Raw genomic sequence first — 130,603 nt, 5'->3', positions numbered from 1 at the left:
GAAACTGCGTCAAGGTTCTGGTCTCCTGCGTCTGGAGGTTCTTCAGGTAGAAGCTACGCACCAGGAAGTCCTTACACCAGATGTGCTCTGACACCAGGTTCACCTGATAAACACAAAGACACAGAGAGGGAAAAAAGAGAGGGACGATGGCAGATACAAGAGAGGTATGGACAAGACGGTAAAAGAAAGTGAGTTGATGGATGCAACATTTCAACCCTGCAAAGTCTTCATCAGGCAAACATCCATGTGAACCTAAAGCAGTATTCTTGCTTAAATAAAAAACACATTTAACATAACCCTGCCACTCTTTTGTACAAATGTGTTTTGAACAAAAACTATTATGGGAACAGGTCTACTGCAGGGAAACTGTACTTACTACACTGAATGTCTGTTACTAGGAGAGCATTATAAAAAAAAATGTAAAATGAAAGGTTGTGAGTTATACGACAGGAAAATAACCTCATAGATGTGGTAGAGTGATGAGCCCTCGTCGGGCCAGTATCGCTCGCACTGTTTCTCTCCATCTTCCACCAGAGCTGTCATCATCACTATCACTGTGCAGCCATTCTCCCACACCATCTGCCGGTCAGAGAGAACACACACACACATACACACACACACACACACACACACACGCACACGCACACGCACACGCACACACATGGATGACACACATTAAAAATAAGTACAGTATGTGAGTAACAAAGCAGATTTCCTGCAGATGGACTGAATGGTCCAATGGCCTGCATTGTTTTAATTTGTCACTAAACAGCAAGTAAAGTAAATCCTCTTAATTGGGAGTAAGACAGAAAAAAGAACAGAAGGAAGATTGTATTGACCTGCCAGAAATCAGCGACAGTGTGAGGCAGTGGTCCCTGTGTGGCGATATAAGCTGGCTGGCGAGGGTCATGATCAACCTATGGGTTAAAAAAGGAAGAGAGCAGAGTTTCTCAGAGGTTTTTCCTGCTGAGGATTTTTAAAAAGATATGAGTTACAGCAATGGAGCAATTCAATCTCATACAGTAATATAGTTATTACTACGTAAGTCAGAAGCTTCAAAATCTTTTCTTTGGCCTCTTGGGCATGGATTTAATTTACAGATTAGATTTAAATCAGGTCTAAGTGGTCATATTATGATAGAGAGACAGCATGTAACTGTAAGACACATCCAAATATTTCAATATTCACAATTCACAGATTTTCTCTCTGTAAAAGAAGAAGAATTAATTAGTTTCTTGCTGAAGTCATATACAATGAAAATGTATTAGCAGCAATATATAGTAGTATATTCTTCATATATAGTTATTAAAAAAGTTATTAAATACATACCTAGGTCAAACTTGCATAAGACATGATAATAATTTATTTATATCCTCATATTGTATAAGCATTAAGGAGATAAATCACCATGTAACAAACCACTAATTATAAATATCATCACATACTGTAAATGCTTTAGATTATTTGAAGTATTCTTACAATGATGCTGGCGTTGATGTAGTCTTGTTTATTGGGGTTGACTTCAGTCTTCAGCTTCACCCGGGAGTGATCATCTGTAAAAGAAAACAAGATTGAGTCACTGAACGAATGACTCAGCAGGGTGATCAATGATTGATATAAACATGACACCAGCACAGATAAAGATAGGAAACAATCACAGTGACACATTGATGAACTAACAGGGGATGGATGCAGCGTGTCTGTTTTTGTCCATGTTGCTGGGGATTTGAGCCACAGCTACTGAACTGGGTTCAGCCTGGTATGAGCACAAAGCCTCCCACTCCCTCTGAAGACGGTCCTTATTACGCAGGTGATCCTCCATATAAGCCTGAAAGAGACATAACACGCACATAAAATGTAGGAGGTTAATATCGGCGAGGTAAAGGATGATTTTTTTGCTACATCAAAAAGTACATTTTCTCTCCTCTCTGATTAACTCACCAGTATCATGTGCCCAGTAGAGATGTCCATGTTAGACTGGGCTGGCTCTTCGCTCCAGGACGGGGTGGAGCTGTGGGTGGAGGACGGGCTGTGCTGGAGGCCATCGCTGAACTGGGAGGAAACGCTGCTGACGCGAGACGTGTCCGTACCCCTTCGACCGCCAGCACCCGGGCATATGGTGGACCCCGCCATGCCGCTGCTCACCCCGGCCACAAGGTCCTGGCGGGACAGGGAGGTTTTGGAAGCCATGTGCTGCCGACATAGCTCCTGAGTGGAAAGCAAGGAGAGGGAGCGGTAGAACAGGAAAACAAGGTAATTAATAAATAACAGGGCTGCAACTATGCATTATTATCAATACTGATTAACTGAATAATCAGTTACTGTATAGGCGAATGTACTAATTGTGAAAAATGATGACAAATGTGTTCAAAAGTCTTGGCTTTTTTTCCATTTACTGTTTAGTATTGATGATTATTTTCTGATGATTGAGCTAATCAACTGACATTATGATTATTTCATGTCATTAACATTCTAAGTCATTCTTCTGTCTGATTAAAAAGAAATTTCTTCATTACGACCTACTGTATATGCTCTGAATAACAAATGTAAATTCACAAATAGATTGCCCTTTCAAACATACATAATGGAGTTTCTTACACATTGTCACGACATTGACACTTATGTAAAAGTATGTATGTAGCAAACAAACAAACAAACAAAACTCCTGGGATTTTATACAAAATGGCCTTTCCTCAGTCCTGAATCTTCTTATGCTGCCCTACCTGGTAGTCAAAGTGTGTTTCTGCTCCTCCCTCTGGCCCCAGTCCAAGCTTGCCATTTGCCACTTGCTGAGAGTAGTGCCTGAGACAAGCTACGGCCATGGCCAACACCAGCACGCCTCCTACGACTGCCATGGAAACAAGGGTGATGACTGTGCCACTGGAGCCCTGGGAAACCCTGGTTACCTGAGGGAGGCCCCGTGCATCCGTCCTCTGGGGGGGAAAAAAACATCATAAGGAGCAGTGAGTTAATATGGGCAAGGGGGAAGGAACACAAAGAAAACATTATTATTCACATAAGTTCTATCTCCATTTGTCGACATCTCGCCTTTTGAGCTGCTAAGCTAAGCTACCCAGGGAATCTGCCCTCACCACTGGCATTTAAAGGTCACTCGTTTCATTTGAACAACACATTTTGTTCTATGTAACTGTATATGACCGCAAGGTGTGCTCAGCGAGAGGTTGATGTTGAGTTTTAAAGACAGAGGTCCGAGAAGTCAAGGTAGTATGAACCAGAAACCAATTAAAAAGACAGCAGTGTGTCATTCCACCTCTTCATCATCATCTTTTCTATCTTTTAAAACTATGTTGCCCAATTATATGCAGCAGCCCCTGAATCCAATTGGTGTATGTGTGTGTGTGTGTGTGTGTGTGTGTGTGTGTTATCCTGCTAGTCAGTCTAAAGGGAATTTCGTTATCGATCTCTATACACAAAGTTTGAGATGCAGGCAATGAGTCAGAGGCCTGGAATCATGCTGTTTGTTTGAACAGCAAATAATGAGGTTAATGACACCTCTGACTGTTGCCATAGCACCTGGGATCTGGGAGCCACAGTAGGGGGTGGGAGTGGGGGAGACTGAGCACCATGGCAACAAGTGACATGATGGTTGTTATGAGGTGAAGACTTGCTGATTTGCTCTGGCACACACAGACACGCACGTACACGCAGACGCACACACACAGGTAAACATATCCTCACAATATTACAGCACAGCAAGTGTAGTGGTGGATGTAAAACAAGCTCTATAACTGAGATGAATGTACTGCCTTTGTGCTGCGTCACAGTACAGTACAGCGCTTGTGCTCACCAAGTCATTTTTCTTACAAAAACTTGAGCTCATTTTCTTCCTCAACACCTTCGTTTGATGGTATTTAATGATATTCCGACTGAGCAATACCAAATATATCCTCTGCGTTTGCAAACACACCATATCTGAACCAGTCCTTAATCCTGTGCTTCATGTGTTAGGTGATTTGTACGGGTTTTCCCAAAACACTAACACACCTAGCTGTGTATCTGAACCATTTCACAAGCGACCATTTCAAAGTACCAGTGACACGGCTTGATGCAAATCCCTTAATATCCCTGGTTAACACACAGAATCAAGCCACTTAGTAACTACCAAAGACAGCCACAAATACATTAAGGTAGATCCATACAAAAAATACAGTAACGAGCTGGTGGTCTGCCAGAATCTAATTTAACACTAGCAAGTCTGATCATCTGTCAAGCGAGGGTCCATACATGAATAGATCTAAATGAAATGGTAAGGAATACAGAGGAGTGATTATATCTCTGTTGCCTTGACAACAGCTCCATATGTTACTACAGTTTTTTTCGATGGCTCAAGCAGTATTTTGAAAACAGGGACCGTTTTTTTTAAAACACTACACCCAATTAGCAGAACACCTCTGACCCTTTGCAAAATGAAACACTCTTGCAAAAACTATACACTCATTTATACAAAAATATATTTTGTTACCATATGAAACACACACCTTTCATATGACTTAATTCTGTTTGAACCAGTTACACACTGCTGTTGCTAACCTAAAACCCTTTTAGCAATTCTACTTCTTAGTGATTACTGTAGAGTACTGTAAATGAAGTACACAGAGAAAGTGCAAATATACAATAAATTCACCAAACTCTACACAAGACCAATGCTGCAGACTGAGGAAAATATAATGTATTTCTCTCTATATACCCAAATCAGTCAACATGTCAAAATGGAGAACGATAGTTACGTTATTGTAACTCCAGATTCTATGAGTATAGGCGTAGCCCTCTAAGCCACGCTATTGGGTTTATCCCTTCGCGCATGCGCAGTCGTGAAGATTTTCTTTCCCGCCCTAGCGTGCCGCTCGGGCTTCAACTACGTCCGCAAATACTGTATATAAACAGAGCGGACCTGTAGCTCTGCTCCCAACATAAGCTTTTTCTTCAGCTAATGTAACTGGAGCAGGTGGCCCGAATCTTAGAGGGCTACGCCTATACTCATAGAATCTGGAGTTACAATAACGTAACTATCGTTCTATTTCGTATAGGCTTCGCCCTCTAAGCCACGCTATTGGGTTAGGGCGAAGCTGATGTAGTCAATGCCACCTGCGACCCAGAGCCCACAGTGGAACATAGACTAAACTTTTTTTCCTTCTGTCTGTCTCTCATGCACTGACAGGGGACTGTATCAGATAATCCGTAACGGGGCCTGCCATGGTAATAATTTGGCCTAGCCGAGAGGGCAGGCGTGCATGATTGGTGAGGGTAGTACATGTTTGATAATTATGGGACGCCAGAGTCCCTCCCAGCCACCCAGAGTAAGGGGGGGGGGGGGACATAGCACATAGCACATATCATGATTGTAGGCGTGCATGGCAGTGAGAGAGGATATGTGATAGCGACAAATATATATATATATATATATATATATATATATATATATATATATATATATCCATCCATCCATCCATCTTCGTCCGCTTATCCGGTCTCGGGTCGCGGGGGTAGCAGCTCCAGCAGGGGACCCCAAACTTCCCTTTCCCGAGCCACATTAACCAGCTCCGACTGGGGGATCCCGAGGCGTTCCCAGGCCAGGTTAGAGATATAATCCCTCCACCTAGTCCTGGGTCTTCCCCGAGGCCTCCTCCCAGCTGGATGTGCCTGGAACACCTCCCTAGGGAGGCGCCCAGGGGGCATCCTTACCAGATGCCCGAACCACCTCAACTGGCTCCTTTCGACGCGAAGGAGCAGCGGCTCTACTCCGAGCTCCTCACGGATGACTGAGCTTCTCACCCTATCTCTAAGGGAGACACCAGCCACCCTCCTGAGGAAACCCATTTCGGCCGCTTGTACCCTATATATATATATATATATATATATATATATATATATACATATGGACATATATACATAGGCTACACATATATGTGGGACTCCGCTCTCCTCTCGGCACCCGGCCCACATACGACGGGGCATCATCCATCGTTGAGTGACGATAGGACCGAGTGAGTCAGAGAGGGCTCGGACATATCCCGCAAATAGAAACGGGTGAAAGGGCATGGGGATGTCCAAGAGGCCGCCGCGCAGATATCAGCTACTGACATGCCTCTGAACAGAGCTGTTGATGCCGATAGTGCCCTTGTAGAATGTGCCCGGATGCCCTGGGGGGGCTCTGCCCCCTCCGTGTTATAGGCCTGGGTGATAGCCTCACACAGCCAGTGAGACAGACGCTGTTTTGACAGGGCCGCTCCTTGGGAGTGTTCCCTATAGTGTACAAACAGCTGTTGTGTCCGCCTTATGTCCGCCGTGCGTAAAACGTACTGTGATAACGCACGTACCGGGCACAATCGGTGGGAAACCTCCTCCACGTCGTTGTAATGAGGCGGGGGGGAAAAACCCTGGAGGGAAAAAACCCTCGACCGAAAGGAATTTGTTAAAATTTTCGGTGTGAAAGAAGGGTAGGCTGTAGGGTGGCTGTGCTCCCGTCCCCTCTAATGAAGAGACAGGACGGTGAAACTGACAGCGCACATAAGTCGCTCACTCGCTTGGCTGACGTCAGGGCAAGGAGAAGCGCCGTTTTTAGGGACAGCAACCTGAGAGAGGCTTGTGCCAAGGGCTCGAAAGGAGGCTTCCCCAGAGCTCGAAGCACCAAGGCCAGATCCCATTGGGGAGTGAGAGAGCGCACGGCGGGTTTTTGTCGCCTGACCCCTTTCAAAAAATGCTTTACTAGGGGGTTCGCAAAAACCGTTCTCTCCATAGCCTTCGTGGCAGGATGAAATGGCCGCTGCGTAGGCTTTGACTGTGGATGGAGCCAGGTCGTTATCTACCAATGTTTGGAGATAAGTCAACACGAGAGGCAGGGGACACGATATGGGGTCTGATTCACTCACCGTGCACCAGCGCTGGAAAGCGGACCAACGCGCCGCGTAACACGCTGTTGTGGAGGGGGCTCTCGCGCTCTGAATAGTGCACACCACGGCAGGAGGCAAGCCTAACCTCTGCAAGCGTTCCCGCTCAGCAGCCAGCCCCACAGTCGCTGTGTTATCACTGGGGGGGGTGAGATATCGCGCCGTCCAGCTGTGACAGGGCGTCCTCGCGCCACGGCAATTGCCAGGGGGGACCCGTCAGCAGCTGGACCAGTGTCGGGGACCAGGATCCGCTCCGGCGCCACCAAGATGACCGACAGATTCTCCTCCTGGATGCGTTCCAGGAGACGAGGAATCAGAGGGACCGGGGGAAAAGCATATAGGAGGGTTCTGGGCCAGGGGTGGTGGGAGAAAACCACAGAGCGCACTGTGTGTTTTCTCGTGAGGCGAACAGATCCACCTCCGCTTTCCCGAACCTGCTCCGCAGCTTCTGAACAATAGTGGGATTCAAATTCCACTCGTTGCGAGAGGGCCCTCCCCTTGACATTAGGTCTGCCGCCCGGTTTAGTATCCCGGGGATGTAGACAGCCTTGAGGGACAGCAGGTGACTGTGTGCCCACAGCAGAAGGCTCCTGGCTATTTCCAATAGCCGGGCCGAACGTACGCCGCCCTGGCGATTTATGACAACGACAACATGTCTCCCTGCATGTACGACAACATGTCTCCCTGCTACCACCGGGGCTTCAAAACCCCGGTGTTTCAAAACCTTCAGCACCGTGGTCAGCTCCAGGCAATATATGTGTGGGAGAGGGGTGGCCATTCTCCTCCCACCACCTGTGATTCGCACATTCCCCCCCCAGCCAGTGAGGGACGCGTCCGTGTACACTGTCATGTATGACGTCACCTTGCCCAGGGGAACCCCAGCTGACAAGGTCCGGGGGTTCCCCCAATATGACAGGTCCGACTGTAGGGAAGGAGGAATGATCAGCATTCGCCACTTGTGACGTATGGGGGACGCTGACGGAGGAACCACCTCTGGATTTTTCTCATGTGGAGAAGCCCCAGGGGGACCACCATGTAGCCCGCGGACATCATGCCCAGAAGACGCATGACGGACAGCGCTGACACCTTTGCGCGTGGCGTGGTGCGCAACAGGAGAGAGAGCAGCGCGTCTTGCCTTGGTGTTGACAGCCTGCCTCTCATAACAATCGAGTTTAGCACTACGCCCAGATAAACTATCGATTGTGTGGGAACCAATGAGCTTTTCTGCCAGTTTATGGCAAAACCCAGTGTCTGCAGGTGCTGCAGAACTGCCACAGTGTGCAGCGCCTCCATGCACTTAGAAAAAGTGCGTGGTGCCAGTGAGTAACCGAACGGTAGTCGGTTGTACTGAAAATGGACCCCTTGGAAAAGAAGCGCAGGAATCTCCTGTGTCTGGGAATGATTTGGATGTGAAAGTATGCGTCTTTCAGATCCACAGATGTAAACCATTCTTGGTGGCGCACACATTCCAACACATGTCTGATGGTCAGCATGTGGAATGGGCGCTCCATGACAGTAGCTCCCCTAGCTCTGTCATGGCATCTGGCTCTGCCTGGGATGACACGGTTGTCTCCAATACGCCCGCGAAGCGAGGCGGGGGGGGAGGCGAGCTGAAGTGTATAACCCCGTGTTATCAGCTTTGACATCCATGAGTCCATGTGTGTCAGCCTGATCCATGCTGCGCCGTGCTCTGAGAGCAGGCGTGCACATGTCTGTTTGTTTACGGACATGGTCAGCAAGGAGCGCAGAGCCCATTCCACCGCTGGGCGAGACGTGAGATTGTGACGCCCAGCACATGGAGGGCTCTGTCGAAAGGGCCGGTCACCGCCGTGAGAGGCGGGAGCGGTCACCGGGTCATTGTCTTCCTCGTCCCGCTGGCATGGCCGGGGGGAGAGGGATGACTGAGCGGCACCGTTCATAGTGAATGAGCGTTCGCTCCCGCTGTCTGCATAGTGAGAGAGCGGTAGAGCTCCGCGTGCAGCGGTGGGCTGGTGTGCGCTTGTGTGGGGAACGACTGTCATGTTGTCAGCGCACTGTTCAATGGGAACAGGGGCTGCTTGGCTGAGGGGAAACTGCTCTTTAGATGGGTGGGGGTAGCCCTTAAAAGGGCCGTTGTGTTTCCATCTCTCAACTGTATGTGGACAGACGTTTCCCGCGCCCCGACGCCGCTGTTCGTTGGGTGGCTCGGGGGTGGGTTAGACCAGGTGGGGGCCGCCTTCATGGTCCTCCGGCTCCGAGAGGCCTGCCGGTCATGTGGAGCCGGCAGTTGCTGCGGAGGGGGGCCGGGCGGAGGAGCGGAGCTCGAAGCCTGGGAGAACGCAGCCGCAGCAGAGGCTGTGGCGCGCTTCCTTTCATGCTGTGGAGGAGCCGCCTTCCAAGAGCCGAGCATTCCTGAGCACATACCTGAACCATGGGGCGAAGGAGGCGTAGGCTTCCGGTGGCCGAAAAAAAGTGGCCTTCGGAAGCAGGATGGACGCCAGACTCTGCTCCAGAGGGGGGACCGAAGGGAAGCCCGCTTCTGTGTCGCCTTGATCCCGGGTAAATGGGGCGTAGCGAAAGACGGGAGCCTTCAGTTTCCCGGGCTGGGAGAGCGCCTCTTCCACAAACGGCCGAAGCTCCGTGAAGCGCGGCCAGAGTTGGGCCCGTGAGGAGGGCGGCTCCTGAGCGTAAACATCCCCGCTCAAGAGCTGGGCTGGAAGCTCAGCCGGGAGCGCTATGCCTCTCTGGTCTGCCGCCTTTTGATGATCTCCGGCAGATCCAAAAGAGAGGGTGGAGCCGCCTGAGGCAGAGGGGAAGACCGCCGGAGCGGTGCCCTTGGCCATTCCGGAGATGGGGAGAGCCGCAATGGGAGGGCATCGATTCCTGTTTCGAGGTCCAGATCTCCCAGGGGGAGGAGGGACAGCCGGTGACGGAGGCGTTATCCAAGAGAATCGAGCCATCCGACTCGTGCGTGTCGATAAAGCCTTCCTCCGGCGGATCCAGGGTGTTGACGGATTGCCGTCTGTCTGCCCAGCTGCCATCTCCTTCCCCGCTAGCCTGACACTCCAGAAAAGCTTCCGCCCACCGATAAGCTCTTTAGATGGCAGGCGGATGCAGAACTGGCAGGAGGCGTCGGTGGTGAGAGCCTGACCCTCCAGAAGGCTTCCGCCCGCCGGTTAAGCTCTTTAGATGGCAGACGGATGCAGAACTGGCAAGAGGCGTAAGCGGCGCCAAGGCAGGTCTCACAGCGGAGATGGAGGTCCGGCGGCAGATTGCAGCCAGTCCGGCAGGTGGGGCAGAGGTGAACACCGCTGGAAGTCGAGCTTGTCTTCATACTGCTAGCTTGAAGAAAAAGTGGGAGCAGAGCTACGGGTCCGCTCTGTTTATATACAGTATTTGCGGACGTAGTTGAAGCCCGAGCGGCACGCTAGGGCGGGAAAGAAAATCTTCACGACTGAGCATGCGCGAAGGGATAAACCCAATAGCGTGGCTTAGAGGGCGAAGCCTATACGAAATAGAATCACAACTAAACATGTCCCAGTTTTCATGCTACTACAGTAGTGTGCATAACACTGTTAGCTCAGCAAACAACAGACACACATAAAATAGTGTATCCAGTACAGGTTAACAGGTTTACAGTAGTGATGGCTGTGTTTCACAGATTGGCTCATAGGTGTGGTCATTTGACAGTCAGTGCTTTGGAATTGCAAGGAAGTGACATCATGATATGCTTCTGTGTCTAATGTATACAAGTGTGTTTAGTGTTTTGCGAATCACTGTGTGTATTGTTTTGCAAAAAGTGTGAGACTGACATTGTGCTTACAGTGGTGCACATCTGGGCCAACGTTTTGCTCCTTTTTTTTTTTTTAACCTTTATTTATCCAGGTAAGTCGATTGAGAACAATTTCTCATTTGCAACGACGACCTGCCACATTCACACAGTTACACATTCATACCTGGAAGCTGCCCAGTACAACCACAGTCTGATCTGCTGGCCACTGAGCAGCTCCACTGGAGTGGTTGGAGGTTAAGGGCCTTGCTCAAGGGCACCTCAGTGGTGGTAATGAGGGAGGGACAAGCACTGCTCTTTCACTTTCCCCACTCAGATTTTATCCTGCTGGTCTGGGGATTGAACCTCCTGGTTCCAAGCTCGCTTCCTTAACCCCTAGGCCACCACTGCCCCCTTAAGTGTAAGGTTTTGATAATTGTGTAATACTTTTGATTTCAGTGTGTAAGCAATTGGCAAAAACTGTAATAGGAGAGGTTACAAAGGGAATTTTCTTTAGAGGCTAAGTGAGTTTCTGTGTATGTGTGTATCAAGTACCTCTCCCACTCCCGCCTGTACAATCTTCAGGCCTGTCTCAGACTCCAGGAAGTTCTTTTCAGATACTGTTGGGGTGAAAAAAACATGTTTGATTAAATGGTATTTGAGGAAGAAACTGTGAGAGCGACAGTACAAGTTGCCCACGTACTTTTCACTTCATGCTTGTGTGTATGTGTAGGTAGGTAGGTGTTATTGTGTCTATGTGTTTTTGAGCCTCACCAGCTTTAGCAGCCACCTCTTCAGCCGTCATGTTGTGTTCATTCTGGCGGATACGGAATGTCAGCGCAGGGCCCACCACACTGGCAACACAAAACCACAGGGACACACGTTAGATGCTTCAAAACTGTAAAGGTGATTCTTAATGTTTAGAGTAAAAACCTAAAATGTACAACTCTCTCTCTCTCTCACACACACACACACATATACACACACACACACACACACACACACACACACACACGTACACACACACACACACACACACACACACACACACACACACACACACACACACGGTGGTGTTACCTGATTTTGATGAAGCTGCTTGTTGTCAGGTGTATCTTATCAGCCAGTAGCTCCAACAGCTTCACTCCATCATACAAACTCAGAGGACTACGAATGAAAAACATAATTATCCTCCTTGTAAACATCATGTTTGATAAATGCTATATTTGCTGCTCTATACTAGCGAGTAATATGACATGTAGTGACTTCATGTTTAAGTAGTTTATTTATAATAAACAGAAAGCTGAAAGCTGATTTTGATGGAGTGCTGACCTCTGGTTGGTGTAAATGTACCCATACTCCTCCTTGGCTCCTGTACCCTCAACCAGTGGCAGCCCCTGCTTCTTCAAACTTTGTCCAGTTTCAGCAGGAGCGGCCTGCGGAGGCTGGGAGGCAGAAGGAGGGAGACTGGCGCTCTTGGCTGGAGGTGTAGTTGGCACTGAGGTGGAGGGGGGGCCAGGAGGAGCATCAGGGGGACCGGGAACAGGGACAGGCTTCTCCGGCTTATGGGACACACTGTCTGTTTTTAACAGCTGCATCTAAGGGGGAATGATAAAAGACCTGTCAGTTATAAAGGTGTATGATTGCTCCTTGTGAACACTGCTGACAATGAATGCTGACATACCTCCTTGAGGGCAATAAGGTCTTTCTCAGTAGGATCTGTGTTAGGACAGACAAACTGATGTTTTTAAACAAATACTATAATACAACACAATTCTATTTTAGCATTGTCTGTTTTCCATTTACGCAAGAGTCAGCCAGCAAGATGTTGTATTTTTCTTGGGATATTTGCTTTACTGGCAGAAAATGGATGATAGAATAAAATCATAAGGTATAAAAGTCATATTAAAAGGTAGTAGGCTGCAGATTTTTAACTTATAATCCTTCATATATGTATATATATATATATATATATATATATATATATATATAAATGAAATGTAAATGTAATACTGTAGCTTTATAATTCCACCTTTATGTGTAAAAGAAAGGACAGAAGACTCAGTATTTCTATTTAGTTTAGAAATTACTGAAAGACTACCTGTTTTGTCTTGGGCCCGCATCAGCTGCAGAATAAGGGCTAGCTTGTAGAGCTGCTCTTGACTGAGCTCTCTGGGGTCAACTCCGTACCTCTGCAGGACTCCTGACATCCTCTGGAGCAGGCCATCTAACACAATAGAGCAAAGTCAGCATTAACTTGTCCAATTTAGAAATTGGATGGATGTACTGTATATGCACACAGTGTAAGTATGCCTATTGCTTAAATCTGTTGAAGCATTTCTTTAAATGTGTTGTGAAGAAATTATGTAATACATCATGTAAATTAAGTTTGAATCAAGTTAAGTTCCTTTTCCGCACCATTGTTTCCAGACAGAGTGCTGATGTCCTGAGGAACGTTTTTATTTTGCAGCGTTTGCTGTCTGCCAGCAGTACCAAGTCTCTCCTCTAGGGTGTAGTCTTCCACATAGTCCACTGGTATCTCCAGTTCCAGGTCCTCATAATAAGGCAGACCTGCTCATAGCATAGCATAGCATAGCATAGCATAGCATAGCATAGCATAGCATAGTATAGCATATGATGTTAAAGAGAATTGTTTAGTCATAAGGTTTCTAAATGCTTAAAAAAAGCCTCTACATGGCAGTATTCTTTTGACCAGACAACAATTAAGTTTAATGTTTCCATCTGTCATGCTTGTTTATTGTGTGTTTTATTTAGGAAAATAACAAATCTTGTTTACCTGCAGGAGCCATGGCAGCGGCCCCTCGGTGGCGATAAGAGGGCTGCGCAGACGCCAGGTACAGAGACAAGGCTTCCTGTAGCAGCTGCCTGTCTCGCTCTCGCTCTCGCTCTCTTTGATTGGCCTGGGACCTTGAAGAAGGGCGGGCATAACCGACTCCTGCTCCAATGAGTGATCTCTCTACATCATCTTGATATCTATGCTGGAATTAGGAGAGATATTACGCTGATTTAGTACTGTCAGGATGTGTGTGTGATATCTAAGGTTTAATATGTCAAATTCATTATATTTATTCGTGTTTCTGCGTTTTCTGATGTATTTACCATCTAGGATGATATACAATGGGTTTAATTCTAGATTGTGATGTCCTATTGTTTTATGAGTTGGGATTTCATTTGTGTTTGTCTGTTTTAACCACACTTATGCCTGGGACTAGTTTTGTAGTTTCACACACACACACACACACACACACACACACACACACACACACACCTGCCTTTGGATGCTAATGATGTGTATGTACCTGGTGGTATGCGTATGGGTCCATTGAGGCTGTCTGCATGTGTAGTGGGGACTGAGGAGGCTCGACAATCATGTAGTCCACATAGTTGCCACCAGAAGGTGTGGACCCCGACTTAGGGCTGTGATGGTGGGGGATGTTCTGTTTGGACCTGGCAACCCAGAGAGAAACAAAGAGAGGATTAGGACGGCACAGGGGTTGAGAGGAGGAAAGGATAAGGGAATAGGTCCAGAGGGAAATAAATAGACTGAGAGTGAAATGAATAGATGTCTCTGACGTCCTTTGACTTATTTATTTTGTGTAATATGTACATTCATCAATAAATATCACTGTAACTGGAGAATACTCACGAATGAGAGGAGGCGGAAGAGGAGTTTGGCTTAGAGGGGTGGGTAGTATGCGGAACTCTCTTCAGCTCCTTTGATAAGATATACTGAGTGATGTCATTTTGCCAGGAAAGACCTGCACACGCACACGCACACGCACGCACACACACACACACACACACACACACACACACACACACACACACACACACACACACACAAAGCAATTAAAGAGTGCTAAGTTCTTGTATAGTGAATGGATTTCTGCCTGTACATTTTACTGCACTGTACTTACTGTACATGTAGTTAGTGCTAGCATGCTAACATGGTACACACATGTTAGCATGCTGACGTTAGCATTTAGCTTACAGAACAGCTGTGTCTATGTACAACCTCACAGAGCTGCTAGCATGGCTATAGACTCAGTCTTGTTTTAAAAATATTTTATTTTGCATTGACTTTCTTTCCTTTGAATTAGACTGACACGTGACAGAAGGCTGAAATTTATATTCTATGTACAATAATGCAGATAGAACACAGAATGTAATTCATGTAAAAATGGTTAAAATTATCCCCGAAAGAGACACACCACACACCAACTATATTGTTTAAACCTTTGACTATACAGTTACTTAGAAGCAATGGGGTATTCACTCTAACATTTTTTGCTTTTTTAAATAATGCTATTGATGATTTTTATGTGTCATTTCACCTTGCAGCATGAGCTGTTTGAGGACTTCCTGCATTCTCTTCAGAACAGGCACTGACACCTGGTACTGGACCAGATCCTGCTTCGAGCTACGACACTGACCGAACAGTCCATCTGGAATAAACACACACGCACACCCACACACACACACACACACACACACACACACACACACACACACACGCACATACAACATATACAACATATTTTTAACCCTTATTTTACCAGTAGTCACTTGAGCTTTCTTTTTAAAGTGACTTCTGGCCTAAAATCCAGTACAGTTTACAGACAATAAGGAGGAAAAGCACATGTGTAAATAATAATAATATTACTGATGGCTGAATACCATTTACTAAGTGCTTCAGTTTCAGGGTTCAGGTATTGTGCATGCAAGCACATGGGGACACACTTACTTACTTGAATAAAACAAAGTAACACCTGATACCTATGAATGCCTATTGAAAATACAGTCTCTGATAATGTAACAACTCATTTATTGAAGTTTTTATTTTCTGTGATTTTTAGCTAAAGCTGTTCACATTTTAACCACCAATATCTCACGGAGCTGTCCTTGAGGTATGGTACATTCCTTTGTAATAATACCCCTAATTCTTATGTAGCACACCTACCTGACCGCACTTCCACACAGCACACTAGCCCACAGCAGTGAGTCATAGCCTTGAAGTACAGCCCACACACTTATACTGCTTGTCACTGCCCCTGTTAGTCCGGTGCTTTAGAAAATTTCCTTTGAAATAGTTGCTAACCTGCAGGCAGCCTCATGGCAACAGAAATGATCAATCATCATTTGCTCAGTATTGTTTTTAGTGAATTGTTCTTATGTCATGATCACAAATTAATCTATATTTTAAACATCTGCAGTACATGAACAGATGTACCAATTCTGTGCATTATGTCAGCCTAAGCAATTTACTTTTTTTTACATAAGCCACAATGAAAATTGGCTGGAACCAGGGAATCAGGCGTACTGGAAAACCCCTGACCTACTTAGTGTCCTGCTTCAGCATCAGATAGAAAAGATTCAGGAGGAGAAGCCGTCCACCACAAAGTGTAAGTTACGTAAACAAGTGACTTAGATATTGAGAATCTTAAATGTCCTACTTTATTTAGAGATATCAATATTGATGTCACATCAGTGGCATAAGGCCTGAATCTATCTCTGAAATCTCAGTGAATAAAAATGAAGATATTTCTGAAGAAAAAGATAGTCAGACTGTGATGTGACGGGAATAAATGTTATCTGGGGCACGGATGAGTCATCACAGTCTTTCACTGCACTGACTAAATCTCACACAACCCAACCTGCCACTGTAAAACAGTGAATTGTTATACTGAAAAGATTAATGAGGATTAATGAGTTTATGTAGTTTATATATTGTTATAGGAAGCAGTACATATTATGTTTTGCTACTCAATGTTTTGAAGAGTAAATAGACTGACATGTTTTTAATTAAAATCTGTTTTACAAATTCTGTCTTGTAGGTGGGTGGGTATACAATCAGGTAAATGCCTTATCCTTGTGTTAGTGTTAACCAAGTTGATCCTTAGTCTGAGAAGATTTACAGAATATTGACTAGAGATACAGATACAAACTTGTGCATCTTCCCCCACAATTTTTAATCCCAGTCAGTGAAACCTTTAATCAAATTACAAATAGTTGATGTCGATGATGTGCTGTGACATAGGCTATTGTATCCTGGCAATGCATTGCACTGATAGAGTGGCAGTACAGTAGCTGTTATTCTGGTGGTGAACTGGCTGATGACCGGCTGAAAGAAGAGGAACATGAGGAGGAAGACTGGAAGATGAATGGAGAGAAGACAGAAAACTGCATGGTTTGATTGGATTGGGACTGTTTCTGGAGCTTGGGTTATTTCTGTAAATATCACTTTTGTGCAGGGAACATACCGTAGTAATTATCTTAGGATTTTAGAGGATATCTGTTACATGTATAAGAAATGCAATGTTTGGCTCAAATTAGATGATTAAAAAAAAAAAAATGCTAATATGCAAATATTTATTGGTAAATGAATTGTGATGACAAGCATTTGTGCTATATTCTACAGTAGGTGAAAGTTGTGTAAGCCTGAGGAAGAAAAGTGTGTGTAGTCACAGTAAAGTCAATTAGCCAAGCCAATCAAACTAGAGACATAAACACTGTGTGGAGCACCGCACTAAAATGTGCATGTGCTACAATGGCCTATTACGACAGAATCCACCAAACCTTCCCTAGTTGGCTAGCTGGATTCCTGTTGTACATTGACCTGGTATCCCCTAAGTAAGCACCTCAAGGAGCAGCTAGTTGACATGGTCAGGGTGCTACACTTGTGCACACAGAACTCAGGTCACAATGTATGACCTTAATCTGTTTAACACAGGCCTCACACTCCAACATACTCTACAGGCTTACAGGGCCTGCAATAACAACATTAATTTGACGTTGGTCCATGTATAAATGACCTTACACAGCACCACAAACAGGCCAACAACACCTCCACCACTGACTGTCTTTGAGAGCTGTGAAAACAGTGGAAAGACCCCTGTGTCTAATACTCCACACTCCACTACTTCTGCCAAATGTATCAAAAATAGTGTGACAGTAACAACCTGAAAAACGCTTAATCTGACTGGCATATAGCCAAGTCTATAAGGGCCAGCCACACATCCTGTAAAAGACACAAATAAACAACTGCTGAGAGCACCTAAAAGATGATATGCATTCCACATAGCACACCGAGACACACAGAACACAAGTCATCTTCCCGCTGCCTCCTGTACCGGCTCAGTCTCTATATTGATCAACACAGAGAGATGAAATTGATATTGATACTCCCATTCAACTCCTGGTACGTCAGCAAACAAGCCTGCTTCAAAAACGTTGGAGTAATAAAGCGGTCGGATAAATACCTCTAATGTATGTTAAATTTGCCTGTGAAAAGATAAACCAAAAGAAATAACTGCCACATATTTTCAATGCAGCATGTCTGCATTTTCTGTGAGATGGTCCAATTTACTAAATATTCCATTTAATATGAAGATTTTTGATGCCTTGAACGTAGGTCTTAGAGACATCATTCATGGCAAGTAAAATCATTAACATAATCATTAATGTTACTCATGCAGTCACACCTCTTCAACCTCCTAATCTAAACGCAACACAGCAGCTGCTTAAGTCACTAGGAGGAGACCTGTATGTATCTATCGAGACTGTGGAGGTTTCAAAAGAATTATTATTATATATTATTATATATATTAATTAGTATGTTTGTGTCTAACAAACATTGTTGGCAGCTTATTTGGAGGCTCCCATGTTCTATCCACAGACGCACAGATGTGCATAAATACAGCCTCTGCGCCTGAGTCTGCTCCTCAGCTGCAAGTACGCTGATCCATTCTGTATTCTGTCCAATGGCTGTTCGTGTGCGTAAGTGCAATTTCCACAGAGAAGTGCGTAAGTGTGCGTCAGTGACTCATCGCTCTATTGCCACAACAACTGTGGGGGTGTCGACCTCACAGTGAAGTCAGTGTTGCTATGGAGACAGTAGAGTGGGGGAGGGGCCAGCTGAAATGAAGATAAGGACAGGGAGAGGGGCAGGTGGTGGAGAGAGATAGACACATTGGGCTGAGAGAGGAAAGAGCCTTGACTTGTGTTTGTAAATTGTCACTCAGTCTTTGTGTTAGCGTGCTTCCAGTTGCATACAGTGTGTGTGTGTGTGTGTGTGTGTCCAGCTGCAAGGTTAATGATTTGATATGCTGTAAAGGTACAGAAAGGATTAATAAAGTATACTGCCTTAAAAGTTCAAGAGAGATATTGTTTGATTGTGTGTGTGTGTGTGTGTGTGTGTGTGTGTGTGTGTGTGCGTGTACTCACCATTTGAGCAGAACTGATCCCCTGTGCACAGTTTTCTCTCAAACAAGCAACCTGAGGTAGAAATACAAAGAGATGGCTAACAGGTACTCAGAGTACAACAATCTTTCACAGTAATTTCCATGGCAACGACTGCTTTAACTCACATTTAGAGGGTTGAAATGAGAACGCAGTTTAGTGAGCTTAACCCTGGTTTACTCTATATAATCACTTCAAATGTACTACTGGACAGTGGTTGGTAAAACACACCATGTCTTCCATATTTTAATGTTCCCATTGTCAATGCCAACCCACACTGCACTTATCATTTATAAGACCTTTATATAATTGCACAAGTACATTTTAAAAGCTCCCTCAATCCTCAGGTGGTGTCATTCATTAGCATAAAAACTTGTAACTTCTAAAAAAGAAAAAGGATCTTATTTTCACTTGGACAGTTTTGCTACTGCATAGACATCATCAAAATGTGTTACAGGTTGGACAGGCTACAGTGCTTCTACAGATATCTTTGATAAGCATGGCGGAAGCTAAAACGTTGACCTAAATTTAGTGGTTGTGAAATACTGATCCGTTAAAGGGACAAGATTATTTTGGAGCTACAATGTTATGCTGATTTGTTAACTGGTTTGTAATTGAACAGTGTTGTCACTAGTATTGTAGTTGGTAATTCCTTTGCATTTCATTTTTAGCTGTTCCACCACTTCTTTTTTTAGGGTGGTGAGTAAGACCTTGGAGGGTAGTGTGGGAAGGAGCAGCTGGCTGATGATAGATAGGAACGTAACACAGCAGAATATGCATGGATTGTTCTGTCTGTCTTTCTCTTTCACGTCACAGCTCACTTTTTGCTACTACTCTAGGATCACGTTTTGTCTCTGTTTGCATGTACAAGACAAAAACAAGTGAATAAATGGTATGGAATATGTGTGTATATGAGGAAATGAGAGATGTATTATTCCAAATGAAATGCAAACTATGGCAGATGAGTAGCTGGTTGGCAGAATGGATATGAATTGAATGTTTACCTGAACATAAACTTGGATAGAGAAGATTGAAAACTATTTCCTCAACCTTTCAATGAAATGACGCAGAACCTAACAGTGGCTTCAGTGACTCACCCTTAGAGTCTTTTAAGAAAAAAACACACACACACCCACACACACACACACACACACACACACACACACACACACACACACACACAGTGCAAGTGAGCATATTGTATTTCTGTGATGTCTTCTCAAATTTTTAACTTCGAAACTTGAGGCTATATTTTAATAACTAATGAGGGCGGTAATCACTTTTCTGGAATTTCGCTTCACTCGGAATTATTTGGATCAAATCTTACTTTCAATCTTCCACACACATTTGATGACTTCTTACTGTAAAAACAACAATAGAGTGTCTAGGTGCCGTTTTGCAAAACAACATGCAAAACCCATTTTCTTAGAGACCTGGGCTCTACAGTCTGTGGAATGTTAAGTGTGCAGGGGAAATAATGAGGTATCTGAGTAATTGTAACACACAGGGGCTTGCAGAGGGACTGACATACACATTACCACAATGTTGACAAGACAATAATGTACGTAAATGCCAATGTTAGTCATCTAACACGGATTGGTTGTCCAGGAAAGGACATCTGGTAGTGTTAAGCCAACAAGCAACATGAATGTAAATCCAAGAAACAAATGACAAAAATACTTCCTTGTTTTACTGTTTATTTTATAGGGCTGGAAACTTATTTCTATTCCATCCATTTTAATTTCCTGTACGCTTTGGTTTGGTACTACTGTAAATGCAACTTTGATGAAGACGTTAACATTACAAGCATCCTCGAAAGGCCAACAGTCGGGCAGGCAGCAACAGCAAAAAACAATAATTATTTTTTTTGTAAGAACAATTTTTTTAATTTCAAATGGGAAAAAATGTGCACCATAGCATGGTAAAATGTAGCACAATGGGTTCAATGAATCTCATAAGTTTGGTGAGCAATTTTAGCAGAAACTTGACCTATTATATGTGTTTGTCATAGCAACAGGACATCCACCCTCAAGCTCTAACATAAACATCATACTACGTGTGTGAGGATGGACAGTCGGACTTATGGATGGATGGCTAATCAAATGAACAGATGGACTGGTGTGTGAAAGAACAGAGATGGAAGCAATGAGGCGTTAATGGATGAATGGACAAAGGGAAGCAACAGTGGTTGCTGGTTTCTCTCCATGGTGCTGAAATCTCAGGCACTTGCAGAATGGCTTCCCATTGAGCTGTCCATTATTCATTGTAAGGTTTTTTTTTTAAATGCAATTGTAATTTCTTATAGCTTTTTATTTTTTTATTTGTAATAGCAAGCAGCACATAATCACGCACAGAATCACCAGTATTGTTATTTTTATGCATGTATCCAACATTTTATGTTCAATTTTGCTTGTTTTGATAGATGTTTTGTAAATGTTCGGTGTTCAAAACTAAGTTTCAACAATATGACAATACAGCAGACCGAGTTCGAGGGGTATTAAAAATATTTTATTGACAGTCCATCAAACTTTAACATCCCTTGCTATCACAATGAGCTGCTTTAGATGCCTAAAATAAAGCGTACTCAATTGTTTCTAATCTGTTTAATGCATCACATTTTGATGATTGCGCTTAAATGATAAAACTGAAGTAAAAAGAAGAGAGAGAATAACATTTGCCCTTTTTCAATCTGTCTGAATTACTCATTAAATTCACTCCACACTTCACAAATCAGATACGTGTCAGATGGACGGCTATTTTATGTTTGTCAGCAAAAACAGCAATAAATCATATCTTTGGGTGGAAGTCTAAAAGGTGGGGGGGGGGGGGGGGGATAACAATTCACTTGTTGCATCATTGCATCAATCACAAATTATGCTGGTTTATTGCATCCTTCTACAAAAAGGAAAAACAATGAAATCACTCTAACTTTAGCAATTAACAATATAAAATAGTCAAGCTGAAACTACTACTGCTGCCACTGTCAATACTATTAAAACAGTCACGACTGCTAATGTCACAGACATTTTTATTGCTGAGAGTGAAATTTGACACTGACACTTTTCAGGCATCAGTAAACACATTTTTAAGAAACAATTTCACTTAACATGTTTTCTTTATTCATTTTTTTTCATTTATTTTTCAATAGAGAATATGCAACCTACAATATATCTCTGATCAAAAGCAGTCTTTTCTGTCTTCAGTGTATGGTATCATATAAAATGTAGTGGTGCATAACTTTTTGTCTCTTTTTTATGGTTAACACATAAAAACTATCATGTACTGTATGTTAGCCTGGCCATTATTCATGTATCCCCAACAACTGAATTTTGTGGCTTTCCTTCCTTCTCAATAGAAAGGACTACAAATGATAACATAATGCCAATAACAGCATTAGGAGTGTTGGTCGGTGGCATGACATGGATCCTAATTGTCCTAAATGATCCCAGGCTCTACCAGAAAATAAAAAAAACACTCACTATAGACCCAGGTTTTCTCTTCCCTATCACAGTTTAATCTCATTATCTACATTTAGTACCCACCCACCCTCTCTATGACAAATCATTTACAGTTTATTTTGGAAGAATGGCACTTAAATATAGAGATCTCTAAATGTAGTCTCTGTTGGAATATTACAGGACCATGATAGCGATGTCACAGAGGATAAAGTATCCTACAGTCAGATGAGATCACCGTGAAGTCATTAGCTTTACTTAGACACACCATGTAGCCTACCTGTGGGAATATTACTGGAATATGACCGTGGTTCTCTGATAAGGACCGTGCCATCATCAGTATAATCACCATCACTTCCATTATCATCTTACCGTATTTATCTGAGATTCCCGGTTGGCACAGCACGGTTAAAAGGAGCAAAGCTCGCCATGGCTTAAGGTGTTGCATGGTCCTCTGAAGTCTCCCAGCAGCGGAGGAGATGCAGAGAGAAAAGATGCGAAGTCCCTTTGGTCCCAGTTATTTTTATTTACTATTTTTTTAAATCCCCATCTTTTTTCAAACGAGCTGCAGCCAGTGTCGACAGCTCACATTGCACCCCAAGAGCCCATGTGACGGAAAAATATAAATGAATAGCTGAAAAAAAAAAACTAATTCCTCACAGTGAAGGCGGGGCGTGGGGATGGGGAGGAGGATGTGAACACGCGACGTAGTATCGACTCGCCAATGAACGACTGCGGAAATAGCGTAGCTACAATCTGTAGAAGCAGGGAGCTCTCAGAGGGATTCAACCTGCAGCCGCTGTACGTCATCACGGCTAGCGATACGTTTTATTTCCACCTATTCACAGACGTCATGCATTCATTAATCACAAAGGTACGCGTGCACACACAACGTGGGAAATGCATTATACGGCTTGTGCACAGGACAGGTAGCCTACATATCCTAGTCTCACATCTTAAGCTGATGTTTAAACTTAGACGCTGGTTTTAAGCTAACTTGGTGTTTATTTGGTGATGAAACAAAAATGTGCTACACAGTGTAACATTTTTGTCTTTCCCCCCAATCCGATTAATGGAAGGAAGGATGAGAACAAGAGTTATATCTCATAGAACTATGCCTAAAGGCCCTACATATGCAGAGTAGTCTCTTCAGTTCACCTCAGCCCAAGTAAAGTAAGACCACAGTGAGTGCACCAAGATCCAATATGTGGAAACTAAACTGACATTAGCCTACCAGTGTTATGGCATTCCCAGTGTCCTGACAATTGTGATAACTTGGGTGTTCAAAAAATACTTTATTTATCATAGATCATAGATAGATATTTGACTCTCAAGCTAGCATTTTAGAAATGACCAAACTTAATGTACCATTCTTTTATTATTTATCTTATTTATCTAATATGCCTTCCTGATTGGAACTGCACTGAATATGGCAGAGAGCCATAGTGGTGTCACAGCAGTTCATGTTGTCTAGTTGGCCTCTTGCTCCCTCTTGTGTCTATCAAAACACAAACAGAAATCCTACTGCACTACCATGCTGTATAACACCATGCTGTATAACACTCAATAATAAATGGAAATGTCTACTTACATGAGTGTTTTGCTGATAAAGCCATATGACTGAAACAAGTGACACAGGCTACAATGAAGGCAAATATGGTGCAAAAAGGGAGAGCTTGTAGAATACAATGTGAGAACTTGCAGAACAAAAAATCTGAACTTGTATGTTAAAATTTGCACTTGTAAAAATTTAATTTGCACTTGTAAAAATAAAATTTGCACTTGTAAAATCACACATGTGATCTGAATTTGAAGTCATACAAAGAAAAAAAACATGAGAGCTTGTAAAAAAAATCTGAACTTGTAAGTTGAAATTTGCACTTGTAGAAAATGTTCACACACCTGTATTCTGAATGTGAAGTTACAGAAAATAATACAAATATTGTAAAATATTCACAAATGTGTAGAATGATATTTACATGAACACAATGACAGCTGCAAACTTATAATGCAACATTTACTCGTATACTTTTTTTTTTACTCTGGTTCATTTTCCATCACAACCACAACTCAGTGATTACAACCTCTCGAATCTGTCACTGCAACTTCACATATGTGCTCTCTCGCATCACAAAGTGGCGAATCTGCGCGCCTCGACTTTCACAACACTCTTGACGATACATTTGGTGCAAAACTAATTTGTACCTGTGGACTTAGGCTGTGGAGCTCTGAGCTAACAGAACGGGAAAAGCCTTCTTATATACAGTCTATGGGAAAAGCAGGGTTTCTATCGCCTGATGAGGGACAACTCTGTCTGGCTTATTTATGTAGCATGGAAACTTGGTGGAATAGCATGTTAGCGTTAGCTAACTAGCAGCCAGCCCGCTTCTAAATAAATACCTTTTAATTGTCTAAACATTTTTAACAGTCAAACTAAAACACTGGCGGTGAGCTCCACGGCCTGCAGCCGCAGACGGACCGTCATCAAAAATTTGATTATTGAGCTGGGTTTGTTCTCCACTCTGTTATGGATTTTAGGAGGATCTACTACTACTACTACTACTACTACTATTACTACGATTTGGAAAAACTTCCATGCTTTTATCTTCAGTAGACTTGACTACTGTGTCTTTACAGGTCTCCCTAAAAAATCAATCAGGCAGCTGCAGCTAATTCAGAACGCTGCTGCTCGAGTCCTCACTAAGACCAAGAAAGTGGATCACATCACTCCAGTTCTGAAGTCTCTACACTGGCTTCTAGTGCCTCAAATAATTGAAATTTTCAAAATACTTTTGCTGGTTTATAAATCACTAAACGGTTTAGGGCCAAAATACATTTCTGATCTGCTACTACACTATGAACCACCCAGACCTCTCAGGTCGTCTGGGACAGGTCTGCTTGTTGTCCCTAGAGTCAGAACTAAACAGGGGGAAGCAGCATTTAGTTTTTATGCTCCACATATCTGGAACAAACTCCCAGAAAACTGCCGGTCTGCTGCAACTCTCAGTTCTTTTAAATCAAGGCTGAAGACCTATCTTTTTGATGTTGCCTTTCTTTAAATAACTGTTCATTTCTTATACTGAAGTTGCATTGTTGACACTGTATGACAATCTATATAAGCATATAAAGAGAAATTCCTATTTTATCTGCTTTTATATATTTAACTATTTTAACTGCTCTTCAATGTTTAATTTCTTATACTGCACTGTAACTTTTATTCTTGTATTTTATCTGTTTTTCATTTTTGAATCTGTTTTCATGTAAAGCACTTTGAATTGCCCTGTTGCTGAAATGTGCTATATAAATAAAGCTGCCTTGCCTTGCCTTGCCTTACCTTACTACTACTACTACTACTACTAATAATAATAATAATAATAATAATAATAATAATAATAATAATAATAGAAAGTTGTATTTACATGAAAACATTCTTTGTGAAATTGTATTTCTTTATTTAAAGTCATGGGTCTGGCCCAGTAGTCTGATTACACTATGTGCATTCAGCTCTGTTGTCATGCTGGCAGCTGTGTGATGTAACAGGTGAAGAAGTCTATGGCCGGCCACACATTTACAGCACCCTATTCTGGAGAATAATAGAGCTAGAAAATACTACTAATTATAGTAGAAATTAGGAAACTCTGAACATGTAAAATAATGAAAAATACAATTTGAAAGAAAAAAACAGCTGTGTCAGCTCTGTAGCTTTCCAAAGAGTACTAAAAATATACTTGCTTTTTAATTTAAGCAAACTAACAGATGTACAGACTGCCCAATAAAGACCAGATTCTTGGCTTTGGCCATGATATTCACACAGTGATCCTATCCTTGGCAGCATCCAATCTGATAATGTCACGGGATCAGCATCGCTAGAGTTTACTTGTACTGAATGTTAAGTTGTGCATTGTTCTCTCATGAAACAGTGCTCATTTTACTGACAGAAGTCTGGTGCATCTGGGCTGTGCTAAAACAGGAAGTAGCCTTTCTATCTAGTATGACTTATGAATCACATGGTTTGATATGACACCCGCTGCTCGCTATTTCAGGCACATTGTGTTGTCGGTGGCTTTTGAAATCATATCTCTCCTAAGATAGACCTAAAATAGATCTGGAACAAGTTTACTCTTAAAAGATGTCTATAAAGATGTTTCCATGTTACATGGTTGCATGCAATCACCAATGTGCAAACACACACACACACACATACATACACACACGCTGCCTATATGGCTAATCCTCTGTCTTCCTCACTCCTTTACTCTCATCACTCCTTTACTCTCATCCGTTCATCCTTGTGTCACTCTTGTGCGACAGCTCAACTCATTGGCATGTGTTTATGCGTGTTTGGTTGGTTGCTCAGCAACTTGCATTTAGTGTTTATGAAGGATGAAACCAGCTGAACAGCCTTTACCTATACATACTATTTAAATCACATTAAAACATCATAGGATTTTCACCATTTTCACTCTGCTTTCTCTCACTATTGCTATTATACCGCCACTATTATCACATTCTGCAGCTGCCAGATCTAATATACACTAAGACTGTGACTGTATAACTTACTGTTTATTCATCCTAACACAGAATCATATAGAGGTGTCTTTGTAATGTCTGTATTACTAAATCGCAGATTGCCTTCATATCTTAGTTTCTCATGTCTGGTGGTTAAATAAGGATCCGCAAACAATTTCCCATCATGCCATTTTAACATCATGTCATCCACACTGCTTGGCTCATGACTGCCCTAGCATTCCACAGGCCAGAGGGCCCGGCACCCTACCCCACCCTACCCGACCCTTAAGTTGACAGAATAGATTGAACTTTCACAATTATGTCTCTATAAATGTCATTGTAGTACAGGAAATGTACTAAAACGTAAAGCCAGGCAGGATGAATGGCAATGATAATATCTCATTGTGAAAAGGAGAGGGAGGATTGGGCTTTAAAATCAAATTAATTGGAAATGAAATGCTCTCTGACCAACTCATTCTGTCATCTTTTTTAAAGAAAACAGGCAAAGCAATCACATAGAGATCTGTAGTGGATAACACTATTGGGTTAATTAGCTTTTTGTAATCCAAAGTTGGGGAAATACTATACTGCTAATATTTTTATATTACAATATTGCATTATTCCCAAAATAGAATCATGACATGGCTGACTATGTACTGTTGATATTCTCAGACTTGGTGCGTGTGTCTGTGTGATAACTATTTTCCCAGCCGTGCCGGGATCTGGATGCTAATTTAAGTGTGTGTTTTTCTAGGCTACAGGTCAGGTATTGCTCCTGTGTGTGGGGTTGTTAGGCAACTAGTAGGTAGCTCATTTTCTGTGCTGTGCTGATGATGTGGTCTTCAATTGGGAAACTCCCAGATGACTGCTCCAGTCATAGCAGAATATTATACACTCAAGTCACATCACATTCATATCAGGTCATTTCACATCATCTGTGGCAGTGAAAAGCCCCCACATCATTTCTGGTATATGAGCGCAATGGAATGGGAAATCGTGTGGAGCAACAGTTTTAAAATATGATTCTAAAACTCATAGTTGAACATTTTAGATGTGAATTCATTGTTGGTGGAGTTATTTTTTTAAGTTAAAAACTGAACCCTTGTCTATTCAGGGATCTTACCTGGACCACATGGGCCTTTGGCATTGGAACAAGCAAAGTCACGGTTCTGGAAGGGGGCCTGGCGAGTCCTGAAGTCTGGATTCCCAGAGCCACAAAAGACAGAAAGACAATCTGATAATAAGGAACTTACATAATTTGTAAAAACAAAAAATGTTTTGGGACAGTAGCATAAAGTTAAAAAAGGTTTATTTCAAAAGATGTAAAAAAAAAAAGAAAAAAGAAAAAAGAAAATCCTCCAGTAATACATGGCAGTTGTGGTTGGACACCATTTTCTTTAATTTTCATTTGATATCAGAGCTTGATTGTCATCAGTTATATTTATCCTGGGACATGTCAGTAAAAGCAGCATCATTATGCTTATTTCTGTTGATGGTGTCTGGCTCTGTCTTTAGTCCCATGATCCTTTGGGAAAGTGGCTGGACAACAGAGTACAAACGGGAAAGCTAAAAATAGAGCTGACACCAGCAGCAGCTGACAAACACACCCACACTGCTCTGTGAAACGCAAATACACGCACGACCACACACAAACTCCCCAGCCCCCCTCTTCTCGAACTCTACACCCACACAGAGCTCAGACACACATGGGACACTCGTACATGTACACTCCTCTTTTCTCTGTAAATTAATTTCTACATCATCAGGATAAAAACAAATGATTTGCTCAAGTTACTGCAAAAGATTTTCAGCTCACACACAGATGCACAATTTGCACCAACTAGAGCTAACTTGCAGATCATGCTCACTTGTGTCTTACCATTAACTTTGCCAGCAGTTGTGTTTCCTCTCTTCTGAATTCTCTTGTGTTCAGTTTAAACAAACCAAACAAACGAGCTTGTGTGGTTGTGTAAAGGGATGTGTGTGTGTGTGTGTGTGTGTGTGTGTGTGTGTGTGTGTGTGTGTGTGTGTGTGTGTGTGCATGACAGAGAGAAAAGCTTCTCTAAGTCCTAAACTGTAAGTGACTTGCTGTGTCAGCCAGTGATGCTGAACATTTTGATATGTAATATGTGTTTGTTCATTATTTTAAGCTCCTTGACTGGAACACTAGAATTTCCTATTACATTTGAATGCTTCAGTGGCCAATGGTCATAAACCTGTTGTTTAGATAGCTTGAGAGAGAAGTCTGAATTAGTATGAAAACACATAAGCTTCCTTTATACACCAATGATCCAACTTTGAACAAACTAGGCTTAATTGACATCTCCCTTACTCTACTGTTAGTTTTGTTGAGCCAGGTGGGGAAGGACAACTTACCCTGTTATAATTATTATTGGTCCATATAGTGTTGTGACATCAGCCAGGTTTAACATGACAAGGGATACAATCAGCAAGATTAATTGAAAACACCTGCATGGGTATGCAGGACCTTTAAATGGATAACGTGTGCCGGAAGCGAAGTCAAGCAAATGTTATCCCTCTATTCAGCTTTCAGAGGTATGTTTAGCATTTTACAAAGCGAGAGTCGTAATCATCGCCATCATCATTATCATCATCATTACCAGCAACACATTCACGCACACTAGGTCCTAAGACACAGGGCAGGGCAGAGATGCCTCGCAAGCCTGGGCTTGCTTTCAGCTGTGCAGCTTTGGGTGTCTGCCATGAGCAATGTCTGTTATAGAGCAACAGCATACACACACACACACACACACACACACACACACACAAACAGGTTTGTGGCACTATCTTTGTGGGGTCCTGTCATTGACATAATGCATTCCCTAGCCCCTTACCCTAACCTTAACCATCACAACTAAATGCCTAACTTTAACCCTTACCCTCACCCTAACCATAAGAGGGGAGGGTCATCCAATCTTTTTTAGTCTACGGGGAAGGGTCATCCAACTTTTGTATTCATGAGTAGAGCAAAATGGTGCATATTTATCCATGTAGCTCCATGTAGCTCTCTCAGTCTCGGCCCCTGTTGCTAGCAGATGGGTCCCTCCCTATTTAGTCAGCCAGACCTGTAGCTTTAGAGACCGTGGGGTTACCCAAACTGAATAAATCCTGTTCGCACATATAAACACAAAACTGCTTTGCTAGCTCAATCTTGTTATAACTAAGACATCTGATGAAAAAAATAATTGTATTCATTATCATGATTGCCGTACTGCTTAGTTCAAAAACATCCAAAACACCGTACGAAAACATAGCTGACCAGACGCAAGCTTTTATTTTGAAAAGCCGAAACTCGGCCGCAGACAGCACCAGCTGGCAGCCGGGAGGGCATGAGACGGGAGGTATATCTTTCGGTCCCGGTGATTATTTGTGATTATTTGTGAAAATGTGCAAACAACAGCCTTTTCAAGGCATTTGAGAAGGAAGGAGCGGTAACATGCAAGCTCCCAAATTGATGCTCGTCTGAGAAATGGAGTTTTGGATAATGTTCAGCTTCGGCAGCTTTACCTATGCTAAAATATACAATGACTGAGGAAGCCTAGTGACGAATCCATAGCAACCAGTGTTGAATTACCCAGTGTGCTTTGCTGAATGGTCTCAATGTTTTATTGTTTTGAAAAGCGACTAGTTTGCAGGTATGTACTACTCTTTGGCCGGCTCGCAAACCCAAACAAGTGTGTGCAGCGTGCCTCTTGTTTTGTTTCCGGTCTAGCTAGATCCGGTGTGGTGTTGTAGTTTTTCTAACGTTACTAGTTGTTGCAACAGCATGTGAAAAAAACTACAAAGTTTGCTATAGGCCAAAAAGAACTAGCCTGGATGCCAGCCGAACTTAGCCCCGTCCACAACATTCAAGGTCGGGAAGTTCTAGAATCTGAGTTTGACGATGTCAGGCTAAAAAATAATGTTAATCTCGCAATAAAAATATTTACGCCGTTAAAATGGGTTTGCGTTAACGCAGTTAATAACGCGTTTAACTGACAGCACTATAAAATAGACTTCACTTGTTTTAATGCTAGCAGTGTTGGGGAAGTTACTTTTAAAAAGTAGTGTTTGCTCGTTACTCGTTACTTCTTAAAAAAGTAATCCGTTACTTTACTTAGTTACCCCCTATGGAAAATAACTTTTTACTTTACTCGTTACTTTTACGTTACTTTTAAAAGCAGGCATCTCTGGGAGAGACTGAAGTTAATTATACAAAAACTATCTTTGACCATAGCCTCTCTGGTTTATCAGTGAAGTGTCTGAACTCCACTGCAGACTGGATTCTCTACTCACAGAGTGACGGCTGATTCATTATGAACGAGTCCAGTGCGGGTTGAATGCACATCGGCAGGTCACTGGCGTTACACGGTGTTAGTTAGTGTAATGTCTGTATCGACTTGTACCGGTCGCGCAGCCACGATGGTCCGTGCATTGTCGTAGACACATGCAGCATCTTTTCTGGAAATCCTTGAGTGTCCGTGCAACCGACACAAGTCCACAGCGGTCCGCTGCGTTTATGTATGAGGCCATCTCCACCGCATCTATCTGTATTGTGTCTGCCTGGCTCAGAGCGCCGTCCAGCAAAAAGCCACAAAGCTTAAAACGCTCTCAAAAGTTAGCTTTGTTCTTGCTTGCTATGATTGCTCTGCTACCAGCCTCTGTCACATACCGTGTGGAGCTGAGAAGGCAGCGTGGCCCTGGGAAAAGTAACGTTGCGCCGAATTGAAAAAGGAACTACGTTTCGTTACCAAATTTTCAGTAGTATCGCGTTACACTACTTTTTACCCGAAAAAAAGTAGTTACTGTTACTTTGTAACGCGTTATACCCAACACTGAATGCTAGTCATGACACCTTTATAAGGTGATATTATGTCATTAATTCAGCTGTAACCTGGTGGTAAAAAATGTATTGCTACATTTATGGGGACTGAATGTTTGTTTTCAGGTGGGAGAATTTTTTTGTCCCTCGAAATCAACATGATGGATACAGACACAAACTGCTAATTAATATATACGGTATCAAATGTCCTAACGCTGCATTTAACAAATAGTGTATTGCTGGTCTGCACAGATTTGTCCACCCACTTGAGTCCAGTGGAGAGCACTTATGACAGAATGGAGAGTATAAGTGACCTTCCCAGCAGCAGCTCTATCAGTCAAACCATACTGCTCCTTATGTAACCAAGGGTAAACACATAATGTTACCAAGGGTAAACTATTGTAGCTCTAAAGCTACTGGCAGGGTAGTAAGTCAAAAATAAGACAAATCCTATTGTGCAGCATTAGGACACTGCTAAAAGTTTTATGTGATTGAAGGGATTCAATTAATACGGTGTAAGGTTTTAAAAAGTAGCAGCCAATAACATGTCATGCATTGATACAAATTAGGCTGTATATCTTAACAGAAAGAGGTATGTGCTTTTATGATCTAGTTTTTTTTAGCACCATTAAACTTGCATACACTGAATTACAGGAAGTACGCCTATGCAATTTCAAACATGTAAAGCTATTTAAAACTGATTTAAAAATGGAATGTCATCTATTTTAGTCGATTGACATATAAAAGTAGCTCCTCAGTGGTTTATCTTCCCTCTGCATTTGGTATACAGATAGTGTTTATGAAATAAGACCATACTCTATAACAACTGCGGAGACTGACTGACTTACCCACACATGCTTACTCACTTAATCATGCATCCATCCAAAAATGCAGACACACACACACACACACACACACACACACACACACACACACACACACACACACACACTTTCCAACAGTTGAAATCAGACCCCTTCGACAGCTGAATCGAGGGCTCGCAACAGGAGCAGCATGGGGAGAGGAATAAGAAAAGATGAGTGGCTGAAGAGGGGGAGGAGATATGGAGGAAAGGCCTCTAGAATAATGGATGACGTATCAAGGTACTGCAATAAACTGATAAAAATATCACTTTTTTTATTTAAATGGCAATCATTTAGCTGTACGATTATTGATACAACTGAATTAAAATTCAGTTTGTGAAGTCAACAGAAATAGGTTTAGTTTACTTAACGGATTTCAGAGGCAAAATAATTGCCCAAAAAGAAGTCACATTACTAAATGTCATCCAAGGATTTAACTTCGCAAATTATATATTATCGAAATTGTAAGCAGCTAAGTAAACCAAAGTTGCCCTTTGACTCAAGCAGCCATATAAAGTTCCCATATAATGTAGTCCCTACAAAAAAGCCCCATTAATGCTCATTTACAGTGTTAAGATGATTAGATTGAAGTAACCTTGGGTAGGAATGGAGGAACTTTCTCTGCTAACCTTTAATTGGCATCTCCATTGTGTTTCCCTAATCTTAACCCATCTTCCAAAACAGGTCCATGGTGAACTTTCTTCACGTTGGGTCCTGGATTTAAAATGCTGGCAAAGTGATCAATTAAAGTGGGGGTAAAATGGGATTGAGGTACAGTGAAGAGCGGGGGAAGAGGAGGTAGTGGGAGTGCAGACGGGGTGAATGGAGACAGAGGGAGGACGGAGAGGAGGGGTTGGGGTAGGAGTGGGTGTGGTAAATCTACAAATAGCTGCGCTCAGTGTCATTTCTTCACTTCGTTTCTCTCCCAGTTGCCCAGTGGGACAGTTGGGTCTCAACACCTCAAGCGGCTCCATCCTACCACAAGTCAACCGTACTGTAAACCAGCCATGAGCAAGTCCTATTCCTCCTCGGCCCAGTCGGCCTCTTCATACCGTCGCACCTTCGGCTCTGGCGTCGGGTCAACTCCAATGTCCTCCCTCTTCTCATCTGGAGGAGGTGGCCGCAGCGCCTCTGCAAGCCACATGTCTTCTCGAGTCTATGAGGTCAAGAACGTCGGCATTCCCTCCTTTTCCAGCTACCGGGTTTCCTCTGGTGCTGGGGGAGCAGGGTTCGGCTCCTCTGCAGCGGTGCGCACCTATTCTGGTGAAAAACTGGACTTCAACCTGGCCGATGCCATGAACCAGGACTTCCTCAACACAAGGACCAACGAGAAGGCCGAGCTTCAGCACCTCAATGACCGCTTCGCCAGCTACATCGAGAAGGTGCGCTTCCTGGAGCAGCAGAATGCAACGCTGACAGTGGAGATTGAGAAGTTGAGGGGCCGCGAGGGGCCAGGGCGCGTGGCTGATATGTACGAGGAGGAAATGAGGGAGCTGAGGAGGCAAATAGAGGCCCTCTCCAACCAGCGCGCCCGTGTGGAGGTGGATAGAGACAACTTGGCTGATGACCTGCAGAAACTGAAGCTCAGGTAGGTTAGAGGATGGTTGAATGAGTTGAGGGATTGATGTGTATCAATGGATGCACTGTTAAAGAGTGTCAATGAATGATGAAAACCGGGGGGAATGAAGAACACATTACGCTGATGTGGCTTAATTTTTTTTCACTCGCGAACTCTTGTCACGGGTTAAAAATGTCTATGAGTTAAGAGCAGTTGAAACCAAAAAGTGATGTTTGCTTGTGATAAAACTCTCCGGTAGTTCTAAAAAAACGTTTAATATTAGAGAAAGGTCTTCAAACAAAACAAAAACCAAACCAAACAAAAAAACAGTGTAACAGAAATACTGTATGTTGTTAGTAGATTTTTCCTGCGACCCCTTGGGGGGTCTGGACCCCCAGGTTGGCAACTGCTTGTCTACATCAGAAAAACAGGGGGACTCTTGCTGTCTGTTAATTGGAAAAAAATATGGGGGGGAGAAATGGAAAGCCGGAGAAGGGAGAAAGTTAAGACAGTGAAAGAAGTAAAAGCCAAGCATGTGGCATCAAAGACAACTCTCCTATTCCTATTCTCTCCTATTCTGGAGAAAATGCAAACAGCAAAGTAACAAAGGAGAGATATGAGAATCGCTTCACTGCAGTGAGTGTTATGGTCCACCAGCTTTTTACAAAGGTGTTTTTTTAATTTGTTCACAAGAGACATAGCAGAGAAAAATTAAGAGAGAGAGAGACTTGCAGGCTCATAGGAATAAAGCTGAGACAGACAGAGAGACAGACAGAGAAAGTTTTAACCAGACAGAAAGAAAAGAAGACAGACAAAAATGAACACACAAAGCCGGTTAGAGAGAGAGAGAGAGAGAGAGAGAGAGAGAGAGAGAGAGAGAGAGAGAGAGAGAGAGAGAGAGAGCGAGCTGTGACGTGGGAGAGAGAGAGAGAGCTGTGATGTGGGTGTATCTCTGAATGGTCTATTTGTAGCTACTAGGTCAGCTCTTTGAATTTAGTATTTCTGTCACTGCAACATCACTTAAATTTAAGTGTACCGGTATGTAGAAACACAGACACACACACACACACACAAACACACACACAAACGTACAGAACGTCCAATTCACACAAAGCACATACACACTTCACTTTCTTTCCATCAGCCATTTTTAAATTGTTGCTTGCAGCATTGAGTGAAGCTTTGCCAAAGCACCTGCTGCTCCCACTGAGATCAAAATACACACAGAGACCTCCTGCCTGCCAACAGTTACAATGCATGCACACACACACACACACACACACACACACACACACACACACACACACACACACACACACACACACACACACACACACACACACACACACACACACACACACACTGCATACACCTTTTACATGCATGCATTCTTCATCATGCTAATTCTGGAAACAGCACCAGCCAAGGACAGACCACTGTTCCTTTCTCACTGTTACGCTTCTGTGAGACAGCAGCTGTACCACAGCTTTAGGACTCAAAGAGCATGTGCACAAGCATGTGTGTCAATGTGGATACAAATAAAAGTTAGACTATGATGTGTCATTGTCTAGTCAGTTCTATTCTTGTAAGTAAAAAAAGAACAGAGATCAGAATGCTGGAGGAATGAGAGGTGGTAACTAGTTTATCTGTCTAGTAATTGGTCCCTGGGGAAGAAGTCATGCTCTCCAACACAGTTGTGTTTGTATTCACTTGTGTTTTAACACCCTTCTTTTTTCTCTCTACAGACTGCAGGAGGAGATCCACCAGAAGGAAGAGGCTGAGAACAACCTTTCTGCCTTCAGAGCTGTAGGTCTTTTATTTCTATAAGATCCCACCATATCTCAGTTTATCTCAGTATATCTCGTTTTATCCTCAAATCCTGAAGTAAAAAGTGAAACACTCAAAACTTTCCCTCTTTACTCTATCATCAAAAAATCTTTTCTTCTCAATTTCTTGTTCTATCTTGCACATTTTTGTACTTATACATTCATTTCTGTGTTTGTATCCAGGATGTTGACAATGCCACTCTGGCCAGGCTGGACCTGGAGAGACGCATTGAGAGCCTGCAAGAGGAGATTGCCTTCCTCAAGAAGATCCATGAAGAGGTCTGTTGATATGTCTTTAAATTATGTCTGTCTGCTATCTGCAACCGGACACCTACAGTTTAGCTTTGTACTATGTATGTCAGTAGGATGTTCTGTACTGTATCATATTACAACTCTGTGCGAGGCTACACTGCCACGTTAGATATATCTCAAAAAGGTCACACTTTATCACACCCACTGATGTTAAAACATTATGCACATTTACACAATATTTCTTGTTCTCAAGTCAGGTCTTATGCAAAGCAAGTGCAATAAGTGCAAGAGATAAATTTCTGCACATTCACCCAAAGACATCATAGGACATACCGAGCTACACACTCGCACACATGCCAGCACAGTTGAAGTCCCTTCCTGTCATTTTGTCATTTCTGCCTCAACTTTGACCTCTTAGAAATGCTGAAATGCCGATTGGTAGAAAGAGCACGTCAGCTGTTGTGCGTGTGTGTGTGTGTGAGGGAGAGAGAGGTGAGAAAGAATGTGTTCATGTGAACAGATGCAAAGCTATTTATATATTTTAGTCAGACCAGAAGACAGCTGAGTGGGACCAAAGCTTACTAGTTTCACAATGTTAAAACTTGTCTTGTGCTATTCTTGATTTTTTAATATTTTTTTATGATGCGCCACTGTGCAAATTTGTGGTTTGACATTTTATATTTCCCCTATATTAATATGTAAATGTCATTGATGTAGAATGCCCAAGCCTGATTTTATCGATTTATGTTTGAACCCTCCCTTTTAATGAGCTCAACATAATAAGTGTAGTGTTGTGATTTTTCTGACATCAGTTATATATGCAGATGAGAACTTTGCTTCCTGCCATAAAGGTTTTTCTTTTTGTTTAAAATAATGTTTGTTTTTTTGTCCTCTTGTCACCTTGCAGGAGATCCGTGAGCTGCAGGGCCAGATGCAGGAAACTCAGGTGCAGGTCCAGATGGACATGTCTAAACCTGACCTGACTGCCGCTCTGAGGGACATCCGCATGCAGTATGAGGGCATCGCCGCCAAGAACATCGCAGAGGCTGAAGAATGGTACAAGTCTAAGGTAGAACACACACACACACACACACACACACACACACACACCTGTGTGTTTTCTGAAGACTTACTCTAACCCTAACCATAACCACCAAACCTTTAAGGAAGTTTTTTAAAGTGTCCTACCACACATATGGTCCCCTTGTGCCTGTGCCCCTTCATAGCGCCCAACCCAGGCACTGCGTCGTAACCCAAACATAACCTAAACCTTAACCTAACCTTTAAACCAAGTCTTCATCCTAAAATGTAATGATTTATGTTATGGGGACCTCCATTTCCCAGAAGGAAGGTGATTCCCACAATGTAAACAGATTTATGTCCCCACAACATGAGTAATACATTCCCACACACATACACACACACACAGATAGTCTCCTTCAGCTGTTGTACTGCTAAAACCTAATCCCCTCTCTCCTCAGGTGTCTGACCTGAGCCAGGCTGTGAATAAGAACAATGATGCACTGCGTAATGCCAAGCAGGAGAGCATGGAGTACAGGCACCAGATCCAGTCCTACACCTGTGAGATCGACTCACTCAAGGGCACCGTGAGTATTGACCGCACCATCAAGACACACAGCCCTTATCTCTGTCTTTCTATCACTTTAACCCACTGCGTTCCACTTCTAACCTCATGTCTCTGTTCCCCTGTAGAATGAGTCTCTACTGCGCCAGATGAGAGACATGGAGGATCGCATGACCCGGGAGGCTTCTGGTTACCAGGATACTATCTCACGATTGGAGGAAGACATTAATAAGATGAAGGTAATTAGTGATTGTACACTATTCACTCCATGAATCCACCAGGTTATAGAAAGTTGCATCAAACTGGTGCAGAGTTCAGGTTTCTTTTCACTCTAGTGATAATCATTGACTAGAACTTATAGATTTAGCCACTGCATCACTGATTATTAAAATAAATTGACAGCCAACTTGAGAGCCACTGAAACCTCCAATGGGAACACTGCCCATGTTTGTGATTCTACAGCTATTACAAATATATAACAGGTTTTGTTAAGTTTGTGCTTGGTGTGAAGTTTATTTGAGCAGACAATACAACTGTTTATGTATTGATTTAAAGGATGATATGGCTCGTCACCTGAGAGAGTACCAGGACCTCCTCAATGTGAAGATGGCCCTTGATATTGAAATCGCCACCTACCGCAAGCTGCTGGAAGGAGAGGAGAGCAGGTGTGTGTGTGTGTGTGTGTGTGTGTGTGTGTGTGTGTGTGTGTGTGTGTGTGTGTGTGTGTGTGCATGGTGTTCACCTTTAGATGTGGGTGAAGTTAAATGACTTTTGTTTCAAGCTGTCTATCATAACTTGACTTTTTTCATTGAGATGTTTAATTAGTATTTAAGTCTTTCTCCCCCGTTACCAGCTTGTAGGCTAATGCTAAATGCCATGCTTCTCCTTTTTGCAGGATCACTGTGCCTGTCCAGTCTGCTTATTCCTCTATTGGATTCAGAGGTAGGAACAACAGTACATATTTTTCCCTTCACACAGAAATACCCATACAATCCATTTTACAGTCCAGATGAGTCAATGAAAGGATATCAAAAGTCTAATTATAGCTTGTGACTGTATATGGTAGGTGCTATTTTAAAGACACGTTGCATACCTGCAGTGACATATTCTGACCACTGTATGGCAATATTGACAAAACCTTCTTGGCTTTTTGATGCACAGGGGCAATCATCAACAAGCCACACATCAATAATCACACAACTTAGCCCATTCGCCTGATGTCTTGAACCGTCCAAATGTGCAATTAATCTCTGCCAATACATTCACTGGCACCACTTTGCGGCTGCTTAAATGAAAACAGTGAACAGTAATTAAAGATGATGTATTAGGTGCAGCCACAATTCATTAGCATCCTTGATTTTGAATACGAGTTGAAATATTTAAGTGGCATAGTCATACTAACTCATCTAGCCCATTTGATGGCTGTCCCATTCATGTGCAAGGCGAGTCATTATGTTGTTCAAAGCCAATTAGTTAGTTAGACCATGAGTCTTCCAACGGAATTAACTTTGTGCTTATTGTATGAGTTTAAGAAGTAGTGTAAGAGCTGTACGAATGTGTTGTTACAGAGACCAGCCCTGAGTCCCAGCATCAGCGCTCCTCAGAGGTTCACTCCAAAAAGACTGTTCTCATCAAGACCATCGAGACCCGCGATGGAGAGGTTTGAGCACAGAAACACACACATATTGTAGATATATAGTACACTTACATAACATACAGTACACTTTTCAGCCCCAACACACCCATAGCCCTATATACTGTGATATCATTTTTGCACCTATTTATTTGAGCTGTTAAGAGATAACATTAATTATTCTTCAACTGAATGATTTTCATTTGTTATATTCTTATCCAGATGAAGTATTCTTTGAGCCAGGGCGCTAGTGCCCAGTCTGTAAGTCTGGTTCCTATATCCCACCTACTTTTTATCATCTGTTCACTATGGGTTGAAGCAAACTACCAGATTTTGGATCTGTGTCTAAAATAGGCTGAAGTTAGCATGTGGCTGGGACAGCATAGATTATGCAGAGAGTAGAAAGCAACCTATATATTGTAATCATAGCTGCAAAAAAACATCTCTAGTATCTAACTGTTGACTCAAATCTTGTAGTTTGCATCGACCCTCTATAGACACTTAAAAGTAAACCTTAAATCCTCCACACCGGTTTCTGTAAGGCAGCTTTACTGTCAGTGGCCTCTGTGTCCCCCTGCACAGCACTTCACTCCAAACAATACCTGCTTGATGTAAAATACTCACACTCTATTATTTGCAACACTCTGTCCTCAACATAGATAATTCATGTTTTTTCCTCCTTTTTTCCTCTTCAGGTTGTCAGCGAGTCCACACAGCATCAACAAGACATCATGTAAACCGGAGGAGGCAATGTTAGAAACACCATATATGATAAATGAATACAATAAATAGTACAAAAATGGAAATTTTCCTACCACAATTTATAAACTGACCCTTTGTTAGAGACATAATGCTGACCATGTTAGCTTATTTAAAATGAAGCACAAAATTATAAAAGCTAATGCAACCGGAATACATCTTTAGACAATGTACTGTATACATCATAAACAGGATAGATGCAGTATGGAGGCACAATGCACTGCCTTCAGTCTGGTTTTAAATTAAGGTCATTCCAGGAATTATGCTTTATTCTTGTTACTTTCTTTCTTTCAAAAATACCTGAATTTGTCATATCTTGTCTGCAAAAAATAATTCAATGGCAAGAGTTTCAAATTAGTAAAATCAAGGCCTTGTGTAGCTGTATTGGCCCAGTATTCACAGGGAGGTTTGCAAGGTGCAAGAAAGATAAATGGGCCTGAAACACCATAGTCAAAAGCAATTTTGTAACGGTACTTTTCACTGCACATATTCCAAGTCTTGCTGTGCAAATGTACAAGTCTATGACTTGATTAAGAAGGGATTTTATTTGTGTAACTGATTTAAGGAAGTGAAATGTTGTCAGAAACACAAACATCTAATGAAAAAGGAACTCAGTCATGTTTGAAGTTTGAACTCATGTGCTGGGTGTTTGATTGTATGATAATGGGTGACCATGAAATGTTGCTTCACTGTGGCCAAAAACTCAAATAAAGAGATTTGTTATCACCGTTTGTCACTTGAGTCAGCCAGTTTTTTAAGATTTTGTAATAAAAGAAAAATGTGTCTGTACATAGCACATGTATTGTGTAAGACAATTTCCTTTTTAAACTCATCTAATTAGCATTCATTAGATAGCCCACAACATGCCTTTCCATTGGTTTCTTTATGAACTATTTCTACCCACTGCATTCATCATCTGATGTGGGCTGTGTTAGCTTTTTAAAATCACACGAGCATAACCGCCTTCTGTTAACATTTAATTCACTCTTATGAAGCAAATAGGAGTTGCTGCCTTGCTATTGAAATTATCAGTAACAGGACTGGCCTCGGTGCAGGGAAAAGTGAACAATGGCTTGTTAATGGTCTGGCCTCGGTCGTGCTTTGTTGCCAGCGGAAAGAAGATTAGCACAGCATCAAGAATTATACAGTCTGTGTGGTTTGTGTCTGAGGTCATTGGACTGAAAATGCCAGCAGATGTTAAAAGGGGAGTGGAGGAGGAGAGAGAAAAGAAAGATACAGTGAAGGCAGGCAATAAACAAGCATGCATGAAAGAGAGCAAGACCGGGAGGGTGGTACAGGGAGAATTTGGCAGAACAAAAAAATAAGCACAGAAAGAAAGAAAGTAAGTGAGAGACAGTAATTTCACTGCTTTTCCAGCAATGTTGATCAGAACTTTCTGTTTCCGTCACTGTTTTTCTCGCAACTGCTGCCAAAGGCAACGGTTTCCCAACCATTATACGGCAATAAAAAAGGGCCGCCTGTTCCTCTTCAATTTCCTTTAAATGAAGTCAGTTAACCTCTGTGACTCTCCCCCATCAGTTGGTGAAGGTACTTTTTGTGCTGCTTAAAGCTTATTTTTTCTGTTTTTGACAGTGTACAACAAGTCATACCATAACTTCCCTACCATGTTCCATAACTGCTTTATTATAGTTTATTATGAAATTGCAATGCATTTTTGAAATATTAATAGAAGAGAGACATCATAAAGATGGACTCAACCAGTCAACCAGATGCTTAGTTTTTCCATGTGTACTTCATAGTTTCTGTATCCTAGCTAAAGCCAGCAGGGCAGTAAGAAGTACTGCATAAATAAGGATATACTGTATAGCCTGATCCGATACAGATTTTGATATTTGAGAGCTAAAACAAATCTGACAATAACATATCAGCCAATAGACTATATATATTTTTAAATCAACACATACCAGAAATAAACAATATAGATAGGGATTCCCTCAGATTTATTTAAAAAAAATTGTGACAACATACTGAGCGAGACATTTTACAATAATAAACTTGTCAGTGCTCTCTGACAAACTGTGGCTTTAGTATCACTGGCCAAACACACCTTATTTTGTTCTCTGAACTGTCACTGTTAATGTCAAATGTTTGTATTAGTGTGTGCAAGTGTGCCTTGGTATTTGGTATTAGTACTCATGAATGCACCTCTGTATATCACTATTTAGGAACAGTAGAGACAAACAAGACTAGATTGTAGAATCACAATGTTTATCATATTTTAGGTCCATATAAATTCATGCTATCAATAATAATAATAATAATAATAATAATAATAATAATAATAATTAGGCGATTTGTACACATTTAAACAGCATGGAAGGAAAATGAATTGTTGTCTCTTTTCAAAATTCAAACTATTGAATTACTGAAGGTAGCTGATAATCAGAGTCAAGGCTCAGTTTGTTTGCTGATTTTCAATATTACACGTTGAAACAGCAGGATGAGAATGATACAAGTGCTTCCAGCACCCAGCCAAATCAAACCAATTGGACATACAGTAGTATCGCAATATAAAACAGGCCTGATCCAATCAGCTGGATAAATTACATAAGTGATCATGGTGTAAACATGAAAATGAAAGAAAACGTTTGTACATTTTAAAATCATTTACAGTTCAATATCTACAACAAGTGTTTCCTCACGTATATTCAGCAGTGACAGGCAATCACAAAAAATAATGAAAACAAAAATAAAAAAGCTAATAAAAAGAACTGACAATTTAATTACAATAATTCATGTTGTCCCCAAAGACAAGAATGGTGCCTACTATGTTTCAAATTACCATTTTGTAAAAATCTTTTTCTAAAATGTAAAGACAGTGATGTTAAAAGCGCTTGACAGTAAAACCCCAAAATAAGACCCAAACAGGACTAAAGTGTAAGCAAAAGCCCAAATAACACTTGAACAGCCACTACTGCAAAACATTATTGGTACAATGATAACAATGATACACTAGATTAGAAGGTGACTTAGCATAATGCATGTCAATAGGAGGGAAATTGTTTTAATGTATTTTCAAAGCCCTTTACCTGGACAGCGTAGAGAGAAGAGAAGAGAAGAGAAGAGAAGAGAAGAGAAGAGAAGAGAAGAGAAGAGAAGAGAAGAGTTTGTACTTCATTCAGTCAATGTGGATTGTGTTTTCTGCACCCTGGGACCAACAAACTATAACTGGAAATCTGAGGTTTTCACATGACAACAGGGACACGCTAAAATACTGACACATTGGAAACAGTTACACAAGGATTCTCATGCAGTAAGGGTTAAGGTGGTAATGATTGGTCCTCTAGTGCTAAGCCCGTCACATCCCATCTTAAGTACAGTACAGTGGAATGTTTTTGTTTATCTAAACCTCAAAAGTAAAATCTCCAAAAATTGACATAAAACACAATCCAAGTCTTTTTGCAGTAACATTTAGTCTCAGTGGGGATTTTAACATTGGTAGTGTTGGTGTTTATTGTGGGGAACTACAGTACGTCAATTTCAAAGAGGTTCAAATAAAACAAAAATAGTTCCTTTGTTCCTCCCTGTACAAATCTAACTCCCTTCGCCTCTCTGTTCAGGACAACAATATCAATGTTCGGAGCACATTTCAATTTAAAAGCAACTCATATGCAGAGATGCATGTAACACACAAACATATGCACACATAAACAATAAGTCTAGGAAAAAAAGGTCCAGTAGTAAACATTAGAGGGCGCCATTGCAAATGATTTCATCTTTTCACTGTCTTATCATTTACAGGAGATTATCATCCTCCGCCTCCTTCTCAACATTTAACACTGCATACAAACTATAGGATTCACATCTTTAATCTGACCAGTAAATTGGCAAAAAAGAGGAAAAACAATACCGCATATTTTACATACATTACAATGAAACCCCCTCTCCTTGGCCAAAATTTGGTGCAGTCCATCACTTGCCACAGGGCTCCTGTGTCCACTCACACACACAAACACACTATATTTAACTCTGCCATGTATGACCAGATAGCAATGTATTGTCTTTGTGCCTTAACAGCATATTTAGACAAATAGCTGACAAATTTAAGATTTTGTTTAGGGTTAGAAGAGCAAAATGGACATGAGAGCACTAAAAAAACATGTCAACAAAGATAATGACATACAGCAGCTTAAAACATGTTTTAAATTCAGTGGAAATGGGAAAGAAGAGGGGAGGTATGGATGTGTCTCCTGCTCAGGTCCGTGTGGTAAAACAGCTGACGATGGAGGGCAAAAGGAGAGTTATGAGATTCCCCTTGGAAAATGGCACCAGTGTAGGCAATGACACATGGAGGGTTTGTGGGTGAAATAACATAAAAATTGTCTTCAGCGTGAAGACTTTTTAAAGCAGCAGAAGACTTGTGCTGCCATTTCTGGATTGACAGGGTATCAGTGAAGATACCAGGCTGACTTTATGTACTTCACACATGACCTTTCAGTGAAGAAGATGATGAAGAAGAGCTGCCTTTCTGTGTCAGTGTTAGCTGTGTTATTTGTTGTTGTTCTTCTGTCATTTTCCTCTGAGCGCTCTTAATGGAATCCTTGAAGCAAATCATTTCCTCGTTAATAACCCTTGAACTGGGGGGCACCTGGGTAGCTCAACTGGTAGAGCGTGCACCCCATGAACAGAGGCTCAGTCCTCGCCGCAGCGGCTGCAGGTTCGATTCCGATCTGCGGCCCTTTGCTGCATGTCGCTCCCACTCTCTCTCCGCTTTCATGTCTAAGCTTTCCTATCAAATAAAGGCCTAAAATGCCAAAAAATAATAATAAAAAAAAAAAATAACCCTTGAACTAAAGATACTGTGGAAGGTTTTTTGAAGATTGTGCTACCTTGACTCCATGAAAGCCACGTAATGCTTTTTTTTTTTTTTTAAATGATGCAGCCCTCCTGTGGAGAAATTAGTGTTTTGATTGTTTCCTCCACTGCAGTCTGAGAGAAAACTTGTTATGGCTTGAAGCAACCAGAAGATTCTTTAAATCAAATATTTCAATCAACTCCCTACCATACAGGTCTATTTTTTCCAGTGTCCCCCATACCAGTATGGTAACGTAAGAAGTTTAAAGTTGAAGAAATACAGTATGTAATGACTCATGTTCGAGATTTGACCAAGCAATCAGTTCTTGCTCCATCCAAAAGAAGAAGCTCTGCTCTTGTGTCTTGACATTCATAAAAAACAAAACATGACCGAACTGGCCAAATAAATACAACTTCTTACAGGTCTGAGAGGAGAAAACCAGTGTGGGACATATTGAGTTCCTGTAGGCAGTTGATTAGGTTGGCACAGTAGGGTTAGATTTTCTACCCCTAACTGTGACAAAGAGGTTTGAAGTAGCCTTGTGTGATTGTGTGTGTGTGAGGTTGTGTGTGTATGTGCATTTCTCCGTCTCAGATGCGTACTGGGGGTCCACTGGGAGCCGTGAGGGGCACTCGAGAGCCGCAGTCGTAGTCGAGTTCGGCCATCCGGGAGCGGCTCATCATTCGACTGTGGGAGTACGCTCGTCTGTCTGTTTGTCTGTCCCTGAAACTCCGGATGTAGCTCTGTGGATGGACAGATGATACACGGTTGGGGTAGGAATATACTGTATAGTGCACAGGCACAGTATCCATGGCACTGTATACATGTGTAACTTGGACAACTTGTTTTTGGTTGTTGTCCGTGTTTTCGGAAGTGTAAAAAATGTGTGGTTTTACTAGGGGTTATTTGCAGGACTATTTCTTGGATGGGAGCACATGAAGTCTCCACTGATTGCTGGGGAACCTTACATAGACAACAAGACTTTAGGAAGTCACTGCTCCTGGAAATAATCTCACCGATAGCCCTCGGTAAAACCCAGGTAGGCAGATTTTCTTACCAACAAACAGAGCCAGGCTAGCTGTCTGTAATCTTCATGTTGAACTATGCTAATTATCTGCTGGCTTCAGTTTTATACTGAACATACTGACATGAGAATGGCATCAATCTTCTTATCAAACTCTTGGCAAAGAAAGCAAAATAAGCATATATACCAAAATGTCAAACTATTTCTTTAAAGGTGTAATATGCAGTAAGTAAAATATAGATTATGACAAAAGAAATTGATTTAAAAAAGGAAAACAGATTGAAAAACAACCTCTAGTGTCTGTATATACACACCCATTACAAAGGTCAAAATCATAGGGAAGATACACATTATTTTTCTCTTTTGTTAACATTGCCACATATGGCATTTGTGCTGCATTCATGTGGTGTCGGAATAATTGGGAAAATTGATTGCCATAACACTGTGAGATAGGGCATCACTTGGAGGAGGTCTGCACTCTCTGAGTGCCCTTCTAGTTGTATTTTGTTTGTTTTAAGTAAATTAGCACATGAAATAGAAACACTAAAAATATTACTAGAGAGCTTATTTTTAATATGTCTTGAAATATTTTTTGAAAGCATGACATTTTGACCTATACAGCCATAATCTCAACTTAATTTCATTTTAAGAATAAGAAGTCTACTGCATCTTACCGGTGACAGCACATCTCCATCAAAGCGCCTTTTAGGGTTGGCCTTGCGGTGGTAGCCGGGTTCAGTCTGAGGAGGAGGGACTTTAGGTGGCTGAGAGCTCTGGGCTTGGTGATGAGGGTGGGAGGCCGCTGGGTGATGGTACTGCTGGTGGTGGTGATTGGCGTGGGCTTTCTGCTTGTGGTTGGTCTTCTGGTTCTCTCGTTTTTTCTTCTTCTTGTTCTCCTTTTCCTTTTTCAGCTTCTCTTCCCGCTGTCGGATCCGCATGAGCTGGACCCTCCGTTGCTGTCGACTCAAAACCACTGGTGACAAAGAGACCAGAGATGTGATAATGTGCGGAGAGAGAAGGAAGAATAGATAATAATGGGGGAGTGAGAGGATGATAAAGACAGAACAATGCAGCTTTTTATAGAAAAACAAAACTGATTCAAGTCAAGAAGAAAGGACACATTCAAAATCAGTCAGACTGACCAGAAAACAGGAGAAACCTTCGATCGGATGACATTTTCTTTTAGATATATTTAAATTAGCTTTTAAATGCTGATGGTGAATTATCCCAAAGGGGGTTATTGTAAGTACAGGCTACAAAAAGAAACATGAAGAAAAAAACACTGATGTCCATTTCCTAGTTTCTTTCATTCTATTCAGTCCGTTGACAGGCAGATCATTTTCCTCGCTGCATGTACTCACACTGAGCTGCTCAGTCTCCAGACATATTGTGAGTGGGTGAGTGTGTTCCGTGTTATTTCCACACCCTCGTTAGCAAAGGATGTCCAAAATATATCCTGTCGCACTGTCCATTGATCACCCATGTGATTACTTTGGGTATGCATGTTTGTAAGCATTTTGATTCAGCGGTATAATATGCAGTAGTGTCAGGGATCTGTTTCATGCTCATTATTATAAGTATGACGTCCCCGCTGAACTTCCTGAAGGCAATATGTACTGTATGCGTCACAGTTAATGTGTGTGTGTGTGTGGGTGTGGAAGTGTTATGAGGTCTATTGTTTCTTTGTGAGGGCAGACAGCGAACGAGGCACCATCTGCCAGGGAAACTGCTTACTGACACCCGCCTTTTCTTTTCCTCAGCTCACCCCACCTCAGGCCCCTCTGGCTACATGCTACTGTGTGTGTGTGTGTGTGTGTGTGTTCAGGTACATCTATCTTTGTGAGCTTTATATCTTGCGAGGGAGGACATTTTGGCCAGTCCTTACATCTTTAAAAGGCAGTTTGAGAGTTTAGTTTCAAGTTAGGCTAAGGGTTGGGGTTAACAATTTAGTTGTGATGGTTCAGGTTAGGGTTAAGGGCTTGGGAGTGAATTACCGCAATCAATTATCACAAGTATATCAGTACAAATGTGTGTGTGTGTGTGTGTGTGTGTGTGTGTGTGTGTGTGTGTGTGTGTGTGTGTGATCTATCATTGTCCACATGACAAAAAAAGGTACACACTAATTAATTCATGCCTGTGTCCGGCACTCTATTCAATCAGCTGACAGACGGCAGACAGATGATTTTCCTTACTGCTCCACTTGGGTGCTCTGCTTACATGTTGTGCCCCAGTTTATTACCCTCCCCTGCCCTTCCCCCATTACACCTGCTCCCTCTTTTCCCCTTCTCCTTTCCCATATCCTTTTTTTTCTCTGTCAATACAGTGTTTGTCATCATAAAGGACAGACAAACTCGGACAGCTGTAAATAAGGTTTTTTAAGTTACATTTAGAAATACATGGTGTATTGGTCAATGTAAACGGGTTTTTAAGTAACAACGATGACCCTTACTGACCTGGCTCCTATCACAAAGCAGCAGTAATTGCAGTAACATTCATTCATATATATATATATATATATATATATATATATATATATAGGATACGTATACTTGCTAGATCCTCCCCCTCTTTTTCCCCCTCATTTTTTCCAATCACAGGCTGTACTGTATATACGGCAACAAGCACGCAACACACATGCAGTTGTACACAGAAATGCAACAATGTTTTTTTTTTTTTTTTGTCCTTGTTATTTTCGTCTTTTTGCTTTCTTTTATCCCTCCTTGGGTGCTTCAATTGCCAAAAATGATCAGTCTCACATATTTGACTGAGCTATGTTTATACAATTCACTTGTCTGTGTGTGATTGTTTAACGGTGCGAAAAACCAGAGTGTGATCAATGCATGTTGGTCCTGTTTCTAAACATATAACCACATGATAAGAAATGAAGGCTTTTCAGCAACTTTTTGGTACAAAGCAGTGTGCCTTGAATTTTTGGAGAATCAATTCCCTTTCTTATAGACCGTTTTTATCCTATATGTGCTTCCTTCATATATCTACCTCTTTCTAGGTCTCTTTCCCCCCATACTCAATTGCACATTTTTCAAAATAGCACTAAAAAGCTTCTTCTATCTCTTTGCCCACACCCTCTGACTGGAAGCCACGACGGCCTGCTGTTTAATCCCATTATTTTAGGCCATGTGTGACTTCTTCTAAAACACTGTTTAACTCAGCATGTCATACGCCAGCAATGATCAAATGTAAGAATTTGTGTGTGTGCGTGTGTGTGTGTGTGTATGTTTCAATTTTCCTGCAGTTAGTGCATGAGGGAGTGAGAGACTAGGCCCCAGTATATTTCTGTCCCTGTCTGAGGCTGTTTATGTGTATGAGCACTGTGTATTTGTGTTTGTGTGCTGCATTTACAGTGTGTGTGTGTGTGCGTGTGTGTGCGTGTGTGTGTGTGTGAGAGTGATCTTGCCATCTGTGTTTTTTTTTTTTTTTTAAAACAGATTAAGGCTGTCTCTGTCAATAGCTCATTCTGCTGACAACACTAATGTTAGTGTATTTAGACTCTCCCTCACACAGTGTTCCCTGCCCTCACAATGGTCGTGATTTCTTAAGCTGTCAATTAAACTGTCTATCTAATAAAATTAGAGTAGATGTGTGAGTCTTGATAAAATGGCTCCAGCTTGTAGTGGCCTTTGTGAGATCGATACTGAAACAAGCCTCATCATCATTCTGTGTACTTGACTTGCTTAAAGGGGTGATAGAATGATTATATAGGGTATTTCACACTGTTCCTTAAGGTCTCCTAATAGGGTATGTAACATTGGTTGGGCTGAAAATTGCCCGAATGCTATTTTATTAGGCCCTTAACTACCCTGTGAATATGGCTCTATTTGGAACAAGAGCTTTTCTTCCAAATATGGTATGCTCATGAATATTTAGATGAGCTGCACGCTGATTGGTTTGAGCGAACCCCATAAAAACACATTGGAGACGAGACAGCAGGTCTCATATTTCAGACACTGCAAAGTTATATGTTGTTTGTCGGGCTATTTCGTTATTAAATTCACTTCTGATATGTTTTTATGCGAGAAATAAACTATATAAAGCTCAAATATGGGCCGTTTTACAAAAATTGATGGCTAATTGCAAATTTGGTAAGATGTGTCCACACAGTCTGACGAGAAAACGGCAACCTCACCCAGTGAAAGTCACCGTTTCTCGGCTACTGGACTACTGGAGCTCAGTGGAGCTCCGCGGAGCTGGCTGGCTGCCAGCTGCCGGCATAACTAGAGTATATTTAGTTTGCATTTCGTCACGCCACTTATATAACATCTGACCCAAGGTCTTATAAAGCTAACTATGGTGTCCGATTTCAATTTAATGAATTTTTGTGAACATTAGGGATTTCTTCAGCTGCTACTTCTCGCTTCAATCCTAGCTATGTGTACAGATCACGGCTAGCTAGTTAGCTTCACTTTCGGCATAATTAAAGTCTATTTACAGTTTGAATTTCACCACGCCACTTATAGAACATATACCCCAAGGTCTTATAAAGCTAACTATGGTGTCCGATTTCAATTTAATGCATTTTTGTGAACATTAGGGATTTCGTTAGCTGCTACTGTCCCTTCATCCTATGGGTAGCTAAAGATCGCGGCTAGCTGCAGGCCCTGGAGCTCCATCAGGGCCTCTGCATTTTGTAGTCCAGTAACCCAGAACCGGTGACTTTGCGCGGGTATGGAGCGCCGCGGGCTTCCCTTCGTGACGGAGATCCAGCTAGCTCACAGCGAGTCTCTGAAGTAGGACACACCGGGCGGTGAGGCAGCACCGACCGCTGTCACATAGCCTGCTGAGCTCCTGCTGAACTGCGACACACAGTCGGACAAAATTTGCAAAAAGCCATCAATTTTTGTAAAACGGCCCATATTTGACCTCTACATAGTTGAGTTCTCGCATAAAAAAGTCTCAGAAGTGAATTTAGTAATTAAATAGCGTACCTCTGGAGATCTGCATGACCTAGCTAGTTTCAGAAGACTAAGCTGATCTCAGGTCAGTGGTGTAGCCTATGCAAATGTTGGGGCGTGACTTGAGATCATGACGTCAACATCCAGCTTTGTTGAGATTCGCCCGTTTTCAGCGGCAGTTTCAAAATGTGAGATTTGCTGAGGATAGGGGTATCAATGGGATTTTGAGCTTCTATGTATGTCTTATTTACCCACGAACTGTCGTTATTCAACTATGACAAGGTAAAATCGGTTTTGCATTCTATCACCCCTTTAATGTGTATCTAAGATTAAAGTTAAAATCAAATACATGAAACTAGATTGAATGCATCCTTGATTAAACACCCCATGCACAAACTTCAACATAGTCGTCTTCATGTCCATAGTCAATGTCATGGGTGGTATTGGTGGTAAATGCTGTAATATGAATTTAAAGCTGCACTATACACCATGTGTTTCCAGAGGTCTGCACCAGCCTTGCCTGAAGCTTGTGGCTGTGGCCTACATTGCCATAAAGCCAGAGCGGACACAGTGAGGTGAGCACCACCTCTCTTCATCATCAGCCATTTCTGAGCACATCCATTGTGTCTTCCAGGTTAGAGTAGTAGCTGCATCACACTGTAGCTTTATTTCAGCAGTAAACTAATAGACATTTGCATTTCAATTTAGGAAAATGCAATTGACTCTTTTTTCATAAGATGCACGTTTGTGCATTTTTGAATTCATTAGCTTGTATGATTTTTATTGAAATCCTCCACGGAAAAGAACAAAGTCTTGGCTACTGTTTTCTGACATGTCATGAGGACACGTCCCTTCAGCCTTAGGCTCTCATTTCCCTCATTTCCCTAAATGTTTATGGAATTTTCCAAACCTGCCATTTCCTTTGTCCAGAAAATGTCCCTGCTGTATTCACACCTTTACATATTACCTGACCTCCACATTACCTGAAAAACCTGCTCCCAATTCCCTTAGCAGCTCCCTGTCTCTGCCCCCGTTTCTCTAAATCTGCCTGTGAGCTGCTACCTGTGTTTTGGACCTACTGCTCGATTCTCACCTGCCTTTGACCCCTGTTGGCTTTGTTTACTTGTTTGGACAGACTTCAAATTGTCGAGTAAGCCTGTTTACAAGTGTCTGCATTTCAGTCCTCAGCCCTGTTTTCAGTACTGTGACCAGTACATAATTTTACATAATATCCAATTACCAATGCAAAATAAGCTATGAGCAGTTGAAAAACTATGTTTTTTTCTAGTTGGGTATAAGGTCAGTGTTGCTGTTGTTTTGCTTCATTCTTGTAATTTGTTTTTATAGGTTATATTGTACTGTAAGAGTAACATCTCATAAGATGTTGTGCTTGTCTGACTGTAAAAGCACTGTTGCATTCTTGCACTTCAGTCATGTTTTGTACACCTAGTCATGACCCCTGTTTCTACCTACTAAAAATGTCTTGAAGTACAACAACATACTGACTGTACTTAATTTTCTTGTATTTTAATTTGTTGTACTGTATTACATTTTATTGTGAAGCACTTTGTGATTTTTATCTCTGAAATGTGCTATACAAATAAACTTTACTTACTTACTTACATCATGTGAAAAACCAAAATCAACAAATAGGGCAAAAGAATTATTCTAAAAATACGTTGCTCCAACCACAACAACATCTGTGTCCTAAGTTAGCTTTGAACCTGGTTAAAGGAGTCTGGTTATGTGTGTAAAGCTGCATCACTCACCCTCTGTGTGAGAAAATCCCTCTGCAGTGACTTTCCATTGGATCAGCACTCCAAGGAGGGCCAGGACAGGCCACACCCCCAAGATGACCCAAGTAAACCAGCACACTGGCTTCTTTGGTGCCACCTGCAAATAGTATACTTACAATTTAATTTAATTTAATTTTAATAAATCTTCCAACACCATTATTTTTAATACATCTTCCAACACATGAACTTAATGATGACAATTGTGTCAGTTTGCACAGACCTCCCTGTTCTCAGATTTTATCTGTCAGTCTGCCAAACTCTCTCTCTCTTATGCAAACAAACACATGGAAAGCGCAGACCAAAGCAAGCAGTCCACTAACAAAATCCAGTGACACAGTAATAATGCACACACATGACCTCCCTCTAACATATAGATTACTCATACACAGAACAAAAACATGCCTCAAGGTAACTTCAAATAAATGAATAGCATTTATTTCTCTCTGCCACTAACAGTTTACACACACACACACACACACACACACACACACACACACACACACACACACACACACACACACACACACACACACACACACACACACACACACACAGATGAGCCTACCCTGAGTCTCTCGTAGACGTAGTGGACCAAGGCGAACAGCTCTATAAAGTAATCCACAGTGACAGTGATGATGGCAGAGCCGAATGTGGCGGTGGAGAGGGTGACGAAGCAGCGCTGCCATTGAAGAGTGAGGACGGCAAATAGCGTCCCAGAACCCAGGAGAATACCCAGAGGAACCCACACTGTTCTGGGGTGGTAGAACTCCTCCATAACCTTGGAGAGAGAGGGGAGGGTGAATTTTACTTTGGCAGTTGGTATTTCCTTTATGGTATTTTTATTGTTTTAATCAGCAGAATTAGGGCTGGTCACATCGACCTTCATGACATGAAACATGTATAAAATCTAATTAATTTGATTGCAGCAAAGTAAATCCGCACCAAGAGTTTAGTTATGGTGAACTTCGACTTGCGAAATACCACCATGGCTTATAGTTACCATCTACCAAAATGGATGACCTGAGCCCTGCCTTGTGGTGTGGTTTGCAGTTACAATATTACTTTAAGTAAATGTTTTTATTGCTGATGTGCTGATTTGTAGTTGACAAGCTAACTTTTTTGCTAGCACCCTTAATGACAAGCTAAATAAAAAGCTACCTGGCTCTTTGTACTGCCTATGCAGTAATTCGCTGGCCGATTTATGTGTTTTCATCTCTTAAGATGCTGCCATTACTGCTGTGGGAAAGTCGTTTTAATTGCATTTCAACGTGGGTCCTACAGGATCTCCTGGGCATATTTTTTTTGTTAAAAGCTTTGCAAAAGTGGTAGATAACCACAACCACATATTCCACTTTTTGGTGTGACAATACAATGCTTTATTCGTAAAGCTCATATGCATGGGAAGTTTTATCACTTATTTTAAGGTGCCACGGTATTTTCCTTGATGTTCTGTATGCAAATAAACATAAATTAAAATAGTGCACATTTAAATGTGTCTCCTCACCACCAGTGAAGCCACTCCAACCAGTAGGCCCAGCAGCAGGCCCACCATAAACAGCCCCACACTTCGAACCAACATGGTCACGAGGCCACACAAGGTCCCGATACCCAGGCCAATGCCCACTGACGCCTCGACGCTGAGCTGAGTGTCCATCACCCTCTCCTTGTAGCACAGCATGAAGATGACCACAGAGCCAAACATTAGGCCTGTGAGGAACAATACGGCCTTGAAGCATCGATAGCCTGGAGGAGTAATGGGAAACAGACCACTGGGTGGTTATCACAAGCATACAAACGCTGGTACATGCTGTAGTGTGTATATGACTCGGTTTCTCTTTAAACACACACAACAAGCAGTAGCTTTGAATGCTGCATCAGGATCGACATAACCTGAACATATGTCAACTTCATCCACTGCCAAAAACATACCAAGACCAGTGTACAACAACAACAACAACAAAGCCAACAAACGATGACAGAAAGAATTTGGGAACCATTTTCTAATGAGGTACTAGTGATAAAGGGTTTATAAGTTGTAACTATAGACAAGACCATAGATGATTGTAACTAATTGTTTCATTCATTTTGATCTAAAGCCATCAAAAGCAACCTTTTACAGCCTCTGTAAAACCTTCAGCTGATGTTTATCATTCTCCATCATAATTTCTATTTTTCTTTCTATCTAGCTATGTATTTCATCTAACAGATCTCACCAATCGACAGTTTGATTACTTTACTTCCTTCCTGGAAAATGCAAATTGCTAAAATGGGATGCATTTCTTCATTATGAGCAGATAAGCTGTCTCTATAAACCTTTATGAAACTGCTTTAAAATATGATATTCATCGTATTACAAAAGGTCATCCACATTCATTAGTCAACAGGCCTGCTGAATAAAACAGCTGCTCTCCTACTTTTTTTTTATTTTCCCATCGTATGCTCCCTCCTGTCCTTGGCTTTCTCTCTGTTTATCTCTCACCAGTTTATTTCCATTTTAATGTGCTTTATTGCAGTGAGAAAAGACGGCAACGCATTAAAAAGCTCAAATTATCAACCGTTACAATCTCCTTGGACCTTGCTTTTGTGTTTAATAATGTTTGCGTCTCCCTTTCTTTTTGCTCTATATCTCCTTCTCTGTGTATGTGACTGGACTCTGTCTGGAGGAGAAGCAGCATCAGATTGTTATCTGTGTGTAATCAGGCATTGCACAGCTGAGCCAAACAATACTCTCCCTCTCATCCAACCCACTGTCCATGCTGCTCCATCTTGACCATACCTCATTTATTTGATGCACTTCTAGTTTTCTTTACTTCCCTCTACTCATTCCTGGGTTGTTTCCTTTGTATCTTTCAGCCACCAGGCCCCTAAATAAAACGTGTGCTGAATGCGACTGCATTTTTCACAGTTGTTTCCTTTCTTCTGTAACAGAATGCCTGAATGAATAGTCTGATGTGGAGTAACTGGGGCATTTCCAAAGCATCTACAGCCACCTCAACATTGGTTTGGTCAGCAGCCATCACAAACTCCCAACATTGTTCTTCCATACCAGATAGTCTGCATCAATCAATAAATACATATTGTGAAATATAATGCCTCTCCTTGACTGCTCCTAATCTTCTGGTCCACTTTCCTTGTCCAATTTTCTCTGACACCCCCCCCCCACACACACACACACACACACACACACACACACACAGTTCCACCCCTCCTACTCCCTCTTTTGTTCCTCGTTGCTTCCCTTACTTTTCCTCCAGCCATCAGAACCCTCCATCCCATCTGTTCACTCTGGCTTATTCAGCTTGTCTGCTTCCCTTCCACTCTCTTTTCCTTTGCGTCATCCATCTTGTCCCTACAACACATCACTCGCTGCAACTTTTTTTTTTTTTCTTTGGATTAAATAAATGACAGACCTTTTCTTCTCAAGACTTTGGAACTAAACCAAATTCTGCAGTTGCAAGAGGCATCTATCAGCAGGGAGTGTCAATTTTCAGACTACAGAAATGTAATTTCAAATGTGACTGTGGGGTTTCTGAGAACCATCAACAATATGCATTGTGTCTCATTTGCAGAACAGTCAGTTTGTTTGGTTATAAAGCAAGATCTGGCACAGCATGAGGGGGGAAATGCACCTATTTATCTTCTCTCAGAGTATGCTGTCAAACAAACAGAGAAACCAATAGACAACAGATGGTGAAGGACTGAGGAGCTTAAGTATTTCAAGTAAAATTATGCCATTCAGTCTTATAATACAATGCTTTGCTGTTAATGGTTTGGAAGCATGTCTAATACAACCTTTTTAATCAGTGCCATTCCATAAATTGAAGTTTTTGTCAACTAGATACTTTCAGACTGATGTTAATTAAACAGATACAGAAAACATAAGTATTACTTCCATTTGGCCGGAGATACAGGACTCTCAAATGAAGAAGAGCTAGTTTCAGCAGGGGTTTTGTCCCCTCTGCAATAGCAGCCCTGAACAATCTGCCTTGTTGACACTTTTGTGAGCTGGGATAATAAATGCTTTCATGGAGATTATTTGTACTGACTCTATTTGTATGTGGCTTTTTGTGTATGTGTATATTTATATGTTGATATGTATATGGATATGTGTACTGACTGTGGAAAGAAATATCCCTCTGGGACAGTAGATCTACATCTAAAGATAGCATTTAGCTTGCTAAATGCAATGATTCCAATGTTAGCATGCTAATGCTAGCAGAGAGCTGAAGCTGATGGAAAAAAATACTTTTTTTTTTATTTGTCAATCCACAAGGTACATGTCAGTGGCAGTTGAAATGTATCTTAAGCAAATCCCTTTTATACACACAGTACACACATGCAAACTAGGAGGTAGTGCAGGGTCAACCATGGTGCCCTTGGAGCAGTTTGGGGGTTCAGTGCCTTGCTGAAGGGCACCTCGGCAGTGCCCAGGAGGTGAACTGGCAACTCTCTAGCTGCCAATCGCACTCCATACATGGTCCATATGGGTTGGGTTACTCTAACCGACGAACCTCTTAAGCCAAGTCCTTATGGACTGAGCTACTGCCGCCCCCCCCCAAAAAATGTACATACATTTTTTAAAGAAGAATAGGCAAGGCGAGGCAAGGCAGCTTTATTTGTATATCACATTTCAGCAACACGGCAATTCAAAGTGCTTTACATAAAACAGAATAGAATGAGAACATCCAACAATTTTATTGTATTGCTGTGAGCCACTATGGTCTTGTTGCATGCTGTCAACTTTGTAAAATAAAGTTGCTAGGTAACCTGTTTGTAATGCAGGGACTGATGCTGCTGATGCTTTACCAAGACATCTACAGTGAATGTTAATGTCATCTATATGCCTTACCGAATGTCTCTTTTTTGTATTTTTATGCAACACATCTTCTTAGTGCTTCAACACACATCAACATTCATCCAAAAAGCAGCATAGATGTTGATTTTGTATTACATATTACATTACTTTTTAAACTTTGCTCTATGTTATTGTCTTTCTGTGTTTGTTGTTTGTGGTACTGGCAGTAGATATGAACATTCCTGTATGGGTCTGCAGTTAAATGATCTATGTTGTAAAGGATGTGATTTTATGGAATGTATTTTAGTTTACATGGAGGACTATATACATTAGCAGTGGCCAAGTAATTTAACAAAGGATGATTGATCACAAGACAATACAAGTTGAAAATTCAATGCAGTGTTTCTGTCAAGTGGTTACTGATGCATACCATGTGACTGGAAGAGAGTTCAATTCACTCTAGTAAAAGGCTAAAAAAAAACATTAAAAACTATTTCCATGCATATGATCTTGTGCGCCTGCATTCCTAAAGTCCTTGCAAATCATCATTAATTCTCACAGCCACAGCCAGATGAAAATCTCTTGCCACTGCCTGTTAAACTAGAAAATGGCTGCAGGTAATTTATTACACAGGCGCGTAAGCCAACCCATTGCAATATATTGAAATTAATTGTACCTTTGTACAAAAATGCATGAGACATGTCATTATTCAAGCACTTTTATGCAATTTCGCCAGTCCCTATTCAAGAAGGAAATAAAAATTTTAATCAATCATTTTTTGTTGCAACAAAAACAACTCTAATGTAAGCCTGTAACCATTACAGCAGATCTCTCACTCTAATTATTTATTGATCACACATAATGTAATGACTTTACACCCAAACTCATTAGGATGAGCCCTTAAAACTTTGTGATGCAATCAAACTCAGTCACTGGTACAAAATTAGGCCTCAAGTAAGGAAGTTGTGTCTTAACATATGAATGGACCCATGCATAAAGTATGAGTCCTGGCGTTTGATGGCACAGAGGAATAAAAAACAACAACAACAGGGGTCCACTGCCAGTTATTCCTGGTATTTCTGATTAAACATTTTTCTTTCATCAGTGCTGCTACAACATGTGGTTGAAAGAAATAGGAACGCGCCTTTGAATAAGCAGCAGAAGATGCTTCTTTAAAAGACAGCTGGCAGTCCAATCTTTTTAGTTTGCTGATGACAGCAATTTGGGAAAGGGTGCAGGGGTAATGGATATTCAAGGATTTGATAAGATGCAATTCTAAGAAAACATATGAACATATAGCAATGCCACAATAGCTTAGTCTGCAGGAATGAGATTTCAATATTAATTCACATAGCCAGAAACAAGACAACCTCTCTGTACTGCTCTTAAATCAATAATATCATACACCAGCAGAGTAGAATCAGGGCCTCTTTGGTTACATGTATTATTATTATTATTATTATTATTATTATTATTATTATTATTATTATTATTATTTCCTAGCACTTACACATATAGAAACTATAGATCAGCTACATGTCACTCTGTTTCCATCGTGTCGGCCATTGATGCTACTGACAGATGTCCATATATCTATTTTAGATTTACTAATTAATGCCCAGAATCTCAATTTTATCTAAATCCCTGCAAGACAACAAATGAGTGAATTTCCCAAACTGTTTAAATATTTCAACTGAAACAGACATATGAGTTTCTTTAGGTATGGCGATTAGCCCTTTTTAGCTGACAATGACAGGCACAAGTGGCAAGCTTGTATTTTGATTCTAAAATAATACTAGAACACGGTAAAAGCTGTTTCAAGCTTGACATGAGAAATCACTTTTCAGTGATCTCATTTAATGCATGAGGACCTTTAAGGTACATTTTAGTGAGCATCAGCTCAGACCTTAAGAGCAAAGCTTTGACTACATAATCACTTACCAAAAAAGCAGTAGATGATTCCAAATAGGCAGCACATGGAGCAGACCACTGAGGGAACAATCTCGTATCTCCTCTCAATCTCCTGGTCACACCTCAGCCCCATCTCAGCCAAACCCAGCAGTTGGCCGGTGGAAGTCATGGTGACTGAAGTGAAGTGGGTTGGAGTTTAGGGGAACAAAGGAGGGTAGGGGGGAGGGGTGGAGGGGATGTGCAGGGGATGACTGGATCAGTGGGCCTCACCCATTGAGACGTGTCTACCTGCAAATGAGAGATACAGAAAGAAAGTGATGGAGAGAGAATGAATGAGAGAAAGACAGACAAAGAAGAGAGTGATTATTGATTGCTCATTTTAAGTTCTCAGCTATGAGTGCTGACACAGTAAGCTGACAGTACTGACAGTAAGCATGCATCAACATTTTGAAAAAAAGAAACATCTCAGCACAGCACAGCCACTCTAACAACTACAGCTGAAGATTAAATGACTGCATACTAAAAAAGAGCAATTCAGCCACTATCATTCACTTATACAGCAAAGAGGTTGCAACAAATTGTTGCCAACAGTTCGAAAGTATTTGACTAGTAGCAGAAGAACTGCAGCACACACATAATGGTTGCCATGGAAAGATCGACAGAATGCATTTGCATACATTTGCATGTTGTGGGAAATTGTGGCAAGACGAGCTTGGCGAGCTTGTGAGCTTGGTATTTGTGGCACAAATCTTAGGTTTTTCCGTAGGATAAAAAAAAAATCCTTAAACGTTTGCATCTCTACTATGTCCTGATATGCCGCTGCTCTAATCACTCACTTGAAATAAATACAGCAAATACTCACTCACTGCTGCCGTTTCATCAAGCTGAAAGACTGCTATGTAATAGCATATTTTACAAAGTATATGGTACAAAGTGCAGTAGAAATATTACATGTATTGATTGTTCATGCTGCCAATCAATAGTATAGTTCTAGGGCATTTAGTGAAACATATGTATGTATATATATGTATATATATATATATATATATATATATGTGTGTGTATATATATATAAATGCATACACAGCCAAACAGCCTATCTTGGCTTAGTTGGTCATGAACAAAAATTCTTGAGACACTATAGGGGCTTTCCGACCGGATAGTACTTGTACTTTTTAGAGGAAAAGTACACTTCTAAGCATTTCTAAGAACTACTCTCCCCCAAAATCTTTTTTTCCGTTTGCATTCCCACTGGCCAAGTGGCCATAGGGACTGGTAGAAGGGGTAAGGGAGTGACGCAAGCACGGCAACGGTCTTTATAGCGTTAAAATCAGAAAACAAATACACCAAAAAAGTATGAACTAAATACTAAATCTAATGTATATAGCATATTTGTCATAATTTAAACAAGTCTCCCGAAGAGAAAAGGGTATCTCTCTCTCCCCCGCCTCTGCCTGCTGCGCTGTGGACGTGTGTGTGTGTGTGTGTGTGTGTGTGTGATGGCCCGGTCAGCAAGGTTGTCAAGCCCGCAGGGCACTCTTGTGGAGTTTAACTCCGAAAAGACAGTTAACCACAGGTTCCCGTTAATGTTATGATGGACATGTGTTGTGATATTTAAACAAACGATCAGTCAACGGCGAAATAAAAGCCTCTTATTTACGAGACCGGTCTGAGAGACCTCCAGCTTACAGCGGGGTCTCTGAGCATGTCTGTCCGAGTGACGAGCTAGAGGCCGGGGCAGGCGCCTGCTGGCTGTCGCCTGCTGGCTGTCGCCTCACTTCATGGAGCTCCGAAAACTTTGAAGCAAATTGTCAATTCGGCATCAATTTTCGCAAGACTGCCTATATTCAAAATCTAAACAGTTCATTTCTCGCCTAAAACGTTGTCAGAAGTGAATTTAATGATGAATAAGATGGTGAAAATTGTTAAAAATGTCCCGTTGTTGGTTGTTGCTCTGTCTGCAAGTTCCGAGTTGGCAGTGGGCATGACTTATAAGTTCGACCAATCAAGTACACCTAGGAAAAGGGAAAAGGGAAAAGACCCTGCTCTGAAGTAGGAGCTAAAAAAGTAGGCTATGCTACTGGGTCAGAGGAACTTAAAAATCCCCATATTTTTCCTGTTGGAACACGACGAAAAAAAGTGTTCTAGGAACGTTTAGTTCTAAGAACTGCAAAAATCCCTCCGGTCAGAAAGCCCCTTTTGAGTGCAACTATTTCTCCATTTGGGAGGGAAAAGGCAAAACAAAAGTGGCTGCACTAGAAACACATCACATCCAATGAACCAAACAAAACCTGGACTGAAGTGGGTTATTTTTAATGGAAACAATTTGATTGATTGTAAGTAAAAGCATACATTGTATTCCACAACCTAATATACATTATCAATGTAAAAGCATGGTTATACTGTATTGTACCAGTAATTTAGTGTGATTAACTACTGTATATAATTAGACTCCACTGACTATATTGGCAGCTTTCGCTGTTACAGTGTTTGTTGGTTATGAGCAATTTTATATAATAGTTTCACAATTCATTTTTTTGTACCCACGTGTGTAACGTATTACAACCTTTCATCTAATGAGATGTTATGTAAAGATCTACTGTTACATAACATAGCCTGGTATTGATAACTTCATTCTTAATTGATCTCCTTGTGTACTTTGGGTCACCAAAAGACACAAGCAGATCAATAAGGAGTGTGATGTTAGCTACAGACACATTGCTTCCAATTGGTTCCTTTTACTTAAAGGCATTTGTTGAGGTTTTTTATTGGATGAAAAGAGCTGTGTTTCACATATTTTGTGTGAAGATAGCCGAGGGCAAATTCAGTCAATCACTGTGCTGCACTCTACCCTAATAGCATAATGCATAGACTTTACAGTTTTAGTAGAAAAAACTGCATTAGAGTCAATTCTAATAGCACATAGAGCACATTGTAAATAAAGTGTGGACAAGAACACATACAGTGGCTGTGTAATAGACTCTTGCTGTAAACCACACACACACACACACAGCTCCACACTCATTCAGCCACCAAATCCCAATGGTTTAATTTTCAGTTGAGCCACAAATTAAGACCTAATAATTGTATAGACTCGCTCAACGGTGGATATCTTTAAATGGGATCATCCTCTATAGGAAGTGGCATACATGGCAGTATTTTCCTCTGTATCATTATTCTTCACAAAACAACCACTATACTACATATTTTATGCATTAAGCAGGGTTGCTCTCTGTCTCCATCATAACATCTCAGTTGCTAAGGCTTAGCAATGCATGCAAAGGCGTGAGTGTGTACACACAAGTCCTTTTTGTTTCCATTAGCCACATGTGACTCAACACATTCTCATGAACGGGTTCGTATGATATTGTACGAAAATGTATGCACACTAAAACGTATGATACGATACGTAAAGTAGGAGACCTCCGACTGCTCACGGGACATCGGCTGCAGAGCTCCGTGCTACAGAGCGGTAGTTGCTAGCTGTTTAAGCCGCTACAGAGCTTCGTGCTGCCGACTACGGTGCTCCGCATTGTGCTCTGCATTGTGCTCCGCATTGTGCTCCGTCAGGTCAGCGGAAGTTGGTGGTTCAATTACCCCAGAATAGGTGACTGTGAGTCGTGTATAGACCACCGTGAGCTGCCCGTCGTGGTGCTCCGTCAGGTCAGCAGTCAATGTGGTGCACACAGCAAAATAAACGTATAAATCATAGGAATAACAGTGCTTAACTTTTCGTAGCTTTTCGAACGTATGGTTCATGAGAACAGGCTGTGTGACTGCACATTAAATCTGTCTGGCCCTGTTCTCATCTTCTTTACTCCTATCGGCATGCACGCTGTATGTCTGGTAAAGCCCCAGACTTCGGAAGGAACATGCAATCTTGAAATTGAGGGTTTTACTGATGTTAAAATTGTAGTCAGGCTCAAACAATTGTACTGCACAGTACATCAGCCTAAGTGAAGTAGCACTTCCCCCAAATCATATTGCCGTATTCTACTGTAGTTACAGAATGCACTCAAAACACCCTACAGTTCTTTTACAGCCTCTGCGGGTTACAGATTGCGTTTTAGATTTTAAGTTCTGTTGCTCTGGATCCATTACATTTATGTGGTTTTCTCCTTCAGGTCACTGCACTTGTCATGTCAGAGTACAGATGACATACTCACAGACTCTCTCTCTGTCTCCCAGTCTCCCTATCCTGCGTTTACTCTTGCACACGCATTCACAAACACACAAACTGTACAAACATACTTGCCAGCCTGATTGCAGTGGGGAAGTAATTCTTATTGACTTAGTAGGTGCTGATGTACTTTGGCAAACACACACACACACACACACACACACACACACAAAGACATGGGGATTTTTAGCAATACTACACCTCTGGCGCATTGAACAATCAAAATTGATATCTTTTTCCATTTTTTTTGCTGTGTCATTTGGAGAAAACAAAACAACACAGAAGTAAAATCCAAGAAGAAATCAGCGATGCTAGACTAGCTTTTGAAATGAAATTACTTGACTATTTTTGCTAAACTCGAGTTTCACAGTGGTCAAGATAAGATAAAGAGCAGTAACATTAGAATGCGCTGACCATCATATTGTGCCTAGCTAGAGTAGAAAGAACAGATTTCAATTTGACCTGTAGCTTTATTGGTCGCAACAAGCACACCATCAGCACTGCAGAAAAAACAAAACATCTTTGCACTCACATTAGGGAGAATGTCACCAATTGTACACACAACAGTCAAGGTCTAGCAGCATTTTGCTATAACCAATTATATATCAATGAAGTAAATGAAATTAAAAAAAAATAAAATGAAAAAGTCTACAGTATACTGAAATGATCTCAATACATAATTGCTCAAAATTTCCAGTTATCATTAAGACATTTAAATGTCAGCTGCTATAATTGCTTTTAAGCCCTAGCCACAGTACCTTTCATCAGATCCCTTCCTATGTCAGCAACACCCACCTGAGTCTGTGCTTCTGGGCTTCCCTGTCACTACTAATATGGAATTAAAAGCATTAACATAGATTTAGATGAACTATGAGCTAGTATTAAACATTATAATGATACAGTGTAAACGATGCTCCCTGTGGGAGAAGTCGGGAGCACACGACTCAGAGCTAAATGAAAGCGGATTAGCATTAATTAAGGGTGCTTGAATGCAGCAGTCTTCAGTGGCAACCATGTTAGATACATGCACAACGTGCACTACACTGCCATGTCGAGTACAATAATAACAACTGTGAGGATAATATGTGATGCTGCATTGATTTTTTGAAGTTAATTCCCCCACTCAGGTGCAGAGCAGCAGTCCTGGAGCAAGACACTTCAATTGAGTAGTACGTATTGACAGGAGAAACTCTGTCTGGTTCATTGAGCGCTCCTACGCATCCAACCATCCTGCTGCCCTGCAGACTTGTGATTCCCCGTCAACTGATCATTATAAGTTACTGCAGAAATGGTTATATGGTAAAACTTTAACTAAATGGCTAAGGTGAGTATAGTTGAGGGAAAGCACCTGGAAACAATGTCACTTTTCACAGCATATATTAGAAACTAGAAAGCATTAAGAGAGAGCACATACTTTCGCCAAGGCTACGCAATCCCCTACATTTAAATGATTATTTAAAATAGGAAATGTTTAGAAAGGCTAAATCTATCAATCTTAAAAATACATACAGTAATAGACGCTCATGGAATACATTTGCTAGATTTTTTCCATTGTGTTAAATACAAAGCTTCAAAGGAAAATATTAAACAAAAAATGCCCTATTTTGCTTGTTAACAAACCTAAAAAGTCCTGGATATGTACCTACATTCAGATCTGCTATTTTAAACAAAAAGCCTGCACCAGTTTGCGTTCCATGCAGAGCAGGTCAAAAACCTGAAAAGTAATTGAAGGAATTCCAGTTCATTATTGCTCGTCTTGGAAATACAGACTCAGAGGGTGAAAGATTTTGAAGGTTGTAGCTTAGTTCCACCACAGGCACCCTGACTCAGGAGAAAGATCGAACTGAGAATGCTTAACAAGGGACGCTACTGCACTGCTGAAAAGAATTATGACAGAGAAAAAATATGCTCAAATGTTTTGGTCTCTAAATCTCGAGAAGGACTTTTCTGCACTCCTCAGGTATCATAATATTCTTAATTTTATTCAACTCTTAGCACCGCAGTGATGTGGAAGCTTAGTCTTTTTCAGGAGTGGAAAAATTACTTGTATTACTACAATTTCTTTTTTTTGTTTATGCTTCTTCTTTTGTATGTCCCTTGCATCCAAAATTTCACAGGCAAAAAAAAATATCTTTGTAACACAAAGTCACATAAATTAATGGAGTGGCTTAGTTACACAATGCTTGCTCACAAGCAATTAACGTGGTGAGGGAGATAGTGATGCACAATTAGTTTGATTCCAGTGGGTCTTAAAAACAAGTCCCAATTAGAAAAAAGGGAAAACAGTAATTTTACACAGACCAGTGATCAGAAATTAAGTATTATAATACAGTTTGAGGATTTTTCACTGAATAACTACAGTAGAATTGAATGGTTGTATGCCTCCGCCAACCAGTCAAGTTGCAGTTTACATCCATGTCTGTCCAGACTCATATACTATATGATATATACTATCATATACTATTAAGTTTATTTTGGGGGAAATTTGAAGTTATCACTATATTGACAATGAATAATTTCCAGTGAGAAACATGCTGTCTTCCCTGTCTTTCTCTTTTTTTTTTTTTAACAGAAAATTGATAGAGAACTTCGTCACATGGTGCAACGACAATTATCTGAAGCTCAATATCAGCAACACCAAAGAGCTTGTGGTAAAGTACCAGAGGAACAGGATAGAACACAAAGTTGTAGCCATGACAGTAGACAATGATTTAAATATGGATGTTGCATGCAAAGAAGCTACAAACACCAAAATGTGGATGCTTTACACACATCTTCAACCCGGCAGCACAGTAGATCTACAATCACCACAGTTTCAAGGTGAGCACCCAGGATGAGTGTTACCAATTCAGTGTCCGACCAAATATCTCCCCTTCTGCCCCTGAGTTATGGCAAAATAATGGCCAGAAAAGTGTTTTTGCAGAAAATGATTATGTCACAATGAGGTTGACTTTGACTTTTAGGACATAAAATGTCATCACTTCATTATTTTATCCTATTAGACATTTGTGTGAAATTGTGTCATAATTAGCGTATGAATTATTGAGTTATGGCCAGAAATGTGTTTAGTGAGGTCATACTGACCTTAACCTTTGACCACCAAATTCAAATCAGGTCATCCTTGAGTCAAAGTGGACGTTTGTGCCAAATTTCAAGATGTTCCTGAGATATTGAGTTTACAAGAATAAGACGGATTGGAGGCTGTCGCAGAGACATACAAGAAATCATTAAGTGATTTGTCAATTCACATTCTGACCTGACACTACCTCTGTTAACTGCTACACCCACAGAGAGATGACATTATTAGAAAATAGCCCACCAATAAGGTCAGAATAAAGAAGAAGAAAAAACAGCATATTAAGCAACGATGTCATGTCCTGTCTGTTGCTATAACAACCAGCAGCGGTACAAGGACCATGCAAATGGGAAGTGGGGATCATCTCCATGGGAATGTGCATGTTAAGAGCCAATCTGTGATGGTTTCTTTGAGGCTTCTGGCAGCAGACGGTTCTGACCTCTGACCCAATTCAGCTAGTGGCTCTTTATAATTCACTAACATATTAGGGTATCCACTGAACTGAGTGCATTATAACAGTCCCATCCTTGACGTTTGCCAAACAACCTTGGAGTTTGGATGGATCAAATTATAAAGTCTACAGTAACCTACAGTGAGGTTTATGTTTATAAAAAAACATTATTTTTAATATATTTTCACACTGAACAGTAATAATTTCAATCCTGAAGAATCTGCAGGAAAGATGTTTCAAGCCCCTGACACACTAACCCGACGGCCGACCTTTGGCAGAAAAGGCACTCGGACTGATCAGTTGGCTCCCCGAGGTCCAAAAAGTGCCTCAGAACACACCGAAGCGATGCTGACTTGAATGTGTAATACGTCTCCATAACAGCAAGTGGCGCTAATCTGTATTGTTGCCCAAAAACTTAAAAAATTCAAAGCCAGACTGTCACAGCAGCTTGTTCAGAATACAATCTCATATTTTACTAAAATACTGCACTGAAACGTGTTTCTGAAAACATTTTAAGCGAGAAATAGGCCATGCAGTTGCTGAATCTGTCTTCCTTTCAGATCGACAAAGGTCAGTTTAAAGGTCAGATTTTGAGAGGCTTAGTCACGCTCATCCCGCTCTTCATTTCCGGGTTAGCACTCCACCAATCAGATTGGTCATGGAGTCCGACTGCCCGCCCTCTGACGCAACATATCAGGTCAGCCAAAATGAAGACCGACAGCTCCTCAGACAGACGACGGCACGGAACACACCGAACAGACTCGAGCCACTGACCTCATCAGACTGTCCGACGGCCGATTATCGGGTTGGTGTGTCACTGCCTTCAGATGTGTGCTCATTTTTGCAAGTGTGATTGATAGTCTAGTACTAATTCAAAATCAGACAAAATTATCATGGGATTATAGAAAACATGTAAATTAATATCAACACAGAAGAACAGGTCTGTATTAAAGTTTGTTTCTCTTTGCGGTAAACAAGGAATAAGACATCCGAAGGTTACGGTTCAGTCAAAGCAAAAACGTGATTTGTAGAGACTAAACTATGGATCTAATTATCACAGTGCAAATAGTGTTAAGTAGTTTTCATAAAATGTACATTTTAGTTGGCACATGTGGTGACACTCAGCCTGTTCTCATGAACCATATGTTCGAAAAGCTACGAAAAGTTAAGCAACGTAATTTGTATTATTTTTTTTTTGCTGTGTGTGTGACAATGACTGCAAGAACGCGGAAATGCGTGTTCCTTGGGAGTGTTTTAATACAAACGATGATCTTTTCCTAAACTTAGTCGTTTTGGTGCCTTTAAACTTAATTTTCGTTGCCGCATAATGCTCACCGGCAGCTCGCGGTGCTCTGTACCCAACGCACAATCACCTATTCTGGGGTAACTAAACCACCAACTACCACTGACCTGACGAAGCAGCACGACCGGCAGCTCGCGGTGCTCTGTACCCAGCGCACAGTACTGAAGCACCTACTACCGCTGACCTGACAAGGGACCACAACTTCCAACTAACGTTACCGCTTCCAACTACCGCCAACTAGTGATGGTCAAATGAAGCTTCACGAACCACTGTCTTTATTTTCTAAGCACACTAGATGCTGTTCAAAGAAAAGGTTAAAGGAATGGCAATTCAGTGTGTTTTCAAGTCTTTGTTGAACAGAGAGCACCATCTAGTGTGCTCAGAAAATAAAGACAGTGGTTTGCGAAGCTTCATTTGACCATCACTACCACCAACTACCGCTGACCTGACGAAGCACCACGACCGGCAGCTCACGGTACTCTGTGCCCAGCGCACAGTCACCTATTCTGAGGTAACTGAACCACCAACTACCACTGACCTGATGGAGCAAAATGCAGAGCACCGTAGTCGGCGGTACGAAGCTCTGTAGCGGCTTAAACAGCTAGCAACTACCGCTCTGTAACACGGAGCTCTGTAGCCGATGTCACATGACCAGTCGGAGGTCTGCTAGTTTTCGTATATCATATGTTTTAGTGTGCATAACTTTTCATACAATATCATACGAACCCGTTCATGATGCGTTGCGACACTCTGTCACTCTACCTTTTTTTTCCCCCGTCCAAAGTAAAGTAAGATACTTCAGAAAAATCGAAATAATCAAATTTGTAGCAACACCGGTTGCACAGCACAGGGTTTGATTTTCCATCAGCTCCACTTGAGAGCTTTAGTATGTAAACTCTGCAGTGAAATCAACATCTAAATGCTGTTTCACCGACTCGCTTTTCCTCCCTGCTGACAAATAGGGAGCACTGAATCACATCAGAGAGCCCCTTTGACACAAATAGTTCACATGATGATTTGCTAAGCCATTTCCTTGCTTGCATGCCTCCATCAGCCCAACAGGCCAATAATGTTAGGTTACATATCAAAAACCACTGGCAGTGTAATAACCTTTCTGTGTGTTGATATGCTCTCTGCTGGAGTTTTGCTTCTGTTCCTCTTCTTTTCAGATGAGTAGACAGTCTGAGGTCACAGATCAAATCTGAACACCATGGCACTGTAATAAAGGTTTTATGATTTCTTCTGCTGTATGCCAGCTTGTATCTTTGGCATCCAAAGTGTATTTGCCACTCAGTACAGCGTGACTTAACCTTCACCTCTACGAGTGTGCCGACTTTTACAGACCTACGAACTTATAGTGACGTGAAAATGCTGCTCCCTAAATGACTTATCACTATGTATAATACCAGATTCTGTACTGGAACACTAGATTATAATTGCAAATGCAAACTGAAAAATATCAAGTAAATATCAAACTGTTTTCTGTAGAAATTCAAAGAAATGTGAAGAGCAGTGAAGATGTCTCTTCCTTAACTGGGAAGTGTGTGTGTTTGCACGTGTGTAAAGCATTTCCTCCCCAAACCTGCAGCGAGATAAATTATATTTTCTAAATTCTATTGATATGGGCAGACTGACAGAGAAAAAAAAGATGAAGGGTTTTAAAGGTTTTGTGCCTGTGTGTTGTGTATGTGTGTCAGCATGAATATTTCAGAGGCCCCACACTGAGTGGCGGCGACAGAGCATCACCAGAACGAGGACAAGCTGCTCTCCTGGGTGGGGATTGGAAGGGTTGGACAGAAAGAGAAAAAGGCCCAGAGAAAAGAAGGAGAGCAAGATCAGCAGCAATGTTTGGACATGGAGACAGTTCACAAACAGAAATACATGAAGACATCCAAACGTTCACATAATTAGAAAGTCTCTGCAGGTTAGGAACCGCATCCTCTTTTCAAATGTGTGTTTGCAGGGAACAACAAAGTTTAAATGAATGTTTCCTCAAAGACAGTGTGTCTGACTTGACGATAAACTCAAAAGAAAGTATATCTTTTTTCCTCCTGGCAACTTCAGGTCAGCTTCCTGCCTTTTTAACGTTTGCAAAGGCAGAGTGTTATCCTCAACAAAACCAGACCTCGGTTTAACTGTAGTTCCTGTGTAAAAAAAAACATGACAACACAACAGAAGTGATAGCAAGTTAAAGCCCTGGAGGTGAAGGTAGGTTCACTCTTCTTAAGAATGTATACTATATTGAGCAAAAAGAGTCTATTTGAAAGTGTTTCACATTATCTATATCAGCATTACAAAATCAACACAGTAGCATCTCTTGGTTTTCTCGAACTTGTTGTTTTGCCAAAGTAAAAAATCTGACCATGATTCCTACAAAGCTCCAATATGATACAAAATATTTCAACAGCGGTGTGCCTTTAAGAAACATTTGTGTCATTAATCTTGATAATAAACAGACCTTGCTCTAAACATTTTTCTCTGGAACTACTTTCTGCTGAAGAAATGAACCCAAAAAAACTGTCAGCGTGTTCTGTGGATAATCGAGAGTAACTATGTAGTTTTTCACAAATAAAAATCCATTCAATGCTATTGTATTGGGGTGGTAGCAGAAATTGAGGATATCTATCTATATATGTCCTTTGTACTCTAAGAGGGTTTAAATGGACAATTATCTCTCCTAACTATGGTATGAAGTGGTGATATTGATTTTTAAATGTACCTAAGTGTAGGCTACAGCTCAACCAATAAGACTAAATATTACATCAAGGCTGTAACTAATGTCATCATTATTTTGTATCGGATAACTTGTGTGAGGATAAATGACAATACAACCTATGAGGAAACGGAGTTCAGTAGGTTATAGTTCAGTAGGCTAAATCAGGATGGCGAATTAGCCTGGGTTAGTCTAAGGTGAAATGTTTTAAAAGGTAAACCTTGCTAATACTACTAAAGCTATTACCGAGATAGCAAGCCTTCTCACCCTGGCAAGGTTAACGAGATATTACAGACATGATCACAGGACTGTAGAGAGAGCAACCTTTCCTCATATGAGTTGCATCCACATTGTAATATTTTACAGTAGCCACATTTGTTTGCAGGGGAAACACATGGCCACATTCATTATTTGTTATTAATAATAGGGGTTGCAATTTCTGTTTGTCAGGTGTGTGTTTGATCCACCACTTTGATCCAATTTCGTACAGACATTCCTGGTCCCCAGAGGATGAATATTAATGTAAACACAGATTATGATTAAACTAAAACAGGACATGATGACTGCCAGTGTTCAGGGCAAACCCTTACATAGCCATCCACACCCCAACCTCCACGCTAGACAAACATCCAACTACTTTCTTAATTGGCACTGGAAATTGCTAATGAATGTAACATTAATAAACCAGAACACTTGTTTAGTAACATATCATTAGAGAGCAGGAATGTGTCAGCACTTCTGGGTAGCTGGTGTTTAATCCACAGACTAGAAATATCTTTTACAGTCTTTGTATTTCCTGACTCACACTTCTAAAAGGTATATATATCAGACTTCCTTGCAGTCTGTTTGGCTTTATATCCTGTCTTTTTGTCTGACCATCCATGTGCTCAATCTTCTGTGCATACTGTAAGCCACAGATTCATACCCAGACAAGATTTTCATTCAGAACAGAGAGACAGTGATAGCCATGTCATGGTTACTATCCATCGGCACCTTTGCTCTTCTGTTCAGTTTCCAATTTGGAGAAAGAGAGAGGGAGAGCATTTATGAGCATGTGAGAGTGAGTAACAGTGTTGCTGATGTAATGGTTACTAACAGGATGACTGTTTCCATCTAGCCCATCTGTCACCGGGGAGACTACTACAGTGTGTGTGTGTGTTGTCAGGAAAGCAGAAAGAGACTTAGAGATTTCGAATCTGCTTAAGATTCAAGACAGATCTGACATGAAAGAAATATAACAGTCCTATGTAGCATACAGTGTGTTCTCATGTGATCTGCTGTAGAATAAATACATTGAGGGAATAAATCCCAGTGCAATTACTGTTGTTCCACATACCATTAAGAGATAACATAAAATGATCTCAGTTCTATCATTATATTCAAAAGGACACTGGTCTTTATTTCAATAATGAGTGATGTGATGTGTATAGCTCTATAAGTTCAGTGCCTTGAGAAAAGAACAGTACTTGTGTACTGCTGGTGACCTTTGGGAGGATGTTCCTTACTGTGGCAATAGTTTTAATAGTGATGCAGTAGTGTACAGCATTTGTACCACTTACCCGTTTCCTACAATAGTTACCAACATGTGTGCCGTTTGAAATGCTTACACAAAGCTTTGTTAATGTCCACAAGAGTGGGAAGTAAACTGGGAAGCTAATCATGTAAGTTGTTTATGAAGGAAGACGTTCAAACACTTACTGTTTCCATTTTCTTAAATGTGAGCTGCTTTTCTTTGATTTATGTCACTGCAAATTGCATATTTGGGGATTTTAAATTATGTGTTGGACAAAACTAGCAATTTTAAGAGCTTGGGTTTTGGGAACTTGCAATTAGGCACTATTTTCTGACACGTATAGAGTAAATAATGAATACATTCATTGACAATTTTTTGATAATCAAGGTAATCATTTGTTGCAGGCCTATTTCTTAGTAAGCCAAACTGTGCAGTTACACTAAACTAGCTCTGTGGTCAGTTGGCATAGTAACCAGCAAGGCAAAAATTGCCTTGTTCTATTGGAAATGCCTAGACTGCAAAATGCTGTATCTACTGTAAAGAAGCAGCATCCTTATCTTACTGTAATTTTGCTTTACAAGCTTTAGAATTCTTATTTGAGATTGCCGTTGCTTCTCTTGGTAGCGTCTGTGCTCTCTGTTTTCAAAGCAATTGCCTTTCTGTGCATTTCCTTCTTTTTGATATTTAATCACGTGATCACATCTTACAGTGTGTGGTGGATACATTTATTGGATAAAAAATAAATACAAATTCTAATGTTTCATAAGCACAGACAAAATGTGAACACTAGTAAAGACATTACTTATATTCCTAAAGGCAATATAACTGCACAATCTTTACAGCTACTTTGAATAAAGCACTGACATTGGTAGATAAATAAATGCAAGAAATGTAAATAACGCTATTTTCCACACCAGTGTTGTCAAGTGCTATTCAAGAAATTAAGTCAGTGCTTTAATGCTTAAAGGGTAAGCTAAAAAAAACAAATGTGGTCACAATGTAAACAGTTGAAATGCCTTTCACTGCTAACAGTCTTTAGTTTATCATTTCCTTATCTGCATCCAGATAAGGTCTCTCCAGAATTCTCTGCCCCCTCCATCATGCATACACCATGCATTTCACTTGCCCTTTTTTTATCTGTAAAATAAAACTAAACTAGAGGACACTCACAGTGAAACAGCCTCTGCCTGGGTCATTTGGTTGCTCGGGTCATTAGGTTTCAATGCAGGAGGGTGATTTGAATAGGAGCTGTTAATTTTCTCCTCACACTCTCCCTCTCCCTTTGAGCTACAAGCCTATTGAGATGCCTGAGTGACCTATAGACCCCTTGTGCACCCGCCCACTCACACACACATACAATAACAAAACACAGAGAAGTATGCCCAGAGACTATTCTAGACATAATGTCCTCATCTCTAGCTGATCATTCTCTCACCCAATCCCTTTTCATCTATTCATCCATTTAGCAAACAACAACAAAGTATGAACAGAAACTGCTTTGCCACGCAGTGATCTCAGGTGTACCTTCAGATGTTGCATGTGTACTGTGGGCAGCTTTGGAGCACTTCAAATGAAGTGATATGAAGAGTGTATGTGTGTGTGTGTGTGTGTGTGTGTTTCCATCCGCATGTTGGTGGCCTCAGCATTGATCCCCCTCTAAGCCTTGGTCAGTGCTTGTGGCCTGGAGGTGAGGTGACAGGGGAGTAAAGAGGCTTTCATCAGATTACAGCTCATTCTCTGTCTTTCACCATCGCTCTTCCCGGCATCATTTATCCTCACTGCTGCTTTCAACCACTTTGCTCTGTCTCTCCTTTTTCTCCTGCTGAAAACAAGACCTACTTTAAACCACAGCGTTGAATTTGTCTTCAATCCCACATGGATCGATTTGTCTCTTTCCAAATGTCCCCCATGAGCTGTTCAGAACTGTATGACTGCACATCAAAATGAACACTCAAAATGCAGGAAATGAACAATGTCCTTTTACAGTTATTCAGGTAACTGAGATCAATCTATTTGACGCACAGATAAGTACATATTGTTTTTTTAACAGCGTAAACAGATTTCCCATTTCTTTTAAAGCCATTATGCCTTTATTTCCCACATAATTATTTTTATGTTGCTTGATTTTGCGGTTTCTGCTTTCAGCGAGCAGTGAAGGAAAAAAGGAAGCCCAAATTGACTTCTTATTTGTATCGTCTGAAGGTATGACTGCCTTGTATGCACATAAACTAGGGACCTACAGCTGCCGACCGACAATGTGCAAATAATACTCAAATTGTCAAAGGTAAAAATAAAATACTAGTACTAACAATGGCCCCTGTCAATGTTATATTCTTCTATAATATTTGGATTATTAATAATGCATTAACTTGTATTTTGTCATTTTAATGCTGTATCTGGTCAAGGTGGAGCTAATTTTAAAACATGATATACTGTTGGGTAGTTTTATGTACTGTATAAAACTCCATTATATGCTCATTATAGGTTTTTCCAAAATCACACCCTGCAAAGTAGCTACCATAGCTCTTAAATAAATATATTGGAGCAAAATATCGGAAAACTTTTTGCCTCTGAAATGTAGGGGAGAAGAAGTATAAAGTATAAAAAATGCAATATTCAAGTAAAGTATACGTAAAAATTGTTCTTAAGTGCAGTTCTTCAGCAAATATACTCGGCTCCTTTCCACCAGTGGCAAACACACAGTACATTTGTCTGTGATGGTGTGAAAACAGGACACACACAGAAACACACAAACACAGTGTGCTGCTCACATCTGTCTCTGTAGACTCATCCTGAATTACTGCATTCAATTGTTACTCTGTTGGCTCAAATTGCTCTATTTATTTGTTACTATTTGCCTGTGTTGGCACACACGTTCACATAGACATCATAACATCTACATCTTATAATGGATTTATTCCCTGTTACATATTGTTCTTATTCATAGCCAGTTAATATTTCATAGTCATAGTTAATATTTAATAATAATCTATTGCATTGTTCAATCCCTGCACTGTTCACTTCTGCGCTACAACCATTGCACACACTCTACCATAGCACCTTATCAGGGTCATTGCATTTCTGTGAGTGTTTTTTTATTTTTACTCTTATTTATGTGTGATATATGTGTATATGTGTTTGTTCGGTTATGGTTGTCTAAGCTACTGGATGCCTAAAATTTCCTTCGGGATGAATAAAGTATCTATCTATCTATCTATCTATCTAGACACATTATATGTATTACAAATAGAGCCCGACTGTGCTTTCTGTGATTTAAAAATCCGATATTCCGATATATCGGCCGATATATATTTTTTTTAAAATCCAGAAACGCGTAACAAAACAGATTTCCCTAACATTAGTTATTTGTAGTTATTTATGAGTCCTCACTAAAATAATATGATTTTTGTTTGTTTTATTGTCACAACAGAACAGAGGAACATCAAAATATATTAAAGTTCTGATAATTAAAATGTATAAAAATACAAACTTAAGATATGAAACTTAAAGTCCTTTGAACAAAAACACACTAACAAAATAAATCAAAGAGTGTTGCCAACAGGCACGTTGTAGAGTGCCCTCTGGTGGACAAACTATACAACACCAACACTCATAACATGGTTGAAGGGTGTTTCGTCGGTTTTTATTTTAATTTTTAAATATTCATTTATCGGCCATTATAAATGCCGATACCGATAGTTTGGAAAATGCCTAATATCGTTTGATAATATCGGCCCACCAATATATCGGTCGGGCTCTAATTACAAATGAAGGATGTCTAATGACCTCACCAATTCCTTGACCAAATTTAAGGTTAATATCAGCCGCAATTCTCCTGAAGATAAACCAGTACTTCCTATTCCAAGAAGTATTAATTCTGAGAGTCTTTGTAGTCAATACATACATACTGTACACATGTACAAAACGTTCTGCATCTGCACACACGCCCTCACACACGCTCATATTTTCAGATATAGTATGCGTCTAGAACATAAACGTTGGCAGTTGGTTGTGTCTGCTTAGATGGTAAGAAGAGACTCTTTCATCTACAAACCAACACGACAGCCAAGCGCACACACACACACACACACACACACACACACACACACACACACACACACACACACACACACACACACACACACACACACACACACACACACACACCTGAGGGTTATTACATGCTGTGATAGTTAGATCTGGTTGAACCTAGACCTGATATAACCTGATATAGCTTACCAGTACTTTAAACCAGTGTGCATGTTTGTGTGTGTGGTGTGTGTGCATGTGAATATGCATATAATGGGAAGGACAGTACTGTTGTGCATTAATGGGATTAGGATCGACTTTACCTTTTTCTTCCCCTCACCCCCCCTCTCTCTCTTTCTCCACCCTGCCTGCCTATTCTTCTGAAAGTCCATTTTTCTCATTGTATGGTAATTCTTTGAGTTTTCTTTTGCGTTTGTAGTCATCTAAGTCCCCTTCTACCCTTTTCCTCATACCTTCTCTCTTTTCACTTCACTCTTAATATCTATTGTTTTAATAACTCCCATTGTCACTCACAGTCCTCCCTGCCCTCTTTAACCTCCCATCAATCTTTATCTTTAATATATAACAAAAACACTGAGGTCTGTTGCAGACTAGTTCTGTCAGACAGAGAAACCCCTGTAGACGTTTTGTTCATGGCCTTGAGTCAGAGTCTTTTTAGCTTATGTTCACTGTACTTACATAATCTGTCATCAAAGTACTTCACATTGCGTAGCAACACAGTCAATCCATGAATTGCATGAATTAATGTCTCTCTGGTACCCATCCTCACCTCAACACTGAGATCTATTATAGCATTTCTATCTTAGATAATATAGACTAATATAAAAAACTGGCCTTTTTTTATTTATTTGTTTACAATTACTTGAAATATTTGTGAGGGTGAAAGTTTTCTTCACACTGAACATATCCTTTAAATGTAGTGTAATGATGTTTTTTAAGAAGTTCAGATAAGAAATTAAGATATTGTTTTACTGCTGTTTGAATGCTTAGGAACCCTAACCCTCACCAGATATGTAACACCTTTGTCAGCTATGGAGAACAGTAAAATGCCATACAATGGACATTATTTTTTACTTCTGGCCAGACATCTCATCCACTCAGAGCCTGTCACTCTGGCCAAAGTCCTAAATTTGAGGGCTGCTTGGCTCTCGGTTATGGTTACATAACTATCAGCAAAGCACCATACGGGGGGCCTCATTCAAACTATTTTTAATTGACGATTTAAGGTGTCAGGCTGAATCTCAGTATGTTGTCACATTTATATTCCCTCACTAACTCCACATTATCTTATCTAAAACACTGACCTAACCCATCATTACATGACACTGGAATTACAATGTGATATTGAGAGCTGTTATTAGTCAAACATGGAGGAATCAGCGTAGGAAGAGCACAGTGCAACAGAATACACCCGTCAACCAGAGTAACTAAAGTGTTCATAACATTGGGTCTATTAGAAGAATGGTGTTCTGACTGGAAAACTGTCAGCTGGACCATTTGGACATCATCAGAGATGAAAGTAAATGGTAAACACTTTCATTTGCTCAGTAACTCCTGTAACAGTGCCCTGCTTGGTGACCCCCAGTGAAGCAGCACAGTTGATAGCAGTAAAAAGCTTGGTGCACACTGAGTTTATTGTAAATATGTGACTGTAAAAACACTATGTTCCTAAAAAAACAACATGCATTCATAGCCCATTTTTATCTGATGAATGGTGGTAAAGAAATATGATAAAGACCTTCTGAACAGGTTCAGGAACAGCTATTCATTTCCCAAAACCAAGGAGACACCAAGGAGAGCCTTATTAAAAGATTTAATAGCACTACAAAGTAAGAAACTCTGTGGGTTAACATCAGTGCACTCTCTAATGTTGAACAAAAGCACACAGTCAGTAAGTGGCTGCACAGTGGTTTCCTTACACTATTATACACTTCATCTTATTTATGCTTCTTCCCATTACATCTTTTCCTCTGCATCTGATATTCAAATACTGCACAGCCTTCAAATCTATCATTATATCTCAAGAGATCTCATTTTACCTTTTACTGTGCCTGGTGATTTTCAATACTTATGGCTAAAATGAGCTGGTTAATGTGGCTCAGGAAAGAGAAGTTTGGGGTCCCCTGCTGGAGCTGCTGCCCCCACGACCCGACCCCGGGTAAGCGGACAAAGATGGATGGATGGATGGATGGATGGATGGATATGGCTAAAATGCCCCTTATAATCTGTAATTTAAAAGATGATCTGGTGCTCATAACAGCAAAATGAGAGTTTATGCTCTTTGCATCTCTCGCTTATGTATTTCACTATATTTCTCACCTCATCAAGGTAGGTATGTACAGTATGAAACAATTATTTTCTTTTGTTGGTGTGTGTGTGTGTGCGTACGTGTGTGTGTGCGTACGTGGGGGGGGGGGGGGTGCACCTCCTCCTTGCACCACATGGACAGCTCTGCACAAATACCCTCACATAGAGTACCAAACACATACACACACATTATTATTAACACCAAATAATATAGAGCAGACAACTACAGTTCTTTTGTATGTCAAATGGTTTAGTTTTGATCCATTTATGAACAATTTCATCTTAAACTGCAGCAGTGCGAGAGAGAACACACAAGTTGAAGCAGTGTCATTTTCAGAACAGAACTAGTAGTGTGGTACCAAACCCACATTTGCATGTTTAACAAAGGAAATAAAAGAAAAATGCCTGCACACTTAGCTCAGCAGGCTTGCTGCCTATAATTACTTCTTCTTTGCTACAGCAAACTGCTAATTATGAAAATGTTTCATGTGCTATTACTGTAGCCTGAAGAAGAGAGGAGGTGGAGAGAGAAATCCAGCGAGAGAAATTAAATGTTTTCTCTCTCTGTTTTGTTTTTGTATAAGTTAGATTTAAATGAAGGTGTTTTTACTAGATATATATATATAGATAGATAGATAGATAGATAGAAAGAATGGGATGTGGGTGCACATGACTTTCTGTGAGTGAAAATTAATTTGGCTCCCACTGTTTACACGCTGTCCTACCCAATTATTTTACAAGGGTATCACATTCAGAGTTTAGTCTTTTTAATTATTAATCCCCACACATCATGAAGGATTCATCTGGCTGTCACTGATATGCGACCGCTGAGAGGTCTGGAAGTGCTCGTGCCTTAAGCAACGGTTTGAAAACAATAGAGGGAAAACAATAGCGGAGCTGTCCTCCATGTGTCTAATTTCCAAAAGGCAATTACAGTGATGGTGGGCATAAGGCTGCGGGCAACATAATTAGCTCTTGCGAAACGTTTTAACAGTATGAACGTGGCTCGTCTAGGCTGTTGGGTGGAGATAACAGGACAAAACGTTACACTTTAGTCTTTGTTATTTGTGGCACGCGGAAGACTCAATTCAATTAAAAAAAACCTATGCAAGCACAACATAAATGTAATTTGACATGAACAAAGAAAACTCACCTCAGAAATGCAACATATTAGCGTGTGTTTCCTTTGTCATCCCCAAGTCCAAAAAGAGAAAAACTGTTTTTAAAAAAAGAAGAGAATCTCCATTTGTTTGCTTGAAAACGCTAACATCATGATCTCAGTTAACCGGGCTCGGTCCAAAAAAACAAAAACAAAACAGCGAGCAACTCCAGAAAAGCCTAAAGCGAAGAATGAAACAATGCTCAACTCCTCTTGGCTTCAATTTCACACTTACTGTCTGCCTGTCGGTGTCCAGACAGGCGCGTTGTTGCTAGCCGGTAGGTAGGCTACCTCATGTAATATTGAACGCCGATAATGGACCAGTGCGACGGGAAATGGAAATGCTGCCTTGCGGTTTTTATTCCGTGTTTACATCAAGCTTTCATAAATATCCCTTGTCAACGACCAGTGTATGCGCTTCCTTTGTGCTCTCTGTCTCGCTCACTGTGGGTAACGGGTTAAACCATTCCCGCAGCACGAGAGGGGGGTGGAGAGGAGCTATTCATGTGGCTATATGGGAACGAATGGGCTTGGTGACTCGTGGCCAAATGTTGTTATTGTCGTGGATAAAGAGACGGGGATGAATAGATGGTGGAAAGGGTAAGGGAGGAGGAGAGGGGAGAAAGTGTGAGAGAGAAAGAAGAAAGAGGGGCAGTAAAGATGCAAAAGAGGTGTATTTGAGCTGTGTAATTTACAAGGAACAGACGGCTTTATTGTGATAATAATCTATTTCAAATGTAAGAAGTAATTTAAAGAATAATTAACACGTGGTAGGTACAAGATAACGTGCCTTGTTTGACATTGAAAGGAGTTTATTAGTTCTTTTTTTGGCAGATTATGATCTACTGAAAACGGTATAATCATACACTAAACCATTTTACTTCTCACATGCAAGTGGGATTTCTGGTAAACACGCTCTCATGCTAGATTATGCAACAGAGATATAATTACATCCAGTGTAATGGTGGTGTTTGTGTGTGTGTGTGTGGGGGGGGGGTGTTGCTTTTTGTTGTGCTGCCTGTTAACTTCCCTCAACACCAGCAGTGTTAGTTCAGGACCTTGGAGAGCTCCCAGCCAGCACCAATATGTGTCAATTAAGAGCTGTAATTCTTTTTTTTTAAATCATAAAATATGAAAGAAAATGTGTTTTAAGAATATTGCATGGGTTGTTGTTACGAGGAAAACGAAATTGAACTGATGTAGCCAACTGGTAGGCCTAGTTAAGACCAGGTCAAATGGGAATTTAGTAATAACATCACTCAGGACAGCCTGATCTGTGTGATTTTGGCAGACTCCCCTCTAGAGGCCTACGTCTGCAGAGCATCAGTCGTCCGTCAGACTTTTGCAGCCGTTGAGCAAAAGCAGCCAGGTTTTAAAAAGTGAAAGAACTTAATCAGAGCTCTGTACATACTGTAAGTATGTGGATATGATATGAGCCAATGGCGCCATCTCATGGAGAGCTCCTGTGGGCGATGGGTAGAACCCTATACAGTCTACGGTGGAACCTAAACACGTTTTATTTTTTGCACCAGATAAAACCTGTTGTAATATATAGTGACACACTTATATATAGTGGGAGCTGTTGCCTATCCCGAAAAAGACACACCATCAGAGTATCAGATGTAGTGCTTGACATAAGCCTTCTCCATCATATACACATTTTACAATTGATGGGTCGTTTACAACAATGTTAATTTGAGATATTTTGGTCTAATATATTTCAAGGTACACTGCAGAGAAATATCAAGACATTCATATTTAAAACTTAAAACATGAGTGTGTAGAAAGTGTTTATTCCTTGAATCACTTGGCTGCTGCGCTGCTTTTCAGCTTCTCATGTCACTTCACGTGTTACGTAACGATATAATATCAGATTAAGAAAGATAGGTCTTTAAAGCGTTAATAGATGCATGCTTTAAAGCAGGCCTGGTCTTGTTTCTTACCAATGTTTTGTTTAGGTTAATTGTGAATGTTTGCTAGGCTCTTTATGATATTGTTTTTATTTATCTATTTATTTAGGCTATGTATTTATTTGAGACATCGATCATTTTAAGACTTGACAGCCTATATATTGAGAATGTCTGAGGCCAATTTTAAATTAAACATTGAGATTACAAAGATCAACAAAGAGCATTTTTCAAAATCGTTGGTGCAGAATTTTATTTTAAAGCAGCACATTGTGTTCATAATGTATCTGTTGATGTGTAGTCTCATATAATGTAGAGATTCCTGTGTGGACGCGCAGCAGCAACTGTGCCTTTAAGAGCATCAGCATCCTCCTCTGTCACGGACGCGCACACAGCAGTTCAACATTTGAGAATACAGCTTAGCTTTCTGCACACACATCCCTTCTAAAGATACATCATTACATCACATAATTGCATTTATCGCCATTATTTCTCCACTGGACCTTGATGAATTTGCCTCAACGATCGCCGTAGCGGTCCATCAGATCGTTATTGCTCTTATTGCCTTCCTTCCCGCATCCAAAGACTGATCTGCGCTACAAGATGGCTGAGTTGAATTTGGGGAAAGGGTTGACCGCAGGAAAAGTGGCCAGCAACGTTCAGAAAAAATTAACGAGAGCCCAAGAAAAGGTAAGAGCTGCTCACGAACGTGTTAATGTATGGGGAATTCTCGTTCAGGCCTACAACGCCGTGAAGCAGCAGTGCCGCATCCTCCACCAAGGCGCAGTGTCGCATCACGACATCATAATAATAAGGGGGCTGTAGGCTATTTGGGGATGGAGATGTCCACTTTAAACACATCGTTCATATAGTCAATGTCATACAGCGGGCACGTGCATATTGCAGTGAGATACGGTAAGCCTACTCATAATTTAGCCCATGACTGATGTGTTTCTGGCATTTTAAACCAATATCTGGGTATCTCAATAAGTGTTATTCACACAAACGGTGACTACAGAAACACTCCATTAAATTTTGCTAGCACTATGATGATAAGTATTACCCATGCTGCAATATGTAGTCTATAGATGGTAGATATGAGGCCTAGTCTATGCGTTCATGCCGTGAATAAATGGCAGGGGGCGCTATTTGTCTATCATTATGCATCATGTACTGTAGGGTTAAAGAGAGACAGGCAGAGAGAAAACAGATAATGGTGACCAATTAAACACAGTGTGCTTTATACATGTGTGAATGCTACTGTATTGACAATATGTATATGCATTTGTATGGAAATAATGTATATAATGCATACATGCATTCATGTAGGATGTGATTATCTCTTATATACGTTGTTTCATAACACTGCAACCCACTCATTTTACCCATGAATGCAAAAAAAAACATATTTGATCTTAAACTTGAAAGCGAGAGGTCAAGACAAGAAGATGTTCACAGGTGCTGTGTCTTTTAGGGAACATATCCCTTCTTCTGTCTTAAAGCTAAACAGAATCAATTGCTAACCTTACCCTTGGTATTGTGACTAATGTTATGTGTTTGGCTGACAGGTTCTTCAGAAGCTTGGCAAAGCCGATGAGACCAAAGATGTTGCTTTTGAGGAGGGAGTGATCAACTTCAACAAACAATATGTGAGTACAGTCCAGTGAATGGCACTATGTCGAATGGTAGAGTCATATTTCTAGAAATCAATAATGCTAGTGACCAATTATTGCATACTTATATAGCTTGCCAGACTTTTTAGTCATGCATGTACCTTCTCCATATATAAACAGAATTTTGCATTAGCTCTAACAGGTTAATTTGCTGAGACTGAAATATGTATTGGCTCAACAGGCTGTGAACGTGTCTCCTCACGCTGGTTCATTTTGTGTTCTAAGCCCCATGTTTTGTGTTTCACCCCTAGACTGAAGGCAGCAAACTGCAAAGGGACCTTCGGGCATACCTGGAGGCAGTAAAAGGTGACACACACAAGCCTGTACAAATTCACACTTGCATGTACCAAGCTAAATCGATCTTCTGCTTATGTAGAATAAATGTGTTTGTCCTCAGCCATGCACGAGTCCTCCAAAAACGTGCAGGCGTGTTTGGCTGACATGTATGAGCCAGAGTGGTACGGCAAGAACGAAGTGGATTCGATTGTGGAGGTCAGAAACCCTTTTTTATGAATGTGTTTAAAATACAGAAATTGCCTGTAAGAGAGGACAAGCTGGTTTCCATATATAGGTCAGAAACCCTTTATAGTATATTAGTTGATTGATTGTGTGTGTGTGTGTGTGTGTGTGTGTGTGTGTGTGTGTGCTTGGCTCCTGATTAGCTTATGCATCGCAGCAGCAATGTTTCCTAGGGAAACGCTTTCCTACTTTTTAAATTACTTTTAGATTAATGAATCTTATGTGACAAAAGTACCACAAGCTATCTGTAAGAAAATGCTGCAATCGGTTAAAAGGGTTTCAGTTTATTCTTAATTTATATACAAGACCACGAGCCAAGACATAGCAACAGAGCTACTGGAATGAACTCAAAAGTGGTGGAGAAATATATCTAAGAATCATAGTTTTACAATTAAACAACTTTTTTTTCTTATCTCTGGTTGTGATTATGTATGGTACTGTTATGTTCATCCATGCTGCAGGACTGTGATGTGCTGTGGACTGACTACCACCAAAAATTGGTCGATCATGCTCTCATCTCCATGGATACTTACCTGGGCCAGTTCCCTGATATCAAGGTAAGCTGTGTCGTCATAAAAACCTGCAGAAACCACAACCAAAAAATAACTAGCATTTAGTGTTCATGCAGTGGCAGCCAGCTCCACATTATACTGTATATGATTGTGCTCTTACTGAATTTTGAATAATCATACACTCCCGAAAAACAAGTTTATGTTTGGAAGATGAAAACAAAGTTTTTCCTTGAAGACGGAGACACTGAATAACACGTTCTCCTTTTTTGTTCAGGCACGTATAGCTAAGAGGGACAGGAAGCTGGTTGATTACGACAGTGCCAGGCACAACTATGCCACCACACACAAGACCAAGAAAAAGGACGGGGGCATTAAAATTACCAAGGTAAAAAAAAAATTAAAAATGTTTTGATACAAAAGTAGTGGCACCCTGATAATGATGTAATTTACATACAAATAAACATTGTGTTTTTTTGTTGTATTCTGACTCTCTCCTCTAGCCCTCCTCTTTGTTGGAGAGGGCCACCCCAGGTTGGGCTCAGGGTATCTTGTCTGCACACAATGTTGCCCAGAGCAGTCTGTCCAGGAACCAGGTACACAATAATCTTCCTGCACTTTGAACTTGTTGCATTTTATCGCTCTCTTTTTCTGCCCGTGTTCCCTATTACTTGCAACTGTTGAATATCTATCAAAGGCAAAATGAAAATGACAACGACAGAACAACTGTAGACAAACCATCTCAAAGCATAAGCATAAGTGTCAGGGAATGTTAAGCACACATACAAAACATACCCCAATGCATTGTGCCAATGTGTGTGTGTCTGTGTGTGTATGTGTGTGTGTGTGTGTGTGTGTGTGTATGTGTGTGTGTGTGTGTGTGTATGTGTGTGTGTGTGTGTGTGTGTGTGTGTGTGTGTGTTTCAGGCTGAGGAAGAGTTGGAGAGAGCCCAGAAGGTGTTTGAGGAGATTAATATTGACTTGCAAGAAGAGTTGCCTTCCCTCTGGAACAGGTGTGTATGTGTGTGAGTGTCTGTGGAAACTGATTTTCCTGTTGATGGATGGATGCTGTAATTACATTTCACTTACATCTGTGCTACATTGCTTGTGCTTACAGGATGCTAAATTAAGTCAGGCCAGTAATGCAATCAATACTGTCTCTCTCGCTCTCTCTTCTCTGCCCTTTCTAGTCGTGTTGGATTTTATGTCAGCACCTTCCAGAGTTTGGCTGGTTTTGAGGAGAAGTTTCACAAGGAAATTGGCCGGGTAAGTCTTGTGTATGAACCTCTGATAGTGCTGAATTTAGATAAAGACCAGACAAAACAAATTGACACAGTGTAAAAGATAACAGTTGATGGTAAATGTCAACAGTGCCAGTTTAGACTACATCAGCAATTAAATCTAATAAAATGTCTTGCTGCTGTCCGGAAAGTTCTTTTTTTTCTGTAAAAATACAGTAGGACTAGGGTTGGGTATCGTTTGGATTTTTACGATTCCGATGCCGAACCGGTACTTTTAAAACGATTCCGATTCCTAAAGCGATTCTTGAAAAACTGAAAAATGACATCAAAGAAAGGCTCTTTTATAGAGTTTTTTTAAAATTGAAAATGATTTAAATTTAACAATATATTAACATTTTAAAGTACTTAAATATATAATAAGTAAACCTAACAGTCACCTAACACACAACTACAATACGTCTGTTTCGGAGCGACAGAGGGAAAATATTTCAGTCGACAGATTAAATGGAACCGAAATGAGGAACTGAAATTTGCGTTCTAATCCAGTCCGATTCCTACTGGTTGCGTAGGAATCCATCCAGAATTCCATAGTGGAACCGGGTTTCGGTACCCAACCCTAAGACAGTTTTACTGTCTGAGTTTGAGAGTTGTAAATACTGTCTATCTGAATTTGGACATGATGATGCAAACAAGCTGTAGGATGATGATGATGTAATGCTGTTGTTGTTAGGTATACATATCTAACACCCTATCTTCCCCCCCTCTGTAGTTGGATCAGGATTTGTATGACACCTTGGAAAAATTGGAAAGAACAGACATCCACCAAGCAAGCAGGTTAGTTTCATTGCATATTCTTTAAACATTGCAGATGTTGATTCTAAAACGATTCACGAAATTAAGAATAAAGATATCTTTTCATCAAATAAGTTTCTATAGGTTAATAGATTTCTATGAAATCTATTAATATAAGCAACATAGATAAACACCGACAGACGACAGTGATGCTATTTAGTAATCAAAAGTATTTTGTTAATATTCCACTCAGGTGAAAACCCAGTAACCTCAGGTTTTCGCGTTTCTAAAGAAATCCTGTAGTCTACTTGAAAACATCTGTTTGTGTGAGATCCCGGAAATTGTTGAGTGCTGAGCCTCATCAATCAATCACTGTGGTTGGTCATCTTAACCAGCAAAGAAAATACTTGCTATGTTGTATTTCTATGGCTCCTTCTAGACTTGGTCAAATATAAATCTTTTCAGAAATGTGTGCACATTTTTGAACCTCTTGAGAACACATAATTTATCGTGCTTGATGAATGTAGTGAGCAACATCAGAAGTTAAAATCGCAGTAAATTAAGAGGTAAGGTTATTTTTAACAAACTCATTTATTTTCCCCATAGGTTTACTGTAAGCCAAGTGGGGAAACTTACAAAATATGAAACTCCTGGATTAAAACACTAGTTATCAAAATTATTTTAAGCTACAGCAATAGACAAACTAAATGGCATGCATTAACCTGGAGCCACCCCTGAACCCCCCTTTCAGAAAGACAGGTACCAGCGGCGCCTCATCGTCAGGAACAAATAGGAGGTAACCGGCAGCAACTGTGGTAACCATGGTGACACAACTCTTGTCTGTCCGTCCAACTGACCTGTCTGTCCAGCTGTCTGTCTGTCAGTCAGTCTGCAGGCTTGATAGAGTTGAGGGGAGAACTAGTGCTTGGTTGTGAATTCACAGACACTGATGAGAGAGCTATGCTCCCAGAGTTGCAGATATATAAGAGTTGAGCAAACCTGCAAGTTGAATGCTCCACCAGGCAAGACTGTTACGTAACAATACAACCCAAAACGCAAGATACGTAGTGGAGTAATGTACATGTACATGATGAATCCACTAGGGGGGCCACAAAATGAGTTGCTTGTCCCTGATTAACCCCTTTTTATTCCCCTTATCTGTGTAATGTGTACAGTTTTTCTACAGTAGCTTCTCAGTTTCTGTGTGATAATTTGACTAAACATATTCATTTAGAGATATGCGTAGAAGCACAAAACTGAAATGATAAAGGTCTTCTAACTAGATCAAGCCAAGGCTTCAAGATCAGGTAAGCAGGATTCACCTTAGGGCCCTTATCATGTCAGTACATTGCTTTAGTCCTGCATATTCCCAAACAAGGTTACAATTACAGTGTACTAACAAAATACACCTAGAGCTTTTGGTGTTAATAAATAAAAGTTGCCCTCTGGAGGCCCCACTTGTCCACTTTGAGTCTTGGTAACATAGTGCTTGAATTTTCAAATAGTTACTTCTTTCTGCCATTTGAAGCCACCAATGTACAAAATTGCCTGGTCCAGCAATAAATTGCAGGTTTTCCAAACCTTAAATATCTACAGATCTAGGGCTGCTTTTTGTCAACAGTGAGTGCCTCTATTACTGCTCGCTTGTGAGGCTCCCTCTTCTTGCATGACAGCACTTGCAACAACAACAACAACAACAACAACAACTTATGCTTGGACTGTAGAGCATGCATTTTAACTTTTTAAGTTGTGTTAGCTGTACTTTTTAACCTTTAACCTTTTTTTTAACCCATTTGCCATCCTTGTTACTTTCTCTGTAATATGTCTGTATTCTCTCTCTCTCTCTCTCTCTCTCTCTCTCTCTCTCTCTCTCTCTCATTCACTCAGTGCGGTTGGAAAAGAAGCATCTAACCACACTCTCAGGCCAGGAGGACCACCGCCAATCCCTAAATCTCCATCCAAGGTAAACACACACGCTATCACACACTGAGACCGTCTCTTTGTTCAGAGTCGTGTCTGAATAATGTCTCTACACAGGTGTGACTAATAACAATCATGCTGCTGCATTTCATGTAGGAGCCATCATTAATGTAATCGGTTATCTGTGCTGAGATAAATAGGTTCATTTTGTCATCTGAGTTTAAGTTGTACAATTTTCTTCCCAACATTTTTTAATCTAACTCTTAATTATTAAATATATTAATATATTAATAAATATATATATATATATATATATATATATATATATATATTTATTATTATTATTTTTTTTAAACATTGAAATAAATGCATTAAATTCAGTTTTGTAAAATGCAGACTGAAAACACAATGCTTATTAATCGAACCTTGGCTTAATATTTACTTGTAGCACAACTTTATTATTGTTTCTTTTACCGTTCTAGCTAAGGCCTGCAGTGCCTCCTCCACCCAAGGTGACCCCATCTAAGGAGTTGAAAACAGAGAACATCGTCAGCCTGTTTGATGCTGCAGCTACTCCTGATATCAGCGTCACCTCCCCTACAGAGGTTAGTGAGCAGCTGCTGTCGACAAACAGCCATAGCCCTTTAACTTCCAACTCTCCTGCGCAGGTCGGAGCCCTGTGTGTTCCTTTATCTGGCCTGTCCCCTCCTCCTCCTTCTCCTATTCTATTCTAGTCTATTCATGTCTACTCTTGTCTATCCTGCTTTGCTGTCTCTTCTGTCCTGTTCCTTGACCCTCTATTGCGCCCTGTTAGCCAATGAGAGCTCCTATTCCTGTTGTTATCAGTTTGACAGTCCTGCAGCGAGCAGCCTGTTGGACATGGACCTGGACTCTTTCAGTGTAACAACCAAAGCCTCTACGGTCACACAGGTGGATGATTCATGGCATGAACATATAGGTCGTAGAGAGACCCTCCACTGCAAGAAATGCCAAACTTCACAAGAGATTTTTTATTTTATTCATGTATTAAATTAAGTTCATGATATCTAAGTCCAAGAGAACTTTGCCATCTATTTATTATGCTTAAGGGAACAACAATATTTCCGGTTGCCAGTGCAGTTGTTTGACTTTAAATATATTGAAACATGCTTGTCTGGATACACAATACAATCACTTGATAAGGATGGCATAGTTTGAGGTGTTACCTGCTTCTTTCCAATTTACCAAACAAGAGGAAGATGATGGCATGATGATCCGTAGACTCCTGCTTTTAGTGACCACTTCTTCCTGCTGCAGCACTATCCACAGATCACTCATGGCAGTACTGTAGACTAAAGCCCTGCTCTGCTCTTACTTCCTTCTCTTCAGAACTCTACAGCAGAATATAGTTTTAGATACTGGAATGAAATGAGTTGTACTTACTTTATCTGAGCGTAAAACTGAGCAATCTAAAGTTGCTCATATTGCTTGGAAGGTGGGATAAAATAAGTACACCTCACGCTATTTCATTCAAAATATATTCAGCTGTTGTTTGATCCAGGTCTGCTACTCAGCTTCAATACAGCATTCTTATACACTAATGAATGATGGCATGAAGCCTTCTGTATACCTTGACCCAGTTAGTAGGTACCAGAGTGAGGTAAACTGGCCCTATTATGACAGAACATGTAGGAAAAAGATCACATAGTTTAGTTTAGTTTATTAGGATCCACATTAGCTACAGCAGGGCTGTCTTCCTGGGGTCCGACACATATTCAGAATAACACAATACAGTACATAGCAACAGAGAACATTAAAAGCAACATTAAAAGAAACAAAAGATATTAAAATAAAAAGATAAATAATGACAATGCTATCATTAACAACCTTAACTGAAAGGTTATAGTCCTGCCAACAAAATGTTTTGATCCCTTTTAGTTATAGTCCCAAACATAAATCCAACTCAAAACCATACACATACATCAACAATCACAGCCTTCTGTCCTTGCCATTACGTTTTCCCACACATCAACCAATCAATCTCAGCTAGTTGATTATTTTAATACTTTATTTTATATTTTAATATTTTGCTTGTTTAGATCACCTGTAGATCACTCTGTATTCTTTAGACAATCTATGGCATTACAACACTAACGTAAAGTAACACAATCATTAAAATCCCCAAACTTTACACGTGTGATTTCAAAACTCATCATCATGTTCATGGTCATAGGCTTGAGAATTACAACACTGTCAGTAATGGCATCCATTGTTACAGTAATGTAATTGTTTACAGACTCAGTTCATAACAGAAATTCTTAAAATTCTGTTATGTACAAAATTCCTGTTTCTTTTCAGAAAACAGAATGAATCTGCGCTGTGTGATTTAAAATACCTACTTTGACTTTGCATATTTTCTGAACTACACCTTTGTAAACTATGAATCTAATGGCTGCAAGGAATGATTTGTACTGTAATTTGCATTAAGTTAAAGGATGCACTCACAGGAACAAACCTGCAGAGAATAAACTCACCACTCTGCAGCTCAATAACATCATTTAGCACTTCAGACTTTACCTGGTTGTGCCTGTACTCTTGTTCTGCTGGAGATCTACTGCTATGGGCTTGTATGTTTAGAGCATGAAACCTGCACCGGAAATGTATTATTAAATGCAACGGAAAAGAGCTTTGTAAAGAGCTTAGTTCTGTCTTCTCATGCTATTCTTCCTCTACTTTTCACAGATGGCAAACTGGGACTCATGGGTAAGCATATCATCCTCACCATAAAACATGTTTTAAACATTCAAACATATATACTGTAATTACCAATATGATCATCATCTTCATCAGCATATTCTTATTTCTTATTGTGTTCATAGTTACCATCAACTCATTTTTCAATTCTTACATTTACTACAAAATAGTCATTATACAAGCCCCACTCTCAATATCCTTGTTGCAGGACATGTTGGGTACTTCTATAATGGCTTTTACTGTAGATAAAAAAAAACAGTTCCATAAATGGATCTCTTTCATTTTTCTGTCCCAAATATGTTTGTGCGTTGTCTTTGTGTCTGCAGTGCTTGATGTGACACTGAAGAGATTGTTGTACAGCACAAATTGAACTTGGGAATGAGCGTGGGTCAATTCAGTTTCAAACTGACATTTTACACTATAATATAGTTTATTGAATCAATATAAATGGTGTTTGATGTGCAATCCTCTAGCCGTCACTTTCTCTTCTACAGTAAAGTTGCGGGATGCACAGTATATTGATGATAAACAGCATACTGTAGACCTAAAACCTATAAAGGATTGATCGTAAGACACCCACCACATTCATAGAAAATTACAAACTTAAATGAGTTATGAGATTCAAATCCCATCTTTGTGAAATGATTTGTAACTGAATCAACCTTTCTTTCTGTTTTCCCTTTTATCCCTGTATGTTCACATGTTACACTGACAGAACATGTAGCCTTTACATGCTCCATGTGACACACAGGGAACAGTTTTGTTCTGCAAGTTGAGTGAAGTTGCTCTTGTTTTCAGTGGATTGTTTCATGGAAATAAACGAACAAGCTGGTCTGCAACTTCACAAAGCCTTGCTTGCAACTTGGCATTCTGACCATTAACTAACCTTTTTGTTCATCCCTATCACTGTAAGAGAGATGTGTCTCAACAATCATACAGTTCTGCTGTATTGTAGCTTGAGGCAAAGTAGTTATTGCTCAGAAAGGAAACACTTCTTCTCTTACAAAGCTTCCTTCCTCTTTCTCCATCTGAACATAGCCGTGGGAATATAAACCGTGCTTGCAAACTACATGCAGAAGATCCAACATCTATTTTCTGATGGGAAAAGGCTGACAGTTTTTGCGTTTCTGCCTTCTGCTGCCACACTTCCTTATCTTCATCTGTCGTTTAATTTGCAAATCCAAACCTTCTCTGTAAAGGTCTATCCTTCTACATCTATCTTCTTGGGTCTGATGATAATGCTAATGATAATGATGATGATGATGATGATGATGATGGTGATGGTGATGATGACCTACTGCTGAACTCCTCCCATCGAGGTCCATGGCATCTTTCATGGCCCCGTTTCTGCTAATATGTTGCAAAACTGTTCCATTGTCCCTTAAATATTACAAATAAGTTTAATCTAAATAATGTTTGATGGCAACTCCCCCAACCCTCATCCATGGTTAAATCCCTTAAAAGGCCATTCTTGTGGTTTAGCAGGTTTTAGCCCTTTTACTAATGAGGCATTATTTTTGCATCACAGGCACAGTGGTGCTTTGAGTAAAATGCTAACACCATGCAAACATGCTGACAAGGACAATGCTAACATGCTGATGATGAGCAGGGTTATGTTTATCATGTTCACTGTCTTGGTTAAGTGTATTATCATACTAATATTTGCTAATTAGCACTAAATACAAACTGCAGTTGAGGCTGATGGGAATATAATTTAGCATAAGTCATAAACCAAAATCCAAATGATAAGGGACAATCTAGTTGTTTCACATTTTACTCTAAGACAAAATTGTAAACCTAGTGGCACCAGAGGAAAAATCAGGGGATCTGCAAAAACAGATACAGGGAACACAATGTTTAGTTAATGGGCTAAAGCATGCAAAATCACCTGGTATGGTCCTTTAATGTTTGAACTCCTTTAAAGCTGAATAGCGGAACTTTTCTCTCCCCCTTCTGACAGTGAGAGTAATTACACAAACGCTGTTGACGTGCTTAAGAAAAGCATCTGTTCATAATAACACCACGTCGCTGTGGTCTCTCACCCCTACCTGCCTGTCAAGATTTTGGGAAAACACAGGTAGACTGACATGCTGTGTAACCAATCAGAGAGCCAGAATAAGCTGCTGCTTTGTGAAGTACTGTAGGTGAGTGAGCAAGGTTGGTTGACGGCACTTTGTGTACTGCTTATGGAACTCTGATGTAACCACGTTGTTGTAGAGTTAATAAACTACTCATTCTGAGTACAAATAAGCTGTATTGGCATACTTACGATGCACCATGTCACCAACGAAATCAGAAAAATACACAGAGCTTTCCCTGGCGTTCATAGGTCTAATCCGCATTGTGTGAACTCATTTGGCAAGGTCTGGGTGTAACAGACGATCATTTATATGTAAAAGTTCCGCACACTCGTTTTAATTTTTGAATACCATTCTGATAATACAACCCTTATGCACCCCGTGAGTGCCAAACTAATATCTTTATCAATTTCCTAATCGCTTGTCCCTCAAAAATATTTTTTACATTGTTCTTAGCCCACTGTGTTCTTCATACTTTGGCCATGCCCCCACACGCCCTGCAAAGATTCTTCTTTTGTCCTGGTCCTGCTAATTTCCAAGCATTTTGCCAATTGAGATGCTGAATCTGGCCTCAAATATCCCTTATACCTTACCTCTTTGTCCCTTAAAATTTCCTCAACTATTAAACCCCTAATAATACCCATAAAGTAAATTTCTTTTTTTTTTTTTACTTCTGACTCCTTGAAACCTGACCCTTGCCCCTCAGCATGAGGATATTGGTGCCCAGGAAGAGCACACCAAGCAGCACTATGACCCTTTGGCTGCTGCTGCAGATGCCTGGGGGGATGATGGTACGCAGCCTATCCGCTATGACCCCATAGCAGCCGCCGCAGAGGGCTGGGGGGATGACGGAACTCGACCAGTTCGCTATGACCCTGTGGGTCTGGCTCAGCAGGCAGAGGGGGATGATGAGAGCCAGCAGGCTCATTACAATCCCGTGGCTGAAGCCCAGGAGGACTGGGGTGATGAGCGGGGCCAGCCGGTCACAGAAGTGCCCGCCCCAGAGGATGAAACACCTGCAGCTGAGACTCCAGCTGATGTCACTGAGGACGAAACCACACCAGCTGCTGCTACGTTGGATGATGAAGAGGGTCAGGTAACCAAGGAGAGAAAAAATGGAGAGATGCATCTGGACGAAAATGGTGGATGCATCGATTTTTGAGGAGGAGGTTTGAGCATGCAGTACTGGACAGAAACAGATGATAGAGAGATAAATTGTGAATGGAAGGTCGAGATATGGAGAAATCTTAAGATGGAAATATTTAGGATGCATCTGCACCAACAGCATGGATGCATCAACTGTGCAACAGAGGGCAAGTTAGAAATTAATTGCTGAGGGAATATGAAGAGTATAAACACCTGCTTCTCAATACACTTAACTAATCCCAGTCACTGCTAATCAAAAATCCACGCATATAGTATGCTGTGCAAAACCTGTGCATTAGAATCCAAGCTTAGCGTCTATTCCACATACTTGCTTATATTAGCTATAACTTTGCTGTTTAGGCTGGGCAGCTTGTCTTTTTGTCTGTCTTTGTCTTGTTTGTCTGTTCTTCTTTCTTTCATTCTTTCCCCCTCCTTATTTCAATCTTTCATATGTCTCATTCTCTAATCTCTTTTTGTTATTCTCTCTGCTCCCAGGGTGAGTCTGCAGCAGCAGCTGCTGCAGCACCAGAGGAGGAAGCACCGACAGAGGAGGTTCGTGAAAGAGGAACTACTATAACATGCAATAACTGTTATGTGCTTTATACATTTTTTTAATTTTTTAATGCGCTTTTCATTGCAAAATTACAGATATCAATATAATGATGTCATATTGTAACATTGTTCTTTGAAGAGCTTACACCACCCCTAAATATTTGTTATGTATATGTATATATGTTTTAGGTGACTATATTGCATCATGCTTCTTCTCATTTACTAGAAGAAAATCACATCATTTTTGTCTATATGTCAGAAAAACATTTTTCCTTAACATGCTTGAAATTACATTTCATTTAATCAAAAACATATAAATTACTTAAAGCTTTAGTGCGTAACTTTTTAATATTATTGAACATCCATTACATTTAAGCCATTGCCAAATGTGTTCCTACAAAGCTAATTAAGACTTTCAGCGCCACACAACTCTCTGTATTTCTCAGTATGGCTATGTTCAGAAGATTGTGTCGTCCGGTGACATTCCCACGCAGAAGCTGGAGTGAAGATAATGACCTCATGTGAAGAGTCCATCATGTTTTATTAATCCTCTGTGTCCTCTTGGCTACTAGCAACTGCGCGGAGGAGGGGTGGGGGCGCGTGCGCAATCATGGAAGGCTGTATAATGTGGATGCGCCAACAATGTTGTTGTCATTACTTAGAATTCCTCATGGGGGCGACAGAAACTACGCACTATAGCTTTAACATTGTTTCCAGTACTGAAACTGGACTTTAAGCATTTTCTAAAAGCAAGTATCCTTTATTGTCTAGTTTCAGGTTACAGACACTCTTATAGAAAATTCTGCTGGCAGATTTTTGTTAAATCATGTTTTGGAGAAAAGAAGGCATCCACGGCTTAATTATGGCTCTTTAAAAGATGAACACGTTTTTCAATGTGCACTACATGTCAGTAAATAGAACATCTGTTTTTTCTAGACACCAGAAGTAGCAGCAGAATCAACAGAAGTAGCATCAGAGCCTGAAGAAATGCCACCTGGCTTCTTGTTTAAGGTAAAACCAAATACAGTCTCTATAGTGCTGAGCATCTACTTAACCCAAATATACATTGTGTATACATATGGAGATCATTCATGTTTTTTTCATTTATGTGATATAGCTCCAGGTGATGCATGATTATGCTGCCAACGACACAGACGAACTGGAGATGAAGACTGGTGATGTGGTGCTGGTAATCCCCTTTGACAACCCTGAAGAACAGGTACACACACACACACACACACACACACAAACACACACACACACACACACACACACACACACACACACACAGGTATTTACTGTGGTGTCACAGTGACAGTGAGGTGAATGTCTTTATTTGCATGTCTGTGTTTTTAGGATGATGGCTGGCTGATGGGAATGAAGCAGGACGACTGGCGGCAGAACAAAGGAAATGCCCTTAAAGGAGTATTCCCTGAAAATTTTACCCAGAGGCTGTGAAAGAGGAGGACAGGACGTCATTCCAGCTTCCTTCTTCATGTCTCTCTTCCTCTTGCCTCAATCCTTCCTTTCCTCTCTTGCCCTGATACGGTATCTTTACTAGGACTTTGGCCATAGAAGCAGAGCTGTCACAGCCGTGGTTGAAATCCTGCATTTCTAAGGTCTGCTACACTGTGCTAAAAGTGGATCTTGGCATTTCTTTGGATTTCTGCCAACATTTACAATTACAGATGTAGCCATTTCACAGGTCCCACTCTTTGCTGTCTTGCTGCACTATTGTTGCTACTCCATATCGGAGGAATTGATTACAGAATCCTGATCATACAGGATCGATGCAGGGATGGGTGCCTCTGCAGTGGCTGCTGCTGCAATTGCATTATGTTTTATTCCTAACCATGTGTCATCATAAACTCTCCAAGGCATATTCCACCATCATAACAGAGAAAATGTATTTTGAGACGTGCTTTTATTCATCTGATACTGAGAGATTGAGAACAGTATAAAATTATTAAGACAATGCCAACTGTAGCAAATTATCCCTTACACACATATAAGCCCTGAAATGTGTGTGTGTGTGTGTGTGTGTGTGTGTGTGTGTGTGTGTGTGTGTGTGTGTGTGTGTGTGTGTGTGTGTGTGTGTGTGTGTGTTTGTTTATAAAGGATGGGGTGTAATTACTAAAGCCAGACTGATAGGAAGGTAAATGTAAACTTAGTAAAGTCCTCACTATGTTTGAAACATTCACCCAGCAGAGTAACACATTGGAAAATAGAACAAATTCTTAGCTGGTAATTTCACTCCAGTCAAATGCAAAATACCTTTGAATACATAAGGTGCAGAATCAGCATGTAACCAGCCCATAAACACATGAACAGTGAGGATATATATGTAAATATATATATATATATATATATATAGCAATTTCACCAACAACTGGGCTTGAATTAAGCCACTCACTAATGCTGCTGAGGCAGATCTCCATCTTCTCTTGTACAAGTGGGTTGTTAAAACAAATGTTTATTTTTGGCAGTAGTCTGTTTTAGCCACGTGTAGCCATCAAGTGTCATTTATTTTTTTAGGCATGCATGTTTCCTCACCTGTGGTGGTTGGCTGCCATTCTGACCATATATAAGTGGAGGTGGAGCATAGCAGGGGGTGTATCAGTAAAGATTAAGCATTGCGGTTTCGGTGCCAGTATTTGTTATTTACTGATCCAGTAAATCTTATTAGTTCTGGGTTTGTGCTGACCCAATGCCTGTTGGACACATTCAGCCCATCTTTTATTCCTACTTTGATTGTGTACTTGTGAAACATTGAAACATGCGCCCCTGGTTGTCGTATTAGTTTAGATTAAATGGTAGTACAGTATGAGTAGTATGAACCTGTTCCAAAATCCAAATAAATGCATATGCATTTAACTGGTCATCTGACACCAACCTAGTTAAAGACAGCAGGAATTCAATATAAAATTAAATCCAAACAGAGATACTGATCCCAGAGTCCTATAGAGTAGAAAAACACAATGTTTTCATCTTTGTCAGTCAGGTTCTGGTTGTTGTTTGAGTTTGTGTGAAGTTGTGTGAAGTGGGCATGTAAAAAAAATATTTTGAAGTGACTTTTTTCACAGGGGATTCCAAATATGCATTAGCCAGGCTAGTTAAAAAGCTAGCTACCAAACTACAACAATGAGACGCTGCTACTGGTAGTATAATAGTTAGGCAGATTTGGTTACACCTCAATGCTAATCAAATATATAATAACTGAGCCAGCCTCATTCGTTTTTTGAAAAATGTGCCGAAAACAATTCCTTCCGTTTGCATAGAGACAACTCAAATGCAGATGATTCAGATTATGCACCAGAGCAACTTCTTTTATTTTTGTATGCTGCCAAGCAATGACTACATATAGCCTAATGTAACTATGTCAACATAATTGCCAACTTACTGTAGGATGTTATGGAGTGTTTTGTACTTCTGTCAGGTTTACTGCTCTCAACATAGCCGCTTACTGTAGGTAGTTAATTTATCTCATTTATTCAGTCACTGACTCAGAAGAGATACACATTTCTCATGATGTTATTAACATGTAATAATTGTGCGAGAAAATGGTTGTGTGCGATTGTATGTGTGTGTGTTTACGGGTTGTTTGGAAGCATCAATTATTTATCTATAGGCTATTGTTATTGGACGATATCACCACCACCTACCAGGGGATGAGGTTGTTCGTTTTACAGGAAGTTTTTTTCTGACTGGACAAAGACAACTCAAACGTCTTTTCCCACTGGCTGGTATTATGGTTCCAGGTGTTATTGTGCATTGGTTGTGTATAAGTGTAATTTTGCCAAGCTGTGATGACAGATACTATTCATATTCTATAAAGACATTCATATCTGTGTGTGAGTTACTGTGAGCATGCTGACTTCCCATGTGTTGTTATGTGAACACCCTTAATTTAAGACAATGATACTTGGGTGACTTTTGAGGCAGCTGAAACAGGCAGATTTATTTATTTTTTATTATTTTTTATTTTCTTAGTAAAAGGGATGGTGGGCAGCTATATATGGCATATTTTTCCACCATTCCCTCTCAAATCAGTCCTGATTATAATTGCTGGTTGTCCATTAGCCTTGCCTCAAAATGTTGCCGGGGTATCGTGGTCCAAACAGATTTAAACATGATTACATGGAGACAGGACACAGAGAGAAACACTTCAAACCACCAGACTCAGATGGACAAATGTTTTGCAATGGTTTTCAGTATTTTAAACACTTGAAATGTGCATGGTTTTTTCATACGTATTTGAAAAAAGCCTCACGTGAGAACATCACTTGCATATTTAGATGAACCAATCACTTTCATATTTTTTTATTTTCAAACATACCGTATGTTTCACCTGGGTCTGGTTCTCTATTCATCTATATGGATGACAGTGTCTCCTGTGATGAGCTATGGGATATGACAAAAAGGTTTTTCCTGTACCTAAATGACCAATAATAATAAAGATTACGTAGAATCTCTTTTTCTTTACTGATCTTTTGTGGTTCTTGTGTGTAGTCTACTTTGATTGTTGACTAAGAAAAACAAAAAGTGTCTTTTTTGATTTGCTGAATTCTGTTCATCTGCGGATTTTGCTGTATTGATGTCTTTTTTGCAAGTACAGAAGCATCCAGCAGAACTAACTCTACATCCTGAAAAAAGCATGCAGGCATCATGAGGAGGAAAGAGGAGCGGTTGCTGTGTGCTGCTGTCCGTGGTACTGAAACCAACCAGCAGCCCACCCTGTAACCACAGCTATTCATGCTGCATTCACATTGTTCCAGCTGTTGTGATGCATCACCATTTACAGCGATCACTCACTTTTATGGCTGCTTATGGATCAACATGTAACATGATTATCAGCAAATGTTTAAAACCCATATGCTAGCCCTTATTGATATTTCTGAATAAAAAAAGCCAGGGCCTCTCTATCAGAACAAGCATGATGTAAATAAAAAGGGACTTTATTACATAGAGTAAACAGTAGATATTAGTACTATAGTGATTAGTAATGTATGGCATATGATCTCAATTTGTTGTTACCAAAAAATCACAGAGTAGTTTGGGTTTAAAAACAACAACTTTATGTTTCAAATACAAATTGTATGCACATAGTTGACGAAAATAACAATAGTTTACATTATTTTCTAAAAATAGATCTTTAGATAGTCTCTCCAACAATAGCTTAATATACATATGTGACAAATCTTTAAGAAGGCATATAGAATAACGCCTTGGAGTTTCTCGATACTTGCGAAGTTTGAGTCTACAGTGACGACTGGAAGAACACTTTGGGCAATATCAACTACACGTTTATCCATATTCATTCAGCCACCTATCACAACTGCTTCCCATAGTGTTAAAAACGAAAATGTCTGTACCTCTGCGAATCTAGGTCTTAAGTCTTGGATGATAGATGAAATATAAAAAAGACCATGCAAAGGAGAGCTATCAAGTAACTTTCTATTCAAGATAAAGAGATTTTCTATCTGTTATTTAATATGATGCATAGCTGGTGCTTAATACAGTAGTTGAATACAGCCTGAGTGTTGTGTATACATAGATGTGTGTATACCTTAACTAGATACTACTGACCTGAAAATTGAAAACCTGAAACAATGCAAAATACAAAAAAACACACCTTTTAAATAAAGTAACTGATAAAAACATGAAGATGTACAGTATATATGAACCATATGAATCAGTCTGAGACAATCAAGTTGACTGAAAGCAGATGACGTACTTGAATAAACAGATTGACAGCGTGGCTGTTATAACCCCATGCAGCTGTTTTGCATCAGTACTTAAGTATAAACACAGTGTCCATCATCATTCCAAAGCCCTTTTCAGATGTGAAGCTATAATGCAACACTAACAAATTGCTACTGCTTTGTTATCTTTCTTTTCTTATTAACATTACTTAACTGTATAAATACCTTTGTACATATCGAGCTTCAAATCACACCAAGTTTAGTCACATGTTTAAATTTCCTCTAACTATATCAGTAAGCCCCAGCGTGATCTCAGGCTGCACAAATGTTGACAGATTACAGTAAATACAGTACAAAGAATGATGAAATGTGGTTGTCTTACTTCCTACTTTTTTTGTTTTTTAAATGAAAGATATTTCGGACCACAGTCCCTGTTTGTTTTTTTTATCTCTGAGGTGCTCTGAGTGGAACTGCAAATATTGACATAGACGTTCAACTCTTAAATTGAACATGGGAGATACTTATGTAAATATTTCTGTTGTCATTTAAGTTTAATATCCTGTCAAACACTGACAGAAAAATGTCTTTGGTTGTCTTTCTAATCCTCTAAATCTTCTGGAAGGAATACAATTGAAATTACCAAAAGTATAAAACTAATGCTCCCAGTGTCTTCTGTTTGTCTTTTGCACAATTTTACATGTGCTACAAAAAGGAGTTTGTTGAAGTACAGCAAACGCAGGCAAGTAAGGTAAAAACAAATCTTCAGTATAAAATCAATTGTCTTTGGTGGTCCCTCAATCTGTGCTTTGGTGCTCCTGAATACAGGTAGGTGAATGAAGTCATCAGTGTGAAACAAGTCTCTGTGGCTCCTGCCTATGTCCTTGCTCAATCCCCCAGGGGTGGAAGTGTCCAGCGTCCAACAGCATTTGCCCCAGCCTCTGTAGAAGCCAAGGGTACCAGTGCAGGCCGTCGGTCTGCGGTTCTGAGGGTCCCATCAGGCTGTAGAAGAACCTCAGTGGGGCCAGGACCCAGTGGGCCAAATGGTGATTGTCCACAGCAGCATAGCAGGATGCCAGCACACCATTCACCACTATGGAGCCATGCTGTGTTAGTGGGGCATACAGCCCGGTGCTCCTCTGTTCTTCTACAAAGGTCACAACTGAAAGTGTTGCCCGTGACCCTGTTTTCCCTTGTGACGTAAGTACGCACTGTCCTGGCTGAACCTCACTGGCAAAAACTGTCCTCAGACCTGCTTCCCAGCTAGGCCTGCCCTCCCGTATGGAGCCCAAAAGTGGCTCTTTGAGTGTCTTCTCCCACTTTGACTCACTCAGCCCACCAGTGCAGACTGTGACAAAGATCAAGTGAGCAGCTGTGAGAGTAATATTAAGTCCTGTGTTGGTGCCAATGATGTAGAAGATCTTTGTGACGTTGGGCTGATGGTCCAGAAAGGATAAGACCGGGCTGTAGAGAAGGGGCCCGTGACCATCTGTCATTGAAGAGGCCAAGACGTGCTCGCCAGGGTGAAGGTCTCGCATCTGTTTAGTAGCCCCGCCCTCAAGGATAACCTGAGCATTACCAGGGAAACAGCCACCGGTTTTGGCTGCCACAGAATGTTCTGAAGAGATGAAATAAAGAGAAATTTGATTATTTTATCTTAGTTTTTATTATTGCATTATTTTTTGGTAACGATACAAGGTTAAGGAGTCAAAACATAAGGAGAGAAGAATACAGTTTTATCTCAAGAGTAGAGCAAAAGCACAGCAGCACTTCGCCTTTAACAGTGGCTGCATCTGCAGACTGATCTAGGTCACTGAGCGATCTATAAAACAGGCGAGACTTTGACACTGACTCAAGGACAACTTTATCTCAGCAGATCAGCGGGAGATTGTTATCATATGTATATAATGTGACTCAACTTTGTCTTTTCTGTCTGCCTCTGGCTCTCTACTTATTCTTACAACTGAATAACAAACACACACGCACACACACACACACACACACACACACACACACACACACACACACACACACACACACACACACACACACACATGTAAATACACACACACACACACAGAACCATTGTTTTTTTACCAGCAGATAAGGATTTCTAACCCCATCCACAGTTGATAACTTGATTTTCTAAACTATTGTATATTACAGTAGTGATTTCTTTGAAATCTCTAATCCTCATTTGACAGGTTTGGGTGGCCCTCTAAGTATTCTGCAATACTAAGGCCTTAAAATCCATTATATAGTTTCCTATGGAGTACTGTTTTTCTGAGGCTGATCAAATACTTGGTGGGAATGTGTTTTAACAACAATTGGCAAAAAGTAGCTTTCCTCCTGCTATTTTTCATATAATGTTAATATAAAGGAGTTTTCCCCCTCACTTTGCTATGCCATGTATGTCTATTTTGCTACAGTACTTAATTTGTCAAACCCAATTTGGCATGATGACATAAGTATGACACTTAATATTAGTAATACAATACATTATTAGGAAAGCATGTCTGCTTCTTATCTGTCAGGAAATTGTCATTCATTTAGGCTGCCCAAGATGCCACAGGATGTGCATTTGATCTTGTTAAAGTATGTCTGATTAAAGTGGCCCTTTAAGACGCAGTGAGACAAGGTAGCAAGAAAAGGTAGACAGCAAGAGCTAATGGATAACCAGCTGATTGTATTACCACAGGCAGAGCACGGCCTGAGGTCAGAGAAACAGGAAAGTACACACTCAGACCTGGGTCGAGATATTGTTTGGATTACAGCACAGTTTGTGTTTTAAACTGAGTCACATGCCCACTCTCAATGGTTCCACACAAGTAAAGAGCAGTGGCACATTGTAATGAGCTTGATTCCTAACAATGAATTTTGCTAATTTGGAAAAGTGGAGAAAATGGAAGCAAGCATGAAGGCTACTGAAGGCAAAATCAGTATGTGTGTGTGTGTGTGTGTGTGTGTGTGTGTGTGTGTGTGTGTGTGTGTGTGTGTGTGTGTGGGGGAGAGTTGTGTTAAAGCAGTCTTAAGGCAGCCAAATATTTGTCCAAGGTGTGTGTGTCTGTAAGCCAGAGGCTGCAGAGAAGGAGACTGTGACCGGGAGGTGATAAGACTCAGATAAGAGATCTGAGAGAAACCTGCTGAAGGAAAAGCAACAGTAAAACAAAGGGAGAGTTAATCATCTCACAGCTTACTAACCTCAATGAACTGCTAGAATGTAGTTTGGCATCAAATAACTGGTGGTACCAGACATTGGTAAATGGGTTTCTAAAATGTCTCAAAAGTTAGAATGGCTTGAGGTGGAATGCGCTCAAGTATTGTTTGTGTAAGGACTGTATCTGATTCACAATAAAACAAGAAAAAGATTAAACGCTCTATCATAGGAATGCAGAAAGGAGAGTCAGATGTCACTTTAAATACACTGTGAATGTTATTTATTGCATATGTAATATTAGCTATTGCATTGGCCCACCATTAAACATAGCAACACCTACCTCCATGTCAAAAATGCCCGTTTTACACTTACTATCTGCACATCATGCGGCTATATATTCTATGATCATAAAGAATGCTGACTTTACGATGAGATCAAGAAGAGAGACTGAATACAGTAAAGAGCACAGGTGCACCACCCTGCTTTGATTGGCTCCCAATAGGCCAAACACACACACACACACACACACACACACACACACACACACACACACACACACACATACACACACACACACGCATGCACGCAGACACACACACACACACACACACACACACACACACAGATTGATGATAGTGTCACTGAAAGGCAAGGTAAACCGTTAGTGAATCACCAACAAAGGCATCAACCTCATTAGTGGTAATGACAGCTGGCCACAAACACAAGAAAATACAAATACACACACACACACACACACACACACACACAGACATCCGTCTCTTACCTGACTTGACACTACAGTGAATGTGGCCTTTGGACTCGTAGTAGACCCAGTCAAATCCAGCTTCGACAGCCAGCCGGGCCAACATGGCGTACTTATTTTTGTCCCTATAAGAAAAAGAAGAAAAGAAGAAAAATATATTTTAAACTCCAAATGTGATTCAATCAGATTGATTGCATACTTTTTCAACACGTGCACATTCATTTTTTCCACTGATACCAATACATTTATTTGTATGTATAATACATTTCAAATATTGTAATTTCAGGAGGAATTTGGCCCCAGGCTCAAACATGAATTTAAACATGTTAAGTCCATATTTGAGTCAGCAAAAATAAATATTGCTGACTAATTGGTTTACTCATCACATTACTGATAGGTTCACTCACCGAGTGACTTGTGGTGTGTTAACTGACTATAAGCAGTTTAAATGTTGTCTGCTTTATGTCTGGCCTGATTACATCACATAATATGCTGTATTGCATACCTGTCTGAGGTGGTGATGTCGACAGCACGTCCCTCATAGTGCAGCGAGTCCTCTGAATGATGACCATCCTCATCCCAACCCTCGGTCACTCTCAGCTTAACACCTGGCCACATGTTCATCACAGAGATGGCCAGAGAGTTTAACTTGTCTTTACAACGCTAAGACAGAGGTACATGGAAGGGAAAAGTAAGGCAGGCTGTTAGGAACAAACAATACAAATACACAATGAGGTCCTAATAATGCTGAGAGTGTAGCTTGCGATAGAGAAAGATCAACCAAAGTTCAGAGAAAAAAAATACACATATACAATGCAGACAGTGAGTGTGTGGGTGTGTCTGGTGAAGCAGATAGTCAGAGACATCAGTGTCATCACATTAAGGCGGGGACAGTAAAGTTGGAATGAGAGGACGACAGAAAGAGGAACAGCATAGCCCAGAGAAGGAGAGCAAGAGAGTGACTAAAAAGCGAGATGCCCATTAGGCAAAAGTGACGAGCGCACCTCTTAACTAACACAGACTCAAAACACATACAAAGAAATGTAGACAATAACTCATTGTGTCCAGGGAATGGTCAAAGTACAAACAATCTGTGCTTGCTTTGGATGATTTAACAGTGTTCCAGTGACTTACATAAGGCTTGAGGTCAAGATGCCTCTCAGCAGATCTGGAGAGCTATTTGCTCAAATGTAATGAATCTGATTTTAAGCAATGAATTGTCAATGTGGTTATTGTCAACCATTGAATGAATTGATTAATGAATTAATTAATGCTATTTGTTTTGCACATCACCAAATTTACAAAAAAATAAAAAGGTTGGGCAGAGATTGGGCTCTCTATGTGTAAAGGAGCCACTACAATTACATATGGGTGAGTGTGCCTTCTTTGTGGGCCAAATATACATTAAGGCCATGATGTAGAACTAAGATTAAGATTAGGCTACTGTATTGGTTGATTAAATGTATCCTGCATACACTTTGGTTTAACCCTTTAATAAGTGGTTTTACGCACCTCCATTTGTCTGATGGAACATTGCACAGATTGACGAAGATTGAGACTATTCAACAAAATAAGGCTTAGTTTGGGAGTGGAAGCAATACTTCAAGGCAATATCAGCAGCTAGGAATGTCAGACAGCAAAATCCAGAGGTGAAACGAGGGGCCGAGAGTCAATGAAATCAATCATTTTGGTTTAAACATTTAACTAACAGCAAACATTTAGGAGGCAATTGGATCCAACAGTGTGGCTAATATAGTCTGAAGTGATTCCTGTAATAGTAGCCAATGGACAGTACAATGCCAATTATCAAGCAGTCAAGAACAATTGTCCATATTTGCGCATCTGTTTTGCATCCATGCCCTCCCATTAACCTCCCTTCATTACCTGGGTCATGAGCCTGTCGGCGCCCGTGTCCTCCTCATCTTTGAAAATAATATCTGTGTTGTAATTCGGCGTCAGTTCTTTAAAGCGCTCGGAGTTGCGCGTTATTTTGCCCTCGGGTCTCCCGCTGGCTCCCAGGGTCTTCTCGGCGACGTTGGGGCTGAATTGCTTGTAAGCAAGCGGGATGAGCTTCTTCGGGAGCCGCCTCTTGCCGTACCCCCTCCCCGGCCCGCAGCCCTCCGAGGCAGGTGCGAGGAGGAGGACCAAGGCACACAGAGAGGCGGTGAGAAGGAGGAAGGAGATCCGCATCGCCCCGGGGGGAGGGAGGACTCTCCCGGGGGAGAGAGATGTCTTCAGTACCTCCCCGGCTCAGTTCCCGAATCTATCGTCCGTGACAGTCGCAACATCACGTCCGAAAAACTCGGATAAAAGAAGCTCACCTCGGCAGCTCCAGGCACCATGAGGACACCAAAAAATGTTTAGCAGCTCCAAAAAACTGACCCAAATTGAGAAACTTCGCTCCCTCCGCCTTGCAGAATCAACAGTAAGTGTGCAGGCTGTAAAGTCCGTGTATTTAAACAAACAGGTTCAAAGTCGATATGGTGGGTGAGAGAGTTAAAGAGAGAGAGCGGTGACTGATATTCAAGTTGCAGTGTTGTGGTTTCTCTCCCTCTCTTTCTTTTGCTCTGGGAAACTGTCACAACAACAGCCACTTTTGCCCGCTGTTTGGTTGGTGCTTTCTCTGGATTGAAAGCGTCTCCACTCCATATGCGACCGGCGTGCAACAAGCTGCAGCTTTCCAGTTGAATTGAAGGGATTTGAGTGATCCAAAGCGATCTGTTGCCACTTCAGACCGCACCCTGCCAGTCCTGCCCTCCTCTCTCCTCTCTCCCTCTCCCCCTCTGTCCCTACTCTGCCACCCACCCCGCCCCTCCTGGGCACAGGGCGCACTGGAGAGTCCTGTCCACACTCTGCTTGCAGGCAGGCAAGCAGCAAACACACGCTTTGCCCTTTATAGCTGCCACTTTCAGTTGTTGTCTTTGTCCGTCTGTGCCCTTGACAGCTCTGCATGCTGACAACCTTGTTTTTTGTTGTTGTTTTTTTTTTTAGCCTGTAAACAACAGGCAGGCAATCACAATCAATTAAACCAATCAATTTCCTGGAGTATACAGCCACTAACGTTTTTTTCCCCAGCTGCATTCCAATATTAAATAAGATCAAGGGTCTTTGGTTGATTGGCTGGCTAGTGTTTGCTTGACTATGTATTAATGAGGTAATTTAGTAGCTGTGAGACAGCCTAATTTCCTGGATGTTTGGCAGGTGGAGTGGCTGAAGCATTGCTTAGCTGAATAACTAACTGACTGACGGACTGACTAACTAAAACTATGATTGGCTGACTGCCGGAATGACTGCTGACTTACAGCAGTGCCAAATAATTGTCCCAATTAATTGACTAGATCTTCAACAGGGGGTCCGTGACCCCTAGGGGGCCTTTTGAGTCATTGCAAGGGGGGCCTTTAAATTATGAAACATTAAATCTGAAAATGAAAAGATAAATCAGCACATTCGTAAAAAAACAACAATCTCAACAACATTGATGATACACTTACTGGCCTGTAAGGTAGCCACTATGGTAGACATCCACAGATAGAGGTAAGCTCATGAATTCACTGTGCCTTCCACATGTATGTTTGACATTAAAACATAATGATAGATGCATATTTAAATAATAATAATTTGAATAGTTTAGTATTGTAGGCACCATAGAAAGGTATATAGGCTTTAGGCCATTTTAGACAAATTTTATACAATATATGTAGTAAGGGGTCCCTGTCTCTCTTTCAGGTTAGGGGTCCTTGGCATAAAAAAACATTGAAGACCCCTGGTCTAGATTAATTAACTTTATACCAGTTTCAAAAACTTGACAAATTGCATCTTTAATTTTTGTTGGCTGTCTGTCTCCTCAGCTGCTGCACACACAAGCACACACACATACACACACACACACACACACACACACACACACACATGCAAGCACGCATGCACGCACGCACACACACACACACACACACACACACACACACACACACATACACATAGTTTAAAACCAGCAAACCCAACCCCTCCAAATTAGCTCTTCAAATATTTGCCAGCAGAAAATCAGTGGTCTCACCTCTGTTTCTCAGGGTAGGCTCCTTTGAATGAACTGAACTGTACAAGGCAGAGGGTTTCCACAATTTATGTTTTATTATTTGTGAGTGTAAACACCATAAAGTATTTCTGCTGCACCACTGCTTTTCATGTCTCTTGATGGAACAGTGAAAAGCAAAGAGAGGGATTCACACACAGTAAACAGCCATCTATAGCTGTGTTTGCCTTTTAGCTAAAATAGAACATCAAGTGAGACTTATGTAAATTCATTAGAACTTTCCTGGTTTGAAACATACAAGCCAGTTAAAGAAATCAAAAGTTGTATAGAGATGTCAGTGTTCTACTAATGTTTCTAGCTTTGTAAGGTGGAAATGCTCTGATAACGAAGTATCACCTCATTGTAAAAGGGCAATTTCTCCCCTTGTGTTCTCTGTTTTTTAGTGATACGGGATATGGGGGATACTTGTTAATTCATAGAGAAGTGTCACATAAGTCCCACACCATTACATGTATTGGAATAGTGTGGTCATGGTCGTCGACAACTATTTGTAAGATCTTACAGCTAAAATGTTGCCTTGCAGATCAATGGGTAGCAGTGCCTCAGGTGGTAGAGCATATCGTCCAATAAACTTTGGCTTTTTTTGCTTCCTTGCCAAAACTTTGATGAGAAAATCTTACATTTTACATGTGTAAAAACGTTTGTCTGTGTGCATGCGTGAGCAGAAATCTACAGTATATATGTAAATTTGTATGTACCCACGTTTGCACAAGCATATGTTTTCCTGTAACTATCAACATTGTGGCTGTGCGTCTGTGTGTGTGTGTGTGTGTGTGTGTGTGTGTGTGTGTGTGTGTGTGTCATCCTTCCTTTGAAGATCATAAATACGGGCGTGGCTCCAGGCAGGCCCGCTGCCTATTCAGCGTGGCTGTCGACAATGCTTCAGAAGTGGTCACATTCTCCCATCTATCCATCCATCCCTTCCTTCATCCATCCGTCTGTCAGTCCCTCCATGCCTCAAGAAAGGACACCATGGCCTTTCAAGCAGACAACAATCTGATCAGACCAAACCAGAGTGGAGCTTAAAACTTCACACACCCCCAAAAAACATTTTTCTGTTAGTATTCATCAACCTGTCAAGTTCTCTGTCTTACACTATTTCTCTTAGCCTATTTCTGCAGTACAGCAGTGGTTTGCATACTGTAAGGTATGAGCTCAAACTCACACACACACACACACACACACATACACACACACACACACACACACACACACACACACACACACACACACACACACACACACACACACACGTGCAGGCATACAAGCAAAAACACACATATCCAGGCATATGTGCGCAGTACACACTCACATGCTAACAGATACACACACATACACCAGGCCAGCCGACAAGCCAACCAAACATCAGGCCCTCGCTCATTGATGTTTGTTAAAGTTATTAATTTTCTCTGTGAAATAAGAGGCCACTGTGGCAGGACAGAGGGAGATGGGTGCCAATCTCACTCAGCTTTCATCTACTGGCACTGGGGCTCTATGAGTCCACAGCTTAGGGCCTTTACATGGGCATCGGGGTTACCCACGCTTACCCGGGGCCCTAACCAACAAAGGCTCTGAGTGGGGCAAAAGGATGAAGACAGATGAAAGGAAATGCTAAGAAGGAGATGAAGAGAATGCAATGGGGAGCATGTGAAAAAGGATGATACAGACAGACAGAGAGATAATGAGAGACAGTGAGAAAATTGTACAAAGGCGTTGAAGAGAACATACCAGGAAATGAGGGTGCAAGATGTGAATTGAGGAGTTGATAAAAGAAAGAGAAATTTGGAAGAGAGGTTGAATGAGTAAGAGAGAGTGAATACATGGCACATTAGCTGGTAAACAAGTTAGTTTCAGTTGTTTTGCAGTCAGTGGAAGCTAGCGTGTTTGTGGCTTGTGGTGATTCGCTGCAATGGGGGTTAAAGGACGTTATGCTCAAGGTAACAACAGCTGGTGGCTAAAACCACCATCCCTCTTCCTCCTTCTCCTCCTCCTTCTGTCCTTCCACACACTCCAGCGTCCAACCCCAGACCACAATAAACACCTAACACATAAGTTTTTTTTATAGACAAGGCTTCTAGGCATCAGAGTGGTTCTGTCTGAAACCTTGTAAGCCTTAATCTTCCAAGACAAGGAGATACAACTTTATGCTGCACTTAACTATAGCATTCTCAAATTTCAACATACATTTTTGGCTGGGAGTGCCACTTCGCCTGTGCAAGCAGTTTAGGAGCTAAGCTGGAGCTAACACAGCAGCCAGTGAAAACCACAATGACCAAAACTGTCTATCAATGGTTGAGAGTGGCACTGATACTAGTCTTGCTAAAGGCCAGTTCAGTGCAGCATGTTTGGTCAGAGAGCAGACAGAAGAAAAATAAAAGCAGAGTGATATATAAAAGTGGAGCACAGGCTAAATGTGTCTTAGAGTTAGCGGGATAGGCTAGCCACCGCATGGCTAAAGCAAACAAAGAGTTGCCCAGGGGACTGAAGTACACTGTGCTCTGACACTAAACACAAATGGACGGAGAGACAGAAGCACACACGCATACACATAGGAATACACAAGCCCGCAGGTAGCCACAGCCATAGGTTGTCAAACACACACAAATCTGTGTATACTGTTGAAACACATACAACATTTAGTATAAATATTTGGGCCTTATCGAACAAATAAACAGTTTGATTTGAAAAGAAAAGAAGAGAAATGTGTTTTGCTAACCATGATTGAGTTCTGATATCTAAATGCAGCTGCAACTCAGAAATTAGATTTCTATCCCAGCGAGTCATTGAACTTCCTCATAATTGCACTTTTTGGCATATTTATTAATTACACGCGTAGTTTTTCAAAAGTTCCATCAAAAGACTAGTCTTAAAATAAGACTTTTGAGGGCTGAGTGGGACTCAAAGGATTGAAGACTTGTTTGAAGATTGTTGACAAAGACTTGAGTCAAATTTGTATGAAGTGTCCTAATAACAAGTCCAGTAGCTGGGTAATGCCAACAATAATGCAGTCAGTGCTCCTGCTGTACTCTCTCCATGTCAACTGAAGGATCTTTTCCCCTCTCTCTCTCTCTCTCTCTCTCTCTCTCTCTCTCTCCTGAGTGTGTGCCACATATGTGGGCTCTGTGGTGATGTTTCTCTGCTCAGAATGGATTCACCAGCTCAAAAACGTCCTTATTATATTTATATTTTACTACACCACTAGAAAACCATGCCAGCTGGGCTGCAGAACTTTAGGGAAGAAAGAGGGAGAGAAAGCGAAAGGGGAGGAGTGCAAGTGAAAAAGAGAGAGAGGAAGGAATGAAAGATGGAGAAAAATGGAGAGAGGCAAACAACAAGCAGAATAGAAAAGAGGATAGAGAAAGACAGACAGGTAAATTCGGAAAGGGGAGAACAAATCAAAGTGGAGTAAAGAGCAAAAGAGAGGGGTGGAAAAATACAAGTGAGGCAGACAAGTGGATAGAAAGATGTTGAGTGGGCACCCTGAAATAGGCTGTGACAATATGATTACCCTGGGTGCTAAAAGGTAAACACAAAAATGGGCTAACGAAGAGTGGGATACACTCACGTTCACACACATACACATGCATATAAATGGGCACGCTAACAGGAATCTAAAAAAACAACAACAGTGACCTCTGATGAGTGGAGCTGGAGGAAGGACAGAGGGACGTGGCTTTAAAAGAACGCAGGGAGGGACATAGAGAACGAGAGTTGATGAGGGATGAGGAAGGGAGAAAGTCCACAGATGAAGAGGGAAGAGGTCAGGGGAGGGTAAGTGGGATGACAGGAAGATTTAGTTGAGTGGAAGGAGAGGATGTAAACCCAACAGGAAGGTGTAAAGCAAGTGAGAGAGAAGACAAAGTTAGGAGGGGAAATGATTGGAATAGGAATAATTGTTTATGGAGATAAGTAATCAGAAAAACTTCACTGTTTCTCCCCTACTCCTTTATTCATTATGCAGTCTAAACACAATCTCCAAGTTCCATTCATACAGTATGTTTTTATTACATTACATTATATTAATTTGGCAGATGCCTTTGTCCAAAGCAACTTCATAAAATGCATTCAGCCTCCATAGGACCAAGCGCCAAGACTGCTCAGTGCTTCAGTAGAAGTGCTTTCAGTAGAGTTTTATTTTCTAAGAAATGAGGCTGTAACTATGCTGCCCTATGAGGCCTGTACAAAGAAGAACCTTAATCAAAATAAGCACTATAGGGTCTTTGGTAGACATCGTCACAAATCTTAGAGCCCTTGCCGTAGCATGGCAGTATGGTGATAGCGATGGACAGGTCACTGTTTTGTTCCTTCCCTTAAATAAACATATATTCAGTCTTAACGTGTTTGCAAGGCAAGCAGTAAGGCATGCCTTCACCTGATTGTCAAATGATGAAATGATAAGAATATCTGGGCGTCATCAGCATAGCAGTGGTAGGAGAAGCCATGCGAGAGTATAATGGAATAAGTGTCCTTGTATAGAGGGAGAAGATGAGGGGGCCCAGACTGCATGTTTCAGACACTGATGTCACCTGATAGGAGCACCCATCAGAGCATTAGACACACAACCCTTCAAGAGTGGAGAGGAGGATCATGTGGTTAACCATGTCATCAACGCAGCAGACAGAACCAGAGTATGAGGAGAATGAGTTTGCTCTAGTAGTGTGGCAGCACCACTGTCACCACATAAAGGTTTAACTTAGGTAGGTGGCATGCCTTGAATCCAGACAGTTGAGGGTCTAGAAGGTTTCCCACAATTATTCTACCAGCAATCCAATCCAAATAAAACAATCAATTAAGCCTTTAGCCACCACAACTCTCGTCTACCAACATAGGAGCCAGAAACTAATCATCAGCAACCCTATTAGCCGCTAAGGCACACAGCCTCCAGCTGCTGGTACTAATGCCAACACCACCTGCATCGAGAACCCAAAATCATAGTGATGATGGTCAGGATAACCATGTGGCTTACACTTACATCCAATCTTTGTACAATCAAAGATTTAGCATTGATGCTCTATGTCTGTAAATGTATCTGTGCTGATTTGAATGTCATGGTCAAAGACCATCCAATGGATAACAATCCCACAAAGCCTCCGGATAGAATATTTTAACATCTGTTGCCATCAACATGTTATTATGGGGAGAAAACACATCTGCCGTGGTTTCCTTTGAAGTAACATTAGAGTTTTGTTCTGTTTGCAACTCTTGATGCCCTATCTGCAACTGAAAAAGATACTGCAAAGCTCAATGGGATCTACTTCGCTAAATGAAGGTTCATGAATAAATAGTGCAATAGGACTAATGTAATATCAATCCAGCACTTTCAGAACTATGGTTCTTTTGCTAATTCAGCAATAAAACTAAAACAAAATCTTTCCACAGCACACTCAAGGTATTTATAGAAATCTACATCAGATTCACTTTCCCATGAGACAAATAGTTAGCAGAGTGGAATAGCTACTATTGAGGAAGGAAAGTGGGACATTGGAACAATTTTATTGAACAAACATCAGCGGTAATTGAGATTGTTATCAAAAGGAAGTGATACCGGCTACTCCCAATAAAACTGTAAGACCACAATAGCCACAGTGTCTAATGCGAGAGCAGATTTTGTTACTTTTTTTTAACCTCAGTCTTTTTTCAGGAGCACATTGTTACACAATACATCAAAGAAATGCATCCACATCTGTACAATACAAAAAATGGCTGTGTGCTCATCCATTGTAATTTACAGATTAATGTTACAGAATAACTGAACAGTTTCCATTATTGTCAACCCTTCAGCAATATGATCCTTTTTAGCAATCATTCAATCTTAAGACCCTGAGTTCATCTGGTTAATAAATTCATTTGAACTGTAAGGCATCACAGTCTGTTGTGAGCCGGGATGATGAATGCATTCATGGAGATTTTGTGTACTGTCCATATCTGTATGTGGCTATATGTACTGCATATCTAGAGTATGTGTTGCTATGTGTTACTATGTGTTGCTATATGTATTGGTTGTGAAAACAAGTATCCCTCTGGGACAAAACATCTAAACCTAATCTAAGTAAGATAACATTTCTTTTGCAACTATGAAAAAAGTGTTCAGTATCAATTAAGCAACATAAGAATCCGTCACTTGACTTGTTTCACGCTTTGCAGAAAACCTGTTCATTTATACGAGTCTGGGTGGAGCTGTGGGGAAAATCTGCCATAGATGATTTTCTGTCATTTTGAACAAATGTTCACATCCTCATTCATTAATCAGACCCATGCTTGCAAAGCTCATGTGCAACTATCAATTATAACATTTCAGCTTGAGGAAGTGTGAAGAAATAAAAGACTAACTGAGGGGTAAAGAAAGAGAGGGGCTGGGCTGTCAATGAGAAAAAAGTGACAAAAACGGAAGCACAAAAGAGACATAGTGTATGGAAGAATGAGAGGAATCAAAAAGAGAAGGGAAATAGAAAAAAAAGAGGAACAAAGAAACAGAGTTGATACCGGTGAAAAAGAGAGCAATAAAAAAAGAATAGAGATAAATAAAGGAAGAAAGTGAAAAAAGAAAGAGGGCGAGAAAGAGCTAAAGAGAGAGATGGATGGCTATGAAGACTGGTACTGATCAGTAGCTCTTTCTGTGATGCGGCTTCCAGCTTCCAGCCCACCGATTGGTCAGCTGCCTAACTCGGAACATGCGTTCCCACAATCCCTCATCACCACTTCAATCCCACCACACTGGTTCACCACTCTGTGGCTCAAAACAGTGCCTGCTGGCATGGGCAACATATCAATAAATTCATTACACATTTGTACTTAAATATTTATACTGCAGTAGTGTGTTTTGCACAGAGATGGTATTTATAGTGTGTGTGTGTGTGTGTGTGTGTGTGTGTGTGTGTGTGTATATGTGTACTCATATTTATAGCACGGTGTCACATCGTAGCTCTGTTCTGCGGTGAGACAGCTGTCTGGGGTGGGGGTGGGGGGCGTTGGCCTATGGGCAGGGTGGATGGGGGGGTTTATGCAGAGTAACAGAGAACAAGTGGAAAGATTGAGGGACAGGCATTTAACAGAGACGTAGATGAAGGAAGAGGAAATCCAGTTGATGCACTGAGAGAAAGATGAGAAACAAATGGTAGAGAACAGAAAGGGGTGGCACACAGTAAGTAAATGGGAAAGCAAGAATTAGTGACAGATTTCAATGAAAAATTAAACAAAACAAAAAAATAGCTGAAAACAATCAATATTGCTGCTACTACAAAACAGTGGAAACTGGGGAAATAAAAAAAAAAAATGTAATAGTCTTTTATTGGCACCCCCACTCCCACCCAAAGACTCACTTGTGCAAAGAGAGAGAAATATTTATTCTGTGGAAAACAGAAACTAGGGAAATTACATGGTGTTTTATTGTTCAGCTGTTTATTGAATGAAGACATTCCCATTCAGAGGCCCTTTTAGATACTTCACTATTGTTCGTACAGTTACAATGGTTTTCATAAAGTCCATTCAAAACAGTAGCAGGAGACTACGTGCCATCTAGAACATGGCAGCGAGGGTGAAAAGGTCACAGAGACATTAGCAAGGCAAGAGCTGAAAAATAATTTATGATAAATAATTGTTTTTGCTGTTAACATAACCAACAAGAAAATAAATAATAATTTGTAGTAGCAGATCCTTCTGTGGCCACAAGTGCCCTGACAGTTGTCGTTATCCATGCTAGCTGAAAGTGGATGATCCTATAGTGATGATCAATATATCAATCCATCTCTTTCCCCTGTTAAGAAAATAAAAACTTTCATCGGACTCCAGATTTCCTTTTCTGCCCGGGACTTATCTGTTCCTTTGGGAAACAGTATAGAAAAGAAAATTCCAGCCTAATTATAATCTAGAACTACGGGTCATAAAAGATCTCCGCCTTTCATCCAGGTTTTATCCACAGTTTAGATTCTTCAAAGTGGGGGCTGATACTTGATCCAACGAGGTCTGGCTATCAAATCTTAGTCCTTTTTAAGCACTGACTAAACTATGTGATTACAGAGTAGCAAACAGTATAACAAGCTGCAAATGATTTTTAAAACTTTTTAGCTAATTATAAATCTAGTCCTACAGCTCTAAAAGTCTGAAACCACTTAGGGATGGGGCAGTGATTAGGTCAAAAAGGTAACACCCTTTCTTTGAAGGTGGTAGAAATGTGGATAACACTTTACTTGAAGGTATCTACTTAAGAGTGACATGACAGTGTCATGAACACATGACACTGTCATGACACATGAACCCTAACCCTAACTCTAACCCTAACCCTAACCATAGCTTGTCATGACAAAAACCAAATGGCACTTACTAAAAGATAGCCTGGTCCTACCAGACTCTCGTACATTTCATTTGTACAGAGAGTCTGGCCTCTCTCCATTGACAAGTGTTAACTTCCTTGAAGGCGGGTACTCTGTTGAAGTTTAAAACTATTGGATCTGCCCAGAGCCACTCTGGATCTGCCAGAACCAATCGCAACAACTATCTGCTTATATTTAGCATTAGCATCGCTAGCGTTAACCTTAGCCAACTCCTTCACCACTAACAGAGCGAGCTGGAAAATCAAACTTTTCCCGAACCCCATGGGGAGGAGGGCCACAACATCATGGCCACCAACACAACTCAGCAAAGATTGTTCTTGCTCGGGCTTTAACTTCTGGATATTCGGCAGCGTTGCTGCCACAACGGACCGAATGGCTTCGCTCGCATCTTTCTAGTGCACATCCTCAATGTCATCGTTCTCAGCCACTCCCTCTGTTCGCTGATTGGACCGCCAAATATTTGACCGGAGAAAACCTAAGAATATACTGCAAACCCAGACGGAGTACTGAAGGGAAATGAAAATTAAGCGGCAGTAAGTAGGAGTGCGGAGCCAGGCTAACTAAAAGAAGCGTTATGTCATAAACGTTTATAACTTGTTTATAATGTTTATGACACGTTCAGTGTCATGTCACTCTTATGTAGATACTAGGGCTGTCCTCGACTAAAGAAATTCTTAGTCGACTAACACTTATATGATTTTGTCGATTAATCGATTAGTTGATGTAATCGACAGAGCTGTGCTTTTTGAGAGGTGGTTAAGACTAGAAAAGCACAATATAAATGTAGTTAATTAACCATCTGTAAAACTGAGTTTCTCCACAATTAATCTTGTGTTTACCAGAAATGTGCTCATAAGTTTCTTGGAAATGAGTAATTAAGCATGAAAAAGCATAAAAAATGACTCATCAACTAAAGAAATCTTAGTCGACTAAGACCAAAACGACCGATTAGTCGACTAATCGACTAAGAGGTGGCAGCCCTAGTAGATACCTTCAAGTAAAGTGTAACCAAAATGTGTTCAACATTGAGGTATGTAGGATTTGTGTATTGACATTGTTTGGTATTTTGAAAGGCATCAGAGTCCTTTACACTTGGCATGCTTTATGTGAGGAGGCTCTGGGGGTAAAGATAAGATGAGAACCTTGATGGTATTCCCAACTTCCGTGAAAAACATGGATGAGAAACGTCTGGACCAAGGGTTACACATGTTGTTTTGCCTCCTACCTGGTGGCACAATTGTGATTCTTTATGACATGGGACGCAACTTAAACTTGACAACAACAGACTATACATTTCTACACGTTACAGATTAGTTGTATTACATGGTCAGAATGAATGTAATTCACTACGAGAAGGTAAATTAAGTTAGAAGGATACAACTTGAATGTGAAATTTGCCTGATACTAGCAAAGCTCATTATGCAGAGCTAACATATAGAAGCTGTAACATATAATTTTTCATCATGACTTGTTGCTATACTAACTCAGGGCACTTTCTTAAAGGATGTCTCTACTAAAGGTGTCACTTTAACCAAACTCTTCATCTGTGTTACAGAGGAAGCTGTAGCTGACTTATGAATGAATTTACTGATGGGAGATTTTTGGGGTTAGCTGGATGTGTTGACTTGTTAACTGCGTATGTGCTGCATGTTTACTCAGTCAGCCACTAGTAAAGCAGTGGAACATACATGTGTGTAGAGGTGCTGAAAATATCTGATGGATTTCCCTTATATATGAATGTGTATTTGTGGGATACAGATGGCAGTGCTATCCTCTGATTTGCCTAATCCAATGGGCTTTAGCAAGGACACGTCATGCCCTTTAAATGTTTAAACCAGGTCACTCATCATCTTCTGTCTCAGTGTGCATGTGCATTCATAAATTAATGTGTGAAATGCGTGTGTTGATGTCGGTGTAGAGTTCATAAATGTCCCACTCCCCCTGCTTCTGTTCAAAAACACGTCTGTGTCACACGCACACACAGAGGGCTCCCTGAAAATAACACCCAAGTCAACAACGTCTTCATTTGACTTCATTCACGATCAGCGGCCTCATTTTACCTTACCATAATTATACCTCAACCAGCCTCCATTCCCCAGCGACAACATCTGCACTCCAGTTTCATCAAGCAGCTGAGCGTGAGATTACATTGTCAATGAATAAAATATCCATATTGGAAATATTTAACATATCAATATCATATTAGAAGTTTATCCTGCTGACACATGGAAATTATAATAATATAGATTCCCTAGTGTTTTAATGTTACTTTAAATAGCAAGCAAAACTGAGTTTTATTGCAGCATAAATATAGCATAGTTCTAAGAAACCTTGGGAGCCCTACTTTTGGTCAAATGTTTGCCTGATCAGACAAAGTACAGTCACATAATGTGCACAGCCAAACACGCCAGTGGCCTAAAAGGGAGAAATAAATTAGCATAGCTGCTGCAGTGAACCAAAAAGCCTCCTAGTTCATGGTCAGTAACTTGAACTTTTAACATTTCCCAGTTTTAATTAAAAAAGATGTCATGTTTTGAATTACAATATTGTAATTACAACTCCTCCTTACAAATTTCCAAGGTTGCACATCAATCATACACCTTAACTGAAAAGTAAATAATTGTTTATTTGAAATGTTAATTTTCAAACTTATGCTCTCATAAGTTTGACAGAAAAGTTGGCCCGTGTTACTGATGGAATTGAGCCTGCAGTAGTCACAAACCTTGCAATACTATACATAATGCATATAATTTAGTGTGTGTAGTTTCATGTAATACGCATTTAAGATTTGTGAATGCATACACTTTTGGCTCAGGTTAGCACACTGACCTGGATGAGAGGGCAGCAGTTTTTAGATGTGTGAGAGAGAAACAGTGAGATGATGTGAGAGTAAGAGAGGTTAAAAGAGAGACAGAAACAGGGAGACAGCGACGGACAGACCGAGAAATTAGGGGCTCCACTGACCAGAAACTGCTCTGACTCAGACAAAGTCAACATCTTTGCTGACTTCACTGACCATCAGCTCCATCATTTCAACTTTAAATGCTTTGATGGCCCAAACAACCTTCATTTGTCTGAACCCACAAGGGTTTTACTACTGCCAGTGAGACAGGGGTAGCCCTGTAGCCCTGTAAAAAAAATGCCACGGCAGGTTTATGCTACATCCAAACACATTAAAGGTTTTTAAGTCAAATTACTTCACTGCAATGCAAAATTCTAGCTTCAGGATGTTAATATTGGCCAACGTAAATGATGAGTTTGGTATCTCTAAAAGATGTGGAAAAAAATGCCAAATTTCTTCTTTTTTTGCAGTGACTGCCTACTTGTTAAATGTATTCTGAATAAGAGGACTTCAGTGTGAGATGAGAGAGGTAGACAACTGACCACAGGCGTCCTGAAGGCACCAGTCAAATATACACCGACTTAATTACAACACTTCTGAAAACCCTTAACAAGGCTAACAATGTGATCCATGATAGGTTTTATATATAATATAACACCAAATGGGGATACATCAGGATGCATGGGTTTATGGATGTACACATACATGTTCAGCAGCTGGTATGCAAGGTTAGGGAGGCATGTGAGGTAATAATACGGGGGGGGTGGTGGTATTTAAATGAATAACAGGCAAGTAATTTTGATTTATAAATGCTGAGAATTTGGTAATATTTGATGAAGAGTCAATATAGACTTACATTAACATTTAAGGGAAATATGTTAACATGAAACAGTTAAACCCATGGAGATTGATCTCTCAGTAACACCTATACTTCAGTGTTAAATCTGTTAATTAGCCATTAATGATATTCCCTCTTTAATTCCAACACATGTGATACAAGAATAAGAAAGAGGGGTAAGAGGGAGTTGAGGGTTTAAGGTTGTGGTTGTCTGCATGGGGGGGACAGGCAGGCCAGGGGAAAATGGGGGGTGGGGGGTTAGGGTTTCAAACCAGCAGCTTCTAATCCTGACACGCTGCCTCTGCCAATTATAAGGGCTTTAAACACAACCGGTGGGAGGAAAAAACATGACCAGGGAGACCAGACTAGCGCCGGGGCGTATTTAGCAACATACAGGCAGACTGTAATTACATATATGGCCAACAGAGAGATTTAATGACTTTTTCCTCCTTCTACTGATTGACAAGGCAGAAGGGTGGAGGAGGGTGGGGTGCGGTGGGGTGGTGGGGGGGAGGTCATTAGCGTCAGTGTTTCATTTTAGCAGAAAAAGAACATTTCTGGATCTTTGACATAATGCATTTACTGTAATATGTGATCAATACATCTGCAAGAGAGGATTAAAAAAATGTTGTTATGAATTGATGTAGTGAATTATTTTTTTCAAATTTTACAACAACATATTAAAATATACAGTGCGGTGTGTAGATATTTGGAGACTAATTGTTGGGTTGTTTTTGTTGTGGCTCTGTATTCTAGCACATTAGACTTGAAATGAAACAAAGATAAACAATTTCATGGCTTGAGCATGAACGTTTATCCTTGATCTTGGGAACAACATGTGTGATCTTAACTTAAAGGTCAACTTAGTAGCTTTGTTCTGAGCTATCAACTGCATCTCCCTTTCTTCATCATCTGTGCAAGTTTATCAGGGAATTGAGCTGGGTCAGGTGTCAGCATGACCATTGAACATCAATAATGTGATAGCTAGTGGTGATGGATTAACCCTTGCCTTGATTCAAAGATAATAGTAGTATTCACACATAATTACTGATGAAGATGTGGTTGAAAGCTCGTTGGGAAGCCCATGAATCAACCATTCAATTTTTGAGTTGACATTATTTGACAGTTGACATTATTATTTACAATCCTCAGACATCAGCACAAACCTGGTTTCTTCCCTGGTGATGCTCTGCCAGGTCTATACAGTGGCAAACAGTTTGTCAGGTTCAACATCTCAGTTTAACATGCTAACATTTGCTACTTAGCACTAAACACACGGTACAGCTGAGGCTAATGGAATTTCAGGAATTTAGTCCTAAACCAAACTATTGGACAAATAAAAAAAAGAAATTTTGATGATTGATGTAGATGAAAAGTCAGAGGGTCACCAAAGTCAGAGGGCAATGTGAATGCCTTTGCCACATTTCATGGCAATTCATCCAGTATATAGTAGTAGTTGAGACCTTTCCTTTAAAACCACAAATGTGTACCTCATGGTGACACTACAGGAAATGTCAGGGGATACATTGCTTGTGAACCATATTGGCTGTACAAACTTTGTGCAAACCCATCTAATGTTGAGAAAGTTCACAGGATAAGGGGAACTTTGACCCGCTAGATGCCACTGAATATATCTACTAAATTACATGGCAATCTTCTAAAACATGATAATGTGACCCTCATAGTAGATGAAAAATAAGAAGTCAGAAGGCTTTATCTTCTGGGGACCACGAATGTTTGTATAAAATGTTATGGCAATCCATCCAATAGTTGGATATTTTATTGTATATATATTTTAATCTAGACCAAAGTGGTGGACTAGCCTGCTGACAGACTAGCATTTCACTCCCCTGTCAAATGACAAGTAAGAATATTGTATACTGCAATTCCAAACATCAACAGTTGGCGGAAGTAATGTGCCATAAAAAATATGTTCCGATCAGGATGCAAGTTTCAAATTTTGGGAAAACTTTTTGGGAAAGGAATGCATTCAACATATTTGCTAGCCCCTACAAACTAAAAATGAAAATGAAAACTAATGCTACTTGTAACTGTAAATTATGAAATCGCTGAAGATGTAAGAGTAAATATGTCTATATGTATGTATGTATGTCTCTGTTTCCTATCCAGTTAACCAACCGCCTGCCATGTTTGTTTAGATTAGGAAACAGACGGGGGAAACAGCATACCATTTTTTATCGTATAGTAAATGGTTAGTGATGTCTTCAGTGAAATCTCTACAGCATATCAACTGTTTCTCAAAGGTATGTCACAAAAAAAGCTGATTCTTCATTGAATACAACAATTTACCAAAGTCCCCAAATACCTAAATTCCCGAAAGTAAATTTAATGTGTGCTTATTTTTTCTGGTGAAAATGACAACCGAAATCTACTTCTTCTGTTGTCATCGTCTATTTGAGACCCACAGAAACATGATGTTTTCATATGTTGTTTGTAGATAGCGTGCTGCTCTTGTTTACGCCCTTGTGATCATCTTACATCATTACAACCACAGCAACATAATAATAGCGTGCACTGCAGACACACACAAACACACACACACACACACACACACACACACACACACACACACACACACACACACAAACAGACATCCACACACACACCTCATCCCATCCTTTCATCGCAAACCACATTCACACTTCCCGTAAAACCCTGGCTTCTTAAATCGAAAACCCAAGATGGGTCGCAGCCACACTTCCGGTGGGTTGCCACATGATAAAGAGCCCTCATATTGTTTAATGAGGCTGCATCCCAGGCTATATTTCTCCTTTTGGCTTTAAAGACAGAGGATGTGAAAGAAACTGCCATAAACATCCCCTTCTCTTGGTGATAGATCTCTCCACCCCGTCCTCTATTCATCAAAAGTCTCTATCTTTAATTTTCTTCTTTCGTATGTCTGTAATCTGTCTCTATCAATATATGACCACAACCTGTTACCATGGAGATGACTGCATCATTGTTCATCACAGATGGTAGGGTGTTACTGTACTATACACAGTATCATTACTGTACACGGCACAGCACTGCAGTTGTTCGGGGATTTAGTTCGTCATGGGAACATGGAAATAAATTATCTTAATTACAGGGAAGGGAAGTTGTAAGGAAACAAATGTATCTGTGATAAGTTGAGGATTTATTTCAAAGCTTTAGTGCGTAACTTTTTGATATTAACGAATGTCCGTTACATTCTAGCCATTGCCAAATGAGTTGATACAAAGCTAATTAAGACTATCAGCTCCACACAACTCTCTCTGTATTTCTCAGTATGGCTATGTTCAGAAGACTGTGTCGTCCGGTGACTTTCCCGCGTAGAAACTCGAGTGAAGATAAATGAAGCTCAGCGCAAATTCTTTCAGGAAGACTTCTAAATTACTTCAATCACCGCTATCTCTCCCTAAACTTTCAGCTGTTAAGAGGCGTTCACTCTTCAGTAAACCAACCAGAATGGGCCACAAAATTCATGATCCAATCACAGCATGACATCCTGCTTTAAATGTCTTCTCTCCTTGCTATCAGCTGTCTTTTAAGGCAAGCATGCAACCCTCCTCCTCTCCTTCCACTTCCGGGCATCGTCAACCATGGCAACCTGAGTCCCTTTCCGGCAGACAGGTCCTTCGTTCGGTCTCCGGGTTCCCTCTCCACCATCACCAGTGTCTAGGCTCCACTGGGGGGGGAATATGTCTGGCTTCTATACCCCTTTAAATATTTTAATGATGGAGTCTAATCCCCAAATACTCTGTACATTTCATATTATGCTTATGTACAATAAATCTTTGCATATCTGCAACAAAGTCTCTCCTGATTGAATGACCTCTTCTGAAGAGTCCATTGTGTTTTTTTAATCCTCCGTGTCCTCCTTGCATACTAGCAACTGCGTGGAGGAGGGGTGGGGGCGCGTGCACGATCACGGAAGACTGTATCATGTGGACGCACAGAGAGTGTTGTTGTCATGCCTTAGAATTCCTCATGGGGGAGAAAGAAACTACGCACTATAGCTTTAAATATCTGATGATGACATTTTCGAGTAATGAACAGTAAAAGGGAACTGAACAACTTTTCACATGGCAATACATTGTAGCATGGCCATCGGACTGGGGAGTGGGGGGGTGGGGGGGGGGGGGGGGGGTATGGGGGGGGGGGTGTTGACTGAGTACCCAGGGCCCTCATGTGAGGTGGGCCCAAAAAGATGCTAGAATGAATATCTGTGCATGTGGGGAGGGGCCCATAGAAAATGCCTTTCTACAGGGCCCAGAATTTTGTGCTACGCCCCTGCATTTCAACGTATAGAAATCCTTACTGCACCTGTCAGCACACAGTTGTGTCTAAAGTCCCTTTTTTCTTTTCTTTACAAATAGATATTTGTATGATCAAAATCATCAATTTACTTAACAGGAATATGCCCAGGCCAGAAAACATGATGCCATGAAGGTCTTTGTTCCTGTTTTGGAGCAACACAGTAATTTAATATCGATGAAGTCAAAGATTCAAAGGCGTCTTGAAGGGTAAGTAAAATGGAATATCATGTGTTTGTGATAAATTAGGTTGAAATCACAGCCTTTGTTTTACTGTATTATATCCTATCACAATTTACTAAATATTTATTAAGTTCTCCTGCCAATAACAGTCCAACCAGTCCTATTTTACTGGACTTACTTGTCACTCTGAGATTTAAAAAGCTTTTTAAAGCTGGCCCCTCTGTAATTGTACACATTCCCAGCCCCCCTGAAATACCCACCAGTGCAGCATTTAAGAGGTGGACAAAGCTTTACTTTAAAAAAAATGTCAATATTCACGCAGAGTATTTATTGACTGGTGTGCGTTTAATAACTCTTTCATGCATTTCATAAAAATGTGACAGAACTCACATCATACAATTTCATTATGTTGGATAGACTAAACATAGCGGCTTCAGGGATATTACATAAGTCCTGGTTTTTAAAATTGAAAATAGCAGGTGAAAACTTAATGTTGAATTAACCTAAAAGATTATGTAAAAGTCTGCAAACGTTGTACCTTTCTACACTTGCGTAAACTACTAACGCTTGTATTTTTCTCACTATCTCCTACTATTTTGCTATCACTCAAACAGATCTGTAAACTGGATACCAGGGCAGTGTCCCTATATGCACATGCTCACACACACACACACACACACACACACACACACACTTACATACATATTGCTTCCAGCAGATGTTTCGTCCACCGCTGCCTTCCCAGAAACCCACAAGTGAGCGTATTTTCCCGCCGCAGGGTCGGGGAGCAAAACCACTGAAGAAGACCGCTGCACCCCAACATAAAACAAAACACCAGAGGGAAAAAAATGTACAGAAAACCTTTCAAAAAGGAAAGGAAGGGAAAAAAGCAAAGGATTTTCTAATCCATCCTTTATTGAGGTGGCTGGTTTTCGGCAGTGCAACCTTTTTTATGTGTGAGAAGCCTAGCCTGTAATTTGGGTAGCCACTGCGACCAGAGGGACTTGTAATAAAACGAGACTCTATTCTGGGATGCTCTGTAATAATGGACGCCACCATCCAATCCTCTTGTTAGAGATGGAGGGATGGATGGAGGAATGAAGATGGATGGACAGAGGATGGATGGATGGCAGCATCACATATGGACAGGCTGAAAGACCGATGGACAGTGGATGGACATGAGCGCTTTATGAGGAATGAAATTGGACCAACAGAGGAATAGGTCAAACAAAAAGCAAAAACTTGAGCTAATAGCCAGATAGAGTATTGATAAAAAAAATGAAATGGATGGACAGATGAATAGACAACTGGATAGTTGGCTCAGCGGATAAACTAATGAAATCAGTCACTCAAGCTCACACTAGCTAACTCATTCCCTCTCAGGCTCCCTCTCAAACACACCAACCTACCTGTTGTGATCCATACTTGGCAGGACTTCTGAGTGACCATTTGTCACTGTTACAAGTCCCTGTGGTTGCCTTTTTGCATTCAGACACCTCTCTATAATCTCCACGCCATGTTAACAGTCACCCATTATGCCAAGGCCATAATTAGGAAATCACATTGGCATATACATCCTTTCATTAGAAGTGTCTATTGCTATTGCATTGTAATTACATTTTAGTAGGTTGTTATTACACCATTTAGAAGCTGTCCGTCTTACCTCAATCTCCTCCTTAATTGGTCATTTTGGTCTGTCCCGCCCCCCGGGTCCGCCCACCTCTTTGACGGAACATTCCAGTGGTCTAAGCATTTTAAACTGGAGAGTATTACAACTGAGTCTAATATGCCACAGAATGAAAGAAATGAAGAAGGAGAAAAAAAGTGGGCAGAGAGAATTTGGTGAAAGACAGAACTTGGGAAGAGGGGTAAAGAAAAAAAGGGCTCAAGAAGAAATGAAAGAGGGAGAAAAGGGTGAAAAACACAGTTTTCTTGTTGCATGACAGATTCCCTCCCAGTCAACCAAGGCTTGTCCTTTAATACCCAGAAGCCTTCATGTGGCTTCTCAACGATTGCACATGGGGCAAAGCTGACCACATCGCTGCCACGCTGCTTATTATACGGCATTGCTCACACTCTTCATGTGTGTTTGCATGTGTGTGTGTATGAGACTAAGTGCCCATGTACAGTAAATGCGTACACATGCAAGTGTGCATGTGCATCTTGTTGGACAGCAGCATCAGTCATGCAGAGAAGCGTTCAATGAGACTTGCATGTCCTAATTTGTCAACACTCTGGTGATGGATGGGAGAGAAAACTGGGGGGAAATTTTAAAATATATATGAGAAATGGGATAGAAGAGATACAAGTGAAGAAATGTTGATTTTGTAATAGTATTTAAACAGAAGTAAATCTTGTAAAAAGATATATAATCCGCCCTCTTATGTATCAGTTTGAAATGGGTAACTATGAGCAGTGTGTCAACTTTTCTTTAATTGTTAATAATCCCATGTAGGTAATCCCATGTACAGAAGGTCTACAGCAAGCAAATAACCAACATAGTACTGTACCAACGAGGCTTCACTTCATTATGGTATGTCATACAAGTGCATAAAACTATACAGGCTCACTCATAAAAAAGGGCTCACTGGACACACTGCATTAGCTTTCCACCATGGTCAGAGGCAAGAATAGATGGATGAAGGAGAAGAAAATGAAGGACGCAGACTATGACATGAAGCAAAACATGTTCATTTCTACTGACCGCAAGGGCTTCCTCTTTATAACCTTCGTGACCAGCCTTGTCATGCACACACATGCACACGTAAACACACATGGACAGTGCAACTTTCTAAAATTCGCTATAAGTCAGATATCTGATAAAGAAAACACATATTTTAATGTATATAAAGCAATTATGATTTTTTTTTAATATGATACAAAACATTCCGATCTAAAAAACTGAAAACAAAACAACACAAATGGCAGGAGGAAGAGAAGGCATGAATAAGGTTGTCTTGTTTTGACAGTGACCCCTGAGACGTGCAAAGACAGAAAGGTGCCAATCAACAGTAATGTTCATGCTCAAACAAAATTGACTTGAAGAAAATACATACAAGTACCGTACTAAATACAGTAGACTTGTATAATGGTAGTTTTACTCAGTAATGCTCACTAATACTGCAATGTCCACCACTTTGGAATAGCATATGAACAGTAAACCAGCAATGGGATGCGTATGTGGAAAATATGTATATATTATATTAAAATTGAAACACAAAAATGTTAATTTTACGCATTAATACTCACGTTAAACATAAATATTAATAGTGCAATAGTTTGACTGACTGTCCAATATTACAATTGCTCCTATTGTTAAATTGTGTCAAGCATATAATAATAGGCAATATATTATTAAAAAATATATAGTAGTGGGCCTTTTTCATAGTATACATTTTGACATGTCACATGAGGGAAGACAGAGGTGTAAACAATAAAATTAATGCTGGCTGAATTCCATTTAGCTGCTTCAGTTTCAGGGTTACTGTAAATGCTGGCTTAGTGTCACATTGGCATGGCTTACTGGGACACTTGAATAGAAAAGAGCTATTGTTAATGTTATTAGTAACACCTGTGTCTTTCCTGTTATAACAAATCAAAATGTTTGCTGTGAAAGAGACCTATTATACTTATTCATACTCATATTACAGTATGCCCAACGCTTACTGATTCTGAACAGGTGGTTGTGCAACAACATTATTGGATTTTGCTGCCCTCTGCTGTTAAACAGTCAAACTTCAAAAGGCTGATTAATATTTATCTAACAATTGAACATAGAAAGGAAAGAAGTGATTAATTTGAACAACATATGATAGTCAAATAAAACCAGTGAGCTGAAAGATTTTTCTAGACAACATACCTGAAAAAAACAAACATTAAAATGCACAGTCGTGTGTTTAAGAAATCATTTGGAATAGCAATTCATTTGCTATTTTAAAATGTGCCTTTTGGCATGTACAATATCCAGTTGATCTGTATTAGTTATTAGTTAACAGTAGTTATTATTCTTGTTTGTCTCCAGACAGTTGGACATGAATATCATGACTCAGTGTATAATGCACACATACCCATCTAAATTATAGTCACTCATCATCTTTAGGTCAGAACTTCCAAATGTAGACAAGACAGGAAGAAACACACACACACACACACACACACACACACACACACACACACACACACACTGTACATAGTTTATTGTAGCTTAATGTTCTTGGTCAGAGGGTTAAAAAAAGTTGTCAAATGGCCGATTATAGTCAGCCAAATAGGGCTAGAGGTGTGTGTGTGTCTGCGTGCCCATGTGTGTGGACAGGAAGTGGTGGTGGCTGGTTTGAGGTCAGTGGCAGGAAAGAATGGTAACTATGCTGTTGCTGTGACTACGGCTGGTCACAGCGCAGAGCTTTGGGTTTCCTGACACGCTGCAGCCTAAACCGCATCCCACCATCACTCCATCCATCTGCCCATACGTGCTGCATCTGTCTCATTGATGCTTTTACAATAAATCATTATGTTAAATAATCTCACATCCATCCTTTTTTTTCATCTTGTATGCATCTCTTTGCTTCTCCCTCTTTGTATCTCTTTTGCATCCACCTGAAAGCCCACAACAACCCAACACCCCACTCCATGCCCAGTGGCATCTATATAAAATGCTTCCTTACTAAATGCTGCTCCACCCTTCTCTTTAACCATTAAACGCTGCACAACAGTGTGACCACAGGAACTAAAAGGCCGTGTTTCTGTGCTGTTTACTAGCCTGAGACATACCGCATCCCTCTCATTCACATCTGGGCCCACAACCATCTACAACCAATGAGAGAGGGACCAAATGGCACCTTTTCAGAATTTTGTTTTCACACACCATGCAAGCAATAATAAATGTTTTTAATTATTTCTTTAATTAATGATGTAATATCCAATACCTTTTGATATGATAAGCCCTCATAATCTTGATTTTAAAGGGTATCGTACAGCATGTTTAAGCATTGATCTAAGATCACTGTAGGATGGGTAGCTGTCAACACAAGTATCATACCGAATGTAACTACTTAATGATCCTTCAGTGGGAAAAAAAACATTTACACTTGAGATTCTTTAAACTGAATCAACTGGTAATGGGCATTTCCCAAATATG

General features: G+C 40.7%; 5 protein-coding genes across 12 annotated transcripts in view; 2 read left to right on the top strand and 3 right to left on the bottom strand.

The window, feature by feature from the left end:
* ptprna (protein tyrosine phosphatase receptor type Na) overlaps nucleotides 1-23,062 on the bottom strand; it is a 27,153-nt gene extending 4,091 nt beyond the window's left edge. Inside the window, exons 1-20 of the mRNA XM_031299999.2 lie at nucleotides 22,743-23,062; nucleotides 18,901-18,951; nucleotides 15,012-15,122; nucleotides 14,324-14,435; nucleotides 13,977-14,124; nucleotides 13,454-13,655; nucleotides 13,075-13,227; nucleotides 12,758-12,883; nucleotides 12,341-12,375; nucleotides 11,989-12,254; nucleotides 11,737-11,823; nucleotides 11,431-11,510; nucleotides 11,212-11,276; nucleotides 2,724-2,933; nucleotides 1,942-2,208; nucleotides 1,681-1,828; nucleotides 1,480-1,553; nucleotides 840-917; nucleotides 460-579; nucleotides 1-103 (exon numbers count right to left, since the gene is read on the bottom strand). The exon at nucleotides 1-103 is cut by the window's left edge and continues 64 nt beyond it. Coding sequence (XP_031155859.1) covers nucleotides 1-103; nucleotides 460-579; nucleotides 840-917; nucleotides 1,480-1,553; nucleotides 1,681-1,828; nucleotides 1,942-2,208; nucleotides 2,724-2,933; nucleotides 11,212-11,276; nucleotides 11,431-11,510; nucleotides 11,737-11,823; nucleotides 11,989-12,254; nucleotides 12,341-12,375; nucleotides 12,758-12,883; nucleotides 13,075-13,227; nucleotides 13,454-13,655; nucleotides 13,977-14,124; nucleotides 14,324-14,435; nucleotides 15,012-15,122; nucleotides 18,901-18,951; nucleotides 22,743-22,818 — 2,512 coding nt within the window. The 5' untranslated portion in view covers nucleotides 22,819-23,062. The remainder of the gene's footprint in view (nucleotides 104-459; nucleotides 580-839; nucleotides 918-1,479; nucleotides 1,554-1,680; nucleotides 1,829-1,941; nucleotides 2,209-2,723; nucleotides 2,934-11,211; nucleotides 11,277-11,430; nucleotides 11,511-11,736; nucleotides 11,824-11,988; nucleotides 12,255-12,340; nucleotides 12,376-12,757; nucleotides 12,884-13,074; nucleotides 13,228-13,453; nucleotides 13,656-13,976; nucleotides 14,125-14,323; nucleotides 14,436-15,011; nucleotides 15,123-18,900; nucleotides 18,952-22,742) is intronic.
* A 10,404-nt stretch (nucleotides 23,063-33,466) lies between these two features.
* desma (desmin a) lies at nucleotides 33,467-40,908 on the top strand. Of its 3 annotated transcripts, XM_031300013.2 has the most exons (11): nucleotides 33,467-34,152; nucleotides 35,868-35,928; nucleotides 36,132-36,227; nucleotides 37,108-37,269; nucleotides 37,682-37,807; nucleotides 37,914-38,024; nucleotides 38,341-38,450; nucleotides 38,681-38,727; nucleotides 39,354-39,445; nucleotides 39,641-39,679; nucleotides 40,114-40,908. In XM_031300013.2, exons 1-11 carry the CDS (start codon nucleotides 33,572-33,574, stop codon nucleotides 40,153-40,155), a joined length of 1,467 nt encoding a protein of 488 aa, XP_031155873.1. In that variant the 5' UTR covers nucleotides 33,467-33,571; the 3' UTR covers nucleotides 40,156-40,908. The 3 variants fall into 3 exon arrangements, with proteins under 3 accessions (XP_031155873.1, XP_031155887.1, XP_031155881.1); XM_031300021.1 differs by lacking the exon at nucleotides 39,641-39,679 and having other exon boundaries at nucleotides 33,572-34,152; XM_031300027.2 differs by lacking the exons at nucleotides 38,681-38,727; nucleotides 39,354-39,445; nucleotides 39,641-39,679; nucleotides 40,114-40,908 and adding an exon at nucleotides 38,519-38,568 and having other exon boundaries at nucleotides 38,341-38,476.
* Nucleotides 40,909-42,119: 1,211 nt separating this feature from the next.
* tmem198a (transmembrane protein 198a) lies at nucleotides 42,120-80,668 on the bottom strand. 3 transcript variants are annotated; one of them, XM_036004202.1, is made up of 7 exons: nucleotides 80,417-80,668; nucleotides 59,460-59,717; nucleotides 54,228-54,466; nucleotides 53,289-53,501; nucleotides 52,697-52,820; nucleotides 46,692-46,990; nucleotides 42,120-45,736 (listed from the first exon to the last, which is right to left on the bottom strand). In XM_036004202.1, the coding sequence occupies exons 2-7, from the start codon at nucleotides 59,596-59,598 to the stop codon at nucleotides 45,584-45,586; spliced, it is 1,167 nt and encodes a 388-aa protein (XP_035860095.1). In that variant the 5' UTR covers nucleotides 59,599-59,717; nucleotides 80,417-80,668; the 3' UTR covers nucleotides 42,120-45,583. The 3 variants fall into 3 exon arrangements, with proteins under 3 accessions (XP_035860095.1, XP_031155965.1, XP_035860094.1); XM_031300105.2 differs by having other exon boundaries at nucleotides 80,176-80,666; XM_036004201.1 differs by lacking the exon at nucleotides 80,417-80,668 and adding an exon at nucleotides 76,833-76,878.
* Nucleotides 80,669-82,437: 1,769 nt separating this feature from the next.
* LOC116049936 (myc box-dependent-interacting protein 1) lies at nucleotides 82,438-97,551 on the top strand. 4 transcript variants are annotated; one of them, XM_036004380.1, is made up of 19 exons: nucleotides 82,438-82,778; nucleotides 83,657-83,737; nucleotides 84,013-84,067; nucleotides 84,159-84,253; nucleotides 84,742-84,837; nucleotides 85,067-85,177; nucleotides 85,293-85,385; nucleotides 85,717-85,802; nucleotides 85,980-86,055; nucleotides 86,800-86,864; nucleotides 87,574-87,618; nucleotides 88,710-88,785; nucleotides 89,225-89,347; nucleotides 91,464-91,484; nucleotides 94,260-94,649; nucleotides 95,195-95,251; nucleotides 96,188-96,262; nucleotides 96,369-96,470; nucleotides 96,608-97,551. In XM_036004380.1, exons 1-19 carry the CDS (start codon nucleotides 82,692-82,694, stop codon nucleotides 96,707-96,709), a joined length of 1,836 nt encoding a protein of 611 aa, XP_035860273.1. In that variant the 5' UTR covers nucleotides 82,438-82,691; the 3' UTR covers nucleotides 96,710-97,551. The 4 variants fall into 4 exon arrangements, with proteins under 4 accessions (XP_035860273.1, XP_035860274.1, XP_035860275.1 ...); XM_036004381.1 differs by lacking the exon at nucleotides 87,574-87,618 and having other exon boundaries at nucleotides 82,439-82,778; XM_036004382.1 differs by lacking the exon at nucleotides 94,260-94,649 and having other exon boundaries at nucleotides 82,439-82,778.
* Nucleotides 97,552-100,309: 2,758 nt separating this feature from the next.
* LOC116049927 (indian hedgehog B protein-like) lies at nucleotides 100,310-107,610 on the bottom strand. The gene is made up of 4 exons (XM_031299977.2): nucleotides 106,755-107,610; nucleotides 105,376-105,533; nucleotides 104,892-104,995; nucleotides 100,310-102,568 (listed from the first exon to the last, which is right to left on the bottom strand). The coding sequence occupies exons 1-4, from the start codon at nucleotides 107,058-107,060 to the stop codon at nucleotides 101,796-101,798; spliced, it is 1,341 nt and encodes a 446-aa protein (XP_031155837.1). The 5' UTR covers nucleotides 107,061-107,610; the 3' UTR covers nucleotides 100,310-101,795.
* Nucleotides 107,611-130,603: the final 22,993 nt, after the last annotated feature.

Source organism: Sander lucioperca, chromosome 8, assembly GCF_008315115.2.
Source record: "Sander lucioperca isolate FBNREF2018 chromosome 8, SLUC_FBN_1.2, whole genome shotgun sequence".
NCBI lineage: Eukaryota > Metazoa > Chordata > Actinopteri > Perciformes > Percidae > Sander > Sander lucioperca.
Note: the sequence above shows the minus strand (reverse complement) of the source record. Positions and strands in the feature narration are given on the sequence as shown.

Coding starts and splice junctions, on each gene's coding strand:
- desma (XM_031300013.2), top strand. CDS start 33,572: ATGAGCAAGTCCTATTCCTCCTCGGCCCAGTCGGCCTCTTCATACCGT. Junction 34,153..35,867: donor CTGCAGAAACTGAAGCTCAG/GTAGGTTAGAGG, acceptor TTCTCTCTACAG/ACTGCAGGAGGAGATCCACC. Junction 38,451..38,680: donor CTGGAAGGAGAGGAGAGCAG/GTGTGTGTGTGT, acceptor TCCTTTTTGCAG/GATCACTGTGCCTGTCCAGT.
- LOC116049927 (XM_031299977.2), bottom strand. CDS start 107,060: ATGCGGATCTCCTTCCTCCTTCTCACCGCCTCTCTGTGTGCCTTGGTC. Junction 105,534..106,754: donor CCGACAGGCTCATGACCCAG/GTAATGAAGGGA, acceptor CCTCTGTCTTAG/CGTTGTAAAGACAAGTTAAA. Junction 104,996..105,375: donor GACATCACCACCTCAGACAG/GTATGCAATACA, acceptor TTTTTCTTATAG/GGACAAAAATAAGTACGCCA.
- LOC116049936 (XM_036004380.1), top strand. CDS start 82,692: ATGGCTGAGTTGAATTTGGGGAAAGGGTTGACCGCAGGAAAAGTGGCC. Junction 85,178..85,292: donor GGGGCATTAAAATTACCAAG/GTAAAAAAAAAA, acceptor TCTCTCCTCTAG/CCCTCCTCTTTGTTGGAGAG. Junction 96,263..96,368: donor CACCTGGCTTCTTGTTTAAG/GTAAAACCAAAT, acceptor TATGTGATATAG/CTCCAGGTGATGCATGATTA.
- tmem198a (XM_036004202.1), bottom strand. CDS start 59,598: ATGACTTCCACCGGCCAACTGCTGGGTTTGGCTGAGATGGGGCTGAGG. Junction 54,467..59,459: donor AATCATCTACTGCTTTTTTG/GTAAGTGATTAT, acceptor TTACTCCTCCAG/GCTATCGATGCTTCAAGGCC. Junction 46,991..52,696: donor GGGATTTTCTCACACAGAGG/GTGAGTGATGCA, acceptor CTTTGTCACCAG/TGGTTTTGAGTCGACAGCAA.